The sequence below is a fragment of the Diadema antillarum genome, unplaced genomic scaffold (genome assembly GCF_040938485.1).
Source record: "Diadema antillarum isolate AM-2024a unplaced genomic scaffold, OU_Dant_1.0 seq00001388_RagTag, whole genome shotgun sequence".
Lineage (NCBI taxonomy): Eukaryota > Metazoa > Echinodermata > Echinoidea > Diadematoida > Diadematidae > Diadema > Diadema antillarum.
This window is the reverse complement of record NW_027272143.1, coordinates 217-144,395: the sequence shown is the minus strand read 5'-3', so window position 1 is coordinate 144,395 and position 144,179 is coordinate 217. Positions and strand designations below refer to the sequence as shown.

Sequence of the window (144,179 nt, the reverse complement as noted above, 5' to 3'; positions counted from 1 at the left end):
GCCCGGGCCCCGGTCACAGTAACTCAAAAATAGGGCACAGTTATTTTCATGACTCCCCATTTAACCAATCAGATGAGAGGATTCTAGAAATGAGGTATATAATGGTCTTTGCACACCAAAGAATTTCTTGTGGGACTATGCCTGTTTTCTCAAGATATAAAACAGAGATTTGAATGAGGTAGGGAATTTTGGGATAGGTTTAAAGAGTCATCCAAATCCCTATCCATTGGTGGAAGTTAAAATCATATTCAATTATATTAAAAAAAAAAACGCCTTGAGAGTTGTGACCTTGTAAGCCACGTTTGGATTTAACCCACACTTTTGCAATTCCGATAATTCCCTGCTTGTGAATATTGAAACGTAGGATAAGGAACAACCACTTTAGTAAGTTTTGTAATTCTAATGAACATGACTGCTACATAATCATAGCTACGTGCATTTGATATTTGTCATGTTTGTGTAGTATTTAATGATTCCCATGAAGACTTCGAGATTTTAACTTTTATCTTTCTGTGTTCAAAATATTATGTGCAAATGATAGCCTCGTATAGACCTTGAAGCCAAAAGGCACTCATTATTAGTGAAGATATAATTTGCTTAAAAAACCCCAAACAAAACTGTTATGGGACAGAACACTACAATGCGGGGCTCAGTTGCCAAAAATGATTGTATATATTGAATTTTCTGTGCCAGGGACTTTGGACAGTATGTATAAAGGCAAGCTATAGGTTTTTTTTTCTTTTTCAGTGTCAATAGGCACTCATTGCATTCAAAGGGTTAATAGATTTTAGTGCTAAGACTTAGAAACTACCGCTTCTTAGTCCCTTCAGAGTAATAGGAAAGTATTCAGTACTCTTTTTATCGCCGTCTTCCGATCTTTGTAAGTGTTTGAAGACTCAAGGGTTTGACAGTACCTCATCATTGAAACACTGATTATATATTAATAACATATTTATGTATAGTTTTCATGTCTGTCAGTATATTGTGAGTTGATCAGTACTATGCAGATTTGAATAAATATTTAATTTGAGATAGTATATCAGGTGAATGTGTCAATTACACACCTTTTTCTTATGAATGTGAAAAAAGCAGAACTCTGCAAAGAAGAGTGTGAAAGTGTTAAGAAAAATGAATTCCCCCTAATTGCATACACACTTTGTATTTCCCTTCCTACGTATATGAAAATATGCACATACATATGTGTATATATATATATATATATATATATATATATATATATATATGCACATACATACATACACAGGGGCGGATCCAGGAATTCCGTAAAGAGGGGTGCCCTTACAAAATTAAGGGGGGGGGGGTGCACGCACCCTCCCCCATTATTTTGATTTCTTTTGTTTCAACAAAAAAATAAAGGTGGGGGGGGGGGGCACGACTGGTGCGCTCCCCCCTGGATCTGCCACTGCATACATACATATAGCTGCAATAGGCACCTAGTAAAGTGATAAGTGAGGAAACAGCTACACCAAACACACACTTTTTTTTTGTTTTCAGTGATCTTTTTATTAATTCCATTTCCTTTGAGAATATAACAATTCAAAAAAAAATTACACACATTCTACATAACATCTGTCATAAATCATGTAGATATTCCTACAGTTATGAGACATAATCCATAATCCATAAAACAAGAATAATCATTCAATTCATTTTAAGGCAGATATCAAACAGAAGAGAGGAAATAGAATGAATTATCCGATCATTCCTTTTTAACTACAAAACAAGCAGAATTCATATATGCATTTGTGAGCAATTTAGCCAACACTAAAACAAACAGGAAATGAAATTTCTATTATATCAAAAGAACGATGACAACAACAACATGAACCACCCTCATTCCCACCTTTCCACCATACCCAACCCTCAACTACTCATAACTTTAAACTTTAAACCCCCCCCCAAAAAAAAATGTCCTTCTCATCTCTAAACCACCTCCCCACCCTCTACACTACATCCACCTCCTTACCCGAGACAGACACACTCCCTCTCATCCACCTCTCATCTCATCCACCTTTCATCCACCCACCCATTTACACACCCACCCTGCACACACATCCGCTTAACACACACACACACACACATCCACTTAAACACACTTCCACACCCCCTGCACACACATTCACTCACCACAACACACAGTTATTTCTGCTCGCATTCAGAACATAATAATTATGCTAATTATGCTTAGGATATATGCTGCATACACACAATACATGCATGCACATACACACATCATACACACAATATACATATCCACATACCTGCATATATATTTTATATACACAATACTTTTCTCTGAACTCAAAAATATCTAAAGAAAAGAAGTCAGTAATCAAACACACACAAAAGGGGAGAAATACGGGTGCATAAATAAACTAATCCTTTAAAAATTTTTTAAACATTCCCATTTCAGCAAATGCAAACCCGGTTTATTTCTTCTTATGGCAATATCATTCTCTTCCTTTCGACATGTCATTAATGCCTTTTTTAATTCTACCAATGTCGGTGTTATTAACTGTGACCTCACTTTATATAACATATGTTTAACTATAAGAATGAGAGTGTTGTACAGTTTGATTCTGTGAGAAGTTCCTTCTAAACCAATATGTATATCCCGCCAAGCTAAATTACGTAACTCTTCTAACTGAAAGTACTCAATGAAATCATGCCATAAAGATTTAACTTTGGATTCCTCTTAAAATTACATGCTCTTTCATCTTTCATAAGAGGTTTATCATTATCTCAAAATGATAATCTAAAAAAAAAACAAAAACAAAAACAAAAAACGTTCGAAACCTGAAACCCATCTCAACCGAAACTGTACCATCACTTTAGCACTGAGCACAGACAAGCATGTCAGAAGTTTCAATTCTCTCGAAGATGATGTATGGAACATTTTGGTACTCCACATGGGATTGCTGCAAAAGAGACCAGTGGTACAGTATTTCTGCCTAAATTCAACTAAAAGCGTCACTCTGTTGGAAAGTTTGACAGCAAGACTATATCGCTATTTTTTGTGCTTGAATGCAAGCTCAACTTTTCCGTCGATGTAGGGCAATTAGTCAATCAGTTGCAAGCTCAACTTTCTCGTGCATCTAATTGATTGAACTTGCAATCAATTGCACATCTGCAATTAATCGCAGTACTAATCTGGGGATTTGTAATTGATTGTACCTTTCTTGCAACACCCCCTTATAAAATTTTGACAAGACCTCTTGAACTGGTGCTATCGTTTCCACCCACAGTACGGATATTAGATGACATTATGGTGGCATCTCCTAATAACATTCCACAATCGTTTGTTTAATAGAAGAATACAGTGTGTACAGGAATCATGTTTTTACTTAAGAGTATTTTCATCACCTCTACTGATAAAAGAGAAATCACTACACTGTATAATCATTCATTGCTGAGGATATAGGCCTTATTTGCTCCTTCAGAGTGGGGGGGGGGAGTTTATGTCACCTTTAAACTCTACCACCATGCAGTCTACACAGCCAATGCTCATACAAATCATTACCTCCGTCAAGGAGGTAATGATTTCATTGGCATCTGTTTGTTTGCTTGTTTGTCTTTGCAAAATAACTCAAAAAAGTTGGAAACAGATTTGAATGAAACTTGCAGGAGAAGCTGATAATGACACAAGGAACAGATGATTACAATTTGGTTGCGATCCAGGAATTTTCATGGATCTTAGGATTTTTTATCTTTTGGCATATATGGTCAGTGAACTTGGTAGTTCAAACTTCACTTCACGTACTAAAGGTTTGCATGTGTGCGCTTAAGCGCATGCTCTGCTCGGGCGAGCGGGGCGCCGCGCAGCTGGAAGCTGATGACATAAACAAAAGGCTTCTATATTGGGAAATTAGGCAATTTTTGAGCATGCGTGTATGGGTGGAAAATCAGTGAGCTGTTTGGCGGAGGTCTGCGCTTTCCGAGTATTTTTCTAGCAACTGTATGTCACTAAATATTCTACTCAAGAAACAAGAATAAGGTCTTCTTTCACCATACAACACTCCCTCCAAAGAATCTATACACACGATGGTACCGCAAACCACTTTTCCTCGTTAACATCACCATGCAAACTTTCAAACAACACATAATAAGAAACAAGTGGACAAATTATTGTGGACGAATAATGTATACTTTTATTCTCTGTCTCTCTCTTCCAATGCAAAGTGATATACAAGTACTATTCTATATTGCCATATTTGTTTGTTTTTGATTTTTTTTTCACAGCACTTTTTTGACTATGTATACATAATATGATATGAATGAAAAGATCAATCCACACATACAAAAATACAATACATTGTATGGATCCAAACACAGAATGAGATCAAGTTGACATCTTTAGAGTCAGTACATCTTCGCCAGCCATGCGTAAATTTTTTATTTTTATTACTATTTTTTTTTAACGCACTGACACCTCTCCAATACTGTTCATCTTTTAAAACTTCTATGTAAAGCCCCCGTTCCACTATGCCGTTCTCGCTACGATTTGACAATTTTCTCAGGTCGGGAAGGATCGGGTAAAACCTGAGCCGATCTGGACACAGTACGATGTTAGAACGCTCTAAGTACGCTGCAGTTACGACTACCAAGTGCTTGCTACGCTCTTACTACGATGATCGGGAATTAGACATTGCGATCTCTGCCGCTGCCGGTACGCTTTAGAACGATGTAGCTACGCTGTTAGTGCGATGTTGCCGATGTTATCCGATCAATGCACGCTGTATCTACGCTCTGAACGATCTATACGATCTTATCACGCTGTTACCCCGTTCAGAGAGCTGAAAAGTGCCCGATGTGCCCCGATGTACCCCGATTCGACTGTGGGTCAGCAGTCAGTCAACTTATTAGCATGCAGAACCGAAGAAATATACTGTGGACCTCGAAGATTCATTCTTCTTTTTTTACTTTTGATTTTCAAAGTTGTTGTTGCTTCGTTATTCTCACTACTTTCTTCATCAGCGAGCCCGTGCTTCTTTGCCTCCAGTGCCCTGGTTATGACCCACCATTTCCCTCTCCTCTCCCCTCCTCCCCCCCCCCCCCCCTTGTCCACCTCGGACTTACTACCTTCTTCACTACTATATCTTTCTATCCTCTCATCAATTTTTTCCTTACAAGAGAGCCGCCATGTGTTTGTTAATGTGCGTCCGTATGTGTGGATGTATGTGTGTATTACTCTGTCTGTCTTTTTTTTTTGCTACCACTTAGGGAAATTTGTTGTTGTTGTTTTTTGCAATTATATATTTTTCTCTATGAGGGGACTGCATTCTAATACTACAAGCTCTGCTTTTTAGCAGTCCCCTCCATTTCCAGCAATATTTTGTATGCATTTACCACAGTGACGTAACTGTTATTTGTATCTCTGTTGATAATTTGCCTGTATCTCTTTTACAATGTTATTCTGTTCATCGCATTGTGGTACTGATTTCATGACGTCTGTGTATATGAGCGTTTCTTTGTATTTTTTTATTATTTCTTTGTTGGAAGTGAAATAAATCAACTTGAACTTTAAGAGCCTCCTCAACTCACGGTTCTTTTGCAGCAATGCATTGTATAAACAAAGACGTGCTGATTTTTCAAAGGATTTTTCTTGATGTCCTTGCTTTTATAGTCCGTCTTCCTCCAGTTGTAGATGATTTCATATTCTTCAAAATTCTGCTATGTCCTCTTCCTCCTCTTTCAGCATCACGTGCAGTCTCTCTTTCTTCGCCTTTTGGGTCGCTGCTTCGCTGCTTTCTTTTCTTCTTTTTCTTCATCTCTTCTTCTTCTTCGAAAATTACAGCTAACATTACTTCCCGTTCTTGTGCCGATGTTACTACGCTCAGAAAGACCTTGTTACGCTCATCCCGCTGCGTTTACGCCGTCATTACGCTCTCCCCGCTGCGTTTACGCTGTCACTACGCTCTCCCCGCTCGCCGTACGATTAAAAATATGTCAATTTTGATCGGGGAGATCGGGAAGAAATTTTGAACCGGTTCAAAATTTCTTCCCGATCTGAAAAACTGCCCGCTCCAACCCCGACCTCCACACGCTGCTGCTACGATGCTTCCGATCCCCGTACGCTTGTGCCGCTCTCTCCCGATCTGCTAGATCGGGACAGATCGGGGTCCAAATCGTGATAGTGGAACGGGGGCTTTAGGCAGCCTTGGAATTGATCTGCCTAGTCTTGTCTCCAGACTCTTACCTTATTCTTTCTACTCCTGCCAATGCATTGCACTGGCTTTGAAACAAATGGGTACGGCACAGAAAGTCACTCAAGACATTTAGCACGAGATTTTGGGGGGAGAATAATGAGTTGTTCAAAAGAAAGGCTCGAAAATGATTAGAGATCAGAGATGATCAGAGTTGAACCAATGATGAGAGTGGCAGGACTGTGCAAATATTTGGACATTGGCTTATAATTTCGGCATTTTTACTGTAAGGCAACCAAATGTGGTCATCATGGTTTTTAGACATTGCTTCCACTGCCTCACTTCATTCTTGTGAAGCTGTGGACACAAAAGAACCTAAAGGTGATGTTAGCATCCATTTTAAAAAGGACTAGAAATGTCGCTATGGCGACTGGTATGCCTCCGCCATAATGCATGATTCTCCTAATAGGTCTATAGTACATGTGGACAATGTGTGATTACATTTTCACAAAATTGGCAAAATGTTAAAATGACATGTATTGAATGTTTACCTTCCTTGACCTATGTTTAATTGGATGAATAGGAGAGCATGTATTTGGGGATTTAAGAACTTTAACTTGACTTTGACCATTTCATAAGTTTATGCACTGAGTAATTTTCAAGGTATGGAGAAAAAGCGCAATTTCTGTATTGAACAGTAAATTGTTATCATTTTCATCTGGCCTTTGATCTATAAGAGAATCACTGTCAGGCAGAACATACATAAATTCAACATTTACTAAGTTTCAAGATAACTTGAGCCACTTCCAAGATATGGAGAAAGAAGTAAGTTCAGCACTTTCACTTGATCTTTGACCTTTTGACCTTTGACCTTCTTGGCAAAAAAAAATCCAAGAGAATCTCTATTGGGTTATACATGCATACATCAAGTTTTAAAAAAAATATCCTGCTGGCATTGCATAAATATAAAGAAAATAGTAAAATTTTGAAGTATTGCCCTTGACCTTTGACCCCTGACCTTTGACCCCATGAACCATAAATTCCCTAGATAACCACTGCCAGTCAGTAGATGCATATATACTATGTTCCATGAAGATACCTTGAACAATTTCCAAGATACAGAGAAAAAAGTGAAATTATAACAATTTACTTGACCTTTTGACCTTTGACCTTTTGACCTCATGACCCCAAACTTTCATCAGAGAATCTGAATTGAGTAGTACATGTATACACTAAGTTTCAAGAAAATATCTTCAGGCATTGCATAGATATGGGGGAAATAGTAAAATTTTAAGCATTTGACCTTGACCTTTTGACCTTTGACCTTGAGCATGTGCACCCAAAAGTTGATAGGCACAACTTCACCCCCTAATACACATACATGCCAAGTTTCATTAGGATACCTCAAAAGGTTTTGGTAGTTACCCTGTCCACAAAATTCATTACGGACGGACGGAAGGACGGACGGACGGACGGACGGACGGACGGACGGACAACCCGAAAACATAATGCCTCCAGCACCACTTCGTGGCGGAGGCATAAAAAACGGGGAAAAAATAAAACAAAAAATTATGTGAAACGCTTTAAACTATTGAAATCTTGGATGACGTATAAGAAAGCCAATACCATTGGGGTGAGTTGAGCACAAACTGTGAAAAATGCTTCCTTATGGGAAATCTGACACTAGTGACAGCCAATACATTATTAACATATAAAAAAATTTGTGCAGATGACGTCATAGCCAAATGTTCATTATGCATTTCAGTAATACCACAGCATTCACTGGCATTTTTGTATGACATTCTTCACATCAGTTGGATTTTTCATACAATTCGTCTGACTTTTTGCCTTGTTTCAGGACCATTTTTAGCTCTACCAATCTTTGAGGTACACCCTACTCAGCAGAAAAGACCATAATACACGTATACAAAATCATGCACGGGTATATGACAGGCAATAAAAAGTGCAAACATCTGGAAGCAAGACTAATGCTCCGTTTACCTGAAAACAGGATCTAACTAATGTCATTATACTTCCAGTCTCAACTCATAAACTATTTCACACTAAACAAGATATAGTGTGTGAACTTCATGTACCAAATCTTGCCACCTAATCCAACAGAATTGCAGCAGTTTCCTAGAGAACTCCTTCATTTTTTCAAAGTGGATATTCATGTGTTTTTGTGCTTGTGCATGAGTTTCCAGCACAACCTTATGGATATGTTAAAGGGATAGTACAGTATTGGTGGAGATGAGAATTGGGCTTTTAAATTTTTGCGAGATACCAAGAAAACACTTATGATATAGCACAGAGCATACCATTTTAAAAGGAATTCAAAGTTTATTTGATGAAAATCGGGTTTGGAATAACTGAAACATCCAAAAACAAAGTAAAACAAAGCGATCGTTACAAAGTGTGGGTCCCACACTTTATTAAAATCACTCTTTTTTGGATATCTCAGCCATTTCAAAACCAATTTTTATCATATACACGTTGAATTCCTCATAGAATTACATGCTCTTTCATATTTCATGAGATTTTTCATTATCTCATCTAAAAATGTAAGAAACCTGAAATAAGGTCTCAACCAGAACTGTACGATCCCTTTAAACTAAGACTAAAACTGCCTCCCTACAAGATTTACTTGTACAAAAAAACACAGAGTGGAAGTTACAAATAACTGTTTTTTCTTTCTTTCTTTTTTCAAGGATGTGCATTCATTGAATTTAAGCAGCATGTCACTACTGAACAACACATTCCAATGTCTGTGCACTCATTGGAATGCAGTGCCATTGTAATCTTTTTGTGCTGTTTGGTTGTGAGATGTCCGACTGCATTAAGAAAAAAAAATGCTTACAGTTCATTATTTCAAGGTGCATCATTCTGAAAATGAAATAAGCTTGTTACACCAAAAATGAAATAAGGTTCATAATTCTGCGGGTTTGTCTATACACATTTCCTTTTCATTTTTGGATTAAAGAAGCTTCGGAAAAACAAACCCTATTTCATTTTCGGAATCATGAACCTTCGAAGCAACAAACTGTTGGAATACCACCATCGATATTTGGATTAACAAACCCTTTTTCTTTCCCAGATTGGTGAACATCTAGGTATTGGGAATGTGTGTGTTCCAGAATAATGGACTTCTGGAATAATGAACCTTATTTCATTTTCAAATTAGCAACCTTGTTTCATTTTCGAATTAGGGAACCTTTGGAATACTGAACATCATCCAAATGAATAATGATACAGTGAGTGTATATTCAGAAGTTGATAGAGATGGAAGTTTGTTATCAATGTTGCTGCTTGATATTCAGTCCAGTTCTTGACAGGCATTACAGTTTAAATACTGGCACTGGTACATGTATTTGTGTTCTAAAATGATACGTGTGATCAAAAAATGTAAACAATTCAAAGTATAGTCATGTATTAAGCGGAATCTATATGAAGGAAGATTATGGATATACACTGTATCCACAAAACAAGATGAACTTTAGAAATCTCATTCTGTATGAGGGCATGCATTCCTTATCCATGTCTTTCTTCTGTGCAGCATTTACTTCTCTTCAACATATTCGTGTACAGTTAACTCAGCTAGGAAACAAATTCACATTCTGGGTACAGAGTGTGTCAAATTTGGCCTGATTTGAAATGAATTCTACATGCATGATATGAGAATGATAAAACCTGCATTGATAATTGCATTGTGTGAATTGAATATTGCCAGAGTAAAAAAAAAATATTTCATCCCTACAGGCTGAACTTGTTCACTCTGTATTTCTGGAAAGAAAAAAAAGATATGATGAAATGATAAAATACCCCAAAGCATATGGTCAAAGCCTTTACAAACAACAATGAGTATACAGCATCAAAGTTTAGCCATGCACAAACAATGATACAAACTAACAAGTACGATCAGATTATTACGGTCATCTGTAAAGAAATTTGTGCTACAAATGTGAAGAGACAGTACAAGCACCAGTCTCTCCAACCTGCTCGGGCAAAGTTCATGAAATCAAACATTCTTTCTTTAAACCTTGAAAGTTAGACATAAAATATCTCAAATGCTAATCCTCCTGGACAAGTTGGCAATACTACAGTTCTGGGACTATATCGAAGGCAACATGACGAAGGGTTACAAGTAGCCTTAACAATCTGCTACATACAGTACAATTACAACAATGTAAAGACAGCCTGCCTGCTGAGGCTGTACATTTAATGTTTGGCCACATCAGGTGGACATCATATAACTAAAAACATTTTTTTTTTTAAATTTCTGCCGTGAACATCCTCATTGCATATCCAGCGAGCAAACTTCATGTTTGATAGGAAACTATCGCCCTCTATTGTGCAATTTTTCTGGCAATGGTTCGGCTGGCTTTGGGTACAAGCTGCCAATTAACTCTCATCAAAGTGCCGTGATTTTCCCCACTATCAGCACCAGATATCCAAGTATGAGAGATTTCCACTTCTCCCATTTAACCCTTTGCGTGCCGTTGAGTGCCAACTGACACAGATAAACCCATGGCATTATACAAACTGTCCAAAGTCCCTGGCACAGAAATGATTAAAGGAGACGTTTTTGAGGGAAGGAAAGGAGTACAAACAATAAACTACCCAATGCACTTCTTTGTCACACATCAACACAAACATAGACACAGGTTTATATAATAGAAATATCTTGTTCTCCAGCAATTGTTGTAGAACTTATACATGTCCAGTTAATCAACCAAAGATAGCTACTAAGACTACAAATGCACGAGTTACTGTGCACCAAATCAGCTGTTTGCAAAGGAGAGAGCGCAAAAGATGTATATATCAGAGTTACGTCAATTCATAGAGCGTTATTTGATGGGCTCTCTCACTTTAAATAAGTAAAAAAATGCTAGTTGGCAAAACCGCATTGATTCTCATACATTGCAATCATCCCGTATTAGTAACAATATTCTAAAAAGTTCGAATATTCTGTATGTTAGAAATTAGAGCTCTATAAAAATTCAATGCAGTACATATTAATCTTTATCAATGTAAAAAAGTACTATTACATATTTCACAGAAACTGAGGTAAGCCACGACTTCCATAAAAGGTTGACACATTCTCTCTATATCTAATTCAAATTAGCAGTCCAACATAAGTACTTTGAGAAGGGGCTCTTCATGGACAAGCTATGGCGAACTGCTGAAGAAGTATCATGTCATATAATGTGTCTGGCTAAACGCATTTGTATGTGTATTTCCCTTGAATTTTATCTGTGGCAAACACATAAAAAGAGTGAATGCTTTGCAATGATATGGCATTCGAGTGCATTCTGGGAACACACAACTACTATGCATATTGCAACATGTGTCATTAAACTCTGCCTCACACTGGCATTACTGGGAAATATTCATACATGAGAAAATCTACACTTAGCTCAATAAAGGGTTGTACATATATTTAAATAATCTTATCATAAGATTGTCTAGCCTTTGTCCCAGACCTTTGTATTTTTAGCCACTCCGGGTGGAAGAATTAGATACTCTAACTTGTCATAAGTTTGTCTAGCCTGTGTGTTAGCCTGTGTCCCAGACCTTTTATATTATCAGCCACACTGGGTGGAAGAATTAGATACTCTTGTCATAATTTTGTCTAGCCTGTGTCCCAGACCATTGCATTTTTAGCCATATCAGGTGGAAGAATGTGACATGCATAGTGGGCATAACTCCCTCTGTATAGAATCCCCAAGCCTTGATCTGCATATATCACATCCCAATTGTACTGATAATTTGATAATTTCAGTTTCATCACAAAAATTAACGGTTTGCCTTTTATGGTTGTGATGAATAGAATAGAATAGAAATTTTTGGAAGATAAACCTCAATTTGCTAATACTATTAATTCCACAACAGGAAAACATTTGTGAAGCACTTTAGACATTCTCTCCCTCCATCTTTTTCAAACTCTTTTCTTTCTTTCTCTCACAAATGATATATGATGGAATATATCAGCAGTATGAAGACGAGTGCGCCTTTTCACATCTGCGTGTTTTAGGTTATCTCACCCTTTTAGGTCTCATTTCATAAAAGATGTGATCATGGAATTCTTGCACTGTGTGTAATGACTCTGGCGTATAAGGTAAAAACATGAAATGATAAAGCACTGGTGTAGGCCCTACTGGGTACTGGCTGTAAGGTGCAACATACAAAGTGCAGCACTCAATGGACTGAGAATCAGCAATTGGCCGAACCCTGCATATACAGGATTCTGTCATTGACACTGGGCTTGCCTTTACACTCAGGACAAAACAGACTTATCCTTGGAGCATACACGAATCTCTCTCGTAAACAATTTCTCTCTCGTAAACAATTTCAGTGTTCAATTTCTGACTTGTGACCGCTCTGAAAGAATTCACAAGGAAACACAGCACGGCACGCCACAAGCTGATACATGGAGAGAAAAAATAAAACCAGACAAACAAACAAACCAACTGCAAGACCGATTATTTACACTTAGCTGTACACAACAGGTCTAGTTCGACGACGTTACACCCTTGACAGAAAGATTTACACAAAACAACACAAACAAGCTGTGGAAATGACACACGATACTCTCTATAAAGAGCACTTTGCCATATGGAAGGGACGGCTGGAAATCTGACACCAACACATCCATCAAGTCTATGAGCCAGTCAAAAGTCATCTGCTATGTAGAGCAGTCAAGCGCATAACAAGAGAGTGCAGTGTGCACTGTCATATAGCCCCATTATGTATCTTGATGCTGCCATTGTGACTTTGAAACCCCACTACAAGGGACATTTTCTTCGCACTTTCTCATCAAGAACATAATTTTGACTCATGTTCATTTAGACTATTCTCTTTCTGCCATGATTAGCAATTCTTAAAGATAAAAGTTACAACAGTACTCCCACTCAAACTTTCACACCAAGAGCTTGATTTTTTATTCGTGTTCATTTTGATTTTTCCTCTTTGCGATGATTTGCAAATCCTAAGGTAAAAATTGCAGCTCTCACTCACTTTCATGCTAAAGGCCTGATTTTGTCTCGTTTTCATTGTGAATTTTCCTCTCTGCCATGAATTGCCTTTCCCCAAGATAAAAGTTTGGAACACCCACTTCACAACGCCTCCAATCTGTGAATAAAAAAATCATCTGCAAATATCATTGGATAGCAGCATGTCATTTGAACAAATACAAACAATAGTTCACTGCCCTTAACTTTGCACATAAGTTATAAAGCATGCCCTGGTCTCATATTTCGTTCACTTGCAGCCGTGAAAAATATATTTTCAAGATGTTTAAAAAAAAAAAAAAATCACCTAAGACAAAACAAGAATACATCCATTGTAATAGCGATACAATCTTATTTATCAAGGGTAGCATCTTTCATGCATGCACCATTCTCAATAATGGTCCTACTGGTATTATTCCCCCAGCAGTACTGCCTGGCACCCCAGTTTTATAGCTGGACGACAAGGAAAACCAAGTGTGTAAAACAAGTGTATCACAAGATGCACGCACCCAGCAAGATTTGATCCCATGATCTTTTTATTTATGAGTCTATAGCCCTGACCACTAAACCAATACACTCTTATTATGTTTCAAATGAATTTCGGACAGCAAGTCATAAATAAAACAAAAAAGGAAAAATTAAATCTCACTTGCTATCAAGCGACGGGTGATAAGATCATACATTGGTTCAGTCAAATAGTTTGCACCAGCCCAACCATTCATAAAGGCTTCTGATTCCCATGAGTGGCTCTTATACATAGATTTGATAAAAGTTTAGTATCTTGCCACTACATCACAGGTACAATTGAAGCCTGCCCTTGATGCCCATATTTCACAGGTGTTCTGCAAGCCCACCCAAAAATGGCATAATTCCATGCAGCATTCAACTTGTATGGCACCAGGAAAGCAAATACTGTATATAGAAATCGCCAGCACAAACCAATCTTCCAAATTTGGCACTCAAAATAATCGCAGCTGTCCATCAACTCAGCTGTTATCATTTACAAAGTGTTGAAGGTATTAGCATGTTACACTGCAGTGAAATAGTTGATATTCTTTTTTTGTTAATTTGTTAATATATGATTTGGCAAAATGACCATGACTTTGTGAAATGTGTTCCATCTGCTCTACGGATTTGTGCATTAAAGGAACTATGTAATGCAAATGAATGTTGACTCATGTTGATTCATAATATCCTCAACATAGCTTTTATAGCCAAATGAATACTATCTAAATATGTGTCATAAAATGTATGTTAATTTGTCTACTAATTTTCTCCAGATTACTTGGATATGCCAACCAAAAAATGTCCAAACCAAGATTCTGTTTGTGATCTCATCAGTCAATCATTGCTAAAGTACTGATATGTTTGAATAAACAAAAGACACTGGAATGCACCTTCTCCTCGATTGAGCTTAATTGGCTTGTTTCTATGTGACTAATACATGATTGTATGACTAACAGAAGACACTGTGGGCAAATACGCGTCTAGATTTCCAAACACATTTGCGAGTGGTTACATTAGAGTGATGAACAGAGAAATGTACGCCTGCACGTCACGTTCATGATGGGATCAGAATTAATATTTTTCTGCGTTGTTAAATTTGCAAATAGCACCTGGCTCGTGAAATTTGTAAATATAAAAACCTTGCAAAGTATATGCATATACAGCAGACATAAATCAGTGGTCAATTCTAGGCTTTGGACCAAAGCTTGAAGTCACAGATTGATTTCCAGGTTATATGCTGTAAGTGTTTTGCAAAGACCCCCGAGATGGTAGAACCCAAAGATTAACATTGTACATAAAGTATTGTATCCTTTCGGTTGGAAATTGACTTGGGGTACCCCATCCCCCCCCCCCCCCCCTTACAAAAAATGAATCAATAAATAAAGAAGCAAAATGAAATGAATGAATAGAAATAAATGAAATGTACATCCATTGAAATACAAATACATACTGTGCGACATCCATACAATTTACACCCCACAGTTCAGGGTAGATGGAAATGCAGTTCTACTGTTCATGTCTGAAGAGCCCTAATCCTGTTCCGAAGTCCACTCAATGGCTGACCCAATGTGCTTGCTTCCAGAAAGTTGCCAGAGATTATTTGGAGTAGACAAATGACTGTCTAATGAAACTACCTTGGAAAGGATAAAAACTTACACAGCTAAAAAAGTGAACCTTTTTTGCACTAAACACGGGTAAAGGTGGGAATGGGATATCTGAGAATTCATGAATTATCCACCAGAATTTCACAGGAGACAGATAATGACATAAATGGAATATAACAAAACAATATTCCCATATTCTGTGCACGAGTGTTCAACACTTCTTCAAAGTCAGTGGTGTACACACAATAAATTTTACACGCAATTACACATGCTCTGAATAATTTAGAAGGTGAAAAGTACACATGTAAAAATTTGTGCAAAACCACGATCGGACTTAATTGTACTAAGTTACTAAAGTCTAATTCTGGGCACAAGTTCAATATACATTGAGGACAAATATTTACAGGGATGTCACAAAAAGAGTGAGGATCAATCCAATAACATTGAATAAATAAATTAAAAGACTCTCAAAATACTTCTCACAATCTCCACTTAAATATCTCTTTCACAAATCCAAATATCAAAATGTTCATAGAAAAACAAAAATCTTGTTAGAGATGAACCTCTGATGAAACACTGAAGCATACTCAACATAAATGTTTCCATCTAATATTCCAACGAATAATTTCAACCTTCACAAATAACAAAGACATGTCTAAACATTACCACACTTTTTAGAGCCACCATCTGGCTAAAAATGCAGCCTATTAAAAATCTACAAGCAAATAGTCAAATCACACATTCTCCTTTCACTCATGAAAAGATACAACACACTTCAAACAAACAACAAGACTCTAGGAAAGTTGAGTCCATTAATATGGCTTCCCTCACCATAAACCTTAGAAAATGAATGCCTTATTAGTCTTTCAAACGTACACGACACACTCCCTGGTTAGTTTTCTTTCTCGTAGCATTTCTTTTTGACTCAGCATTACCCCCATACACAAATTAGCACTTTTACAAGAAATAACATTATATGCAAGAGAGTCAATAGTGTAATCTTTCTTGAGATGTAGATTGGACCAAGCTAGAATGTTTGTGCACATAATCTCAAATGAAACTCAACTCTCACTGGACTTCAGAATACCAAAGTGAGTTGCTGTTGTTTCATGATCAAATCATAACTGAATAAAGCATCTGTATATAAACTCTCATTCAACAAAGACAAAACACAAAACCAGGGGAGCATTTCATGAAGCGTTTTGTCATATATTTTGTCAGACAAACTGTTACAAGCTACTGAAATCCTTGCATCTGATTGGCTGAGAGCAAATTTGTCCGACAAAGTTGTCAGACAAATGCTTCATGAAATGCTCCCCAGACAGGCAAATTCAGGGATATTCCCTGCTGAGTTTAATGGGCTGTCCTTTGGACAGTTCAGTTGACTTACCAAAAAAGAAACTTAAGAGGAAACCAAGAATGACACATGCATTCTGGTGCAGCTGCAGAATGTACGCGCAAACAATGAGCACAAACAATTCCAATGATTGTCAATAGATTTTACATGTGCATGTCTTTTCAGACAGAATTCTACCACATTTGCCACTGAGCAGCATCGGGACAACCTGCACGAGAGTGCTCTCACTTGTCTTTCCCCAAATTTCCAGCAAAGTCTGCGTCGCCAAGATGGTTTCTTCCCCTAAAAAATGCAGCATTAGTTGCAGTCAAGTGACAACATTGTTCGTGCGGGGATCACAAAATGTCCCTAGCAGAATCTCGCAACGCGAGAATGCACGCTGTCAATATCGAACATCAGCACTGTCCAAAGTCCGGCGAGAGAAATCTGCAGCATTTCTTGGAGGTTCTTTTAACATCCTCCTTTCTTGCCAATGGCTGGAAGTAGAATGTAATATCTTTTCAGAACAACACAAGATACGACATCTGCTCGGCACTTTGCTCCCGAAGATCAAGGGTTGAGTTTGGGAAAACATGCACCTCACCATTCTCCTTTTTAATTATGTTCCCCTACATTCATCACCTCCTCTTGTCTCTCTGCTCCCCCCCCCCCCCTCCCCCACTCTCCCCTTTCCACATTCCAGTGGGTAACATTATGGTGTTTTTTATTTTTGTGTTTTCCAACCACCAGTGATTTGAAATCAAAACCAGCACTGCAAAAGAGATTTTGCGGCACATAGTTGGCTATCATTTCCCTGAGATTCATGTCAAATTTGTGTGGTAAAGAGAGTGCTGGAAAACCTCCCACGACACTTCATTTGTTGCTGTTTATACTTTTCCGGCGCTTCCGAAGCAAAAACAATAAAAACAACAAAAAGCAAAGAAAGATATATATGGGTCCATAGTCTTGATTTCTGCCCCCTGTCAATATTATCTTGACAATGCCATTAAAACCTCCCTATAAATGGCAGTATTGCATGCCTGCAAAAAACCTACAAACCATCTTCACTATCTGCTATCAAAATTCCTCGCCTTCTAACCAGGCTAGCAAGTCGTAATTATTTTCCTGTGAATTGCATGCAACATCCACATGTACAACGCCATCCAAGGCACCAATAATTTGTGCATGCACCACTGAACAAAGACGGAACTGTCGATCTGAACGTACAACATGGCAGGGGTCACACATAGAATGAGACTGCACTTGTATTCTTTCTCTTTCAATCTCAGGCCACACGCATTCTAGTAACTGCCAAACAAAGTGAACCAGACAGGTCATATGCATTCTGGTATTAAACTGCCTAAACAAAGTGAACCAGAAGCGCCACTCATGCTCCTGAAAAGATCAATTTAACCAAGTATTCTTATATTCCTTTGTTTTCCAGGAATATCAACATGTGCATATGTCCATCTCCTTGCATGAAAGTTGTAGTAAATTGAATTTTTACAATGCCAATATCCTCTGATGCCCCTTAAGTACTCTTTCATAAAATTACCTGCCCCATTTTATTGGCTCAATACTGCATAATATTGCCTTCTTCTAAACACGTCTTCAGTACAAAACCCAACAATCTACATTTCACAAGTGGCATGATACCTACATAGTGTTATGTAAGATTCATGCTAAAAATCAAAAGATTAACAACTTAGATGCACAGTGTCTTCTTATCGGTGTAATGGCTGAAAATAAGCACACGCGATGAAATGATTCTTTACATGATTATATGGAAATGATCAATATTATGAGATATTCAACAGGAAAAATAGCAAGAGTTCATGTAAAAATAACCCACACAAACAAGAAACTGAGAAACAATAAGTATCAGTAATAAGAAATGGCTCTCTCCATAAATTGATTTCATACAAATAAAGTGAGACCTACCAGCAGTCTACTGTGTTTCTTGTTAAAAGACTTATTCGTTTTGCAGTGAATGTTACAAAACCTAAACAAACAAACAAACAAACAAAGGGATCTCATCACCATGGCAACAAAGTGGTGATGACCCCCTGACCTCATGAGATGTGTAAGATAGGCAAGCTGAGAGGTTACTGGTTGTCATTTCTGTTGACAGATAAGCACCTGGGTCACACACTAACTTTCAGTCTCCTATCATTTCAGTGAAACCTCTACATACACCATGCCTGTGTGTGTGTGTCATCCACTTCAGATACCACTGTAGCTGTAAACTTATTACGCCCCTGACCTTTCACCCTTTGACCCAATCTCCATGTCAACGTGTCACTGACCTGCAGATACTCTTCAGAACATTCAGTCGGCACTCATTTCAGTGAAACCTCTACATAAACCATGTATGAGTGTGTGCGAGTGTTGTCCATTTCAGATGGCTGTAAACACAAGCCCCTGACCTTTCACCCTTTGACCCAATCTCCATGTCAATGTGTCACTGACCTGTAGATTCTTTTTTGAACATTCAGTCGCCACTCATTTCAGTGAATTCTCTACATAAACCATGTGTGAGTGTGTCATCCATTTCAGATGGCTGTAAACACAAGCCACCGACCTTTCACCCTTTGACCCAATCTCCATGTCAACGAGTCACTGACCTGTAGATTCTCTTTTTAAACATTTATGTCTTGGAAAACACTTAAGAGACACCTGCTAACGGTCCTCTATGCAAAGTACATGACCTTCAGTGTGTCGTCGTGAACTTTGACCGCCCGAATCATGTCCTCGAAGCTTCGACTGTAGCTGGATGAGCCGTGGTGACTGCTTCCGTCCCCACCACTGTGAGAAAGACAGACAGACAGACAGACAGATAGAGATGACTGAGTGACTTCTCATGAAAGATTATGCAGACACAGAAAGGATGACATGCCTAGACATAATTATATAGAAAGAAATAATTTTACAAAATATATATATATTGAAGACATATAATTATACAGAGAGTAATGTTATATCACAAAAGATTACTAACGCCTGAAGGACCGACATAGACAATTTTCCTCCGATGGTTCATCTGTAACTATTGGCAGAAAGACAGGAAATATCCCATCAAATCTTGGATACTTTGTTGTTATCTGGTCATGAGTCAAAGTTCAATGACATATGACCTTTGACCCCGGGGGACTTCTCCAAATACAGTGTATCTAAGGAATGGATGTGGGGTGTGTGGACAGACAGACAGACAGACAGAGAGACAGCTCAAAAGTATCATGCCCCCGAGGCTCTTTAAGGTAAAACACAGCTACGGATGACCACTCAAAGACTGACAATACTATGACTGAAAGAGTAGGATGTTCTGTTAAACTTATCCAACCTCCAGTACGAGATTGCATTTTCAACCTCCCGCTTTCACACTGTGACTGGTGACTACGTAAACTGAGTTGGCTTTAAGTGCAGAGTACTGTAAAGTGGAAATTTTCGTGCATTTCGCGCAACCAGAAGATAGCGTGAAAATAAAAGCACGCAAATATTTTTGCATGCCATACGTTCCAGTGGTGGATGTCTTGATTCTGCGGAATTAAAAACACGCGAAACTCTTCTTACCTGCACAAGCGCGAAAAATTAGTCGCGCGAAAAAATATCCACTTTTACAGTATGTGCGGTACAGCATGGGGGGATGGGGAGGAGGGAAAGGACAGATAATAGAATCTGTCATTCTGTGCATGTAATTCGGCCGAATATTTTCCTCTCTGTAAAGCAGAATGGAAGGCTGTATGATGGCTTGAATTTTTATAATTCCATTTTGATTGGGTTGCAGCTTTGACGGAGCAGCAAGAAGATTGAGGCCAGCAGTGAAAATGTTCAGTTTGCATGCTTTCATGGCTAAGTTCTGGAATGTAAAATTGATGTGCACTAGTACAGCACGGTCAACCACACAACTACTAATATGAACAAGTGAATGAACAAACAAGCAAACAGAAAGACACCAGAAGAGAGAGAAGACATTAGGGTACTGACGTACAGAGACAACACTCAATATGAGAACAAACTAGGATGAAACAATCAACTGTAGAAAATAATGGCCTTCATCTTCAAAAGTGGACTAATAGATAAGCTGCTTCAAGTTGGTCTAGTCAGTTATGGACTGCAAAATACCAATCCTTTCATCCTATCAAAGAGTGAATATCATGCTTAGATATGACCTCCGAAAAATCATCTCAGTACAGCATATGCTTCATTTGGTTTTCTGTTAGACAGAAAGGAATTTGTACAGAATGTAACAGAAATTAGCAGTGACTTGAAACATTTCGCAAAGCAGTAGACTACATCAACATCTGGATCTGGGTCTTACAGCTATGTTACACTTGGTCCTCTTTCTAGAATACAGCCATCATTATCACTATCATTATCATTCATTTCACTCACTTGCTGTTAGTACCGGACTGATGGCTGAAAAATAAAATAAAATCATAAAAAAGAAACATAAATGATAAAACATGGTTATGCAGCAAAATTTGCCCTTTTTCTTTAAGAGATGGGGTGCACAGTTTTTGTACATAACAAATCTGATGCATAGTTTGAGATAAGCATGCTTATTCCATGGTTGCTATGCATAAAAACAAAAACGAAAAAATATCCACAATAAAACTGGATATGCATGTCTTGTTATATATCCCTACACCAATATTATGATGGGTACAAAGTTCAATGATCAAAAGTAAATACTTATGTAGTGAAAACAGGACCCCTAACCTACAAGGAAAAATAAAACAAACCCCAAAACAAATACAATTAGGGAAAAAAAGATATGTGAGTTTCTTTGCAATACTCTTTTTTTGCGTATGAAACTTAGTAAAGTGCTAATGGACTTTGTTCAGGTTTTTTGTGTTTTTTTCCAGCTCAAGCAAAACAAGCAATAACAAGTCCAGACAAGTTCTTCCTAGAAACCAACTGTTGTATCTCTTCAGAATACTGTTGTAAGTCATACAGCTGATGGTTAAATGCTAAGACAGCAAAAGGCAATCCATGGGAGAATGAAAGATGAAATCTCCATCTAACTAATGGTATATGTTGAAAGCTTGGCTCTGGGGTGAAAAAAGGATCTGGCAAATGCCAAACTTATATCAAAAAGGCAATTTATACACCGCAGATGTCTGGGTTAGAGTAGAGCAGAGATCGTGAAATATCACACAATCTGAGCAAGCTACTGATATTCCATTATTGGGATTGTATGATCAAAACTGTACCCACTGTACCCATGAGTATATGGCGGCACTCTTTACAGACAGCGGAACTTGTTAGGAGATGTCGAGGAACTCTGACACACTACTACAAAGCTATTAAACCATAGTTAACTGATATTCAATTTTAATCGAATTTTCATTATTGTGCTGGTAAAATTTTACTCTTTCTTTTCAAACAAAACTTTTTGACTGATCTGGAATTTCCCTTTAAAACGAAAAATGTTAACAAAATCTGCTTAGCAAGAAGCACACAATGTTTAAAGTCAGTTCTGCATGAAAAGCAAATAATCTTGTGCCAACAACTTAGAAGCAAAAGATGTGCTTGTTTGCAGAAAATGACAGTGAGTTCTTGTGGTTATGCATGACAACGTTGCAAGCACAATGTATATTTTCTCTTTAACAGGGGAAATCTTATGCACCTTGCCCATGAAAGAGAATGAACACATCAAGCTTTCATCACAGTCTGTTGTACAGAATGCAGTAGTTTTTGGTGTAGCTATCATGGTGTGGCTTATGGCCATAAAAAGAGTTTTAAAAAAGAAATAAGAACCATCAGCAGTGCATTTTAATAGTGAGTGGCAGCTGCTAGCCTGTATGCTTTACGATAGGCACGGAGGATTAAAAGTGAGGAGTAGATGAACAATGTGCCTAAGCTTTGGTGGAGAGTAAATCAGATATGTTAAGGCCGTGTCACACCAGCCTTGCGTGCGACTTGCAAAGAACAATTTTGACTACCCGGAGGTCCCCGTAGATATCCGCACATGACAGTACCTAGCATGTATCTCGAAAGCAGTCGCCCGGAGGTGCGCACGCATATTTTTTTACCCGCAACCGTGTTTAGGCCCTGTCACACCTTTCCGGGCAAGCTACTCGGGCTTGTTACGTGTAGGGATTTTCTGGCATACCGGACATTCCTGAGGGCGGAAAAGGATTTGTGCGAGTCAGCGCATGTGTCTTACTTGCCGGACGTGTTATACTTGCGAGTATATTGTGTGACCTTTGTACCAGTCGTGTGGGGGCTGACAACTTAGTGAAGGAATTCCTCTAATGGAATGGCTGAAATCTCACAGAATTTCATTATCTTGGCTGCATACAGGACTGCGAAGTACCTGCGTGGGAATTGCCTGGGAAGTACTGCCGCTAAGGGTCTCCTACTGGCGTTCTGCGTGGACCTCTACGGGCATTCCCGCGACTCACCCGGAAAAAGTTTTGGTCATGCTCAAAACTTGGCTGCGGTTAAATCGGACTTGCGTGAGCACCTCTGGGCAACTACGCGCTAGATACTGTCAGGTGCGGACCAACTGCAGAGAGCTACTTGGAGTAAATTTGTTTCCCCGCAAGTCAAGCCGCAGAAGTTCCCCTGTACGGTATGACAAGGCATGAATAAAAATTGCAAACATTCTTGTTCGCCCGCTGAAAATCTTCTACGTGCTGGAAACTACCTCCTCGCCACAAGCCCGCGTTATGGTGTGACACGGCCTTTACAGGCAGTACAAATCTATGCTTAGTCTTGTAGAGTGGTAGTGTGAAAATGACTCGAGTAGATGTTGAGGTAACGGAAGTCTCAGAGGATTCTAGGACAGAATTAGGGCAGGACAAGTCTTTTTTTTTTATTGGGGGGGGGGGGGGGGGAGGAGTCTAGTCACCTGTCGTGGTCGTAGCGGTCGTGTTCCTTCTCCACGAGGTGGTAGCGGGCACGGAAGGCCACGAGGTGGGCGTAGTAGGCAGGGGCGGGGATGGAGACGCTTCGGGTGCAGCGGACATAGGTGTGGCACAGCTGGTAGGTGAGACACTGGAGCTCGTCCGCCTTGAAGCGGTTGTCGTCCCACAGGACATGGTAGTGGGATGGACGACTCGTGCCCTGCGATAGAACAACAAAATTTTGCATATTGTGGGACTGGGCACAGCATCAAATATGGGTACTCCACAGATTTCTAATAGACACATCTGTTTGTAACTAAGGAGGAAGTATTGAAGTAAATGTAATTTACTTAGAAACTGGAGTGACCCTAGACAGAGAGAATCAATGTAACACATATAATAAGATATGCACACATCTTGTAGGTAGAATGAGCGCTTTATAAGAGTCTCTCTATTACTATTATTTTACATTATTTACCATCCAGGCACATCATTCACCACTGGAGTATGTATGCCCATGATTTCTATCACGGCTATTACCCTAAACACAGAATGATTGGCACTTATTTACTTCAATGAAGGGCAATTTGTCAATGAGACGCAGCATCAGTCGACAAAAGAATCATTAATTCAAATCATTTATCCATTCTGACAACTAACACAGGTAAACGTATACCATACAGGCCATATACACATTTATATCTCAACATCATATTTAACAAGCCCCGCTTTCTGTATGTCTCTGTGATATTTTACTCATTACCTGTCCATACTTTATTACCTGAATGCCAGCATGACTGCAAAGGAAAAAATCAAACTCTAGGGGGTGTGTGATGCCGCTGTCCACCGTCGTACCAGCAGGGATGTTACCGCTTCTCCCGATCTAATGGACATCAACAGGAACAGGAACATGGAAGACAAATTAATCTTGGAATAAAGACTCTTAAGAGGACTGATAGGTAAATACTATTTTATATCAATTCATGTGCATTTCTGATATGATCATGAACTCGCTGGCTAGTTGTGCTCTATGAATAAATTGATATGTGTACATGCATAATCATTATCATCTCAGATGCACGCATATTCATCTGACAACCTTTTTTCTCTCTATGTGCATGCTGTTAATGCATATTCACATCAACCAAGGTTTGCATATTCATGAAACCTGCATGTTCTCTCTATACATGTATTCATGTATTTATGAAAACATGCACATTGTGTATGCATATTCATTATCATCAGTTACTAGTACATGATTATTCATGAGACCAACTTGCTTTCTCTTGTAATCACATACAAATGGAAACATGCATGTACTACGTAATTGCATATTATTATCATCTTCAGTCATGCATATTCATGAACCCACCTGTTCCCTCCTCTCTGCACAGAAGAGTCTGGTGTGATGTCTCTTCTGCACCACGATGAAGGTGATGCCCGGCTCATAGAAGTCTTCCAGGGACCGGCAGGCATTGCGGATTGCTGTCATCTCCTGGGCTAGCACCTGATACACACACAATGCGAAACCAAATCCTGAGACGATTGATTATGGCATAGAGGCACCAAAAAGTTTATATGAGAATTTGGTCTTTCAATGTCTACAATTCAACAAACTATTAATCATTTCATGAATACATTATGGTCAATGTTTCGAGTTTTAGCAGAAATGGATTAATCCAGATGAGGAAAGTATATTTGATTGTTGATACAACTTAAGTAGGTGAAAAGTGTCTCCAAAGCATGGTACTGCTCTTTAACGACAGCTTTATCTAACTTCAGCTAATCTTGGCACAAAGTTCTCAAGCATTCAGTTTCTTTGATAATGACCAAGCCCAAGAATTAAACTCAACACTACCTAACTATTAGATGTTTAAAATATAGAGAGGTTATAGTGCATCAGTTAAGGTTCTGGTCTACTCTTTAAAAATGAACTTGTTGTTGTTGGGGGGGGGGGGGGGCACTGTGGAATAGTGGATAAGACTGTTGACTTTGAATCGGTAGCCCAAGTTTGCATCTAGTCATATGCCTACGCCATTGGACAAGTCGTTTCTACCCAACATGTCCCTCTCAACTCAGGTGTATAGATGGGTACCTCGTAACACCCGGTAATATGATAATGGCAGGGCTCTCTGGTAGAGTAGTGGGAACACTGAAGGGGCTACCCTGGATAAAGAAGACCTTATCATCATCATCATCATCATAAATGTTGTTGTTGTTAATCTACACAGTCAAATAAAGTTAGGGGTCAAGGGTCGAGTGAATATTTCCACAAGCTTGGCATTAATGGAAACAGGAATTAGTATACAAATAGTGAACGGTCACGAGTGCGATGGTACAAGATTTTGCACGAGGTGAAAGATAGAGGCGCTCTATTCAACGAGGCGAAGCCGAGTTGAATAGTGCACCTCATCTTTCACCGAGTGCAAAATCTGGTTCCATTGCACGAGTAAAGACCATACACTATTTGTTTTAGACAACACCTCGAACATCAACAGATTTGGTACTCACAGATTCTTGAATTTAGCACAGAAATGGCAACCATTTTCCGTGAAAGACGAAAGAGTAGCCTCACAGTCGCAGTCACCGTGTACGTACGTATGCGAAACGAAGTTGTTTACAAAAATGAGTGACAAAAGTATGCGCTTGTAAGCGTGCTTGTAAGCATGCTTGTAAGCGCGCTTGTAATTGTTGAGTGCGCGCGGCACATGTTTGTTTATTGTGACATCAGAGCCATGCAATGGAACATTTTGCTCAAACAAAATTGCACGGCTGACAGCCAGAGCGTGCGATGGAACTTTTCACTAAATGTCACTTGATGGGCAGTCGACCATTCGGATAGCTATACACATTCTAAATAGGTGTTGTATAATAACGAATATTCCACATTTTTTTTCTGGCCAAGCCCACTTTCAAGTGGCTTTCAAGGGGGTCCCCATTCCAAGGGTCTACACACAGACCTGAAGGAACTGTCCCTCGCTGACACCATCCCGGTACATGATGATCCTGGCTGGCTTGAAGTGGGTGGAGCGGTAGAATTCCATCAGCAGCTCCCTCACCATTCCCATCAGGTCTTGGATGATCTCCACCCGGTGGTTCTGGACCCGCACGCTGGCGCAGTACCGGCTGGGGTGGCCGTCCATGCTCCCTACCACCTATTGAGAGGGAACACGGGAGTTCTGGTCACCTTCAGGTATTCATGTGTGACAATCTCTATTAACTGCTTGTTCTTACTTTTTCTTCATACAAGGTATGTAGATTCCTGTCGGGGAAAAAAAATCGTCACCAAAATAAAATCCTTTACAGAGATTTGTATCCTCAAAACGCAAAGTACTGTAAGTTCAATTGGAATTTGAACCAAAGATTTCTGGATCGAAAGTTAGTGCCTTGTCTCCTGAACCACTGACCCCCTGTGGGTTAAAAGTCTGGAACACAGCATAGTGGTGATTTCCCATGATATCCACCATCTTGTACACTGCACACCAACACCAACTCCAGTCAAAGGAGGGAGGAGGGTAGTCTTGCCTACTCTCATGTCAAAGGTCGAGATCAATTTTGCTGAGACTTTCCCAATTCTCTCACATAACCCTCTCTACACCTGATGAAGAAGAGTGGTAACCAAGGAACCGTATCAGGGCAAGGTAAATTGGCAAGGTAAATTGCCCAGGGGGATTACCCCTGGACAATTTACCCGGACCCCCTAAAAAAGAAATGTATCTAAAATTTCTGTCCCTTATTGTCACACTCCTAATCCACATTCAACCAACCCGACCATCGAGACAAACACCTTTCCTCTCTTCCCACTCCTCCTCATGAAAATGAAAAACAGGGCATGGGGTGGAGGGGAACGTATGACTGAATACATGTACCAAGGCATCATCTATTCTTGAAATGCTTTTCATTCACACACAATTCTCCTTATCATTAAGAGCAAACTCTTCCTTCTTCTTCACCTCCTCACCATTCTTCTCCTTCGCCTCCAACTCCTCCTCCCCTCCTCCTTCATCTCCTCCTCTTCCTCCACTTGCTGCTGTTGCTACTCCCCCTCCTCCTCCTCAACCCTCCACCTTCACCTCCTCCTTCCCCTCCTCCTGCACCGCCTCCTCTTTCTCCACCTGCTAATGTTGCTACTCTTTCTCCTTCTACTTCTCCTCCTCCTCCTCATCCTTCATCTCATCTGTTTCTTCCTCCTCTTCTGCCTCCACTTCCATCTTCTCCTCCTCCTCCTTCTGCTACTACTTCTTCTTCTTGTTCCTCCTCCTCCTCCTCCTCCATCATCATCATCATCATCATCATCATCATCATCATCATCATCATCATCATCATCATCATCATCATCATCATTATCACCACCATCACCATCATCATCATCTATCATCACCACCATCATCATCATCATCATCATCATCATCACCATCATCATCATCATCTATCATCATCATCATCATCATCATCATCATCATCATCATATCATCATCATCATCATCACCACCATCACCACCATCACCATCATCAACAAATCATCATCGTCATCATCGTCATCATCATCATCATCATCATCATCTATCATCACCACCACCACCACCACCACCACCACCACCATAGTATACTTACTGCAGCAATGGAAGGCTTCTTGTCATCCCCTGCCGGTGGGTGGGTGACGTCAGCACCAAGGAAGATGACTGGCTCAGCAAAGACCCTTGGCCTGATGGCATGAAGGGGAAATCATTATTAGACAGAACTTATGCCAATGTAGACTTTGATTTCACCAGGTGGTAATAACTTGAGGAAACTTGTTACATCTGCTCTACTGGGTTTGACAGAAGAGGCATTAAGATGTGCCCCTTCCTTCAATTATCAAGATTGCCAGCCTGTCAATCAGAGCTGCAAATGTGACTTGAATGAGATGTGAAGCCACTATCTTTGTGGTTTCTATTTGGAGTCCAGTTGGTCAAATTTGATATCTATTGGGATATACCCGCAGTAGTGTGCATTTGAGTGTTGATATAAACCATCATCATCTTTTAAATTGCTTGCTTGCTTTAAAAGTACTGCTTACCACTGGGAGCAGTGATTTAAAAATGTTAAAGATATCACATTTCATGCATACGTGTAGGTCAGTTGTATCACAAAACATTCTACCAGGTAAAAAAGCCTACAATATAAAAAGATATCACTATTTTTCTCACTAAACCATATCTGTAGACGGTTTAGTCTAGAAACATTTTTATTATAACTATTGTTCACATTTTGTATATTTAACAATACTTAACATTAATTATACTGATTCAAATTTTTACACTGATTGTTTCTATTATCCAACTAACGTTTTAGAACTGTTTTGAAGCACTAAAGCTGGGTTTTTGTTTCATCTGCAAATGGTAAAAGCCTTCAAGCATTCATCACTTCAATCCTAGCCACATAAACAACATGATACTTGTGCATTCTTTCTGTGCAGTGGACAAGGTGAAAGTTGATTGAGAATGATGACAGATGAAGACAGATGCACATTACCTGATGTTAGGCACCAGGATGTTGTTGATGCCCCCAAGCTTGACGTTGATCTTCAGGCAGAGGTTGGAGAGGGTCTGCGCCGTCGTCTTGTTGACATTCTTGACTTGGACGCACTGAGTGGCAATTCCCAGCAGTGTGTCGCCAACCCGCTTCACCTCGGCTGTGGGCAAGGACGGATGCATTACATTTTAGTCCAGAAACTCTTGTGAATTCTGTGAATTTTTCCTCCCTCCCGTCCTCGCTCTCTCAGCAGCCTCACAATGAATATTTTCTTCTCGGGGATTGTAATTCTCCCCGACACATCAGAGGAGTTAACTCTTTAAGTGCCACGTTCATACGCCCCACTAAGTCGACGACGTGCCAAGTTCGCATATTCTGCTCAAACGCACAAAGCCAGCCCGAACTGATTGATAAATCACCAAATGCCACAGCACCTTGAAAGTGTTTTTTCCGATTCCAATCCTGTCATATGTAGCTTGCATTTTATGTGGTGACTGACTATAAAGCGGTATTCTCTCATAGATTTTCTTGTAAATTCTAAGTTTCTGTCACTGTTTTGTGTGCAGAAGTCATGGCTCTAAAATAATGTAGCTACTGGTCATTTGAAAGAAAAATAATCATAGATTTGTCATACAATTTACATCAAAGCAAAGCTTGGCATTTTCTCGACAACTTTGCTCATTACATGACAAGGGTAACAAAAATATATGAAAGTTACACAGATTTGAAAAGAAAGAACGTTTCCCAAAGCATGACTATATGTTGCTGTCTCAGAATAATGTGGTACACCGGGGTTTACACCACAGCACATAAAGAGTTAAACAATCAGAGTAAGCATATATACCAGTCAGTGATAGGATAAACCTGGTCACACGACAGAGGATCATTTGTAATGTTTTTTCCCATGGGTATATCATTTTTGGAGATTTTCTCTTATGGGAGAACATTTTCACGAATACAAAGGGCAAGCAAGTGTGAATGGGAAGTGCACACTAGGGTGCAAGGACACAGCTGCTGCCTAATATACTGTAAACCAGAAATGTTTGCATCGTGAAAAATTTTTGCAAATTGGAGCAAACGGCCCTTTTTGTGGCACAAAAATTCTGTGAACTGCTACTGGCATTCAATGCATATAGTGTAGACAAGAATTTTCAGGTGTATTTTAATTTCCTGAATCTTGGCTCTCGCAAAATTAAAATGCACACAAACATTTCTGGTTTTAAAGTAGTTATGCATTGCTGGCTAGTAGCTGCAGGCTTGTTCGCGACGCTCCTAGGAGGGCTCCCTTGTAAAATTCAACACGAAAGTATTGTGTAATTCTAACTAACTCCTATCATGAAACTGTCTCGTCTTTTGCTGTCGAGAACATACAGAATGATCTTACTTCAGGGGGGCATTTCATGAAGCATTTTTGTCCGACAACTTGTCGGACAAATTTGCTCTCAGCCAATCAGATGCAAGGATTTCAGTAGCTTTTAACATTTTGTCAGACGAAATATCTGACAAAACGCTTCATGAAATGCCCCCCAGGGCTTAGAAGAGGTTTTAGGTCCCTCAACCCACGCAGTATTTTATCTTCTGCACTAGTAATTATCGGTATTAAGGCACTTCTAACTGTCCAGCAACTTAGAAGGATCAAAATGTTGATTATAAAGGCCTACATGGTTAATTTATTTATTTATTTTTCTTTTGGTGGGGAGGGGGGGGGGTGTATTTTTCCTTGTTTACAGTACATATCACTTACCATACACAGGTGTCTTGCCCGGCAGTACCACTACGATGAGCTGCAATCCCTTGTAGGTGGATTTGAGGTGTCTGAACATCGGCTCCACCTGGTCAGCGCCCACGGCATACTTGCAGAAGCATGGCTGGCCCATGATCGGCATCCCTGCATCGTTGGAGATCTTCTGGAGCTGGGCTGTGAATGTCCTGCAATGCATTGTGGGAGCAGCGGGTGAGCATTATGTGCATGTTCACCCCGTGAAAGTAAAAAGCAAAACAATTTTCCCTGATTTCCCTGATTGGCTGGGAACCCTGATCATCATCACCACTATCATCATCACCGCCACCGTTATCACCATCAACATCACCATCAACATCACCATCATTACCACCATCGTCATCACCACCACCACCACTACCATCATCACCACCATCATCACCATCATCACCATCAACATCCCCAACATCATCACTGTCACAACCATCATCATTATCATCATTATCCTCACCATCATCATCATCATCACCATCATTACCACCATCACCATCTTTATCATAATTATCTTATCATCACCTCCATATATCCTACCACAGGTCACAATCACACACTGAGGATTTCTACCAAACGCTGATGCTGTACAAGCAATCATAATCATCATCCTTTGTCATTATTAATCGCATTTCCGATTACTCTTGTACACCATCCATGCTGATTTCTTCCATCTATGCAGCGTTAAGTACAGTTTCATTGTCTCTATCTTGACAATCTTGTCCTCTCACACCATTCCACAAATTTCTTCCTAACTCTTGAATGAATCAATCTGTCAGCATCACCAGTACTTTCATCCACCACCTTTAATTATCATTAAAAGTCTGAGTCTGGCGTTCGAACCTGAGGGCTTCTTCCCGGCACTGGTGCTGTGGTGCGAAGCAGGCGATGGCCCAGACTCGGATCTCGACACCAGTGTGGAACTGCTTGCCCCTCATGTCCCACACGCCCTGGGCGGGGATGGCCTGAGTCTTGTTTTGCTGTGACATCAGTTGGAGGAAAGAACAACTGAGACGATGATTATGACTGCTGGCAACTATATATAGGACTCAAAGAGACCATCACTTGAGTTTTGTACATATTTTTTGACAATCATGACATGTACAACAACTCTACATTTCCTTTAATACAAAATCGATAGATGAGTTAAAATAGGTGATTAATTATGACCTCTTCAGCTCTTCACTATTAAGTATCATTACAGAATCATTTACCTTCAAATGCAATAGAATGCCTTTCAAAAGGCCATGTGATATTGGTGTAGAATGAAAACACAACCGTTCCTAAAATTCACAAAGGCAAAACATTCTGCACCAAAGAGAAAACAACTATAACTTACACCCAGCATGTTGAAAACAACTGAATTGCATCAACAGAGTTTTATGAATGCCTGGCACAGAGATACAGTACAATTACAAACAGCAAAAACAAACAAACAAACAAAACCAAAACCAAAAACATACATACAAACAACAACAGCAACACAACCCAAGGAACAAGTGGTAGAAGAGTGTCTATTGAGTCTTTAATAATCAACCTTCCAAATCTGTAAATGAATGAACTCAAGACAGAAGGCTGAATTCAAAAGTTACACAACTACAAGTACATGTATGTGTCAGGGAGAAATGTTTCTATAAAGTCAAGCATCTTTGCATGACATAAAGTTGGTGTTTGCATAAACAGCAACACTAGTTTACAAGGGTGGGACTATGTAGAAACGAGAAACCAAATTACCTTTCCCCCATACTGGATCTTGGGAGCGGGCAGCACTCTTCCCTCAATAGTGACCATGTCGTTGCTGATGCTGAGGCCAAACTGTCTGACGTAGCGGTCATTATTGAAGTTTGCTTTGTGCACCTAGCAGCAGAAGAAGAAGAAAACACAAACAAAACAACAAAAACAAAAGGCAGATGAAGTGACCATGAAAAAAACCCAGCATGAACAAACTTGACACTAACAAGAAAACAGTAGGCCTATGTCCACTACTGCTGTTGAACACGGATGCAAACATAATGTAAAATTACATTCACAATTACGAGACAATACAACCCTTTTCAAAAAGCGAAATACCAAAGTGACAATTCTAGAACAAAATGCTTCAACTCCCTCGTTAATGTAACTACTGACCTTTATTTTTTTTTCTAAAACAAAACACCTGACAATATTTCCAACACACATTCACTTACAAATTGTTCCATTGTGATCTACTCACAAAGAAGATGTGTCATACACTAAATCTTTGACATATAATCTGCATAGCAATTAGTATGCTAATTACCACATATACTCACCAAGTTTTTTATTTCCTTTTCCCTATCTGGGGCCGATCTTGCAGTTGCCTATAAAGCATGAACAGAGAGTTTAATATTACTATAAAATGCAAACAAAAAAGAAGAGTATGTTCTCAGGCAAATTCAACTTTGAGCAAGAAAAGAAAAAGCAACAACAATATAATAATGTCTTCTTTATCCAGGGTAGCCTCTTCAGTGTTGCCACTGCTCTATTAGAGGACCCTGCCATTATCATTTCTCTAGCACTGTCAAGAATCCATTAAAAAACCTGGGTCGAGAGGGACATGGTGGGTGAAAACATCTTGTCCAGGACGTATAAGCACTGAGTGGGAATCAAACTTGGGTCCTCCGATCTAGAGTTGGAGTTTTATCCACTGTGCCACTGTGCCCCCACACATCAATTTAAAAACTATATCATTTGAAATTTATTATTAGTGGCATCATTTAACAAACACTACTTACCTGACATCCTAAGTGTTTTACATGTTTTAATCAATACAATTACTTTATTTGATATTACAATGTATGTCAATTATAATACAGTTTTTGTAATGATTTCGTTTTTTTAACAGAAAGAATGTGGAGACACGTATTGAATATTACACTACACTCACTGAAATCACAAATTAGCATGCCACAACATGTAGATTGAGAATTCGTAGGTCTTTGAAATTCTTACATGCAGGAAGGCAGGTTAATATCAATTCTAGGACAAATTCTTTCGCCTAGAAAATTAATGTACAAAATGGAACTTTGTGGAACAGGGGAACCATGACAAAAGGGTGCTGCGACATTCAGGAATGAACTGAGAATGTAACAGTTACATTACACAAATATATATGGCATAGAATAATCTCCAATTATCAAACTACACACAATTGTGGCTTCATGGGAGCTCCACTACAAAGTAAATGCCTTGTAAGCCCTCCAGAAAAGGTAAACAGGGGAACCATGACAAAAGGGTGCTGCGACATTCAGGAATGAACTGAGAATGTAACAGTTACATTACACAAATATATATGGCATAGAATAATCTCCAATTATCAAACTACACACAATTGTGGCTTCATGGGAGCTCCACTACAAAGTAAATGCCTTGTAAGCCCTCCAGAAAATGTAAAATTCTGCTCTACATCCAGCACACAACACACAAATATGGATGTTCTACAAAGTGTTTTGTGGTGCAAGAATGGTATAAAACACTACAGATGAACAGCAAAGCATGAAAGAAGAGAAGCATACAAAGTCAAAATACCACACTTTGTCACAGTTAACTCTGCTGATGTACATAATTAATACATGCAAATAAACAGAAAGCTACAAAGTTCATCAATCTGGCCTTACATTAACAAGTTACAATAAACAAGTCATGAAATTGTACACTTTCCCAGGTTAGCACAATTCAGAGATATTGCTCATATGTGCTATTCCACAGGTTGGTGGACATGAGCTTAAAAATTCAAATTCAATATTTTTCTGTGTTATTTTCATTTTTAGTCCTTCATACATGATATTTTCAGGAACCAAAAATAAAAAGTTAATTTTCATACGTTTACTTTGGGGGAAAATGGTTGAAAGTTGTGACTTCTATTCCGTACCAAAATACAAGAAAAATAGAGAAAAATGGAATATGGCATATTACCATTTCATTATTGCAACATCATACCAGTTTATTCATTTCTGAATTTTAGAAGACTCAAATTACCTAAAATACACAACAGCTTTTCAAGTAATTTTGTAGAACTCGTTCAAAAATAAATATTGTAACCCACTTAGGCGATGTAACGTGAGTAACCCAAAAAACTGACTTTGTTTTCTGAGAGAAAAATTCGTCACATTAAATTGGTGGTATTTGAAATTCTCTTCCTTCAAACAAACTCTGACAAGGTGATGACTATCAAAATCACAACAAAGTACTAATCTTTATAAAAATGATGAAGAAAAACTGTAACGTGAGTAACCTTGTAACGTGAGTAACCATTTTGTAACGTGAGTAACCAGCAAAAATTATGAATTTAGGTAACATTTACTGTGGGATGGCAAATTTTAAGTCTCATGGTAAGCTCTGAAGTTATTTTTGGTTAATTAAAAGTGAAATGAGAGTACCCCTCTCTGATGTGACTCTTTCCTCATAAAAAATAAACAAATAGATAAATAAATATGAGCTTGGTACATGACATTGTCAATTTTGGAAACGCATGCTCTTTTCTACAAGATGTTCCCAGATGTCAAAGTGGGAAAGTATTTAGTAAAATTTACTGAACTTTGTCTCGATCATGTCCAACTTTCAAACAAGCTTCCCCACAATGTTTGTTTTTAAGATACGTACAGTAAATATCACAAGAACTTCATCATGGAAATTAGTGCTCTTCACAAAGTATCATCACCATGTCCCATTCTGCATGAGCTCCCAGAGATCTAGAGATTCTTGTGTACATAGTGAACCTACACGTAAGTGAGCACGCTGGATGAATGAGGGCAATTTGTGCAAGGATGGTGGAGATTCATAAGAATCATGAACTCTGACAGTGCTGGTACCCAGTGTATCACCCCTAAATGTAATATCAACGCTAAATGTAATATCGACCCTAAATGTAATACACCTTAACCCTAAATGTGATAACAACCCTAAATGTAATACATTTTAACGAGATCTCAAAATGCAGCAAGTCAAGTTTAACCAGAGTCAGAGGAGGCACAAGAGAACCCATCTATCTATTAGAGACTGGTATACAGTGGAGTAAGACAGAAAAATGTATCCTGGAGAAGTAATTTCAAAGTTCTACATATATCAAGTATATTTTACACTGTATCTGTAATGGAGCAAGTTGGGATGTATTGGAAATGGCCCAACCCTTGTAATCTTTTACATGAAATAGAAGATGTTTAAAGAAAAAAACTACCGTAGATGCACCAGCTATCAATATTGACAATAACTGTGGACACTTTAACTTTCAATACAAACACATATCAGCTGGATAGTCAAAATGCAGGTTAAATGACATGGACAGTATCAAGAAAGGAGAGCTCAATGTGAACATTTGATTTGGATTTTGAGTCTATGTCTAGGTTCTATTGTATAGCCAATCTGAAGAGTATTTAATTATGTTTGTCTATTTTTTTATACTTACTGCTGTTCTTTTTTACACTTTGTAATTGATGCTGAGGCGAGAAATTAAATTGAATGCATTTGTTTTCGAGTTTTTTCATTTGCAAAGCCCATGCCAGATCTCATACAGTATAGTAAATACATAAATAGCATATATACTGTCCAATTTTAAAGTAAAAGAGAAAAGGAAACCTACTCAGAATGTTATCTTTAAACATAAACTGGTCTCTGATATCCTACACACATTATTTCAGAAAAAGAAACTTGAATGCTACACACATTATTAATTTTTTTGTGACATTTATATTGAGGACCATACATGGACAAAATGTAACGTGAGTAACCGTAACGTGAGTAACCACCTTATCTGCACCCCAAGAAAAAACCAAGCGTTTGTTATTTTTCATACTATAAACAAAGTTTGTCTCCCTACTGTACTTCTTTGAAATGGATATAATTAACTTTCATAAAGGCTTGGTATGAGGACACTTTTCACTTTTGTCGACTTTTCATTTTATGCATGTCCAAATCGTGTAACGTGAGTAACCGACACATTTTAAAGATTTGCCAGGAGCATATCAAAATTTCTCAAGTTTTGTTTTTATACAAAGGATAGTCAGACTGTATACTTTGTTGTGATAAAAAGTTGTTTGGTTCATATCTATAATAAGGGAGTTACAGCTCCAGGAATGAGTGAAGGTTTCTCCAAGTGTAACGTGAGTAACCGTGGAATAGCCCTGATCCACATAGGGAAACAAGAAGAGTGATGATGTCATCCCCTCACACCTCTTCCACTGGTTTGTGCAGAAAGTTTTTCTGGCCGATAATTTTTCCAACAACCAACCTTTTCCCCATACAAATCATCATTGCTACATTTTGCACTACTGTAATTTGATTAGATACAGTTTGTTCTCCTATATCGAATTTTACAAAAATTTCTTTAAAAAACCCAATGGGAGATTTCTCAGGCAATGACATTGACATGCCTTCTAACTTTCAAAAGTGGTTGCGATCGACATCAATGTTTCATGACAACATGCGAAACTTTAATGTGATTTTGCAATTTTTGTATTTTGCGTCTAGTTCCAAGGAACCTCCAATCTATTTTACTTTATTTGTCAGTTTTGCTGAATTCATTACAAGTTACCAGAATATGCAGTGGTATTACACTCCAAGGGCAAAGGATATCAGAGTTAAGATGCTGTATCCAGCAATGTTTACGGATCACTAGTCTACTTTTGGTAGTCCTGTCCAAGCAATCTCAAACACAGACAAACAAAGAATCTTGGTCACGATTTACTGTATACACCACATATTTAGCGAGTCTCATTTTTTGCGAATTGGGACTTCCCGACAATTTTGCGAGTGGTTAAATTCGCAATCTTGGAGTATAGTACTGAATGGAGAAATATATGCGTGCATGTTGGGATCAGAGTCAATATTTTCCTGCGTCTTTAAATTCGCAAATAGCACACGACTCGCGAAATTCATGAAAATAAAAACCTCGCGAAATATTTGGCGTGTCCAGTACATAGAAAGCTAGAGGCAGCAGAAGGAAGCTATTCTAAGGGAACTTACGCTTCTCAGCACTAATCTATCATGCTTTAAGTTCACCTTCATATACATCAGGATTGAAAGAATGCAGCAATATTAGTAGAACACATCAGCAAAAGTTTGAGGAAAATCAGACAATGAGTTCAGAAGTTATGAATTTTTGAAATTTCAGTGCCACCATCGCTGGATGAGAAGACTACTACAGCTTGTGATGTCACATGTGTAGAATGATATATGGAAAATATAAAGGAAATTCAACATATTTTCACTTTTGACGCATAATAAAAGAGCACTTGACTTGCCTTGTTCAGAAGGCTGGGGGAATAATATTACTCTTAACATACGTCAGTAACAAGTCATAGGAATGTGATTCTTTTTTTTTATTTAAATGAAATTTTGCAGAATTTTCTTTATGTTTTCCTTACATCGGTCTATACATGTGATATCATACACTGTAGTAGTCTCCTCATCCAGCAGTGACTATCCAGAAAAATCCATAACTTTTTAATGGATTGTCTGATTTTCCTCAAACTTTTACTGATGTGTTCTACTAATATTGCTGCATTCACTAAATCCACATGTATATGAAGGTGAACTTGTCCTTTTTAAAAAATAATGCATACACTCTGTGACTCGATGGACATTAACTTGTTCATTTGTTTGTTTGTTTGTTTGTTTGTTTGTTTTTTCTTCCTATGAGATATACCTCATGAGGAGCTAAAGACTCTAGCTGGCATAACTACATGTACAAGTAGAAACTTGGGAGAATGTTCAACAGATTTTGCACAGTTGCTTTGTTGCTGCAAACTTATCTTGTTGGAAAAAACGAATCCAAAGATTTTTCAACAATGAGAATGCGATACATTGGAAACTTCTCAAGAACAGAGGGTTAGTTTCAATGGAGTTTGCCAATTTCAATACAAAAAAAAGGAGTTAAGCTACACTCTACAGATAGCAAATCACAGCAAATTGTTTTTGAGGAACAAATTAAAGGATATCAAAAAGAATTTTTGATACTTATTGCCTGTATGCAAAGGACTGTCTCAAGTAAGTTAGGTCTACCAACAGCGTGCCAGAGGGGTCTCCGCTCATCCCTTTAATATTTAATCAAACATCTAAGGCATTATGTTACTTTCAAGAGTTCAAGTGATGTTATCTGGCAGTATTGCCCCGGTGACAGTTTGTGTGTGTGTCTTTAATATTCAAGGACCTACACACCAGCTATTCTTCGTGGGAAAAAAAAAAACAACAACAACAAAATGTCGCTCATTTTTAACTCAAAGTTTTAGTAACTTCTAAAGCAAGGCTACAACAAATAATCCTACATCCCTCAATTACAAATGATATATCTTAACATCTCAAAGTATAGACTATGTTCATTAGCTATGTCAGGGACATTCTTTGATTGATATGCATACTGAAATAGTAAGGTAACATACAGCTGTAATTCTGAACAAAGCTGTTAGTATATCACATGCAGTGTTTGCCTCTCACCAGTGGCACTCCCAACAACTGTGCAACTTCGACATTACATCCATAATCCATGAATTCACACACACATAGGGCCCATAAAAAATTGTGCAGCATAATATGCATCGGTGTGAGCATACGTCAAACGGTGCTCAAAGAGCTTGATTATTCATCATGTCAGAAAAAAAAAGTTAGGTCAACGCATTTAATTATCCACTGAATCATACATTCAGACGATGAAATCTTCAACAGTACAACGCTGAGATAAAAGGGACAGATATGCCATAAATCTTGAGAAGTTTCCTGATAATGATTTACACAATAATGAAATAGAAAATTGCCATAAATTTGGGGGTTATTTCCTGATTGACATGCCTCTAATGAACATCATCCTACCACCAGCAACACAAACACTAACACAGAAGTGCATGCAAACACTTGATGGTGAGGTGTAGACAGTGGGGTTTATGGTGTTAGGTGTACCACAAGGAGTGTATACAGCGGAATGTACAGGGAGGTATCTATAGTCATAGTGAGATACTTTCTGTGAGATGTGTATAGTTAGGTGTATGAAGTGTGTTGCTTACAGTGTGGTGTATAAAGTGAGTTGCACACAATGATGTCTGTGGAATTATGTGTTTCCATTTAGGTGTCTATGGTTAAGTGTAGCCACTGCAGTGTATGCAGTGCGTGTTTAAGTGTACAAAGTAGGCTGCATATAGTGACATGAACACAGTGAGATGCAGGTGTGTAGTGTGAGGTGTTTGCAGTTATGTGTACATAAAGAGGTATACAGAGCATGATGCATGCAGTAAGGTGACTGTAGAGAATGCAGTGTTAAAGATTACACCACAGTGGCTCACAGACAGTGCACTCATGCCCTATGAAACCCAGCCACCCGCAGCTCACATGCTGACATAAACCACATGCAAACACTCGGGTGTAGTGTAAGGTGTATGTGGGGAGGGGGCAGAGGGGACACTGGTGTTAGTAGACAATAACTTATTTGAGCAACCTTGATCATTGTGGAGGTTTGCATGTCAGTCAGCTTCTTGATACAGCGCTGCCCGGCTACAATGTTGCAAACCTGTAAGACATAAAAAGGAAAACATAGTGTTAAAAGTGTGAAGATATTTCATGGTGATCAACTTGTGTTTGTTTTTTTTTCTTTTTAAAGTAAATATTTTAGTCATCAATCATCTTTGCATTGCAGGATGTCACTCCGTTAGACAATTGCTCATTAATTGAAGATTTCAGTTTCAACACCAAGTACTTTCCTCCACAGGGGCATATGCACACAAGGACACACACACACACACACACACACACACACACAAACACACACACACACACACAAACATAAACAGACATACACACTCAGAAAGTTTGGAAGCTAAAAAAATATCTCCTACAGTGATACATTAAACCATACTAAGCTTAATACTCGGTTAATTCACAGCTCTGTAGACTGCATTCTGAATTCAAATTCATCATACCTTCTATTTTTGTCAAAATGAATTGTCATTTGCTTTTGACAAATATTATTCAATGAAGGTTGACTCACTCCTCAAATCCTGGTAATTACACAGATATCATCATATCTCCATGTAAACTTTACTTGTTATTCCAAATAGTTGATTTTTGCTGATATTTGATGTTGATGCACTCAGTGACGGAGATCAAATTCAACATAACAACAATGTGCTTCCAAGTGGACCATGTTTAGCAAAATCAAAAATACATGATGTGACTTAAAACAATGTTGGTCAGGCAGCTAACTTTGGGTACTCTCATTTTTTCTACTTCTGTCCATATCTCAGGCAGCACATTCAACTCTGTGAAATCATCCCTATTTCAGCAATAATGGAACAGTCCATCTACATGCAAGACTGTGGAATGAATGGGAGAATCATTCTAATCTGAGGGGTGCATAGAGTTCAGAGGGGCTTACCTCCAGAGGTAGGTATGTGTGGCGCTGCTCCTGTCCAACCTGCAGACAGGGAAGGTGAGGGTATCTGCAAAGGGCAAACAAACAACAACAAAAAATATAATAATTGGTGCACAAGTCTGAAAGGAATCTTAAAAAACAAAACCAAACAAACAAACAAACAAACAAACAAACATATATACATACATACAAACAAACAATCAAATTCACTCTAAAACACCATTATCTCCCCCCCCCCCCTTCCCAAAAGATCAACAAATGATGTGAGAATAAAGTGAAAAAAATGGCAGCACTACGGCACAGCGGATAAAGATATGGGATCTTTATCACACCATTCAAAGTTCAAATCCTGCCCAGTCATGCATTCCTCAAAATGTAGTCATTACACTCAACACATTACATGTGTATGTTCTTTACCAAGTTATACAGAGATGGGTACCTGGTGGGGTATGATAACTGCAGGGGCCTATGGGAGAGCAGTGCCAACACTGAAGTGGCTACCATGGACAAATACAAATGAGAATGTGAATGCAACTGTATACAGACAGAGACTAGTACAAGTACAACTGTAACTTCTGAACACAGCAACTTACACCAACCTAAAAGATGGTTATGACCCACCACATTCGTTTTCTGCATCTTTCACATATTTTCTGAATGCAAGAAAAGAATACACTTGAATAACAAGGCAAGTGCCAAATTGTGTCTCACCCATTCGCGTACAAGAAATTAATATTTTTCTAACTCCCAGAAGTTCATTGACCCGCCTATGACCTTTGACCTTGTGGTGACCTTCAACTCCCCAAGGGACATTTACCATCCAAGTTTGGTCACAAACAGACAAAGGGATCAAAAGTTATGAGTCATAATCAAAACGCACAAGAAAAACTTAATGGGCCCTAAAAATTTGTTGACCCCTGTCTGTGACCTTTGACCTTGTAATGACCTTCCACTCCCCAAGGGACATCTACCATCCAAGTTTGGTCACAAAGGGACAAAGGGATCAAAAGTTATAAGCCATAATCAAAACGCGCCATAAAAACTTAACATTGGGCCCTAAAAGTTCGTTGACCCCTGTATGTGACTTTTGACCTTGTGATGACCTTCACCTCCCCAAGGGACATCTACCATCCAAGTTTGGTCACAAACAGACAAAGGGATCAAAAGTTATGAGCCGTAATCAAAACGCGCCATAAAAACTTAACATTGGGCCCTAAAAGTTCGTTGACCCGTCTGTGACAGTCTTGCAAGTAAACTTTAACGTATGACCTCAAATGACCTTTGACCTTATCATGTGACCTCTTACGGCACCATAACATGAAGGCACCCCCAGTGCATCCATCACCCAAGTTTGATTGCCATTGTAGCAACATGTGTCGAGTTACGTGTGATAAGAGAGTCTTGCAAGTAAACTTTAACGTATGGCCTCAAATGACCTTTGACCTTATCATGTGACCTCCAACGGCACTATAACATGAAGGTACCCCCAGTGCATCTATGACCCAAGTTAGGTTGTAATCCAAGCAACTTATGTGAAGTTATTTGTCAAAAGAGAGTCTTGCAGGTAAACTTTAACATAGAAAAGAGAGTCTTGCACATACTCTACAATATATGACCTCAAATGACCTTTGACATCATCACATGACCTCCGACAACACCATAACATGAAGATACCCCTAGTGCTTCTATCACCCAAGTGTGGCTGCCATTGCTGTAACAGTTGCCAAGTTATGGATAAGAGAGTCTTGCAGGAAAACTTTAACATTTGTGACGGACGATGGACGGACGCCATTTGGATCCCTTAGTCTCGCCTTCACCTCCGGTGGGCGAGACAAAAATAGTCATGATACCCTACTACTTTTAATTGCCAAAACTCTCGGGCTTACAGCTACTATCTTGGCCAAGCCTTGACCACATGAATATCACATGGTGTTTGATTTCATCACAACGGCGTGCAAATAGTGAAGCCTTGCAACTTCCATTCATCAAGAACTTGCAGGAGACAAACTTACTGCAAAATTCGGTTATGCCTCTCCTTGAAGTACTTGGCAACGGTGCACTCCACAGTCTGACCATTCTCCAGTTGCCATGGGAATCTGACAAAAACAGAATTCAAAGAAACATCACAGAAACTGCACAGCACTTTCACTTCCATGTGCAGTATATGCTGGGATGCCTAGCTACCTTCCCAACAGATCACTATTGTTGGTAAACAATATTACACTACTGCTGGTAAACAGTATTAAAAGTAATACACCAAAATTAAAGTTTCAACGAACTTTGATATTTGACTGGCTAGCTTCTAAACACGAAAGTGGACTTTCTCAAGCCAAATGATTCTTTTTACACCTTCACTCCCTGTCTGGTATTGCTTGTAATCGTCTATCTATGCTCCAGTGATCCAAAGTAACACCAGACAGGTGGCAAAAAGGTGTGAAAGAATCATTCAGATGAAAAGTCCAAAGAAGTAGACAAAAGGTAGCCGGCAAAATATAAAGGCTGGTGGAAGCTTGAATTGTTTGATGTGTTATATCTGTTTTCTGTACCAACAAAAGTTTAACCCTACATTCCATGTGTAGGATATTCATTGATTCTGACCTTTGACCTTAAGGACAGACCTTTAGGTCTCTTGTCAAATATAAAATATCTCCTCATTTCTTTTTCTATCTGTCTTCACATTGACATTCCCAGTGGATTTTGCTAGCTAATGTTACAGCTGGAGCATCTCAAACTTCAGCCATAAAAACGGAAGAAGTTGTACACTCTGCAATGCATGATAAGGTTGCATAAGGGTCTACTCCAGGGCAAAAAGGCCATCATAATTGTACAGACGGGTAATCTCCAAATAAAGGTTACTTATTATGTTTTTTCTTGCGGCCTTTTTCCTAAGATATATCATTGTGTTTGATGCAGGTCACACTGATGACAATACAGCTTTTTATCTGTTTTAGATATTCCAATAAAAAAGCATTCCACTCTTCTCCCCCCCCCCCAAAAAAAACAACAAAAACACAAACAAACAAACAAACAAACAATGCGGGGCTTACGTTTGTGATTGAGCCGGTCGCTTTGTCACATTGCACACCCGATATTTCCTCCTCATATTACCGCAGTGAGTTATTTCAATCTTCAAGCCTGAAAACAGTCACAAGTCATATAAACATAATAAATAATAAAATTATAATGACCAAAGATTACACACACAACAAAACAACACACACAACAAAACAACAAATCACTAGAGGAATCAGGTATGTGGAACCATACAGTTTTGGACAGAAAGAACTTGAATGTCATGTACATAAACATACTGTCAATGTAATGACCAAAATAGCTCTAAACAAAGCAAAGTACAAAGATAACTTTTGAAGAATGTCAATTGCAAATTTCCTTGTGAAAGATGTAAAGAAGTTGAACAATGCCGAGAGAGAAAAAATCCAGGGAAAATATTTACAGATGGAGGTCATAGCTGTTTAATAGCAAATCGTGCAAGCACTACCGGGACTCACAGACAAGAAGTTGTTTCTGCAAATTAAGCCGGAAGTCGCCACTTCATCATACAATACATGCATAGCAGGCGGGGATTCACTAACCTTTGATTTCTTTGGTGAATTTGACCCTCTGCGAGTCGGACAGGGCGCGCCGATGCTCTGATATGTTCTGGATGTCTAGGACCTCGCACAGAAAATCGATCACAGACTGGGCATTGTAGAAGGCTGTGGCTGAGACTGTTTGCATGGACAAAAACCACAAAATCAATTGAGGTGTAAAAAAGGACAGAATATGGTATATATACTGTATAAATATCATAAACATTGGATGGCTTATTCGGTTGGCCTTATAGCAGCAAAGTACATAATTATGGATTCTGCTGGCACATAGGCACCAAATGACATAAAGACCCAACTCATCATTTTATGACAAGTAAAACATCTCAAAGCTCATGGTGATGAACAGTAAAATGATGTCAGGTTCAACACCCCCCTTCCACTCCCCCTCAACACACATACGCACACACACATACAGTGTACATGTTTGTTTAAAACATGGGACAAAATTGAAATGTCACGCTTGATGTACCGGTACCACGCAGGATATTTCATACTTTCTTCTTTATTTTTTTTCAATGACAGAATTGAACTAAATTATCATGAAAATGGGCTAGTTGCGGTGCCGTATAAACACATGACATTTGATCCTCACCCCAAGTCTGAAACTGAAAGCAATTCACATCTGCAAATCTATTCTCTTGTTGTACCCTGATACTGTACACACCTGCTACAATCTACTGCCACAGACCGCAGAGAGAAGTAGGTCATGGGGCTGGTGAAAGATAGCACAACTTAACATTATCAGTGGTCATATCACACTCATGTTTTGTATGTTTGTACGCTGGTTTGTTTGTTTTTATTTCCAACGGACAAGATGGCTAGATAGCTCATATCAAGCTGCATTAGCTGGTCTCCTGTGGGGTCCATTTGTATGTACCACTTGTGGCGGACCAGTTCCATCAGGTTATGCACCCTGCTCTTTGCAATGAATGAATGAAGCAGAATCTTTTACACGTATGAGGAGTGACTCTCTCACACACTGGACCTTCATTGTATGTGTTATCCAAGGGACAGCGTGTTTTGCCTCTGCTAGAGAGGGACATCATGATAAAACTCAACATTGCTCAGTTTAAGACTCGGTTGGATAGGAACCCGTATCTACAGAAAACTATCTACCACAATCATGTTCACACCTACACTTTAATCACCATTCTCCTCCAGCTTTTGCTGAGGATCATGGTAAAAACCTGGAGTTAATTTCTACTCACCATCAATGTTGAGCATCATCTTCCACATGGAGGGGCGGATGCTCTGGTGGAACCCAAACCACACCTCCCTGCCCCCTCCCAGGGGGTGGAAATACTCGTCCGGCGGGGAGAAGAAGGAACGACCCACTGGGGTGTACCTGAAATTATGATACAGCAGAAACAACACTTGCACAACTGACCTTACGGAGGTTTTCAGTGCCAATGGGCACAGTACTCTAGAGCAATGTAGACACAAGACTGTAATAAATCTCTAATGCAGAAAGGATTAAGATGAGCAATCTGGAATTCTCCACGATATTCTCTGACAAAATCAACTCTAATTCTGATTCTGCACCTCCCCATTCTCTTTAAAGCTCCCATCCACCACCTAATCTTTAAAGAAACATGACGCATTTTTTATACTGATACATTGTACTACTGTTAGAAGTGTTGATGTGTCTTTTTATTTTTCATCCAGTCTTAACGTACATAATCCTCCTAAAATATTATTTTGTTTATCAATTTTCCCACTTACTATTTTTTTTTCATACTTTTTGGGCATTTTCCTCTTTATTCTTATTGCTAATGTGAATCTATTTACAACATCATAAGGAATTTCTCAAGGATCATTCATGACATAAATGTATGACAACACACACACCCATACAAATAACACACACACACAATACTAGTACCTAACTGATATAAATGACCTATGGTGTTTTCGTATCTTCAGGTTGTGAACGCTCTGTGAACGCTCTGTGAACACAGTGTCACATGATCTAGACACAGCTGTGTGTGCCCGATAGAGAGGTCATAGGTCACAACATTCTGAAAGTAGGACAGTGTGAAACAATGTAAGGATTGAGCAGCATGGCTCTACTTTGGTGTGAAGGTTTCAGAAATAACTGACACACTTTCCAGTATCATCCAGACAAGACGGCGCATACTATGTACAAATTTGTAAGTAATGATAGTCACAACTTCAGGCAGATTGGTGCTGAAAGGTCACAATTTCCATGCACACAATCTCACTTTTCTGGATAGAAATCAACAAATTTTAACCTTCCATGACATCTCATATCACAATGTTCAACATAATGTCACAAAGCGCTGAGCACAAAAGGTTTATACTTTGTTTTGTTCTTTTTTTTATCTTGCAGTAACTTGAAAAGGTTTGGGTCCAACGAAGGCAATGGTAAAAAAATTCAAAGAATGTGTTTTTTTTTCTTCTCTCATTCTATATCTCTATATCTGCTTTAACAGCTAACCAGCTCAAATTTGGCTTTATGCCACGAGAATACCACAAAACGAAATTAGATGAAATTTGAGGAAATCTCAGACAGAAAAATTGGCACTCAAACGAGTGCTTGGTATCACATTACCAACATAAATAAATCATGGATTAGAATATTCCTTGAGAAGGCTTTTGAACTATCTTTGACTGTCGGCTCATATTCTAATTTCTTACATGACCAGACTGATTCTAGCAATTATCAAATTCTCTTGTGTTCACCACAAGATTTGTCTATTCTTCATCAAGATCACATCGAGGCCTACTTCCTATGGAGTACAATAAGTTGCCAGCAAGGACCAAAACCTTCTAGCTATTCAGAGAATGATAAGTCCTTTTGGTTGCAACATTTACTGTGACATTTTCAAATGGACTGTTTATCAAACTGTCTAATGTGCCATTAAATGCATTTATTGATAGGCTTGTTAAAATCTTTGCTAATAACAAAAAAGTGGTCTTCATCAGTTTCATAACTTACTCTCTAGTTCTCATTGTTGGTAATGCAATAATCCATTATTCCAATCTCATTTTTCCACATGGGAAGTGGTCTAGCCTTGATACTGTATACACATTATATCTAACGAGTCTAAGTTTTTGACAATCAGTACTTTCCAGTAATTTTGCGAGTGGTTACATTTGCAATCGCGGAGTACAGTAATGAAGAAAAAATGTATGATTCCACATTGCATTCATGTTGGGATCAGGGTTAACATTTTCCGCATGTTGTTAGATTTGCAAATACATTGTAGCACCCGACTCATGAAATTTGCAACAATAAAAAACTTCGCGAAATATATGGCATACGCAGTACCAAGTAGGAGGTGAGGCAAATGACACAAAATCATAGATGAAATATCTACCTCATTGACGGTAAATGCCTCATGATGACATCAAGGGCCTGAATGGCGTCGTACGGCATGTGCTCTATCTCTCCCTTCAGGGCGGACTCCAGTAGGGCCAGGCTGACCTTCCCCACGTAGCGGATCTGGGTCTTGAACACCCGGTCCTTGCCTTCTCCCGGCAGGGTCGCTTCGAGCTCCACCTGCCCAGATCAAACACAGAAACCAAAGTTCAAGAGTTTAACGCTTCATATCACATACTGGCCTTATGATCTGGGCCTTGTGAGCCAAAGCAGACATTGACATAAATGCATTTGGAACAATTCTTTTTTTCTTTTCTTTTTTTGCGATAACACCTGTCAAGCCTGTACAAAATTTGACCATGCATATTCAAAAAGAAGATCAAAATGTGAAAACTAGCCTCAAATTGGATTGAGGTCGAGTTTGCATAGCAAAAACTAGCTGTAGGCAGTGCTTGTGATAAGCGAAAGCAAACAAAGAAAGAGTGAGTGATGTGTAGAATTATTTTCAGAAAGTTAATGTTTGCACATCAAAAAATTTGCCATACTCAGAGCTTGTGAAAGAAAAATCATATGAATGCAAAACTGAAGGCATATCTCCAATTAACATACATGTGTAACTGCTTGAGAGCGATTTGATTTGATTTGATTTGATTGGCTTAATAAGGACAAGCTGCTAGTCTTTGCAAGATCAAGCAGGGACATGTGCACTGAGTGACAATTCAGACCCCCTGAAATTTAATGCCCCCTAGACCATTATTGCACAAAGGCAGTAAAAACAATCCATTACTGAATGAAAACACTTAGTGGATATCAAAATTGTGCCGAATTGTGCGCCTCTGTATCCTTCTGCATGAACATGGAAATACATGGACTGAATCCTGTACCCTTTCGTGCTCAAGAGGGAGCTGTTCCTTGCAGTACATGTTTCTCCGCCCATCAAAGACCGGTAGGTTGTGCTGGAAGTAGCGAGCCTTGTAGGCATTAACCAGAGTGTCAATCACGTCCCTGTTGGCAAGGCATGACAAAGAAGGTCAGAGAGCTTTGTGAATGCTTGGACAATATCAAGACGTTATTTGGTTCTCCCATTCAAACTACATAATAAAATATGTACAAAACACAATCACACATTGTACTTGAAAACAATGTATGACAGTACATGTAACTACACATCCTTCTACTTAATTTATCAGATGAAGTGAATGAAAACAAACAAATATATGATCATGAATTAAAATTGTGATGATCTTCCATTGTCATAAACAAGGATGTTCTAATATCCCACCCGAGATACAAAAAATAGAAGAAAGAGAAAGTTGGGTATTCTATATCCTGTTGAGACCTTCTCCTTACTGTCGGCATACGAAATGATTCTCCTTACAGTATCTTGTAATAATGTATATAATTAACATGAAGACATGAGTAAACATTTGGGACTTCCTTTGGTTGTTTATGCACCTCTGGAAAAGTACAAGTTGTTTAATTCAACATTAGTTTAGACATCCAGGGAATAATTTTCCTGGTATCGCATCGCAATTTGCTATGCATTTTTGCACCACTGCTACACAAACTAACTTTTGTGTAGCAGTTTTCTTCCATAGAAGTGTACAGGATACCACTTGAAATATTGTTCATCAGCTGAAATTGCTAATCAAATATGAGTTGGAAAATTATTCCCTGCACATCTCTGTGACAATTCAGCCTTGAATATCATGTAACAAAATGTTGACTTTGCTTGTATTCAATATCCTGTGCCATTAACATTATAACACTGATAGTCACCAGAATGTAAGAATTGTATCAACTACTAGTACCATTCCAGTGAGTTGCAGACATGTAAGACACACAAACTCACCTGTTGACTCTGCGAGGACATTTGTCAGGAGTGATGGTCACATCATAGTGAAAGATCTCGATCCCCGGAATCTTGACCTGGAAGTGATTGGCCCTCAGGACGATGGGGCGGCCGTCCTCTCCAAAGCCCGGCCGCGTCGGCAGGGCAACGAGTTCCGACTTTGGGGGAGCGCCCGCGGTGGGAGCGGGAGGAACCCCCTGGGGCACCGCGGGTACCCCTGGAACCGGTGGCATCGGTGGAAGGGTGGTCTGCTGGGGCTGGATGGGGGGCGGCAAGACTTGCTGGCGAGGGGGCTGGCCGGACTGGGGCCGCTGGATGGGGGCCTGGGGAAACTGGGCCACCCCTGGATCAGGTCACAAAAGAGAGACAAAACTTTAAAAACATACACCACCTCATATTATTGAATTCCAATGATTTAATACCAAGACCATACCGAGTACTGTAAGAAAGTTTACTAATATTACTCTGCCCTTCACTTGAGGTCAAAGGAGTAAGTTAAATAATTTTCTCCCATCACATCTATCCCTCCACTCTGACACAAATAACACATGTACTATGTACACTGTACATGTACATAAAGTCTATACTGATATTGATACTTTATGTAGATAACAGAGTGATGCATGTATTGGAACTATATCATCAAGACTAACAAAATAATATTTTCTATGAGATAACATTGACAAGAAAAAAAATGGAAATTACTCCCAATCTCGCACAAATTTAAAATTATCATTCATATCAAAGATAACTTAAGTGACCACACGTTCAAAACAACATTTTGCAATTACATTTTTGAACGATACAGTTCTTAACTTGCAAAAAAACAAACAAACAAACAAACAAACATACATATATATATATATTGTATATATAGACACACACACACACACACAAACAAACAAAATGTCATAACCTTTCAGGGTCCTTCTAATCCTTCATTACTTTTACCCATGAAAGCCACATTTTCATTGATTATCCAGCCACAAACATTTACCCTTAGGACATGATTCATCGACTATAAACAACACAATTGAGAACGAATGAAATCAAAATACCAAATTGCACTGCAAGATCTTTACCTGCCAAGTATCTGACATCCGAAGCAAACGCCATCTTCAGTTAATATTCTGATAAATATCTTCACTGATCACAAATATCATAGGTGATTAAACAGCGATTTCTTTTCACACCTTGCTGCGTTTCTCAAATATCTTCCATGTCAAGACTATTTTACCGTTTTGGAATAGATCAATTACTATCAAAACTATACTCAAAGTCACCAGCTGCTAACAAAGAAACATAGCACGAGGAAATTCCCACTTTACTGGGGAAAACCCACAGTACAATGTACGTAGTAAAGTCATTACAACACTTCATTTGGAGCAGTTCCAAAGTGTACTTCATTACCAAAACAGCAGTATGGTCATGTGGTCTCTCTCTACAAGAATGACATTTACTCAACAAACACACAGCACATATTATGTCAATACCAAAAGATGAGCATGGATATTGTTTAATATATTATTTTGACTGACTTTGAGCTCATACCATACAAAGTACAATACAGTGGTATTTGCATCCTGTTTGCACAAGGCTACACCTGTACATCCCTATCGACAGCCACTCAGGATCATGGCTGCAATTAGAGGACGTAATTCTTTGAGCAATAATTTGTTGAGCGTGTACATGTACAGTTGTACAAGTGTATAGGAGGGTGGGTTTGGCAATGCAATTGAAATCCGATGCTTTTACAAATGGAGGTCTTGGGCCTGTTTCACTGTAGTCTCAATCTTGCATGTGTGTTGGCTACTTGCAAAAGGCACTGGATATTAGAATAATAATATCAAGAATAATTAACTCCACTTTTGCAGTGTGACCACAAAATTCATATACCCCTGTGCACTCAAGAAAAGGAAAGATTATAATTCAATAAATAGAAGTCCCCTTCCCACACGATCCATGGCTGACTCTTCATTAGTGTAATTCTACATATATGTTCAACTTGACTTTGATTATATCTAGTAATATCAGTCAAAAAGAATGATTTAAAGTTCACTAAAAAATCAGATATTTATACGAAAGTTATGGAAATTTCAAGTTTCATATGTTGTCACCAAATACATTTGACAAACTGGAAGAGCCAGCGATGGCATCACCCAATAACTCTCCCATTGGTTTGTACACAAAAATATAATTCAAATAATGTCTTTCGTTAAAAATTTAGCACTTATGACCCCTTTCTTGATAAATGGGTGCGTCCATGACTACAATCGTTTGATGGGTTGGCTACAGCTTCTTCTCTTTAATTTGATGTCCAAAAAGGGAATACTGTAAAACAAGGAATGTTCGCGTGCATTTTAATTTCGCGAATTTCGCGAGCGGCAAAATTCGCGAAATTAAAATGCACGCGAAAGTTCTTGCCTACACAATATGCGTTGGATGCCAGTGACAATTCGCAAAAACTTCATGCTGCAAGAAAGGCCGTCGGCTCCAATTCGCAAAATTTTCGTGCCGCGAATATATCGTGTTTTACAGTATAATGAAGACATGCTCTTGACATGAAGTTACGCAGGATACTTGTAGATAACCACCACCTCTGCCAACATGAGTACATATGGTAGCAAACTTCAATACTTGTAATATTGCTGATTATGTAAAAAAACATTGCAAACTTTGAAATTCCTGTGTGCACGCTTTTGAATGATGAGGGCACCTTCAATTTTTTATTTTTCATTCCGAATAGAAAATAAAGATTAGTGTGTCAATTTTCTATTTTGCTTTCAGCATGCCAAATAGAAAAGAGAAAATTGGTTTCACTTCTGTATTTTGCTTTAATGCTTACTGAGACACAAAGATGGAAAATTGCCTTTGAGACGTGTTCTACTACCAATTAAAGAAGAAATCCACCCAAAAAAATAACTTCAAAAGAAAGAGAAAAATATTCCCTAGGTACAGAATGATACAAAAATGACAAAAGTCAAATATGAAATGAGGAAGATATGACATTTTGAAATTTCAAATTTATTAAAGAAAACATTTCTTGACCAGTCCTTACACTGTACGTATAATTCAGATGATTGAGCTGACAATGTCATACCCTCACAATTTTTCATGTATGTTACATGTATAAAAAAAATTCAGAAAAACTGTTTGTTTGTACTTTTTAGCTGATACAAGTAAAAGCATGTTTCCATACCAAGATATCAGAAATAACATTTGTTCTTTTTTTATTTTGGGTGGTTTTAAGACAAGTTTTATACTCATACAGCTAAAATATGAGATTTTTGTCATTTCTGTACATGAAATGAATAAGGAATTTGTGAGAGCATGACATCGTCAACTTTCAGATTTAGATACTTTATTTATAAGGACTGGTCACGAAATATTTTCTGAAAAAATGTGAAAATTTCACAATTATTTCTCATCCAATTTTTGTCATTTTCGTATCATTCTGCAGAGAACATTTTTCTCTTTCTTTCGAAGTTCATTTCTTTTATTTCCTCTTTAAGGGTAGAAAACAAAATATAAAATTGTCGGAGGGTTCAATTTTGTTATACTTTCTATTAAGAATAGAAGAAAGAGTCATTTTGGACAATTTTCTCTTTACTTTTTGAGTAAAAAGTTGAAATATCCAAAAAATAATATGATTTGCTATGAGTGCATAATGTTAGAGAGTGAAATTGAGTTCAGATATACTCAATTGAACCTCAGCTATAGTGATCACGATTTTTTTTTCCCCTGAGGAGAAAAAAGGGGGAAGGGGGGAGACAATGCAAGCTTGGTAACTTTATTGACACTTTTAATATCCATTGTGTCACTACTGTCTTAAGGCATTTTACTGAAGTGCACTCCCGTTATAACGAACACGGTTACAACATACAGTGATCTTGTTACAACAAAGTAAAAATTAATGCCCCCAAATTATCATCTTGATATGGTTATCTTTTCTAATGTACAGTTTGGATATGAAATTTTGACATAACGAAAGAAAACTGTGTCCCGAGGACTTCGTTACAACAGGAGTCGCCTATACATCTATTTCCTTTTTATGTCTCCAAGTCAGAGACAACAATCTTGGACTGAAATTCCTTTTAAAATCAAGAAAACAAAGATCGAATTCATTCTATAATTTAGATAGAGTGCTTTGAGGAAGAACAAAATACATTCCCATTACTGCACTCAGTGGAGGGGAATGCAAAGGTACAACTAACTACATTTGTATGTATTAGGCAGGTTTGCACACTGAAACTAAAAGTGTGGATTCATCCAATGCTTGCAAGCATTCAAAGGTCTTTATCATCTTGGCTTGAATTGATATCTGCCATTCTCTGAACAAGCCAGGAAGTAATTTATAACTCACGATATAAACAGTATTTTGCATTGTGCTTTTATTTTTGTGCATTAGGAAAGTCGACTGATATCACAGGAAACTTTATACGACTTACAACAATATTGCCTCTCATAACACTAATGTGCTGTACAATGTCCCCATTGTTAGAAGTCCCTGACTTTTTTCTAAAAAGGATACTGTAAAAGTGGTTATTTTCGCGGGAGTAATTTTTCACGCTCGGTTGGGTGAGATGAATTTCGCTTGTTTTTAATTCCGCGGAATCAAGACATTTATTAGTGGAAACTGCGGCGTGCAAAAATATCCATGTTTTTTTATTTTCGCGCTGGTTTCTGGTCGTGCGAAATGTGCGAAAATTTCCACACCACGAAAATTTCAACTTTTACAGTAAGTCTTACTTCTCATTCCTTGACTGTGTTTCTTAAAGACCCTTTATAGCATGGGCATACCATGGAATGGGAAGGCTGACCCTGCACAGGATATTTAGGAATCCCCATAATGAACTGTGTACAGCTTTATCACAGATGGTTACACATACAGCCGAAAAATCTCAAGTGTTAGCGATGAGCATACCGTTCAATGCACATATTCGCTGACCAACACTATTCTTGGTTTTCAAATGTACCCCAGTGGGCAGCGAATGAATCCAGCCATGCTACTGGGTCTTCAAATGCAAATTCAGTCACTCACAAAACTGCTTCACATATCCAAATTCACAAAATAGATGGTGTACGCAGTACTACACTCAGCAAAAAAAAAGAAAGTAAACACTTTTTCAAGTTTATATTTCTCATATAATGTTTGGTTAAAAGTTAATGTGTTGTATACCATATTGAAGGTAATTCAATTGGCTATCAGCCTGGTAGGTCAATAAAAAGGGAAATTTTACGCATGAGTGAACACCTTTGTTTTTCTCTTCCAAGGCACAAAAGTAAAAATTGCAAAAAAGAACAAGTTGTCATTCATGCGTAAGTGCTATTCCATATAACAGTAAGAACAAAAGACAAATATAACACAATTAGATACATACATTGTATGAATTCAATGCAAAAATTAATCTTTGATCTAGAGCTATAATATCTTTGAAGCCCAAAATATCAATAAAGCCCTAAAAATAAGGGAGGAAAAATGAAGAATCTTGGGTCGATCCCAAATTCAAATGAAATAAGAGAAGGAGCAATATTAAGAAAAATGATAGAAATTTCACTTTGTTTTCAGATTAGGAAAATTGTAAATAATATTTGGTTCTTAAATTTATCTCATGACTCCTAAATTACTAAATAAAAAGAGTGAAATAAAGAAATTCTGTTTATTTAATCATCTTTATGTCATTATTCCCTACATGTACAGTGTATGTCGTTTGAAGTTTAAGCTGACAGAAATTTCTTATTTTCCCCCTTTACTTTCCCACTTTGTTTTTGCTTGCAGTTATAAAGAGATAAAGAGAACAAAAGCTTGTATTTTGCAATTTCATTCATGTCTCTAATTGTGTTAAACTGACTTTTTTTGTCAATTATCTTGAAGGGCATTGCCAAATGAAAGACAACTTAAATTTTGCAATTTTTGCTTTTGTGCCTTGGAGGGCAAAAATGAATGTGTTCACTCATGCGTAAAGTTTCCCTTTGTATCAAAGGATGTGTACAGTTCTGGTTGAGGTGAGGATTTAGAGCTTTTAATGTGTTGCGAGATATTCAGAAACCACTCTATGAAATGTCAAAGAGCATGCAATTCTAAGAGGTACCAAAAGTTTATTTGATGAAATTCAGTTTTGAAATGGCTGAGATATCCAAAAACAAGGTGAAAAAAAGAGATCCTAAAACTTAAATAAAAGGCATGGCCTGTCGCCTTTTATTATTATCACTTTTTTGAGTATCTCAGCCATTTGAAAACCAATTTTCATCAAATAAACGTTGAATCCTTCTTAAAATTACATGCTCTTCATATTTCATAAGAGGTTTCTCATTACCTCACTTAGGAATGTTCAAAACATGAATCCCCACCTCAACCAGTACTGTACAGTCCCTTTAATCTACTAGCTTGATAGCCTATTAAATAATCTTTAATATGGTGTATAACACATTGATTTTCATCACGATCTTCTATGAAAAATATGAACTTGAAAAAGTGTTTGCTTTCTTTTTTCGCTGAGTGTATAAAATCTGCCATTTTTGGGAGGGTTTGATATTTGCTATATTTCACGAATCACTGTTGGGCTGCAAATTGAACGACACACAAAAATATCGCTATGTACATTAACATGGCGGAATGAACAAAAGCATCAGTGTCAAATCACAAAAACATCTTGCAAAAATGTCTGTGACCTCAAATTTGGTGGCCCAATGAAATTAAGAAAAACATGAAAATAAAATCATTTACTAAAACAGTCTTATGAAAACATAAATCATGATACGACAAGTTGTGTAAAAATTGGCAGGTATGATAAAGTGCTTCAAATACCACATACTGTGACTAAGAAGTAAGGAAGAAAAACAATAAAAATTAAATAATTACAAAGAATGTTAAATAAGGATTGAATTTACGATTTTATAAGCCATAATGATCATTAGAAAATTGAGAGGTAAGATGAAGAGAGTTCAAGTACCACATACATTGTACAGTTATGACTAGGTTCACTAAAGTCCAAATTCAGTATTGAATTGAGGCATAAATGAATTTCCATGACACTACACTCATGAAAAGATATTTCACATCTAGGGGTATACACCAAGTTTTATTATTGGATCTATAGATAAAATTTGGCTGTCAGATAATCACATAGCATGGTTGAATTTGGCAATGACAGAGTTTGGCCATAAGGACTAGTGGCGAATCTGGCAACTCTGGTCGCAGCAACTACATGTGCATGTAGCTGAAGTGTGTGCACTTACATTTACAGTTATCTAGCACTGAGCTGCAAGTTATTCTTCTCTGTTTTTGAATGAGAATCACAAGAAGATCACAAGTTTTTGGTGGTCCAATCAGGCCACCAAAATGTATCGTTTCTTAAAAGAGCTGGTATCCCTGGGCTACAGCTACAATGTCAAGCCTTGCAATAGGTAACACTAACAGGTATTACATTGTATGTCAGCTGACTTTACTGTTGATGGCATCACAAAAAGCAGGAAAGATTTTTAACAAGTGGAACTTACGGTGTGCAGGAAACTGTAAATTGAAATTGTACAAAATAAATTGTTTCAAATTCAACTTTGACATAAGACTTCATTCTAGTTGCCACATCTTTTGGAGGAGCCTTGAAGTTATAAGTTCCATGTGTAGCTGTAGGACAGCAATCCCCTGTATGCATAAAAGAACCCACTTTACTTCTCTCGTAAAGATAGAGCAGGGTGAAATCCCGTAAAAGTGGTTAAACACTGAAAAAAAAAGCTGACATCCGCAATAATCTTCAGAATTAAAGAAGGTAGATTACCCTCAGAAAAGAAGAAGAAGAAGAAGAAAGATTACTATCATACTGTTTCATGATAAAAGATAATGTGTAAAACAAGATACAACTAACACATTACATTTTGTACAATGTAGTTCAAATATTGTATCAAAAAAATGGCTCAGTTGTGCATTGATTGAGTAATCAAATCTTCCAAGGAACATTCAACATTCCAAGGAACAAAATGCATTTAATACCTTCACCTGTCTGACAGGTAGGTACTACAAATATTCATTCTTTTAAGTGTATGGCTCGGTGTGCCAGGCTGACACCGTTTGCTGACTATTACTAGTCACCTGGGGCGAACCAAGAGGGGTCGGCATCATTCGCGCATTTTCTTGTGTGGATGAGTAGGGGGACATGAGAATATGCTATGCTGTATAACAAATGTACATCATAAACTGTTATAAATCTTACAGTAACTTTTTTTGTGTGTGTGTGAGATAATGAAAACCCTCACAAGAAATACGAGACCATAAAATTCTAAAAGAGGAATTAAAAGTTTGTGTGATGAAAATTGGTTTTGAAATGGCTGAGATATCAAACTAGAAATGTCACTATGGCGACTCGTACGCCTCCGTCATATCGCATGATTCTCCCAATATGTCTAGAGTACATCCTAACAATGTGAGACAACAGTTTCACAAACATGTGTAATTAGCACCAAAAAAAAAAAAATGAAATGACATGTTTATTACAAATCATGTGTTGTTTACTTTCCTTGACTTTGGTTTCATGTGGATTGATGGCTATTTGTTTTATAGAGAACAAGTATTGTACTTGAATCTTGAAGTTATCAGCTTCCAAACATGCACCCAAAAACATTAACTTTGATGCTTACCACCATTTTCGGTGACCTCATGTGCAATAACAGATCCGTGCCATAATATATTGTCCTTGTTACGATGATAAAGTACTTCCAATTTACAGAAAATGAGGAATGTAACTCCGAAACTTGGCTGCAGCAGTCAATCAAAAAAAGCAAATTTTAATCAATATCAGCTATTTAACCATGCATTGGTTGCTAAGGGAGGCCGTATCTTAGCAACCATTTGACCTTGGGGCAAAATGTTTCAGAATTTCTGGTCAGATACTTGGGGGAACATTTGGTGTGAGTTTACAGAAAATTGAAGGGGGTCGGGTTACAAATTGTCTGAAAATTGGTTGATTTGATGTGGATTGACACATTTTCATGACAATCACTTTGAGCTTTTTTTCAAAATACATTGCAGGTAGGGGAAAAAATATATTTTTAAACATTTTTACTTGACCTTTGACCTCAGTCAAAAAAATTTTCCCTATAAAATCTTTGTGCAGTATTGCATTTTCAAAAGTATCTCTGATACAAAGTTTGATTAAGTTTATGCACTGAGTAATCTCCAAGGTGCAATTTCAGTAATCCTAACTAGTACAATTTCAGCCCGACTTTTCAACCCGACTTTTGACCCTTGACCCAATGACCCCAAAATTCCTACAAGAATCATCATCAGGCAGCATATGCATTAAGTTTCATGAAGATACCCTGAGCCATTTCTGAGATATAGAAAAAAAAAGAAGAAATTTCAGCATTTTTACTTGACCTTTGACATTTAAAGTGACATTAAAGTGATGAGCTTGCACTGGTTTCAGCAAAAAATGTTACTGCTGTTTTGTCGCCAAGAATTCCACGCGTACAGTATGAGTTAATAATCTAAGCCTGTGATACGAGTCTGCCGTATTTTCTGCCTCGAGTGGAATGCAATTAAGGTGAAACTGAGGGATATTTTCTAAGATGTGATACAAGATATTTAATCAAAAAGTGGTTGATGAGTAGTAGGTCCAACTATATAGGATACATTTATGGGCCAGTCACAGCACACAGTACCTAGGTACTATCATACTATCATCAGTGTCACCGCATTTACTACAGTATGTCGTACTCTATAAAATATGTTTTCATCCTATTTTCTACATTTCTATACTAATATCCAGTACCGGTATCTAATATTACTTCAGAGACTACGATACATCCATGTTGTTGATGTCAGTGACAGTGTGTAAAAAAACTGAGTAGGCCCTACTAGTACTAATGTACTCTCATGTAGTCTAGTTGTACACTGTATTATCTCAAATTCCACTGAATCAAAATCATAGAATATACAACATTGTATAACATTAATACTAGTTAATTAGTATTTGGAACACTCATTCTAGTATCAAAAAGCCAGTCACTTGGCACTCCACAAGCTGGGCAGCATTTAGTCAACCTCCAAACAAACATTCAGGACAAAAAGGGAGCCCTAGGCAGAAGAAGGAGGTCCTCTCTCAGTGAGTTCCAGTGGTAGACTGATTCTCTATTATGAACCCACAGGATTCTTTCTATTTGCATACAAATCATAGACTATTAACAAACCAATCAAAATGCTATAAGGAAAAGAGTGTGACCTGAGGTCAAAGTTCTAAAAAACAAATGGAAAGTAAAGATGGGGTGATCATGAGCTGAACTTGAACATGAAATAAATGGGAATAGAACAAAAAAGTCATGAGGTGTGGAGATGGTTGAGAAGTAAGAAGGTACTGGAAAGTGTGTAATAGGCACAAGGAGGGGGGAAGGAATTGGGATGTATGGGAGGCCAAGTGTGAGAAGAAATGATAGGGATATATCATTTCTTGAATGATATATGATATATAATGAGTATATATCTTTGGATCAGTTTCACGCTCTTTAATACATTAGGTTATTTCCATCACTCACATAAATGTGAACCAAATCAGTCATCAGAAAGCATAGATATCGACACTAACATTAGACATTGTAATTTGTATAGTGAGGTACCCTGTGGTATACAAAATGTTGCACTTCTAGAAGTTCTACATTTGTACATCAGCAATGGTGGTGGGACTGATAAAGTCGCCTATCACCCCCCCCCCACCCCCCACCTCCTCCGGCTGCGGAGTCCTGAATATAAAAATGCATAGGGTCTACTACCCCTATAGAACTCTAACAACAGGGGGGACCCCAGTGATTCACAATCAGAATATTGATCAATTAATGGCCATGGGACCGTCCTAGTCTTCTACTGCATACAGCATGGCACGATATCACTACAATATTCCATCAAAATGTGATGACTGTTGTAAATCATTTTGTGAGAATGGACACTGGTATTTTAGTGGTAGAATCTACATTGTTGTAGTGCTGTACTGCACTACTGGCTGTAAGTGTAGTGTCTAGTGCCAGTGGCAGTGGTAGATATTTTGACGTAGATTTAGCAAATAACATAAAATCATCTAACGTTTTGTTTTGGTCTTGTCTTATACTAAATACATCACAACAACATTATGACAAGTCTTCAGGTCTTGAAGTACGGTACTCTGAATCTTGTTGTTGCTTCTCGAATTGTAGTATTCTAGACGACGTGCAGAAGTGAGGAGACAGCACAGGCATACACGTCTGATTCATCCCCGCATCATCACATACACAACAGTGCATCACTGACAAGTACACGAGCATTCATACAAGCCGCCACACACATCATATCAACATTGCACTGCATTACTATCTGTCCCGCTTCCAATGGCTGTCCCATTGAGTGAGTCACTGACACTGTGCTTTGCTTTGCGCATCAGCTGCGAACACACAGGCAGCCTAATCATTCCTGCATACAAAATACGGCCTTGTATCGCGGCATTTAACTCACCATACGGCAAATTCGGATGGGGCGGAGGTTGATACATCTTAAGATTTCAGTTCCTCATCTATCTAAGGCCCATATTTTTGACAAACACCGCGGTACGTGTCCCGAATCGTAGAATCTTTCACATCACGACCCGTATATTTCCCGACTACTACCGTTCACATCTCGATTTTGTTTGTGTTTTCTTCATCTTGGTCAGGCGGAAGTGATACTGTAGTCCCTTCCTGCATTGCAGTGTGTAGTAGAGTTCAGTGGTACGTAAGGTACGTACATGTACGTTTAGTAGGCAGGGGGGGGGGGGGGGGGGGAGCTAATAATGGAGAGAGGTCACGGTGTACGCATGCGCAGTATTATTCATCGAGGTTTCTTCTCGCTTGAAGATTACGCACTACCCGGTACCAGTATTTTGGTGTGGGTTGGTTAAATAGGTTTAGCAAACAACGAAAGAAAGCATTGAAGGTCACACAAAACATAACAAAACTGAGAACATTTTCTTCAGGAATATATTGTCCATTAAAAGACGTATATGAACATGCAGGCCAAATGAGGAGTAGACATAAATATAATATATATGACAGATATATATCAGGAAGTCTAACGTTAAATAAAAGAACCACATATCAAATATAAAGTCCTATTCAAATTCACCTTAGACTAGCAAACAAACAAACAAACAAACAAACAAACAAACAAACAAACAAACAACCAGCCAACCAACCGACCAAACAAACAAAAACATACGAACATGTGAAAAGACAGTCTCGAGATCATGACAAATAGAGGTGCCTACTAAACCAAAGATATGTCATTTCACAGTGGGCGTTTATTTATCATGATGCAAACACTGTAAGCATTGTTCTAATGCATTATTCTTTTGATACAAAATCACAAATCTAAAGAACGTAGACCTAATAAATTTTGTTTTTCATCAGAAGATCTAAAGAAGAGGGTTCGATGAATACTCTTTGAACATCTCAGTTGATAATGTCAGAAGTGGTCCTCGAAGAAAGTGTATTTATCTACAGCTGTCCTTATTATTGCATCACATCATTGTTTCTCATGAAATGTCAAATCGCGTACCCATGGGGGTAATTATTAATTCAGAGTCCTTAATACCGTTCCCACAGATGCAAAGCAGTGGACGTGTCAAGATCTTGAAAGTCAATATCTTCTTCAGATCAAGAAGGACACACTAGGCTCTGGCTCTGCACATTCTGCACCATGCGCACCTAGTGGCGGATCTACGGGGTGGGGGGTGGGGGAGGGGGTTAAAGGGTTTAAAGCCTCCCCTTGGGCTCCTTTTTTTTTTTTTTTCCTAGTCTTCGTTTTGTTTGGGATTTAGGGATTTAAACCTCCCGGAAATACTTTTTGTTTCTTTGTTTGAGTGTCATCTGATTTGGGGAGAGAAGTAGCACCAAGAATATGAAGACCACCTCCTCTTCCTTTTTTGTTTGTTTGCTGTTGTTGTGTTTTTGTTTGCTTTGTTTGTTTGTTTGTTTTTGTTTATGTTTTTATGTTGTTGTTTTTTCTTTTTTTCTTTTTTTTTTGACCAATCGGCAAAAAGCTAAATCTGCCCCTGGCATCGAGCAGGCCGTGCTTGACGGTGCATACATATACAAAAACACACACACAAACACACACTTAAAAAAAATGATATGCTTTATTGGAATTTCGTTCGATGTCATCATCGTAATATCAACAATGGAATGAATACAAACATTTATTTTGCAGATTCATATAAAAAAGACTTGCAAAAAAAAAAAACACATCAACAACACATACACACGCACACGAAAACAAACACACTCATGTATACACACTATGTAATTCTATTTTTAATGAGGTGTGCTTTCGAAATCTGAATTGGGGAGACGAAGACACACTAAATTTCTATAACATTTCGACTTTGAGCAGTCTGCCTCCAGATCCAAGGACCCGGGTTCAATTCTTGAGCATATATAGTTGTGTATTGAATCATACCGTCCCCTCTACGGTCCCGCCTCACACCCAACTGGACCCGTATGGAAGACCGGCTATTAAACTTGCAGCTGAATTTGGGCTCTCCAGCCATCTTCTCATATGAAAAATGAAACAAAGAAATTTATTTAATCATTCATTATGCACATTGTCTTCTTTTTTTAATTGATTAGTGGAGATTTTTATACAGGCGAACATGAAGACTTGTAAAACCGTGACGTCATACCTAATCTATTGCCTCTTTGACTATGATGTCACTGACATAAAAATAAGAGAAGATTTCAATTGCAATAATTTTCCTATACACTCTCATTGTTTCGGTGATTATTTCACGTCATGTTTAATTTCATACAAGGTGAACTTATGAGTTGATTTCATCATTAATTTCTTCAAAAGTATGCAAGAGAGGAATAAAGACTGAATAAGACTAGAATTTTCCTAATCTATTCACCCCTTCCTCGATTTTGATTTGTTTGTTTTGTTGTCGACTTGAGGGTGTATTTAAAGGGATGGCCGATAGTCTTGGTTGGGGTGGGGATTTAGATTTTTTTTTGCGAGATAATGACAAACTTCTTAGGAAATATGAAATAGCATAGAATTCTAGGAGGAATCGGTTTTGAAAGGCTGATATATCATTTCTGATCACTTCCCGATTTATACCCTTGTACCTCAGTTTACAGCAAGAAAAACTCCAACATCTAACCATGGTATTCGTGACATGTCTGAACGCAATCTAAATAGGCTCAGGGAGGGATTTGGGTCCGTTGACTGGTCTCCTGTCTACAACGCAGGAAATGTAAACTCATCCTTTGAGGTTTTTATGAAAATTTTGATAGAAACTTGTTAAAACGATCTAAATCTAATTATAAAAGAATACCAAGACAGCCTTGGATCACGAAATCTCTTCTTAGGTCTATTAATAAGAAAAACAGATTATTTTGTAGATACCGTAAATTCCCAAATGTTTCAACTAAATCTCGTTATGTTTGTTATCGAAATACCCTGACCTCTACTTTACGCTTAGCTAAGCAACAGTATTTTTACCGACAGTTCGATGGATGCAAATCTGATATACAGAGTACGTGGAAGGTGATTAACACAGCTTTAAAATCCAGCACTAAGGCGAATTCTCCAAATCGTATTCTGAAAGAGGGTCGCCTGATAGACAATCCAGAGGAGATGGCAGATGCATTCAATGACTTCTTCGTTAACCTTGGGCCAGATCTTGCCAAGAAAATACCTCGCTCCGGGACACCTTTTCATTCGTTTCTAAGGGATAGGAATGCACACACTTTGTTTTTTGTTCCCATTGTTGAGGAAGAAATTAAAGAAATTGTTCGCAAACTAAATAACAAGAAAAGTACAGGTGATGACGGAATTTCAGTTTTTCTGTTAAAAAACATAATAACTAAAATAATTACTCCCCTTACTTATATTTTTAATCAATCTTTGTCGACTGGAAAGGTCCCTGAAAAGATGAAAATTGCTAGAGTCGTTCCCATATTCAAAAAGGGTGCTGAAGAATCGGTTAGCAATTATCGTCCAATATCTCTTTTAACTTCAATTTAAAAAATCTTAGAAAAGCTTGTTCACAAACGAACTCTTAGATTCCTTATCAACTGCAATATTCTTTCGAATTTTCAGTTTGGTTTCAGAAAACAGCATAGCACAACCCACGCTTTGTTAGCTTTCATTGATAAAGTAGCACATGCTTTAGACGACGCTTCCCATACTATAGGTGTTTTTCTCGACTTCTCGAAAGCGTTTGATACGATAGACCATGATATTTTGCTTTATAAGTTAAGCCATTACGGCATTCGTGGGACAGCTCAAGATTGGTTTAAAGACTACCTTACTAATAGAAAGCAATATGTTTATGTAAATGGATATGAGTCTCTTTTGAAAACAACTTCTTGTGGTGTCCCTCAGGGTTCCCTACTTGGCCCGTTATTATTTATCCTGTACATAAACGACCTCCAAAATTCGTCCCAGATTCTTTCTTTCATATGCTTTGCTGACGACACAAATTTATTTCTTTCACATCGTAACTCAAACACGCTTATACATATGTTAAACAATGAACTGAAACTTGTTCAGTCCTGGATCCACGCAAATAAGTTGTCACTAAATATTGATAAGACGCATTATATGCTTTTCAGCAATTCTCTGAACTCTGTTTCTGATTATGTTAAGATCAATGGTATCAATTTAAACCAGGTAGATAGTATCAAGTTTCTGGGACTTTACATTGATAGTGATCTATCCTGGAAAACCCATATTAACTATTTAAGTAAAATTTTGTCCAGAAACATTGGAATTTTAAACAAGCTGAAATATAATTTCCCCATACATATATTACAAATTATATATTCAACAATGATTTCCCCTTACCTCAACTATGGAATTCTAGCATGGGGTAATTCGTCCAAATTTTTACTTGATTCGCTATTCCTTCTTCAAAAACGCGCCATCAGAATTATCAATAGCGCCGGATATTTATCTCATACAAATGAATTTTTTCACAAGAATAAAATTCTGAAATTGATTGATTTGTTTGATTACAATCTAGGTATTTTCATGTATAAGTACTCAACGAATGATCTTCCTGATGTTTTTCTTCACATGTTCAAAAGAAACTACTCAGTTCACAATTATCCCACCCGCCAACGGGACGCTTATCACCTTCCACGTACTCGCACAATTTTCGCGATGAAAACAATTATGTATGCGGGACCAAAATACTGGAATGACCTCCCCCCTGAACTCAAAGGTTGTTTATCACTATCATCCTTCAAATGCAAATTAAGACAGTATTTATTGAATAATTACGCTACATCAGCTCATTGAAATTCTGTTTTGTGCTGTCCAGGACTATCCCGTTATACTGTACTCCAGGGTTGTTGTCATGTAAAACCAGACTTTAAGAGCCCAGCTGTTTGCGCCCTTAAATTCTATCACTGTGTTTATGTATATTTTTCCTTCTTTAAAGATAGCTGGGACGAGGAAACAGCTGGTATTTCACATTCTCACTGCACTGCAACTGGTTGTTCGATGTCTTTTTTAATGGATTTGCAGGTGCATGTGTTCCCTTCTTAATACACGCAATGTACACATTTCTAATACTGTCTGAACGGTATCATTGTTATTGTAACTATATTAAGTCATATTGTACTGCCAGAACGACAATGGTTCATCCGCCTATATACAGCATGTGGCTTTTCCGATCCCTAACCTGCACTAGAGAGGAATTTGCTATATAACTGTATATTTGTACTTTTTTATTTTTTTTTTGTTTTTCTCTTATGTTCCGGTCATTGTTGTACCCGTGCTCCCCTTCTCAATCTTAAACTCGTTTTAAACCGGGACCTACGCTCAACAAGCTCGCTTTTTAAGTAGGTTCCTTCATATTTCTTTAGCATTCATTCACAGATTCCAAACTGAACAGATCGACTACTATTATGTTTTACATATTTGCAATATTTTATGTATGTCATGTATTTCATTTAATTTTGTTATATTTGATGTAATTTTTCATCGAGAAATATGAAAATAAATTGAAATTGAAATTGAAATTGAAAAGAAAGCAAAGTGGTCCTAATAAAAGATGGATCCCATTAAGACCTCTTTGTCCTTTGATATCTCAGCCATTTCAAAACCAAATTTCATCAAATAAACTTTGATTTCTTCTTAGAGTTGAATGCTTTATATTTCCTAAGAAGTTTCTCATCATCTCACAAAAATGTCGAAGACCTTAAGCCCCACCTCAAACAAAATTATTATACCATCCCTTCAACCTACAGCCTGTAGTGGCGGGTTGTTCTCAATATTGGGTCTTGAGCTGCAAATCTGCGCTTCTCAGGTATATCACTGCATAAGCAATAATCAATTCAACTCAGTTCAATTCAATTTTTATTTAATTTTTTCGACAAAAACAGATAGACATCACTTTTCTTTTTTTGGTAAAAGAAAATTTGACGCCTAAAACTATACGAAAAGAATGTACAATGATTGTATGCACCTCACGATAATTATACATAGTCATACAACTCAAGTATAATTAGAAGACTTGGTATACACACTATGCAAAATTCGACAAATGGAGGGACTCCCTAAAAAGACAATCAAATCAGAGCTAGACAGCATTTACAGACTATACACAATATATCCTCAGTGGCACATTTTATATGGTTCTCAGTACATATATTATTGTTGTACGTTGCACTAAATCCTGTTACCATGGTAACAATGTACATGCTCACAGCTGATTGGTTGTTTCCCATCTGCTGCTGTCATAGTGTATGCAAGCTACACCAGTTTACTATTAAGACCAGACCTTTCAGCCACAAGGGTGGAAGGGGGGGGGGGGGGCTTCATAATACCAATATTGGTTTATGCACTGACATTATATCAATGCACCTGACTCATAACCAATTGAATCAACTTTTCTTCTGATTCTAGAACCACTCCTCCCCTCCCCCTCCCCCTCCCCCTCCCCCCCCCCAATTATGGCCGACGAAAGCTAAAGGTTATAAACCGAATATGTCTATATCCGAGGCTTGACTGAAGGTTACCCGACAGAGCATCGACATTACATAAAAAGTTCATTCACTACACTATATTGAAACGCCTTTTGGATATTATGTAAGCATAAAGGGAATATCTTGTCCTCAAAGACAAAATACCGATACATTTAAAAATATTTTGTATACTGGCCTGTTGTGGTAACAATAATCATTGCCATCATTGTGAATCACAGATGTATAAAGTGCCTTATCAAATACCACTCATCGACTGGTCGAACAGGTTAAAACGCCTGATTCTTTTTTGATTTTTTCCCCTCAATTCTAAAAAGTAATCGTGATGATCTAGATGTTGTGGACCTGCTGCGCCGTAGTCTTCATGAGATTGACGTTGACTTCAGAGTCCGCCATCTGTAGCCGAGCACTGATACCGGAGAAGACCAGCGACATCGAGCGGTAGATCGGATCGCAGATGAGACGGACGACGGCATTCATCATCATGCTGGAGATGCGGAATAGGACGAAGGCGGCTTTCGTGCTCGGCTGGGCGAACCAGATGATGAAGAAGTTTAAGAAGGCGAAAGTGATGCCCCACACAAACGACATGATTGGCGAGATGATCAGCGAGATCGAGGCGTAGATGGCAAACTGTTCAGAAAAAAAAAACCAACAACCCCGAAAGAGATTCCGTGTCGGTTTACTCCAAATATTTGCTTATGACTATAATGTTATTTTCTCCTGAAGACTTACTAATGAGTTTGTGTGTGTGTGTGTGTGTGTGTGTGTGTGTGTGTGTGTGTGTGTGTTTTATTCAAGCTTATGGATATGTATTTTACTTAAACCGGGTAATATAACAAACCATTCGGATCACCTCTCCCTTTTTAAGTCATGTCACTTGGACTCAAGTTGAACCCCAGGCGTTGCTGGTATTGCTTTATCGCGCGAGACTCGGGCAAGATTCTGGTTGTCAGGGCAACCATTGCTTTTAATCTTAATAGAATGAAGCATCATTCTTAAAAACGGTTTATATCTGCTCTGACTGGTATAAGCATTTCAATACGTGCAATCAAGTTGGGCAATCCTGGGGCACGCAAGGTTTAGTTTGAGGAACGACAGGATTCTGAAAGCATTTATACACTCCAAAAAAAATCCGGGTCAGAACTGACCCGGAACCGGGTCCGTTGGGGTCACACACCGTTCCGGTGACCCGGAATGGGGTCACCCTGACTCAATTCATGACTCTGAATGGGGTCATATCTGACCCCATTCCTTGTCATTTCTGACCCGGAACGGGGTGTGACCCAAACGGACCCTTTCCAGGTCAGTTCTGATCCGGATGTTTTAAGATTGTACACACGTGAATTATGGTCTCTTAAATAATAATTATGTAAAGATGTTAGAGACTATCGCAATGCATGTTATAAGCAAAAGTTAGTGTTTGAAGATTATTTGGTGCACCTTCATCCATGTGATAGGATTTTTTTTTTAGATTTCGATGTTTGAATAATAAGCTCCCTATAGTGACTGGAAGGTATGCAAATATTCCTCGAGAGAATCGAATATGTGAATGTTGCTCCCTGAATCAGATCGGGGATGAATTTCATTATTTGTTTCAGTGTCCAATATTTGAAAATGATCGTATAAACAAGCCATGAAGAAATTTCTTTGGAAACGACGTAATGTATATAAAATGGATCTTTCATTTAACCACTCTACGCAAACAGTGACATTGGAATTAGTAAAGTTTTGTAAGGTAATTGTAGTTTATTTTGATAAACCTTGAAAAGATTTCCTTGTGTGTGATTATGAGCACTTATACATTAACCCTGTTAGAGGGTGATGATTATTTAGCTTACATGTATTGCAGGCACAGCGCCTGTTATAGAAAGTAGATAGTCTCATGTATTCGTATATTCATCTCTATTCCATGTACATGTATATATCTTCATTGCACGTTTTAGTATGTCATGTAGATTGTTATTCTTGCCAGTTTGTATCTTACATGTATTTATTTTTACTCACATACCCCAGGAGGGTGATTGAGTTAATAAACTAAACTAAAACTACGATATCCTGCATGAATAATGGGTGCTGCAGTTGGATGATGCTGGTTATTCCATAAGGTTTGTTAATCCGAAAGTGAAATAAATGAAACAAATTCCCTGTAGATGTTCGATAATTTGAAAATGAAACAGAATTTGTTAAGTCGAATATTATGTGGCGTTATTCCGAAAGTTATTCCGAAGGTTTGTTAATCCAAAAACGAATTAAGATTCGTTATTCCGAGTGTTCGTTAATCCGCAAATGAAAAGAAAGAGCGTACAAATCGAAAGTCGAAGCTATAATATGAACCTTTTTTTTATTCGTATTCGGATGAAAGGAATGCAATATTGTTTTGGTTGAGATGGGGATTCACGTTTTAACTTTTTGCTAGATAATGGAGAAGCCAATTATATGAAATATCAAAGTTTACATTTTGATGAAAATCGGTTTTGGAATGGCTGAGATATCCAGAAACAAAGAGATCTTGAAAGGTGGGACCCACCTTTTATAAAGACCATTTTGTTTTACTTGTTTTTGGATATCTCGGGCATTTCAAAACCCATTTTCATCAGAAACATTTAATTCCTCTTAGAATCGTATGCTCTTTAATATTCTATATAAGTTGCTTCTAATTATCTGGCAAAAAGTGTTGAAACCTGAATCCCCATCTCAACTAAAACTATACCATCCCTTTGGAAAGATTTCCAATTATGTTGCCTATACTCTGTTGGAATTGCTGGAGATTACAGTAATAATAACGATAACTGCTATATTGTTTCCAAAAAGCGGTTTGCGATAAGAGGAGTATGTATATATACATATATATATATATTTGATTATATAGCTGGATAGATAACATCGGAAAACAATAGTCATGTTCTGATATCATCAGACTATAGCAATATTCAAGAGCACGTGGTGAAATCACCTGGAGTGAGATACTCATTGCAGGAAAGAAATTAAAGGCAAGACAAAAGTTATAATGTGTTAAATATCATTTTCATGATGCGATTGCATAAGGTATGCATATCAGAGAGTATTTAACATAAAAAAATAATAACGGTCCCCGTGTCACATCAGATTGCCTGAGTGACAAATATTATTATATATATATATATATATATATATATATATATATACATATATATATATATATATATATATATGTATATATATATACATATGTCTTAAAAACAAACTGGTAATTACTTTGTGGTACCAATACGTGCAATCTCAACATGTTTATATATATATACTATGTATTTTAAATTGTGTCATCATAGCTATACAAAATTATACTTACATGGGTCCACTTATAGATGTTCTCGTTGACAGATTTCATAAAAGGGAAACCTTTGGTCGTGACAGAACTCTTGAATGTGTCATCGAATGTCACCTGTGTGTGCAATTAATTCAATATATTTTAATGTCCAAATAAATCACTGTTTTGATAGAGGGTAATATACCGTATGTCCCCCCCCCCCTACAAAAAAAAAATACAACGGGACCCTCCACAATGATAACTTTAAAGATAGTGAATCAATCCAAATACAATTTCAAGGTACGAAACTATTAATTGCCCACATCTTCCAGAAAACCCCATTCGATTTGTTTCAGTGGTCAAAGAAAAATAAGGAATGTTGTAGAGCATGTCAGGAATCTCTTCCCGCCAAGTTCTGTCTACTAAATAAATGTGTTCACACACAAGAGCATCCAAGCGCTAAACTTGGAAGAATCAGACTCAGGACATGCTTTACAACAATCCACATTTCTCTGTGACTGCTTAACCAAATTGAATGGGGTTTTCTGCAAAATAGAGCTAAGATATTATATTTTAAGATCCTGAAGTAGCATTCAGAAAATTTAACCACATTGGGTGTTATCAATGCAAAAAATCTGATTGTAATTTTTTGGGGACATACTGTAAATACTAGATCTACCCCCCCCCCCCCCCCCCGACTATAAGCTAACAAACAAACAAAAAGACATCAAGAAAACAACATTTGTATATGTGACTGAAACTCACGCATTTTCAATTAATAGAGTATCGGTTTTTCTTTTTTCTTTTTTTTTTTTTTTTAGTTTGGTCTGTATATACCCGTGCTCCTCATCTTGTTCTTCACACTAGGCTATTGAATGGCCGAAGTCGCTCATTAGCTCTAGGAAAGACTTTCAAACAAAACTAGAATCCATCTCATTAAGTCTATCATAAGTGTTGTTGTTGTTATGTTTAAGAACAGCAGCAGCAACAACAACAACACTATCAACAACAACAACAATTAGGCCTATCAATGTGTGTTTTATTAGCGAAGATTCTTTCATAAGACTTTCATGAAACAGACCCCTTGTCCGTTTCACCTCGTGTATGTATACCGTCTATACCTTCACGTGCGGGGTAAGTTCGTAGATGTCTTCGCTCGAGTCCGAGAGCACGCCCTCAGTGTTGTCGACAGGGATATTTGCCTGTGGCACTGGCTGGCCATTGGGGACGAGATAAACCGTTGTTAAAGGTGTCTCCGTTGGTTGGCTGGGTGTAGCTGCTGGTGTAGGGTTAGGTTTATCATCAGGGTAGGTGCTCCCAGGAGTTGCCATTCTGCTTGAAAATATCGTGAATTGATAGTTACTTACCTTACGAGTGATAATCCGATAGTGCGAGGAACTCGTATTCAATCAGTTTAAGAAAACAAAAAACAAACTACAGTAAATGTCAGTGAAGTTTGAGGAAAACCGGACTATCCGTTAAAGTTATCTTAAGTTGTGTTTAATCCACGGGCCGTCAATCGCCGAATAAGAAGCCTAAAATTTTGTGATGCCCCAATATGAGAAACAATGTAAAGAAAATATTTAAAGAACATTAAACATAATAAATGAATAGTTTAAATGCAAATACTGATATAGGTGTCCTATCCATTTTTAACAAATTCAGATATTGGAGAGTGAAGCTGCTAAATCACACACACACACACATACACACACACACACACACACACACAAACAGAGTCATGCCATAATAATCAATGCCTTTGAAAATATTTCTTGTTATGAAACGAGTACATTATTATTGAAAAAAATGTCTTCTTGATGATGACCCCTCTTTAAAAAATTTGAGAATGGCGTTTATCTGTTTTTGCATTGTAACTCTTCATAATATTACCATCATTATCATTTTTTAGTACAAAGGTAATGCTAACCTTTTAGCATGAAGACACCATGAATAATGACAGAGAATTAGACTTACATGTACCTCATGTAGAAGACAGAGGGAATAAAGTTGTGTCAGAAACATGAAGAAGGACGGTGCATTCTTCATAAGAATAAAAATGTGCATGGACATCTATGCTATATAGACCCTACTATATATAATAGTCGATTTTAATAATACTATAGTTGCCCTGTATAACTGCAAGAATTGTTGCAATCGTCTTGTTAAAAAGATGTCGGCACGACGGTGTCGCGGATTTTACCCGAACTATAAAAATGCATAACTTTGAATGGATAGTCCGATTTTGCTCAAACTTCAGCAAGGTCTAATATTAATATTTTGTAATTTACTGAATCCACATACGTATTTGAGGTAAATTCCCATTTGAATGTTACAGTTTCAATACCACAGAGAGATTTTGGATCACTTCGCCCCTGCATAGTGATGGTGCTTCGAGAGAGTGAACGTTTTTAAGTCAATAACACAATAAAGATTAATTTTGTACTAATCATATCAGGCTATATGCATTGAAATTAATCTGTATGAGCATAAAATATCGTATGATTTGTCAAAAGCAAATAATCAAAATAACGCACACGCACACACACACACATATATATGTATATATATATATATAACAATTTTGATGATAACTGCATGGTCAATATCGAAAATTTACGTTTCGGGTTGTACAATTAATGTTAGAGAAGTAGACGTCACTGTCGTTACGAGAGCAAACAGTTTTCTTTTTGCATGACTGTGAATAATATCATTTGCCACTGCTCGCTCGCATAATTCAATTATAGACTGGTGCGAGGCCTATATTGAATAAATTTTATTCAATATGGTAGGCCTTGCCCCAGTCTACACTTTACTGTTTATGATGCTACATACGTGTTTCACTAAACACTTGAAGGAAAGCATCAGAAGATATCAATCTCTGTCTGTTTATGTAATTAGTTATAACAGTTACCTATTAGCGTCATGATGTTATTGCAATATATTCTGTGTGAGGAAATATCAAACCTCTAAAACGGTAGACGGAAGTAAACATACATAAATTAGAATTAAAGGGATGGTATAGTATTGGTTGAGGTGAGAATTCAGCTTTTAACTTTTTGGGAGATATGACAAGTTTTATTGCCAAATGAGCTAAGCGCCATATTTAAACATTTCAATGTAAGTCCATCATTAGATGGATCAAAATGAAATCTTTCCAGTCATACCTCATTTGTAACATGTAACAGGGAATATTCTATAGAAGTTATGAATAAGAAATATCCTGTATTTTCTCATTATTTCTTTGTTTTTATCAGCTCTAATCAGAAAAATCTCAACTGAAGAAGAAAGATGTATATCGTTTTGTGATAAAACTCTTTATATCTAGAAGCAACTTTACAAAATGTTAAGAAATCTCAAATTTTAAGAATTCAAAGTTTCTTTGATGATAATCGGTTTTGAAATGGCTGAGATATCCAAACACAAAGTAAAACAAAGTGATCCTAATAAAAGGTGAGTCCCACCTAAAGGATTGCTTTGTTTTGGATATCTCAGCCATTTCAAAACAAATTTTAATAAGATAAAACTTGCATTCGTCTTAGAATTATATGCTCTTTCATATTTCATGAGAGGTTTCTCATTATCTGAAAAAAAAATCATTATCAAAAAACATTGGAAACCTCAAATCCAATCTCAACCAAAACTGTACCAATTCTTTAAGATTTGTAATTCAACGAATTCGATAAATTTTCATAATTATCCTTCCTTGCATTTTTCTAGAGGCCCTGTGTCAAACACCAATGCATCATTTATCTATTTTTTTTTCAGTCTTCTTCTCAAAGCAGAGATAGTTCCATTCAGAGCCACAAAAAAAGCCTGCGTTACAAGGGAGCCCTGCGTACTATACATTACAAAGTGTGCAAAATAAAAAGATAACAGAACGAACGTAAATATGATACAGTTAATATAAACAATCAACTTGTAAAATCATTGAGAGATAATACACAAACAAGCAAACAAACATAAAAATAAGTGATGGGATGCGTGGTGTCTAACTACACAGCTAGTGCAATGGGCATCAAAATAGAGATTGGCGTTGTCGCATACGTTTCTTAATTGCTCTCAGCATGCTCAGGACACTTTGAACTTCAAGACTATATATCTAACACAAACTTTCACGAATTCAAACTACGCAAATGAAAGAATTCTATACCGAGAAGCCACCGTGGTCATAGCGAAAGGTTTTGACAAATATACCTTTCGATATTGTTATAATCGCTGATAATTAAAATGGCGGAATCGATTTCAACTTACTTTCCAAGCTGTCGAAGAAATGCTACAAATTGTGCCGAAGTATATAAAATGGTTATACCTGCGTTTAAATCACTGAACGTTAGTTATTGATGTGTTCTAGCCTGTGGCAGCGGATTGATTTGATGTAAAATATCATCCTCATATCTCTATCAAATAATTATGAACTCAGAACTAAATTAGTATATGCAGGCCTGGAAAGATTTATGCTGATAAGACTATAATGGATGATTCGTGAAAACAAAAAAGATAATTACAGGTGGAATTTGCCCTCGTCCCAAAGTTCACCTAATATCTAATCGAGTAATAGGTTGAATTCAAAATACCTATCAACGGAATTTATTCAAGCGATGAAAGATGGCGTTTGCTAATAACGACCTCGAGAAATATGCAAAGTACAACTGCGGTGATAATGATAGGTGTTGTAGCAGCATTATCGTTGTTTTTTAAGCATTAAACGATATAAAAAAGCCAGTCCCTCCGTTCATTTTTGTTCCGTGTGTTCTTAATGTATAATGTGTTTACATAACGGTATAAGTGTGTTTATTATGACCGTGTGTCGCGCTCGCACACATTATAATCTATTTATTTGTTTGTTCAATTACACATTATGTGTAATCATCTATGTATATTCTATATCTATCTACCTATCTGTCTGTCTTTCTGTCTATCTATCTATCTATCTATCTACCTACCTATCTAACTATCTATCTATTATGTACGTATTATGCATACTGGTATATAGGACTAGTCCTGATGGATAAAGAGACAGGACCTTTTTCAATAGTAAGAAAACGAATGACATGCATTCTTTGAATTAGATATTAGTATGTCGTCATATTACTACATTTATAGATCCATTATTGTTTTCTCTATACCATTCAGACGTACTCAAAAGAGTTACTCTAAGAGATGTATCTCTCTCACTTTTTACTAAAAACTGAGTCAATGTGTATGAACTGTATTTTTTTTTCCCACGGAACTGTCATCTTAAGATGCGGCAAATCTATACCCTTCCCATCCCCCATCTAAAATGAAAGTAACAATGAGATGAAACAAACACTTCTTCGTATATTCCGCGATTATATTATAATGAAATAATTATATCATCTTAATAACAAAAACGGTGAGGGACTGACCGTTAAATGAAGGCCGTGATATAACATCTAAAACACATCATCCTATATCCCGATCTAAAAGATAAAGAGAGAGAGAGAGAGAGAGAGAGAGAGAGAGAGAGAGAGGGAAAGGGGGAGGAGACAGAGAGAAAGCCAAAATAACTTTGACTCCGATTTATAGTTTAGCGTCAAGTCATTGTTGTAGCACACACATACACACATAAAAATATCTACCCCCCAAAAAAGGTATACAGCGTGTATATAGAATGAGAAAAAAAATTGTCGTCACAAATATTAATGCATCTCCAAATAAAATAAATGATGAAAAAGACGTGGGGTGATTTTTCAACACGACCTGTCTTAGTTAGCGACCATGCATCAAATGCTACTAGAGAGAGCCAACATCAAAATTTATAGGAATAATCAAACGACTATCCACAACGTTGCAGAAGAAGGGTTTTCAAGATTCTAGATTCAAATTCATTTTCACTTCCATCAAATAAACAAAGAAATTATATACATTGCATAATATGTACAGGATATTTGTAATATGAAAGAATGTGATTTGACAAAGTACATATGAAAATGAGAAGCAGATGAAAAAAAACCCCGCAATTATGTCTTTGTTAATATATACATAAAGCGTGTAATACATGTCAACTAATGATGAGGATGGAAGTTTGGTTTTCTCAGTCTCTACAAAACAATCAATCTTACGACTAACATTTGAATAAAAATATAGGCCTAATCGTCTGATCTATGCATGGGCTTTGAACATTGATATATTATTTTGAATTGAATTGAATTGAATTGAATTACTGAAACTGCACTGTGGTCTTACACTCGAGACACAGTGAACAGTTCAAGCTGTTTGTTTTCATATTTCACTCCCATCTGTACATGTACTTCAAAAAAAAAAAGAAACAAAAATGCAAACAAGCAATCAGCAAAATACAAAATATGATATAAAGTTGGTCACGACAATAAAGTGTGTCAGCTTATATATGTAGGCCCTACACCAAAAGACAATTCTCTGTAACATAATAAAATCACGAAGGAACCGCAAAAGCAAAGCTTGTGACCGCGTGTTCCAGGAAAAAAGTATCAATGTAAATTCGTTTTGCAATGGGGATAGGACACAAAGTGCTAAACTATTATGAAAGCTAAATAGCAAGGTACAAAGAGCAGAAGAAGTAAAAGAAAAGAGAAAGAAAAGGAAAAAAAAAAAAGAGAGAAAAGAAAGAGAAAAATTATGCATTGATCCAGGCTTTTTTTTTCGACGTGAACCGTAACTTTATCATTTCTTTCCTCCCTATACTTTCTGTTTCCTCTTTTTTATTTTAACTTCCTTTTTCTTTCGGTTTCCTCTTTCCCTATTTCCCTTTTACTCCAATGAGAAAAATAAATCAATTATTATATTTACACGACTCGTAACCCAAATAATTAAATTCTTAAAATATTGAGTTGTTTCTGAAAAAAAAAGACAGTGTCTTAAAATGTTTCAAAAATAACTGTACTCCATCAACGTTGTAGCCCAAATTTCTTTTTTTTTTTCCATCGACCAAAACGAGAGAGGGTCTTTAAATTAGGATCATAATGTTCCAAAAACGCTATACCCAGTAGGCCCTACACTTGTATGCCTCCACGGCCGTGATAAGGCAAAGGAACGTAACTCAAAATTTGGGCATTTTGAGTTATGAGCATATGGCTCCTAAATAAAATGTGCTCTTTTTAATGGTGAATGTCTCAATTCCCAAATGTTTACCATTTCAGAGATAAAAAGCGTATCTCACACACCTTTTTCACAACGTTGCCGTTTCCAGCTAGGCAAAACAACGTAAGCTGAGATACGTATAGAAATGACAAAGAAAGCATTTTCGCTGTTACGGCAAATGAACGTATCTTTACATACACTGTTTTTTCATGGTGGTTTCTCAAGAAAAAAGAAGGAAATTGCGACGCCAAAAGAACGTATGTCATCATACAGCGCTTTGCTGTATAAAATCAGGGCCATGCGCGCTACAGTCAGCACGGCAAAAGAACGTATGTCATCATACTGCGCTTTGCTGTATAAAATCAGGGCCATGCGCGCTACAGTCAGCACGGCAAAACAACGTATCAACATCGTGGCCATCACAACACACGCTACACTGCATATTAACTCTATGTGCAAGACATACGGCTACGTGCTGCAGATCCATTTCAGCCGCGGCAGTGAGTGTAGTGCCGCCGCTGACGCCGGGCCGCTTGCGACAACAGCCTGCAGCAGTGCTGTAGCAGAGTACTGGTTGACTGGCAGGCAAGCTTTGCTGCAGTGTGAACTATGAAGTCATGCCAGTTGTTCTGTTTTGCAGTCATGGAATGGATATTCTCCTGACCAGTTAATGCTACCACAAAGAGAAAATCAGCGGTAACACCGGTAAGTTTTATTTTGTTTTTGTCAGGTCTAAGTTTGATCCAGCCCGACCAGACGCCGTGCGAAGTACGGCGATTGGGCTGTACATAGTGGACGACAGTACGCTATGCTAGTAGTAGGGTCCAGTACTTTCAATTATAGTTTTCACTAAGATTTAAGAAAACAATGAGTAAAAAACAAATAAACAAAAAACACAGCAAGCTACGAAAATAAAGAGCAAACATAGATCTATGAGTATGACAGCCTTTCCTGTCGGTGGGCTTGGCAAAACGTGGCTCATTGGTGTGGTTGTGGTTCTACTATTAAAGGACTATGTAAATGTAGGATACTTGTACTACTACTAGTGGTCTAGTAGATCAAGTAGTGACTGTCAAAAGAAATTTACCTATGCGCAAAGGAAGTGGACCCCAATATACTGTTATGATCATCGACATTCGACTTGAGGTCTTCTACCTCAAATTCAGTTTTGTAAAGTAACAGCTTTATAGTAAACAGTAGACTCGACTTCAAGCAAATGACAATAAAGCTTGATACTGATGAATTCCATTTAGTCTTTAGTGGCTACATGAACTGATGGCACACAATATGTTCTAATAATGACATTAACAGCATTACTTTGGCAAGAAAAGTAGGGATAAAATGGAATGTTTGGTCTACATCTTTGGCTAAACATAAGTAGTCTTAGATCTTGTTTGTTATTTCTTGAAAGGATGAAGAATGTGATTGTGGTGTTTTCATACATACAGGAATTTACTCACTTAAAATTAACCTAAAAAATAAGGTAATATTTAATGGTACTCTTTACCTGCTATAACTATGGAGGCCTGATTTATTTTCTTTTTAATTCTTTGTGCAATTTTAGTCAGCTGTACATATTCTTTAAAACATTTTTTTTTCATTTCGATACGATATAATGCATTGTTGCCATGGTAGATCCTATACATGCTAATACGTTCCACCCCTCCCCATAAAAATGTTGAGGGCAAAAGCTTATGGAATTCAAATATTTATCATCAAGTTAGATGGTTTTAAATACTATGTAAAGTTCAAATATTCAGACCCAATCGTCTACTTTAGGTGATATTAACATTCGTGTTGAACTTTTTGCTTGTCTCTCTTTTCAGTGTCCACACCAACCGCCAGCCTAGACCAGCACAGAAAAGGAATGCAGTGTATCAAGTACAATGAAAGGTACACGTTGAATAATCACCTATTAGTTCATACAAAAAAGTATTAGGAGAAGGGGGCAGAAATTAATCCCACCTTTGTCATTATCACTAGCGACACAAGCCGGCATTTGGAAAAAAATATTAAAAAAAAGGAAAAGAAGGCAGAATCCATGATGATGACTTTCTGATAATTTGAGAATACCACATTTCACAGTTCATTCCTTAGCGATAAAAAATTATAATATTAAATGAAAACTGATGAAATGGTAACCATATTCTGTCTCAAAACAAACACACAGCCGTGTGCATCCTCAAGGGGTATTTGTATGATGTTGAATAATAGATACTGTGAGTGTATTTCATTATTTGAAGAGTTTGTTTGCAAAATACGATAAGTCCATATTTGCTAAATGGAGATATTTGCGATTAAGGGTCAAGAAAAATAAAGAGAATAATACGAAATTGTTTGCTTCTTTTGACCACAACTTCAAAAATGTTCGATTTTATGGACTGACCAGTATATAATTTAAAAGATATCATATTGTACTTTATGAGAGAGACTGTACTTCAAAATCTTCAAAAACGGACTTATCGGTTTTGCGAACAAACTCTTCATAAATACTCATTCTCATATTCTTTGCTTTTTTTAGGAGGGGGGGGGGTCTGTGAGAGAGGATTTGTTACAAACAACCATGTCTAATGAAGAATCTAATCACATAACTAAAGCAGAATTGAAATTCACTAGCTTTCTTTTATGGAAAATACAGAGTGCCTCATTTTATTTTGTGTTAATTATTCTCTTGCGTTTTTTTTTTAATTTTCCTGCAGTGGTCTACCGAGCAGTTCGAAAGCAGAGAAAGGAGCAACTATACAAATTTCAGAACAGCTCTGCACGCCCGTCAGAATCTCATGAAAGATGGAGTGGATTGTGCACTAGATCAGTCAACTTTAAAAGAAAAATAATAACACTCGGATTGTTTATATAGGATCAAGTAAATCTTTCACAGTTAAATTAAGAACTCGCAAAACTCAACTGTGAAATGTTAATGACTATTCTTACGTTATTAAGGCACAAGAAAGATTTCTTTTTTTATATTGATATGAAACTAAAGATTCTATTTCAAAAAAAATATGATGAGGGCTTATTGCCCTTTGAAATGATGATTATCAACTTTAGGTAAAATTATCACTTGTTCATAGTAAATATTGTTGTAAATGCTTGCCCGCAAAATCAATATCATGTTGATTGAAACTTGTCAACATATTTCAGAAAACCAGGGAAATAGTAACCTTTATTTCCTGCATAATTTTGATTTATTTTGAGCCTAATCTCTCCGGGAGCTCTCAGACAACGCAGATGTATTGCAGCACAGCAAATCGCTGTTGTGATAAGACGTTTATTGAAATGTGTTTAAAGTGAATACTGTTGCAAATTCTCCCTTCGTTTCAGCTGCCTGATAATTGTTCTTTACCCAAGTATTTACTTCTTACTACACTTGATCTTCAACAACAGTAAGGATTAAAAATACATTGTGTGCTATTCATAATTTGTAATTTGTAGATGTTCTGATCTTCCAAGGTAAAAATTGATGCAAAGGTCTGATATGGTAATATATAACTAAGTATAACTAATCTCCAGAAAAAAAAATGTTCTGTTCTATTGAAATTGAAAATTTTGCTCCCATGGTTCTGTTCAACTGTGGTACGTAATAATAAAGGCTACTTTACTCGGGAAGTAAATTACTTTTTTTTTCTATTTCTGTTACCATCATGATAATGTTTATAGTTGCTGCTGATTTGCTTTCAATGTGATAAAAGCATAATGGCATATTAAACTCTATCTTAGATTGTAAGAAGAAAGCGTAGATACCTATTTCATATTTTTAAGACTTGCAAATAATCGAATGATTTCTGTAATGCTGTTGTCTTTGAGAAACAGATGTACACACATGTTTTCCCCTATAAACCTTTAAGAAAATGTAAATCAGTCTCTGCATCTACGTTTGTCATGTCTATCTCAAAGTTATTCAACTGAGAGAATGTTTGCACCTCTGACAAGTCTGAGATGTGTGTGTGTGTGTGTGTGTGTGTGTGTGTTGTACTTGCTTGGTTGTGTGTGTGCGTGTGTGTGTGTGTGTGTGTGTGTGTGTGGTCAAGTTACACCTAAAAACATTAAAACCTGGATTCATACTTACCTGATAAATCATTGTTATTATTGTTGTTGTTCAAAGAATTGAGGCATTTTAACCTTCCGGATACAATTCATGCAATCAACCAAACATCAACAACTTATAACGATAAACAAAGTACTTAATATTATTCTGTCTGTTCAAATCCTTTCATCTCAATGGAAATCGTTAAATAAATCAAAGAAAAGGTAGAAATTAAAACAGGAGTCTCAATATTAACACATGCGTGTATGTGTCTTTGAAACGAAGTGTATGTGCAGATGTCTATACAGTTCTTTTTTATACCCATTTTATTTTAGTTTTTTTTTGCCAGTTCCCATACAGTCATAATAGTTACCACTCATGCATTTTCATACTAAAAAATATACATATTTCAAGTTCATCTTAATTGTAGCACATGGCATAAGAAGTGTAATGAAATCCATTTTCAGACTTTACCCAAACTCGTACTTTAGTTGTCAATATTAATCCAAATCCATGCTTTTGTTAAAACAACATGAATGATAAACCACATATAATTATGCTCCCAATGAAAAAAATCTTACATCAAGAGATAAAAAACATACACTTAAAGATAATGAAAAAGAATGGACATCTCAAACTATAAACTGTGTATGCAAATGAAGTAAAACAAAAATATACGGTAATTGGTAGATAACAACTAATTACATTTTAGTACATACTCGGTAAGTTTTCAGAAAAAAAACCCGAAAATGTTCAATTGCATCGATCATTTTGCAAGCTAACGTGTTTTACTATTCCTTATGTATATCTAAAAACACATAACGGGACTTTTATCATCCAGTTAACAAAATTGTCAAAGTAAATAAATCATAGAGATTGTTGCCATAGAGTTGGGATACGTCATTCTGCCTAATTACATTGATGAAAGGGTTGAGGCGCAGATATTTGTAAGTCAAGATACGTTGTTTTGGCATACTGAAGTAGCTTCGCGGGAGAATGCTTACGCGCCGTAAGTCAGGATACGTTCTTTTGCCTAATTGATATGTTGCCGCGTGAGGATTCTCGCACAACGTAACTAAGGATACGCTCTTTTGGCAAACTAGAATTACTCATCAGCACAGTGCTGTGATTCGGTAAAATGCTGTATCTATTCTAAACATGGCAATTACTCTAAAACGGGAAGTCCTATTTTACTGAAATTTTCCCGAGATATTCTTTATTAATGCCTAAGAAACTTCGCTGCTTCAAAAGTGTTTTGCTCCTATGACGGAAAAATGGGAACCAATTGAATTTTCAAAGTCGTTTTTCTCAGAACATGATATTCTGAGTTACGTTGTTTTGCCTTATTACGGCCGTCCATCTACCAACACTATTATCCTTTCAGAGCATTGCAAATCACTTCTTTGTTCTCTGCCAGCAGCTGCCATGCATTTAGATTACGTGAGGAGATCAATATAATTTATTTTCTGGCCCCCTCTTTCCTGGTTGTCGAACCAGTAAAACATATTCCTCACTCCAGAATCCATGCACACAAGAGCGAAGGACAGACACAAACAAAGAACGCGGTTGGATGTGAACACGAAAGTAGGGCTGCTCGCGACCTCTGTGACCCCCGTGATGTATGCGAGTGTGTTCTTCCGGGTCGAGTCACAGTCGGGACGTGCAAGAAGCAACGATTAAAGTAATGATGAAGTAAACGACGGATTTTGGCTTCTTTTGCCTCTGTAGTGAATCAGCTTACACAGGAAATTTACACAAGGGACATGTATCAACCACCAGTTCCACCAAATTTCCCGTATTATGGTAAGCTATAGCGAAATTTGACCCTGTATGTCGTGTTGATACCAAGGTTGCTGTAGCCGAACGAAAGCGTTCTGTTTGCCGGCGCGGTCGGCATGTACAATTACATAGGCCTACATGTAGGAGGTCTACATGGCATGGCCTGGTTCCTCTACATACTATTGCGTAGCGCATTGGCCATTGCATTGCAACAACACTCCTAACACAACAGTATGAAACACAGGTAGTGATACACTTACTGTAGGGCCTACTGTCTGATTGTGATATAATATGTTGAAGGTATAAAAATCAGGAGAAAAGTGTGTATGTAGGTCTACATTAGGGGGGCCAGGCCAGGGCCGGGCTCACTCGGTCACTGTTCAAACTGCATGAATAAAATTCATGTGAATGTGCGTAAATTTTTTGTCTAGGGCCTACAGCATTTTGTTGGCTGTTTCACTTCGGGCGGGAAAACCCACTCATCACATGCATGAGGGTGATGAGGGGGCTCCTGCTTAGAAGGATCCTTCCTCATCAGCATCCCGGTCATGCCCATGACAGAGCTACCAAGTCTCACACATTCTGCGTGAGACACAAGCATTCAGGGGCCATCTCACGATCTCACGCTTGACACCCATTTTTCTCACGCATCGGGCGAAGTTTGCAACTAGGGCCTATGATAATAAGCATAGCTCAAAAGATTAAAGTAATAGTTGCAATTGAAGGTATATTCCCCTTTTGTCTTTCAAAATAAGTAAAAAGTAGTCACTTAAGTATGCACCTGATCGCACCATTAAGAGCTAAAAATTGAAAAAGCTCCCTACCGTGGGAGGCCAAAGGGGGGAAAAACCCCTCCCACACCCTCGCTCGCAGGCACATTCGCATGCCGAGATGCCGAGTTATGAAAATCTCACTCACTAGTCAGATCAGGCAGCTAGGTGCGGCAGTCTTGCATTGTGCGAACACGCTGGCGCCCGTGTTTTGATGGGCGCTCTTCATCGATTGATTAAAACTCGATTTTTGAAAAAAAAAAACAGATAGGATTTTTTCTTCTTTTCATCATGGATAGTGGACATGTGTGTGTAACAAAAAATCACTGTGCAAAGTTGCGACACTTTATATGTCAGATGTGAGATGAATAGAAGTGAATAGGGGGCCTCATGAGGCGTTCCCCCCCCGGGCCTCATGAGGCGTGGGGGCGGTCCTCATGAGCGGGTTTCCCGGACTGAGATGCCCATGAAGCTGAAGCCCCAGCCCTGTTCACTTTTCATCCATCTCGCATCTGACATTCAAATTGTTGCAAGTTTGCACAGTGATTTTTTGTTACACACACATGTCATGTTCAATCTCCATGATGGAAAGAAGAAAAAATGCACAAATTCTGTCTGCGCTTTTTGACAAATATTGAGGTTTTTTTTAAAACATTTTTTTTTAAAGGACAAGCGTAGACACTGGTAAGCTGTCCGAAATCTGGCTGTGTAAGCTTTTCTGCAATATTTATTCTACTAAAATACAATGTAGGTTACACTAGGTAGTGCTAGACCCTATTCTATATATGCATTCAATGTCAATGGCAATGCGTACGACAATCATGAGGGTTGCTGAAGTGTGGCACAGCATACCTTGTTGGCACAAGGTTGTTCATATTGCTTACTACACATGTATACTACATTGCGACGCCTGGTGGTGAAGTTGAATTATAGCAAGTCTGCTCCTGCATTTATCCCATGCCATAGTCATTGCATCGGCACTTATGGAGCTTTTGTTTTTCCTATAATTGCATTTTTTGCAGATACGATCACACTTCACTTGGAGCTTGTGATAAGCGAAAAAAAAAATCACCACAAAATTGCATCCTTCTTGATTTTTAGTGCCTTTACGATGACACTTTCTCATGCATGGCCCTGCGCGCTTTGGAACCATGGCACTGATTTTGCATAATTTTGATGGTGAAATTTGTAATTTTTGACGGATTTTTGGAGGTGACTAGGGAACTTCCCTGTGGTTAATGACAATTGCCAGTTTGTGAAATGATGTGATTTGTGTGTTTTGTGACAATAGAATTTGTTGTTTTTTGTAAGGTACAAAAAGTTGTAGACCACTGTTGTAAGACTGTACTTGATCAGATTCTGGCACCTGTACCTGGTTAGATTTTGGGCACTCTTCTCTAAATTTAAACAGATGAATATGCAAAGCCAGTACAATGTACACTGTAGGTGTACATACAACTGTAGGTAAACTTTGTAAATATCTGTGCATTCGAAATGTCCAATTCATTTATTTGTTTATTTGTTTATTCATTTTTTTTTTAAAGGATACATGCTTATACTAACAGGAACATGAAAAGTAATGTAGATCTAATAACAGCAGTACAAATGTACAAGGGTGCATGCACTGTATTGGATCATGCCCTACCTACCTGCTGGCAAATGTACGAGTTGTACAGTAGAAACGTGCTCAATGGTAGTGCAGTCTGGTGTATTATGCAGTTGGGACCCTGCAGTCTAATAATCAATCGTACCCATGTACATGTACATGAGCATGTACACTGTATGTCCCCCATCAATTATAACTTTGCAGTTGTTTTCCAATCCATCTTATACAAATCCTGATGAGAGTGAAATGAAAACTGTTATGGATACATGTGCATTGTACTATCATTTCTGGGCACTTGATTGTTCCGCGGAGGAATATGTAAATAAAGGAGTTCGACAAGATGACCGAGATCGACCAAACACCTTGTTTGAGAGTCTGGGTATTTTGGTGGTTATGATGGTTCGTTAGGCCAAGTTAACCTCCCGTAACAAATTGGGGGCACGTCACGAGAGTTCGGCAGGGTTTCTGCGGACTTAGGTGATTTGGTCGGGTTTGATATTATCCCAGGCATGCCAGGAGTGTTTTTTTCGTTCTCGCTTGGCCGATGAATTTCGGTGAGTAGCGTGTGTAGCACTCTATGCTATGTCGTGGACATGGGCGATCGCGATACAGTTTACGTCGCGCAACTACGTATGTCGTTTGCATCGTGATTGTTACAGTGTACTGTATGTGAAGGTGTTACGATTTGAGAAAGCATGGTGCGTTTACGGCGTAGTGTGTGTACGTGTGTGTATGCACGGAGATGGACGCGGAGTGATATGGTATACATTTTGATGTAAATCGGTCGTCTTTCTGTGTCTGCGTGAGGGAAACTCACGTTCGTATTTCTTTCGGGATCGAAAGGGTTAATTTGGCACTGTGCGTAGTGTTGAGGATGGTTTAATCTGGGTATACGCTGCTGTAGTGTCTGCGTGGAAACGTTGGTCAAACGTTGGTCGTTGGTCCCGTACGTGGTGGTTCGTGTGTGGTTCTGCATACGGGTTATTCTACGGCGGTTCGTATGTGGTTAAGCATACGGGTTATTCCACGACGGTTTGTACAGCTGTATGTGATTAGCATACAGGTGATTTCACGGTGGTTCGTGTGTGGTTTAGCACACGGGTTATTCCACGGTGGTTTGTATGTGGTTTAGCATACAGGTATTTCACGGTGGTTCGTGTGTGGTATAGCACACGGGTTATTCCACGGTGGTTTGTGTGTGGTTTAGCACACGGGTTATGCCATTGTTGTTCGTGTGTGGTTTAGCACACGGGTTATTCCAAGTCGGTTCGTATGTGGTGTAGCATACGGGTTATTCCCAGTCGGGTCTTGTGTGGTATAGCATACGGGTTATTGTTTATAGTGCGACTGGTTTTTTTTCAATTGAAAAGGGTTTTTTTCAGCTGGCTGGCTGGTGAGAAGTCAGGTTTTCTTGTTGCACTATTAACTGTACATTATTAGTGCAGAATGGAGAAAGATCAAGATTTTTCCATTGAGAAGTTTGTGGATTCACCCACAGTTGAGGAGTTGCTAACCTTGAAAAAGGTTGATCTGTTGCGTGTTGCAGAAAACTACAAGGTTCCTGCTGTGAAGAGCACAATGAAAAAGTCAGAGATTACACAGCAGACAATTAAATTTCTTGTAGATGAAGAAGTATTTCCCCTCCAGGCATTGCATAGCATATCAGGTAGTCCCCCTGGTGATGTGCAAGGGAGTGTAGAAGTACGTCTGAAAGAGCTTGAACTTGAGAAAGCGAGAATTGAGTTAGAGAGAGAGAGGGTTTCTCTTGAAAGGGCTCGTCAAGTCGGTGAGAGAGAGTATGGTGTAAGCGTCAGTGGTGGGCATTTTGATATCGCCAAAAATGTCAGAATAGTCCCTGAGTTCGATGAAGGAGATGTGGATAGGTATTTCCTGCATTTCGAACAGGTGGCGGATAGCATGGAGTGGCCGAAAGAAAAATGGCCTCATCTTTTGCAGACTAAGTTAAAGGGAAAGGCATGTGACGCTTATGCTTCACTGTCGCGCGAAGAAGCTCAGGATTATGCAACAGTAAAAAAGGCAATTCTGAACGCGTACGCCTTGGTTCCTGAAGCGTACAGACAAAAATTCAGGAATAGTAGAAAACTGGAGTCACAGTCATTCAGAGAATTTGCAAAAGTGAAGGAAATTGCCTTCACTCGTTGGCTGCAATCAGTAGGCGTGGATACTGTTGATGATTTGCGGGAACTTGTGCTACTAGAGGAGTTTAAGAGTTCGCTACCTCAAGAGGTGCGTTCGCATATTGAGGAACGGAAAGTGAAAACTTTGTTGGTAGCTAGTACAGTGGCTGATGAGTATACTTTGTCCCGTAGTCATGGAAACAGGTATGTAGGAAGCAAATATGCAGCTCCTAATCGTCTAAGTGTTGGCAAGACAAATTCTAGCAGTAAGACAGAGGTGAAAGCTGGTCTAGTGGTGGGAAATGAGACTGACAAGAAAGGTAGGAACACTGAGAAGCCTATTGTGTGTTTCCATTGTAGGCAACCAGGGCATGTGAAGTCTAATTGTCCCATTCTGAACAAGAAAAAACAGGAAAAAGACAAAGAAAAGAAGTCTCATCCCAATGGATTGGTGAGTCGTTCAGTGGAATCGGCAGGTGATTGGTGTGAACAAGTTCAGAGTGTGATTAAGTCAGCTGATCAAGACAAGATTAAGTCTCAGTATGAACCATTCACTTCTGTAGGCTATGTGTCATTGGTAGGGTGTGATGAAGCCAGAAAGGTTACCATCCTGCGAGATACTGGTGCATCCCAGTCATTGATTCTCGACAGTGTCCTTCCTTTTGGGCAAACGTCGTCCACAGGCACAAGTGTACTGTTACAAGGAGTAGAAGGAGGTTACGTTGAAGCCCCTCTTCACACAGTCGATTTGCAGTCAGGCCTAGTTTCAGGAAGGGTGAGCCTTGGTGTTAGGAAGTCACTTCCTATGGATGGTGTAGCATTGATATTAGGCAATGATCTTGCAGGAGACAAAGTGACTATTCCAGTGGTCAGTGCAGTCCCTTTGGATAAAGAAGGAAATGAGACAGCTGCATTGGTTCAGGAATTCCCTGAAGTTTTCCCAGCTTGTGTAGTCACACGTTCCATGTCTAGAAAATCAGAGGAGTCTGAATTGAAGGCTAGTCCAGAGGATATGAGTCTAGAAGGGAGTTTCTTCTGTCGGTTAGATGATGTAGAAGCAAGTAGAACCGCAGCATCAAAATCACATCAGATAGTGGATGAGTCTCGGCCTGTAGATGAAACTGAGATTGGGTTGAACAAGAGCTCTTTGATTGATGCACAGAAGAATAATCCACAGTATGTATCGAGTAATGTAGGTACCGTTCAGGTATTTGAAGTTTTATACTTGTACATGTACAGGTATTGGTTAAATTTGTTGTGGCATACACCCTAAGTTTATTGGATGTTGCCTTTTGGATTTAATTAGCATGTATACTGTATTAGGTACAGAAATTATATAGTTATACATGTACATAGCTTTTGCTCATTGTTATAGTTCAATCATTGCCTTGGCGAAGGTGTCCAGTATTTCACAGTTGATCCAATATACCAACAGGCATGTACAATTGTATTTAAGCGAACTGTGTTATACAGGGATGTATACAGGTATACACACAGGTTATCATCGGGGATATCTCATTCAGGTTCATTTGATGCTTTGTTAGGTAGGTCATACTCTTGGTGTTTTGTATGTTGACAGGCAAGTTTTTAGAAACATAATTCGGGTATATGACATTTGTTGATATCTTGACATTTCAATAGATGCTGACACCACGTCTACAGGTATATGCAAGTCACATATCATGGAATATGATGTTTTGGTTTTAGGTTGTAATATGATTACAACAGTTGGATTATATGCAGTTGCTTGTGGAAGAGATGACGTGTTTTATAATCGTTGTACACAGGTTAATCATTTGATAATGACAGTGTAAAAAATTGATTTATGTTGCATGTGTGTTCTAACGAGGAAACCACATGATTTTGGTACAAATGTATTGTTTGTGCTGTATGCATAACATGATTGCATAAAGGTTAAGGTGTTGAGAAAAGTTAACATTGCAGTATTCAGTGTTGCACAACTACATGCAATTCCAGTATGCTGTAATTCACAAGCAGCAGTAACTCACGAGAGTGTAAGATTGGAACATGTTGAATGGTACTAAAGTCGTACATGTTTTATCACAGGTTGTGATGATGATATAGCCATAGCATACTTTGTTTATGTGTTCTTATAATGATGTAACCATGGTAAACTCATGGAGTTATAAGAGTGAATTGGAAGAGGAATGTACAATGCTGTTCCAAAATATTGTGCCAACGTACATAGAGTCCATTTGTGTTAAAACGTTAAATGCACTCTTTTAGGGGGGAAGTGTTATGGATACATGTGCATTGTACTATCATTTCTGGGCACTTGATTGTTCCGCGGAGGAATATGTAAATAAAGGAGTTCGACAAGATGACCGAGATCGACCAAACACCTTGTTTGAGAGTCTGGGTATTTTGGTGGTTATGATGGTTCGTTAGGCCAAGTTAACCTCCCGTAACAAAACCACTAGAAGATATTGATGTCTAGAATTTGAGAAAAATGAGGTTACTTTCTTCATGATAGCGGTGTGTGATGCACAGTACACTGTACATTGCGTGTTAATGTGGTTGTAACCAGCTTTTGTACTGGCACACTTGTGTGATTGTATACAGCCACTAAGACCATACAATGTAGATGCAACCACACTTGTTTGCCTGTACTGTGGAACCAGATCACATTCAAGAATTGGAGCCATTGACCTTTTCCACGGTATGAAACTAGTGCGAGTTTGCGACTACACGTAGCATTCAATCCACTGTGTCTCGACAAAAACTTTTGTGTGCATTTCATTTTCGTGAATCTTGGCTCCTTGCAAAATTCATGAAAATTTCATGCTTTCAAAAATTTCTGCTTTTACAGTATCAATATGCTGCGAAAAAGAAACTTGCAGACTTGATGTTCTTTGACATCTAGTCATGCTTGACTTTATTCCAAAACACAAGAAAAATAAAAATTCTCAGAGATGAAAACAGTGATCAAAACTGAAGGATTTTCAAAGAATGACCAATTATGGATCTGTAGTGAGCAAACCTACAAACTGTAGAGTATTATGGGGGTAAAATAGAGTTGTGTACAAAATGTAGCATTACTTTTCAAGTGAACATCGGTGCTCATAACTTGACCTTTAATAATGTAACTCTACAGACAGTTCAGGCAAAAATATTGGAAGACATATGAATTGTATTATGAAATGGATATTTGACTGTGGACAATGGTCGTATTAAAATGAAAATCCTGCGCTATTGTTGTGCCATAATATTCACAAATTGGCTTGAAAATCTGTAATTTTGTGAGTATTGTGAGATGGCAGTCATGGCTAAAGTTCAGCTATCTCATGTGCACAACATGATTGGAAAGTTTCTGCAAACATGTACAGTACAATGTGGATTGAGTGAATGCAGCAATATTAATTCAGCAGAATGCAGCAGTGAAGTTTTAGCAAAATAAGACAATCCTTTATGAGTTAGGAATTTTTAAAGTCTTTATGCCTGCATCATTGGGTGAGAAGACTACTTTTTTGTACGTATTATGTACAGATGATGTACATTTGGGGTGCACAACAGTGTAATGTCACAGCAGAACAAGGGTATAAAAACAATATGCATACATGTACGTAGAGAATTTTGCAAAATTGTTGTATTCTTGTAGCGTAATGAAAGAGCACTTTACTTGCCTCTTTCAGAAGTCAGAGGGAATAATACTGCTTTTGGCATATGTATGTCAGTAGTAATAGAGTGAATGGAATTTGCACTTTAAAAAAAAAAATGAAATTCAGAGTACACTTGTAGTAGTTGTACATTGTGCAATGTTGATAACAGGGATGACAGTAATTAGGCAAAGGAACATACATAATGTAGTACATTACATCCCACAAATGCACACAAACAATTATGATGGTGGCTATAAATTGTATGGGTGGTACAGTGGATTTGAGGTTGGGAAATGGTGTCTGGTTCAGTTGTTATAGGGTTAAAGGTCCTGTTTACCTTTGGGAGCAGTGCTTTAACAAAATTTCAAGATATTACATTTGATGCACCTGTGTAGGTCTTTTGTATCACAAAACTTCATACCATATAAAATTTTTGCAATAAAGGCTAAAATATAAGGAGATATCAGTACCGGTATTTTTTTCTCAGTAAACCATAACTGTAGACGGTTTAGTCTGGAAACATTTTTAGTAACTATTGTTCACATTTTATGTATTTAACAATACTCAACATCGATTATTCGGATTCAAATTAAAAAAAAAAAAAAAGAATAAACTTTACTCTTGCAAGCATAACAAAGTTTTTATCAAAACTCAAGTTATGATATTGTAATATTTCACTAATTGTAGTGAAACAGTTCGTGAACAATCAATATGATCATATACAACGTATGTGCAAATAGTGAATTGATGTCATCCCCTCACAATTTGCCATACATTGTACAGTATACATTGTATATAAAATTATGAAATAAACTCCAATTTTTTTTTTTAAATCAAACACAATTTTGCTCTAGTCTCAAATCCTGATATATCTGACTGAGCATTGTCTTTCAGATATTCAGCATGGAATAACATTGTTTTCCACTTTAATACAAGAACAAATGAATTTTAGTTTTTTTTTTTTACATAGCGAATGGAAAATTATGAGGTCATGACATCAGCAGCTCACTCATTTAGAATATCAACTGTAGAAAATAGATTTTTTTTTTTTTTTTACTTGATCAATGGAAAATTGTGAGGTGATGACACCGTCAGCTCACTGATTTTACATACAAGTCATGGATATCAACTGTCAACCTATGGAAAGGTACAAAAAGGAGCAAATCGTTAAAATTTCATAACTTCCTTACTTTTGATCTGATTTTGATAAAATTTTCACTGTTATGATTGTAAGATTTTACTCTTTCTTATCAGATTGACTTAAAACTGACCTGGAATTCCCCTTTAAGGTAACCCCAAGGCTAGCTTCATGACGGACTCGGGGCCTCTTTCCAAGCTGTATGTCCTGGCTTTGAGTCAACTTGAGCAGTGACATGCAGTCTGTACAGAAACAAGTAATACAGATTGCAAAATAAATGAAAGAGTATATAGGTATGATGCAATGATAAACATTTCAGCTACAAAAGCTGGGAATGACATGATCAGTGGCTTTCTTTGCTATTTGTGCATACAACTTGCCTCAGTCTGGATCAGTGTGTTGTAGAATACCTTTAGCTATGGTCATTTTACATCCTGTCTCACACAACCTCCTGGGGGTCACTTCATTAAAAAAAAAAAAAATGCATGGTAGATTTCTGTAAATCCGAGGCATTTTTTTTTTTAAGGTTGTTACATTTTTTGAAATATTGTCATCTGCTGTAAGTTGCAAACATAAAAACACCAAAACATATGGTATGTATACAATTGTGCCTTACAAATGTAGAGAATAAGTGACATTACAAGTCATGTTTTATGCAGCAAGATGATGTCTAGTCAGCTAGTATTACATTTTGCATTGTCTTCATTTCCAGACTAAACAAATTAACAATTTACAGTAGTGTATTTTGTGATTAATTGACTTAAAGTTTGGAATTTCTTGGCCCAAATTCATGAAGGTGGTTGAAATACAAATTGTATAGACCATGGTTTCTGCAAATTTCTTGTGCCTATAAATAGGCATGACAGATTGCGTGACAATTGTTCCCATGAAATATCTGCTCGCTACTAAAGCCAAACATAAATTCTACCCACAAATATAACCCTAAGTCCTTGGAGAAAATAGGACTGGAGCAGTTGCTGCAGGAGCTAATGCTGTGTCACCATTGTAACAAAAACATTTTAATATATGCACATGTCAAAGGTAAGTGTATTTCATGCTTATTTTAGTCCATGAACTGAATTTAAACCATGGTCTAAAATTCAAACCACCTTTGTGATTTTTTGTTTTGCAATATGAGTAAAGAGGCAAAAGCTGCAACATTTCCAGGGCTATGTTGCAGTGTGAGGTTCCATAAAGAAATGACCTCATGTTCTCATAATACTAAATCTACAAACACTATAATCAGAGGGCTGTAAAATTTGATGGCATAATGTTTTTGAAGTGTTTTGTCTGATGGAATGTCAACAGAATTCCCATGGAGCTTTTTGCTTACATTGTATGTTTCACTGTTATCAGTCAAAACAACTTTGTGAATGGGAGAAACTTCCTGTCTCATACAGTGAACATGTACATACTGTACATGCAACATGATTTTATCTGTGTGCCTTCTAGGGAATTATGATCTATACTTGATAATGTTTGGTGGTATACCAGAAGTGCTACACCTCAGAATTCAAACATTGTGATTGATTGGATGCATTGACCATAAGACAAAGAAGGAGAGAATATTCAGTAGGTAATGCTACTTATATGGATTTTCAGATGAAAGAGATCTGTTATACTTTTCTTTTTCTTCTCCCTCTCGTTTCTTGTGTCCAGGGGTGCCCCAGTTTCCTCCGGGCCAGGGCCAAAACCCAGGCCAGCCCCCTTTCCCGCCCCCTTTCACCCCTCCCCAGCCCCCTCAGCCCCCGCCGGGGCCGAATCCGCAGCCCACCTCGACCGAACTCGTTGCCATGCCGAGGAGACCGGGCTTCGGCCAGGACGGGCGGCCCATCGCACTGCGCGCCAATCACTTCCAGGTGAAGATCCCGCCCCTCGACCTCTACCACTATGATGTCACAATCACGCCAGAGAAATGTCCCAGGAGAATCAACAGGTAAAAGGAAGTGAGACATGTGAAGATTGAGTAGGAGAGAAAGTAGGAGACTGAAAGAGGGAGAGAATGGAATACAGCTCACTATGCTCTTATCATATCTTTGTACACGTACAAATTTGTACGTGTGTGGCCATGATTTTGTTTCGCTGATAGTAACCCTTCTTCGTATACATGTGGACAGACGACAGATGTTCTGTAAAATAAAGTAGAAACTGAAACAAGCGGCATTCCTGAAATGTACACCGTGGTATCTGTTGAAGAAATTCATGATACTTTGGTCATGATATCTCAAGAGCACAAGATTTTGGGAGATAAAGCGGATGGATGCCATTCAAAATGCAGGCTGAGCATCATTGTGTAGGACATTATAAAGATGTTAACCCTATGATGCATGTTCGACACGTGTACAAAAGGTTCACAAGAGACAGGGTGCTATGGAAGAAATCAGTCAGCAATGCTCTTGCGGAGTACTGTATGGCTTTTGATGATGGTGCAAACACTTTTATAGTCTAACTCTTGCAAAATCTGTTTCATGTGGGGACTTTAGCAGCCTTAGTGCAGATATCAATAAGGAATAGTGATATTGAAGTAATCCTTGTAATTTACATGATGTACATATACACCCCCAAAACAGAGCAAAACCAAAACCAATTTTGTTTTTTCTTGTGTTATACTTTTCTGTTAGCCCCACTGTGACACAGCACAAATCTATCATATTCAGTTTTTCATCTGAGAAGCTAGGAATTAATTAGATGAGTTTATAAATGTAACTTTGAAAGAAGAGTCTAGCCCACATTTTGCATCCTAATATTTGCTTTTACAATAATACCAGATTTTTGTCTCATCAGTGGCATATTTTATAATAAGATGATGGAGACATTAGATCAAATAGATAAAATGAGGTTTGATTTTCAAAAATGTTTAGTCGCGAATGCAAGTATTTGAATGCACAAGATTCCATATCCTTGTCTCTTGCATGGGGTATTCAGTGGTGTTATCTTTCATGTGGTACAATAGCTTGTCCTCATCAATGACATGGAAGTGCCTACGTGTATGTCCAAATACTGTTAGAAAGTGAGCAACATCTTTCATGCTGAAAGGCTAATTCTCGTCAGCCCATTACGTACGGAAGTTTGAAACCATTCTGCTCTCGAGCAATTGAGTGCTCCATATTTGAATTGTCACATGTAATGAATTCTCCCTTCCAGGGACGTGATCGACACACTGGTCAATGCCTACAAGGGGCGGTACTTCCAGAACAACCTGCCAGTCTTCGATGGGAGGAAAAACATGTATTGCAAGGAGCAGATTCCTATTGAAAGGGAGAAGGTGAGATTAGAATGATCATGTGAAGTGGGTTTTATACAATTGTGATGTGAAGTGCTCACCCTGCTGAGAGCTGAACCCCGTGGAAATCTTTTGAGAGCACTCTCTTCAGTTCTAGGTGTATTCACATTTGAATATTGTGGTATAAAGTTCCATGTTGATTTGTTGATGTCTTCCTCTTTGGTAAAAATATGATAACAGATATTGAGGTAATTCACTCGGTACTGTTCTCATTAGCAAAGTATCATGGCATTTTCGGTAAGCACTATGCATGCACATATTCTGCAACAGGAAAAAGACAGGAAGTGTGTTAGGTCACATGAGAAATATATTACTGTGTATGACCAGTGCGTATTTATTTTAAAGCCGCATTTCCATGGGTTAAACATTGCGATGCAAATAAGGTGTTAAATCATCAGCCTGATGTTTAGAAAAAGCCATTATTTTCAGGATCTCGAGCTTGGATATTCATAACCCAATGGCGAAATAGCACGCTTTGTGATAATGTGAATTCAAATTAGCGCACTAATTTGAAAGCTAGGCTCGAGAAAATGTGTGAACCACCGCGCTAGTTGATAATGTGAATTCGCCTCAAGAATTTAGTGTGATGCATCCCATTGTGCCTAGTGTTTGTGAACCGATCGATTGAGGCAAGCTGCATACAAGATGGCTATCGCGCAGGTAATTTTTCGAAAGCACGCGCTCTACCGATGCTGTTTGCGCATGCTCAGCTATCAAATTAACTCGAAAAAATTTCAGGCTAACTCTCTTCGGGCTGCTGTGAATAGAAAATTAAATAGTGCGCTAATTTACAATCGCAGAAAAACCTTGAGCTTGGATTTTCATTGGGCTGATGTGAAAATACTGATTGACAACTGGCAGTGTAAAACTGTTTCCTGATGCAAGTAGGTGAAGATGTCAAGCCTAGCTTTTTACAGTAGAAAGAAGACAGTAGCATGCTGAGAGATAAAGACAAGAACAAGTAAAGGAGATACAGTGAGTCAATGTGAGATAGAGTGTTAATCCGATAGTCGTAAACATACCATTATGCCATAAAAAAACGAGAGAGCATCACAGATATGTCAGTATGGTGATATTGTGGTTTCAGGAAGAAAAGACATGCTTTACCTCCCACCCCCTTTTATCTGTCCCCCCCCCCCCCTCCCCTTCTACCTCACTCTTCCCTCTCCTCTTCCCCTCCCCCTCCTTTCCCCTCCCCCTCCTTTCCCCTCCCCCTCCTTTCCCTGTTCCCAGTGTTGTATGTCAGTGCTTGGTTTCGCATACTTGAGAGCCATTCAGTGCATGATTCTGAGAAGTGTATGTTGCAGGGACGTGCAGTTTCCCCATACCTGGGCAATCATCCAATTGCCTGATGTGCCATCATCAACATTACTTGCCAGTTTTGCTTTTAACACGGCACCTCATCATAATAGCCTACTTGACTGCAAAGGCTTGTATAATGCTGACATTCACATGTGCTCCTTTTATGCTGACAGTAGCAATTGTAAAACTTTTCTCGAGATTGATATTTCTTCTTTGTTGATGCTTTCTGGACTCTTTTCATTTCATTGCATCCATATCATTTTTCATACTCTTTTCTTTTGACAAACAATGGCATGTTTCTATTTCCTGTCTGTGTTGGTCTCGCTCAAACTGATGCAGTTGGATCACTTTTTTTTTTTAATGCCTGCATTCCTGTGAACTAGAGCGCAACCCCCCCCCCCCACAAAAAAAAAACCACTAAAAAACAAATAAACCACAATTTGAATTGTGCTTTTTCAATGTATAATGTAAATGGGCCTCAAGTTACTAGCGTTATTTGAATTTGGATTTGGTATCTCTGGAGCATTCCACTAAGGAATTTAACTTGAGTTGGCGTTTTTTTTTTCTTCAAATTTTTCAAGGTTTGAAATCTCTACTTTGAATGCAGGCAGAGGTAGTCGTTGTGCAGAAATTTCTGAAGAAGGAAGGTCGTTCCACCCTTTCTGGGTTGTAGGAGAGAATGACTTTGTATAGATATTTATTCTCCTGTGATTAAAGGAGACTCCCCAGATGACTTTTAGACTTTTGCATTCAAACATCTATAAATTGGCTGTACTTGGTATAGAGTTTTGGAATTTATAGTGATCGGGATGAGGAATAAGAATGTTTTCAAAATTTATACCAAAACACAATGAACAAGGATGATGACGTACATGTACATTTGTAGCAGTGTCACATAAGAATGCATGATTGGATGCTCAAGGAAGCAGAACAAAAGAAGAAAGTAGGCATAAATTCTACACAGGTGGCCTTGTTAAAGCAAGTGTTATTGTATGGAATTACATGGCTCCATTACTGGAATATGTCAGCCTCCTATGTCATCATCCTTGTTCAGTTTATTACTTTTGGGGTTTTTCAGAGTATTGGTTTATCTACTCATGGACAACAATACATTCCACAAATCTGTACATGACACTATCGACTTATGCACTACATCATGTGAAATAATATGAATAGTCTGGAATGCCCCTTTAAGCTGGAATTACCGTTTAAGCTAGACTTGGTTGTTATGCCCTTTTGAATCTGTGGAGTGATGTATTTCCAATGGTCAATATTCAGAGTCTCATTTAGTGTTTTTAGAGGCAGGTTGATCTGCCTATGCGTCATCTCTCTTGCAGTGGCAACCATCCAAGGGATTCTTTGGGTGAGGCAATACTTTTGTCCCATCCACAGGTTGATGTACACTAAATGTAATGAACCTGGCTGCAGGGTTTTGAGCATGTTTAAAGATCTTTGATGTTTTTAGAAGTGAAGGGTTCCGGGCTGACGTCGACCATATTGATGCATTGCAGATATTTATGATGGCGCAAGTGGAAAAAATATCCCCATAACTCATCCTCATGAGCCATTGTTCCTAAGCTTGTGTTACCATGGCATGAAATCAGTTCTCGTCACAAAATCATGCAAGGGAACATAATGTATACCAGCAGAAATTATAGCTGAGGTTTTACATCCCATAAAACTAAGTTTCCTGTGACTTAGAGTTTGTCCATTCATTGTTTTTTGGGACCCTAGCTAAAGCCATTTTTATTGGCAAATTTCATCTCCCACACATATCATTCACTTTTGCTTCTGTCTTGCCTACATTGCAGCAAAGAAAGAAAGAAAAAAAAAAGATTAACAGTGTTGTGAGTTCAGTTGCTGGCAGTTTGCTTTGTAGCTCAAGAGCTCTTTATAACACATGTATTGTAGCTCCTTTGGTGTGAGTAAGCTTTATGATGAAATACATGTAATGGACATCAGGGGCAGTATGGTACTGTATACGCCGAATTTTTTGCGAGTCAGGTGCTATACGCGAAATTAAAGACACACGAGAATATTGACTCTGATCACGCTATAAATGTGACACATGCGATACGTTTCTCCATTCGGTACAGGATTCCACGATTGCGAATTTAACCACTCGCGAAATCGTTGGGAAGTTCTGATTCGTGAAAATTTAGACTCGCTAGATATATGGCGTATACAGTAAATGTTTATTTTGATAATGCCAGTTGCATAAAACACATGAAAACTTGTATGTTTATTGTTTGTGCGTATATCATACACGTGAGCATTGCGTTTATGATAAGTGGATATTTTCCTTAATGCAAGTTTATTTACTTGCCACAGAAACACAACTAGTAGCCACTAGTAGTGTATTAAAAAAACAAGAATGAATATTCAAGTAAGATGGGCTGTGAAAATTAAGTTTGGATTCATTAATACTTTACCTAATAATGGTTACAATACAATTTTATCACTTACCTCTTACCTGGTACAATGTTAGCGTTGAAACAGCAGATGATTATACCCCCGCCAAACGAAGTTTGAAGGGGGTATATAGGAATCAGCGGACGGTCGGGCGGGCGGTCGGGCGGTCGGGCGGGCGGTCGGGCGGTCGGTCCGTTGCAAATCTTGCGTCGCGAACTACTTCCTCAGTTTTCAACCGATTCCCATAAAACTTGGCACAGATGTGTGCCTTGGGTTGTAGATGTGCAAGACGTATTTTTTGACAGTACCCAAAAGTACGTTGCCATGGTAACGGCATATTATGGGCAAAAATGGGTACAAATCTTGCGTCGCGAACTCCTCCCACAGTTTTTGATCAATTTTTATGAAATTAGGTACAGATGTTCATCTGAATATGTTAATGTGCAAGACACATATTTCCGTAGTGGCAAAAAGTGCGTTGCCATGGTAACGGCATGTTATTGGTAAAATATAGGGCAAAATGCTTCATGGCAAAACTGCTTCATCAGTGTTCTTCCAATTCTCATGGAATTCATATTGAATGTTTGTCTTAGGATATAGGTCAGCATGACACATTTCTTGACAGTGACAAAAAGTATGTTGACATGGTAACAGCTCACATATTATGAGCCAAAATGATGGAAAATTTTGTGTTGCAAACTACTTCCTCAGTTTTTGCCCAATTTCCATGAAACTTGGTACAGATGTGTGCCTTTGGTTGTAGATGTGCAAGACGCATTTTTTGACAGTACCCAAAAGTACGTTGCCATGGTAACGGCATATTAATGGCAGAAGATCAAGGAAAGATCTTGCGGATTTAACTACTTCCTCAGTTTTTTGACCAAAGCTTATGAAATGTGGCACACACCTTGATCTTGGTGGGAAGATGTGGAAGACATATTTTTCGGATGTGTCGGAAGCTGCGTTGCCATGGTAACGGCATATAAATGGCAGAAGATCAAGGAAAGATCTTGCGGATTGAACTACTTTCTCTGTATTCGACTGAAGCTCATGAAATGTGGCACACACATTGGTCTTGGTGGGAAGATGTGCAAGACATATTATTTGGACGTGTCGGAAGCTGCGTTGCCATGGTAATGGCATATTAATGGCGGAAGATCAAGGAAAGATCTTGTGGATTGAACTACTTCCTCAGTTTTTGACAAAAGCTTATGAAATGTGGCACACACAATAGTCTTGGTGGGAAGATGTGCAAGACATATTTTTCGGACGTGTCGGAAGCTGCGTTGCCATGGTAACGGCATTTAAATGGCAGAAGATCAAGGAAAGATCATTCCTTGGGTAAGACTGTCGTCACAGGGCGGGGGTATTAATCACCTTAAGTGATATTTCTAGTTACATTTTGTTCCTTTTTTTTTAAGGTTTTGGTCAAAATGACATGAGGGATAATCAAGTTCATCAACAGTCACGTGATGCATTCTTACTTTCTTTCTGTATGCTCAGGTGTATGGCTCTTTCTGTTTTGTATAATGTATCTGTCATATTCATAAGAGTATAAGACAATTCTGTATTGCCACTTCAATGACCTATAGAATCACTGCAAAGAAAATAATTTATTTGTTCATGGAGATTTTGATTGCAAAATGAATTAATTCCATTCTAGTTTGAGATATTTGTGATTTAAGCTGCCAAAAAAGAGAAAACATGGGATATTTTTTATCATAACTTCAATTATATTTTTTAATATGTAACAAGTGAGGTATTACTGAAAAGGTCATATTTTGCTCTATCTGATGATGAACTTTAAAAAGTTTAAAAATGGTGCTTAACTTGTTTTGCAACCAAACTCTTCATTGTACATGTACATTGTAGGTTATGTGCATGTATGTTTCATGATGTATGTCTTTTCCTTCATAGGTGGAGCTTGAGGTGACCCTCCCAGGTGAGGGCAAGGACAGGATATTCAAGGCCGCCATCAAGTATGAAGGCAAGGTCAGCCTCTCCCTGCTGGAGTCCGCCCTCAAGGGAGAGGTGGTCCAGATCCCCTACGACGCTGTCCAGGCCCTGGACGTCATTATGAGACACCTGCCATCCCTCAGGTATGGTACTGTTTGCACACCCCCGTTGATGTTAGTGGACCATTCTAACCTCCGCATCATAAGCCATAAGCCATAATAAGCCGACATGATGCATAGGCTTGCCTGATATAACAATTTATTGAATTCATCGATCATATTCAACCAAAGATGTACTTGTGTAGACAAGGTAACCAGAATGGACTGTCAATTACCACTTTGGAAAGCATCCATTTCATTATTTTGCATTGAATGTTTTAACAATCCTTTCTATTGATGTTGCCAAATACCACTTTCACTGTCATGTGGAAGTGCTGGCAAGCATCTTTTACTAATACGGATTACTCAATCATTTCATCACAGATATTTATCTCAGTGAATTTAAAAACCAACATGCCCCGTTGGTAAAAACTACCTTTTTCTGCTCATGTGCAAATTGGAGCCCCGAACTGGCTTATTGGAACTACACTGCTTGGGTCTATATTCTTGATGGGATGGACTTAACTATGATTGATAATGAGCTAAACTGCCAAGTTGGCACAAACACCCAGTGTGCTGCCGTCTCTAATTCGTCCTTCTTTTCGTATGAATCATTCGTTAATCTTCAGGAAGGCATACTACATTATTAAAGATTATTGTGAAAATTACAACATGATGTAAAAAGTACCTAACTGCAACTGCTTCCAATGCTCTACCCCTTTCCCCCCTTACAGGTATACCCCGGTGGGTCGTTCCTTCTTCTCCCCACCGGAGGAATACTCACATCCCCTGGGAGGGGGCAGAGAGGTGTGGTTTGGGTTCCACCAGAGCATTCGCCCCTCCATGTGGAAGATGATGCTCAACATTGACGGTGAGTCTTCAAGAGTGGACAGTGGTGGCTGGGGGTGTCCTCCAGTGTGATTCCGTAAAACTCTTCCTGTGTTTTGTAAAAGTACTGTTTTGATTTTGTGATTTACAGATTGTTCTATCTACTGTAAAACGAGGAATGTTCACGTGCATTTTAATTTCGCAAATTTCGCGAGAGCCAAGATCCGCGAAATTAAAATGCATGTGAAAGTTCTTGTCTGCACTATACGCATTGAATGTTAGAGGCAACTCGCGAAAATTTCATGCCGCGAAAAAGGCCGCCGGCTCCGATTTGCGAAAATTTCATGCCGTGAAAATATCTTGTTTTACAGTATTCCCTGAAATGTGTCTGTGGTAGACTATGGATCTATTGATGTCTGACAGTAGCATTTAGATGTTTACTGCAAGTGATCAGGTTTCTTTTGTCTTTCAGTGCTGAAAATAAGTGAATACATAATAGTAATGATGATATTTGTCTTGTACATAGTTCCTCTCCGGTATGTAGTGATGCTCAAAGTGCTTGTGAGCAGCCCTGTCTACATCCATTTAATCATGACACCTCCACATGAAAAACAGCAAAAGAAGAAAAAATGGAAAAGGATTGTTAGAGTACTTATCTCTTTCTATGATTGGAATTTTTAGGGTTTTGTGCATTTGCGCTACTGCTTGGAGAACAAGTTTCAAGCAAGAGTATGAAATACATGCCATTGATTGTATTATAATGCTCTTCGAACTGAGGAGCATGAAACTTATTTTCAATGTTATGCATGACTATTCAATGTTTTTATGCCTCCGCCAACGAAGTGGCTGGAGGCATTATGTTTTCGGGTCGTCCGTCCGTCCGTCCGTACGTCCGTCCCGTTTTGTTTTTGTCGATATCTCAAGAACCGTGAGGTGGTTTTGCATCAAACTTGGTATGAGGGTATATCCTGGGGGGATGATACTTTGTTTGGATTTTAGGGTCATGGGGTCAAAGGTCAAAGGTCACAGGTTATTTTGTGAAAAAAAAAGGTTGAAATTTCATGTTTTTCTCCATATCTCGCAAATGGTTCAAGGTATCTTCATGGAACTTAGTATATATGCATGTACCGATGGGCAGTGATTATCTAGGGAAGTTGGGGGTCATGGGTCAAAGGTCATGGGTCAAAGGTCAAGGTCAACTCCTCAAAATATCACTACTTTCCGTATATTTATGCAATGCCTGAAGTTTTTTTTTTAAAACTTGATGTATGCATGTATAACCCAATATGTATTCTGTGGGAAGTTTCTTGCCAAAAGGTCGAAGGTCAAAAGGTCAAAGGTCAAGTGAAAGTGCTAAATTGCACTTCTTCCTCCATATCTCAAAAGTAACTCAAGGTATTATCATGAAACTTACATATTTATGCATGTTCTACCTAACAGTGATTCTCTTTGGAACTGTGAGGTCAAAGGTCAAAGGCCAGGTTTAGATAATACTATTTTAGCATTTGATACTGAAATTATACTTTTTCTCAATACCTTGAAAATTACTCAATACATAAACTTATAAAAGGGTCAAAAGTCAAGTAAAAATCATCAGTTCCCCCAAATACCTGCACTCTGACGTTTTAATCATTCATCCAATTGAACCTAGTTCTACGAAAGTGAACATTCAGCACATTTGTGGCAAACCTGTCATTTTAATATTTTGCCAATTGTGTGAAACTGTCATCACACATTGTCAAGACATTGTACTATAGACCTATTAGGAGAACCATGCATTATGGCGGAGGCATACACCAGTCGCCGTAGCGACATTTCTAGTTAATTCAATGTTTTTGTTTGTTGCCCACAGTCTCTGCCACTGCATTCTACAGCTGCCAGTCTGTGATTGACTTCCTCTGTGAAGTTCTCGACATCCAGGACATCTCAGATCAGCGGCGCCCTCTCTCGGACTCCCACAGGGTCAAGTTCACCAAGGAGATCAAAGGTCAGAGGTTACGCCGTCAGAATACCGAGCAATGGCAGCAGATTTAATCACATACAGTCAACCTTGCTCAAGTTGACCTTGCATAAGTTGAATAATTGTCTAAGTCTAAAGGTCTCGTGGTGTCTTCTTGTCTTTATATTTTGTAATTTTAATCTCTCATAAGTCAAATTTTCTCTCCCTAGTTGAAGTTATATCTTCAGTCCAAATAGATTCAACGTAGGCAAGGTCAACTGCATACCATATGATAATATTTATGCACCTTGAGCACTCTACAGAGTGGATTTGGCGTAATATAAATAATGTATATTATCATTATTATTATTATTACTACTATTATTATTATCATTATTATTATTATTATTGTTATTATTATTATTATTATCATTATTATTATTATCTTTATTATTATTGTTGTTGTTATTATTATTATTATTATTATTATTATTATTATTATTACTATTATTATACCCCCACCCACACATAGTGTGTAGGGGGGGTATATAGGAATCATCCTGAGGTCGGGTGGCCGGTCGGTCGGTCGGTCGGTCGGTCGGTCGGTCGGTCGGGCGGGCGGTCGGGCGGTCGGGCGGTCGGTCCGTTGCAAAATCTTGTGGGTCGAACTCCTCTCTCATTTTTTGAGCAATTGACCCCAAATTTGGCATGTGTGATCGCTATCAAAGGTAGATGTGCAAGACACCTTTTTCGTTAGTATCGCCTAATGCGTTGCCATGGAAACGACATATTTTCATAAAAACTTGTGGATCGAACTACTCTCTCCTTTTTTGAGCAATTATCTCCAAATTTAGCATGTGTGACTGCTATCAAAGGGAGATGTGCAAGACACCTTTTTTGTTAGTATTGCATAATGAGTTGCCATGGCAACGGCAAATTTTTAAAAAAAATCTAGCAAAATGTTGTGGATCGAACTCCTCTCTCATTTTTTGAGCAATTGACCCCAAATTTGGCATGTGTGACTGCTATCAGAGGTAGATGTGCAAGACACCTTTTTCGTTAGTATCGCATAATGCGTTGCCATGGAAACGGCATATTTTCATAAAAACTTGTGGATCGAACTACTCTCTCATTTTTTGAGCAATTATCTCCAAATTTAGCATGTGTGACTGCTATCAAAGGGAGATGTGCAAGACACCTTTTTCGTTAGTATTGCATAATGAGTTGCCATGGCAACGGCAAATTTTTAAAAAATCTAGCAAAATGTTGTGGATCGAACTCCTCTCTCAATTTTTGAGCAATTGACCCCAAATTTGGCATGTGTGACTGCTATCAGAGGTAGATGTGCAAGACACCTTTTTTATTAGTATCGCATAATGCGTTGCCATGGCAACGGCATATTTTCATAAAAACTTGAGGATCGAATAACTGTCTCATTTTTTGAGCAATCAACTTCAAATTTGACATGTGTGACCGCTATCACAGGCAGATGTGCAAGAGACCTTTTTCGTGATTAATTCATAATGCGTTGCCATGGCAACGGAAGATTTTCTTATAAATCTTACAAAATGTTGTGGATTGCTCTAATCTTTTAGTTTTGTAGCAATTCAATTTGAATTTGGGATATGCGATCAATGTGTGCAAAACACATTTGATGTGTGTGGTGATGAATCTGTTGCCATGGCAACAGAGTTTTTTTTTACCAATCATACAAAAATGTGTGGATTAGCCTAACTCCTTCAGTTTTCAAGCATTTGGCTTAAAAATTGGCACATGTGACCACTATTGTATGAAGATGTGCATACTTACTACTTCGTCATTTTTTATCAATGTGTTGCCATGGTAACAGCATAGTTTGAATGAAAGTCATACGAAAATATTGTGGATGAAGTTAACTCCCTCAGTCTTAGAGCATTTGACTGGAAATTTGGCACACATGACCACTATAGTATATAGATGTGCAAACTTCATCTTTCGTCAATGATGAACAATGCGTTGCCATGGTAACAGCTTTTTTGAACCAAAAAACATACAAAAATATTGTGGATTCAGCTAACTTTCTTTAGTCTTGAAGCGTTTAGCTAGAAATTTGGCACACATTACCACTGTGGTACATAGATGTGCAAAGGTAATCTTTCGTCAGTGGTGATCAATGCGTTGCCATGGTAACGGCATATTTTGAATGAAAATCATACAAAAATATCGTGGATTCAGTTAAATCCCTCACTCTTTGAGCATTTGGCTTGAAATTTGGCACATGCAACCACTATAGCATATAGATGTGCAAACTTAATCTTTCGTCAGTGGTGAAAAAGTGGTTGCCATGGTAACAGCAGCTTTTCACTAAAATGCATACAAAAATATTGAGAATTCAGGTAAATACCTCAATCTTGGAGCATTAAGCTTGAAATTTGGCACATGTGACCACTATAGTACGTAGATGAGCATACATAGTCTTTGGTCATTGTTGATCAATGTGTTGCCATGGTAACAGTATATTTTGAATGAAAATCATGCAAAAATATTTTGGATTCAGTAAACTCCCTCAGTCTTTGAGCATTTGGCTTGAAATTTGGCACAGGTGACCACTATAGCATATAGATGTTCAAACTTAATCTGTCATTATTGTTGAACAATGTGTTGCCATGGTAACAACATTTTTTCACCAAAAAGCATGTGGATTCCGCCAACTCCCTCAGTCTTTGAGCATTTAGCTTGAAATTTGGCATACCTGACCACTATGGTATGTAGATGTGCAAACTTAACCTTTCGTCATTGTTGATCATTGTGTTGCCATGGTAACAGCATAGTTTGAATGAAAATCAATATAAAAATATTGTGAATTCAGGTAACTCCCTCAGACTTTGAGCATTTGGCTTGAAATTTGGCACATGCAACCATTGTAGTACAGAGATGTGCAGACTTTGTATTTCATCATTTTCGAACAATGTGTTGCCATGGTAACAGTGCATTTTGAATGAAAATCATACAAATATTTCGATTAGATCGTAACTCTCTATGTTTAGAGCGTTTTGGCTTCATATTTGGCACATGTTACCTCTACATTACCTAGATGTGCAAAAACTCTTTTGTCAGTGTTGAAAATGTGTTGTCATGGTATAACGGTAACAGTATATTTTGAATGAAAATAATACACTAATATTGTGAATTCAACTAAGCCCCTCATCCTGGCTTGAAATTTTGCACATGTGATGGCTATGATATATAGAACTTTGTGCAAAACTTCATTTTTTTCTTAATATCCAACATTGTGTTGCGCCATGGTTATACAATTTTTAATAAAAACCGTAGAAATCGTCAGTTTATTTATCTTGCTCACTCAGTTTTTGAGCACTTGACTTGAGATGTGGGACATTTGACTAACAGTGAGCAATACATTTATTTACTGTTGGACAGTGCATTGCCTTGGTAATTTTTTTTTCATTAAAAAGTTAAAAAAATCCTGGTTCAGCTAATTTCCTCAGTTGTGGGTGGGGGTATATTAATCACAATGAGTGATAGTTCTAGTTGTTGTTGTTATTACTGTTATCATTATCATTCATCTTCATAATCATCATCATCATCATCATCATCATCATCATCATCATCATCATCATCATCATCATCTAGCTTAGTTAGTTACCAGACAGTGATGGGATAAATAGGATGACTTGATAGTGGACCTGTTGAAATATTTTATCATGGGCAGAGTATTCTTGGGGAAATTTTCCATGACAAAATATTTGTTGTGTTCAAAGAAATGGCAAATGAGGGAAGCAGCCTGTCATAAGATTTGGTTACACACTGTGTGCATGAGACACAAAGACACCAAAGGTCTGTAAGGATTTTGCAGAGCTATTAAGCTGCAGACTGAGTGGTGATACTGTGAAAATGGGTACCACGGAATATCCAAGTTGATGATACGTATTTCTTTCAAAGTAGCCTGACCCACCAATATAGTATAAAAGATTATGGTTTTTGTTGTTTTCTTGGGAATTTGCAGAATGTTCTAACCGCAGGGATTTGTGTGTGTGTGTGTGTGTGTTTTGAGGTCATGATCCCCTTGACTTCTTTATCTTGGGATCTAAGACCTCCCTGAGTAGCATGTCAAGCCCTTGGGATGGGATCACTCTCTGTTCCTTTCAACACCAGCTGTCATACATTTATTTGCATGGGGAAACCCTTCCATGTGGTAGTTCAATTTGAATTTGAAATGTTGCTGGATAGCAATAAAGGATTTCCTGTATTGCTGTAGCTGGCATTGTTCCAACATTCCTGAATGTATGACCAGAACAATGTGCATTGATTTTTAGTGAGCTAATGTTCATGTAATGTCACCATGTACTGCTGATTTCTCAAACTGTGACATGCCCACAATTATATCTTGCATTCTCGACTTAAGTGAAACTGATAGTCTTCCATGTGCAATTACTTGCAAAGTTTGTCGGTATTGCTCCTGGTCATAATGATCATTATATACCTCATATATAGATTCCTCTCATATGATTGGTTAAAAGTGGAGTCATGAAAATAGCTGTGCCCCATTTTTGATCAAAATGACGTCATGATTTACTGTGCCCGGGGCATAGAATCAACTTTGCCTTGTAGATAGGTTTGGAGACAGTCGCAACCCCGTACACATAGATCGCTCATATGTACGCACCAATGATACGACCGGCGCGCTGTCGATCAGCGTTGATTACGAGTGCTGCTTTTAGTCCTTGTTTGATTCAGGTAACCTTTTAACCAATCAGATAAGAAGAATCTATATTTTCGGTATATAAAACAAATAATGACAGCTTCATATTCGGGGCACAGTTAAAATTATGTAGGCCCTTGGTGATGTGAAAACCATAACTATGCCTTCAGCTTCGCTTCGGGCATAGTTATGGTTTTGACATCACCTTGGGCCCATAATTTCAACTGTGCCCCTCATAGCAGTCATTATTTGTATACTAACTAACCATGACTTGTATTTATAACAACTACAAATGGATATATGGTTCTCTCTGTGAATATCATGTAAGTTTTTTTTTTAGGAAACTGGAGCATTTTTTCGTTTTTGTGTGTCAGGTCTGAAGATTGAGATCACTCACTGCGGAAACATGAAGCGCAAATACAGAGTGTGTAATGTCACCAAGAGATCGGCTCAGACTCAGACGTGAGTATTGCCCCATCTCCACTTCCCTCTCCAGAACCTAACTTGCCTTGCTAAGGTAGCTCTCAGCTTTAATAAAGGCTGCATTTGAAGTCATGCAGAGAAATAGACCAATCATAAGCTTTGTATTATGACTAAAATACCATCACAGCCGTAGAATGTGAACAGCCTCATTAGCTTGAATATCGTTTCTATCCAGGAGGCAGGTAATTGATGTTATAAGCACTTGATGGAAAAGGATGGAATGCGAGGATCATTTGAATTTCCCTCTGAAAACTTGGGAGACAGTATTTTTTTTTATGCCTCCGCCACGAAGTGGTGCCGGAGGCATTATTTCATTCTAGATTCTATAAGCATGTGACAAATGTGCAACTTTGAACGTGCTTACAATACGGACTGTTGTGTTGAGCAGTGTTTAAGAGACCAACCACAGGGGTAGGTAAAGAATTTGTAGTTGAAGCATGATAAAATGCCCCCCAGGTGACCTCATGGCAGCTTCAGTATACATAAGGTATCTCTTTGAGAAAAAAAAAGACAGGTTCATAAGTAAATGAAACACTAATGATATCAGTCCATATCTCCCAATGATGAAAAAGATTATGGAGTTAGCTGAAGGATGCTACACCTCGTAAGAGGTTGCAGTGTTCTGAACTACTTGGATTTTAACCTCAAACTTCTATTGCTTTTTTCTATGCTCTAGTACTCAGTTTTCTTTGCCCTTGTCTCAGACAATGGACATTGAAGTTTTTGACAAATGATATTCAGATATACACAACTTTATATTCACATTGATGTCTTTGTCATTTTGATTCCTTTTCGTTATAGGTTTCCCTGGCAACTTGAAAATGGGCAAACTGTGGAATGCACGGTGGCCAAGTACTTCCGAGACAGACACAATCTCATTTTGCAGTAAGTCAGCTGTCGGTACTCGTCAGAATACTAGTGGTGTCGGTGGCCACAAAATATTCATTTGCTAGACACAAGCAATACAAGTTGTATTTAGCTTAGTCCATATTACTGTTGGCTATGCCACAAATTTTACGCAGTGAGAAGACAAGTGCATGGATACATCCAGTAGACTTAATGATGACACGCAGTAAAACTTTTCTCTCTTGTTATGCACATAGAAAGTGATGAATCTTTTAGTGCTTGGAAATTTGAAAGAATGAAAACACCAAAGTAGCTGGGAAATTAATGTGGACGATAGAATATGATATGATTTTCAGCTTTTTTAGGCAGTTGAACACATTCTCTGTTTGCCTTATCCCCATTGTTGTGTGCCATATGTTGGATTGCCTGAACATGGCACTTTAGAAGAAGCGTAAGTTGCATATTATACAAATGATGCACAGGATAGAGTGCGTTAATACCCGAGAGTGAGCTGCATCTCCACTAACGCCACGAAATAATCCTGTGCATCATTTGTTTTATAAAATGGGTCGAAAACTAACAGCATTTTTCACGTACCTTTGTGGGTCAAGATGTCCGAAGATGTTCGTCCCAAACATATTTACGCACGTCGCACTCGGACATCGCGCACATATAAGTACTGTACGTACAAGAGTACTAGTATACGTGCGCCACATGTTATGCACAAGGCCGGCCGGCCGGCAGCCCGAACTAGAAGTTGTTTCCAGGATTGACAGCGCGTATAGTAGCGCGCAACGCACTTGTAACAACGGATTGAGTGCGCACTGCCTAGTGTAAACATTTAGACGTCGGGCCGTACATGTGTTAGTGAGAAATTAATACAGGCACACGTGACTCATTTCAGCGCTTCCAATTGGCTACATTCTTGAACCCATTTTATAACAATTGTTAATTGCCATTGTCGGACATTGATGGTAAGGATAGTATAGTGATGTGAAAAATCATTGCACAGTGCTCTTTCCTGTAGGTGTTCAAAGAATTTCCTTTTCTTTTTGTCTATTTGCAGATACCCTCACCTTCCCTGTCTGCAGGTTGGACAGGAGCAGCGCCACACATACCTACCTCTAGAGGTAAGCGCCTTTAGAATTGCATTTATCCCCGAGATTAGAATGAATCTTCCCTTCAGTCCATAGTTACGTATGACCGTGGACTGTACCATCATGAAGAAATGGGGATGATCCTGTTTGCCATCTTGAATGCCTAGTTGTAAGAAGGAGTACTGAGATATATGTAGGTTGTAGTTTATCCTTCCATTCTCCTCTTAAACTTTTTTTTAACCCTTTCAGGACCATTATTACCATGCTGCATTTACAACCCATGAACAGTAGTTGGCCGATGGAAGTGAGAGATTTAAACTTGAGCTCTCTTCCACATATACCTACTTTATGAGACTGCTCATTTATTTCTTCAATAACCCAAAGTTTTGCACTTTGTATTTCATTTTTCACTCTAAGTGTATATAGCAGATTAGTAATCTGTAGTAATTGTGACAACCTGCTAAAGTCTTTAGATGACTGTGCCACGCTACTTCATTAGTGTTTCATGAAGATTGTTCTCAATGTACAAATTTGTAGAAGGGTCTTCAAAGTGTACATGTGCCCAATGCTGCACACTGGCACTGATCCGACGGTCCTGGACCAGTAAAAATCACTGTTGGACCAGTAACTTTTACAGGAATGGACCAGTTAAAAATGGAAGAACTGGGCACCTACTGGTCTGACAGACAGGTCGGACCAGTAGAAAAAATGGGTTAGTGTGCAGCCCTGATGTACCGATTTGTAATATTCTAACAGGAAATGCAGCATTTCTCATTTCATTGCCTATGGATTAGGCACCAGTTATGGAGTTTCATCCTTGCAGAGCAGTGCCTAAGCACATGGGTTTCTTTGGTATACCTTTTATTGCTATATATGATGCACAAAGGAACTCATGTTGTATGTGATACCTATGTTATAATACCTACTTTCAGGTTTGCAATATAGTTGCCGGACAGCGCTGTATCAAGAAGCTGACAGACCTGCAGACATCCACCATGATCAAGGTCAGTGACCCTTTGTCATAATCTATTGGTTCTTATTCAGTGTTGTAATTTTTGCACAGCATGCTTGACAGATTACCAGTATTAAAACTTGTAACATTGATTTCTTGTTCATATTAGATTGATTTGTTTTTCTTTCTGCACAAGAAAGTGGTGTCTGCAAACTCTGAATGCATGTTTGACTTACATTGCACTGTACTGGTAAGCACATATGATTTTGTTGTTGTTGTTGTTGTTGTGCAGGGCAATATCTGGCCCAGACATGTGTGTACATTGTAGTTTACTCTGTATTTTGATGTCTCTGCCCCAAAGGATGTAGGAGGTGTTATGTTTCCGGATTGTCTGTCCCATGTCTCGTTCTTTTTGTCGGATATTTTTTGGGTTGCATGTTTCTTGCTACAATATTGCCTTGATCGTCATGGAATATTTGATATTTCCAGTACTCTATCAAACCTTTTTCGGTTATCATTTACTCAGGAGCACTGTTGTCACTAGTTCTTATGCTCAAGTATTGCAAGAACCTTTGTGTATGACATTTTGACTTATGTAACAGAAATGGCAGTCAAGATATGTAGCTATGAAATTATTAAACCTTTTGACACCTCATTCATTCTGGTTTCAACCTGTTTCCCCCATGACACCATACAGGCTACTGCGCGGTCAGCACCCGACAGGGAAAAGGAAATCAAGAACCTGGTAAGTAACGGAATCCTTGTGATATTAGTATTATCTCCATTATGATCCATGAGGGGCTTATCTCGAGTCAGGACAATTTAGTTGATTCCTCCTGCCAAGGGAAGATCAGTCCAACTAATACAGTATGTCCCCCCAAAAATCACAACTGGATTTCCGCATTGATAAATTTCAATATGATTAAACTGTCTGAATGCTATTTCAGGGTCTAAAAGTATGAAATCTTACCTATATTTTGCAGAAAACCCTGTGCAATTTGGTTAAGTTTTCACAAAGAAATGTGGATCATTGTAAATCATGATCATGGGGCTGTTTCTTCAAAGTTTAGCACTTTGATGCTCTTGGAACTGCATATTAATGTGTGAACACAATGGACAGAACTTTGAGGAAAGGGATTCCTGGCATGCTCTGCAATGATCCTCATTTCTCTTTGACCACTGAAGCAAATCAGATGGGGTTTTCTGTAAGATGTGGGTAATAAGTTATAGTTTCATACTCTGAAATTGTATTTGGATTGATTCACTATTTTTAAAGTTATCATTGTGGAGAGTCCCTTTTTTTTGGGGGGGGGGGGACATACGTTACATCGTCATGGAGTTATTTTCTCAGGAAGAATAGTCAATAGATGATTGACATGATGCATTCCTAAAAGATGGAAGTGATATAAACTTACTGATGAATATGCAGGAAAAGAATGTATGTATACTCTGCCCCGCCTTTGGTGGGTGGTATAATGCTCCGACGAGTCATTAATGACATTTTTTTCTCTCATTTGTTAATTGAGGCACCACGCACAGTCACAAAGAGCCTGTGTGTTTCCATGCATCTGTCATGACTGAAAAACCCTTTTTCCATCACTCTAACCATTAGGTACAAAAGGCCAACTTCAATAACGACCAGTACGTCCGGCAGTTTGGCCTCAGCATCAGCAATGAGATGGTGACCATCGAGGGAAGAGTGCTCCCCGCCCCCAAGATCCAGTACGGAGGAAAGGTAAATGGCCCATGAAAATAACTGCCAGGGATCTGTCCCATTAGCTTATGTAAATCCTTGTTTTCCGTAATTGTAGTCACAAGGCAGCTGCTACTAGCTCTTAGTATATCAACCACTTGGTTAGAGAATGTCAGCACTTCAGTCCTGTGGATATGGTTCTGAAGTCTTAGAAAAAGATAGCATCCTTTGGCAAGATCTTTTTACCCTTTTGACCCATATGTGTGAATGAGGACCTGGCAATGCTAGGGGAAATAAACATGGAGGGGATCCTCTTGAAGAACAGTGCCAACACTGAAGAGGCCACTCTGGATAGATCAGACCGCGACCCCAAGAGTATGGCAGTTTATGATATTCTAGCCACTGCTGATATATGACATGGTAGGCCAGGACACTTTCTTATGCCTCCGCCACGAAGTGTCGTCGGAGGCATTATTGTATCATGAAATTTGTGGTCAGGACATGGTAACTTCAAACTTTTGGATGAAATAAGTAATCTTGGCCCTATTTAATGCAATAATTAAGTAGTATGTGGGTATCTCAAAATGGCAGATAACCCTTCATTTTGGCACTTCTACAGAACACCCGATTTCATGATGATTAGAGAGAATGTGTATAAAAGAAATGAGTAAGAGTAAGAAATGTACAGAATGAGTGGAAAAGAATAAATCATGGCTTGTGAGTGCAGGTGGCAACTATTCTCGTTTTCTGTGAATTTTGGTTTTATGACTAAACTTAGTTATAGTTTTGACTTGCTTTACATATCCAAAATTGTGGAAAGTACATGAAAGCTTATCACTTTTGATGTCCAAAAACGGTGAATTGGTAAAAGTATGCTGTTGATTTGTGTAAGCCATTTTTATGAATGCTCTTTTTTTTTTTCTTAACTATCTGCAGCTGAACAAGCCTCAGCAGGCCATTCCCAACCAAGGGGTGTGGGACATGAGGGGCAAGCAGTTCCACTTTGGGGTGGAGATTGAAGTCTGGGCCATCGCCTGCTTTGCACCACAGCACCAGTGCCGAGAAGAAGCCCTCAGGTGAGTGTGTTTTAAGCCGTTGAGGACGAGCTGATTCATTTGGAAAATGTTTTTCTTACAGACTGCTCCGATTACTCAGGACTGGTCTTCATTGGTTTAAGAGTCTGTTGTGTTAGGTAGTGGTGGAAAAGCAGAGTGCATGTATGCTGGCCTGTGACCATACAGAGAATGTGGTGGTGATGTTGAGTTGAGTAAACGTTTTCATCTTCTTAAAGCAAATGGACATAAAACAGTAGGAACAAGTGGCAGAGTGGATGAGGCATTTGGCTCCTTTTTACACACAGATCTTGAGTTCAAATTCTCTCTTGTGTGATCCCCTGTGTACAAGATGTTTGATCCACAATGTCCCTTTCTACTCAAGTGTAGGTATAGATACCTTGAAATGTTAGGTTAATGGTTATGATCGGGCCTTCTGGCAGGACTTTGTTATTTCTGGAGGGTTTACTTTTCATAAATGGCTGATATTATTATATCAGTACCATTACAACATGGTCCATTTGGATCTTATCTATTTTGTAGCAAGCTTGATCTCAATTGATATCGTTTAGACTGCATCACCTTGTGTAGTAGATGTAGTCGACAGCATTACAGAGACCATTGGTTCATCTAGAATCTTCATTGCTGCGGGCATGTCATGAGTTGTGAATCTGCCAAGTCCTTAGCTTGACACTCTGTGTCCACTTCTCTCTGTGCAGGAATTTCACCCTCCAGCTCCAGAAGATTTCCAACGATGCCGGGATGCCGATCAAGTGGCAGCCGTGCTTTTGCAAGTACGCCGTGGGCGCCGACCAGGTGGAGCCGATGTTCAGACACCTCAAGAAGAACTTCCCCAAGCTGCAGCTCATCATCGTGGTCCTGCCCGGAAAGACGCCTGTATACGGTGAGATTGAAGTCTTTTCTTGTCAGTGGAGATGGTGGTTTTTCTTTAACCCTGTCATACTCAAAGACAAAACTTCCATTGTCTGAACAGTTATTGAACTTCATGACAGTCTGCTTGAGGGGGCTTAACCATTTCTGTGCCAGGGATGTTGGACAGTTTATGCAAAGCTACAGGATTATCTACATATGTAAGCCAGTTGGCTCTCAAAGCACACAGAGGGTTAACCAAAGTCAGTAGTGCTTCAGATAGAAGACAGGAAAGTTACCGATGTGCAGAGTAATGGAGGAGAGCTAGGTTGAGCCATTGCTTTGCCTTGAGGACAATTGTCACTTGGAGTGTGCCAGAGCTGCCAAGTCTCCCTGATTCTGCAGGAGTCTCCCTGAAAATGTCGAAATCTGTTCATGTCTGAATAAGAGAATATTAAAATCTCCCTGATTTGGGAATTATTTTCACCCATTGAAATGCATGTAGCACACAGATATCTCCGTGATTATTGTGTGGAATCTCCCTGATTTGGATGTGGGAATGTCGGCAGACCTGCTTACACAGCCTCTAGGGGTGGGGTGGGGGGTGATGGGGGGAGGGGGGATATGATTATTTTAGCAGGTGATATGTGTTCACTGGCTGTGATGTTGAGAGATCAAAGTTTGCTAATTTTACTTGAGTTCATTGAGGTAGTAGGCCAGTCCTTTGGGCAGCCAATAGAAAAAAAAGGCTAATGCTGTTGTAGATTCGGTGAATACCCGTATTCATCTTGAAACGCTCTCCCATCTCATCTTGCAGCCGAAGTGAAGCGGGTCGGCGACACGCTGCTGGGAATTGCCACCCAGTGCGTCCAAGTCAAGAACGTGAACCGGACAACGGCGCAGACCCTCTCCAACCTCTGCCTCAAGATCAACGTCAAACTCGGAGGAGTCAACAATATCTTGGCGCCAAACATCAGGTAGGAAAAAAAAAACCCACATGTCTTCCTCGTTGCTTTTTCTTGAGTGAATACATTCATGTGTTTGTAGACCTCAATACACTTCTTGTTTGGTCATTTTCGAATGAGATGTACAATTACCAGCCAGTCCAACCACCCTGTATACCTAATTGACTGTCCTAGCATGCAATGAGTATCAGTTGAATATTTCAGACTTTTAACTTTTGTTGACTTTATCAATAGCCTATGAACAGGTCAATAGCTTAATTGAGAATGTATACTTCAAATATAATCAAATTGCAACACAAGTTGATGTGTATGGATTCACCTTCTAAACATACTTTCATATTGTGTGTGTTCAGTTACATGTATGTATCCTCACCAAACACTCTCCCCTCTCCATTGCTGTTGTGATCTAATAAAAAATTTAGAATATCATATTTTCTTTAGGTGACTTGATTTAAAGACAATGAAAGGATTGTTTCAATTACTTGATGATGAGAAAGACAGCTAAATGTCCAGATTGTCATTTTGTGTTTAAATTTTGAAGTAGGTGTACATATAAGTTTATAAATTGACATGTATGTTGTTGCCATTTTAAAGAAAACATTTGATTATCACATGATCACTAATATCATTTTCCCATTTAATTTGTTCCCCACAAGAACCAGGAGCCTCCAGTACATGCCCCCTGTGCCCCACGTAGTAGAAGTCTTGTCCCCTGAACCCTGTCTGGACTACAGAGATCTCTCACCCCCTTGCCCCACCCCCACTCTCTTGCAGACTTTCCACCATGCCTGTTTCAAAACCAGGTGGGAAGTCAAATACATTTGCCTGGAGACACTTGCTTCTAAAACCCGGCTCGTTCCCGTCCGTGTGGACGATCCGTTTCAAATCCTCTCGTATCTTTTCTGAAAACCTTCCAGGCCTCGCGTCTTCTTAGAGCCCGTGATCTTTATGGGAGCCGACGTTACACATCCACCTGCGGGCGACAATACAAAACCGTCCATTGCTGCTGTAAGTCCGTGTATGATGTAACCCTTCCCCCCCAGTCATACCATCCATGTATGCATAAAACATTTCTCCACCGTCCCTTCCCCCCTTTTATCTCAACCTCAGACCGCGTATTTTTAACGAGCCGGTCATCTTTTGCGGAGCAGATGTAACTCACCCCCCCGCTGGTGACGATAAGAAACCCTCCATTGCCGCCGTAAGTTTTGTGTGTGTCGGCGTGTGGGAGTGGATGTTGGCGGTATCGGCCATTCTAACAATTCACCCATCGTGTCTGTTTTAAAAGTGATTTCTTTGTTTTTTTGCTACTGCACCAATTTTCAAAGATACATTGATACTGCCCTACTGATGATTTTCTTTCCCGTCTCCGCTCCAAATGGATGACAGAAGCACTTTATGTTTTACGAGCCTCCCATTTGTATTGCCCAGGTCTCATTATTACAAAGTGAAAGGCTGATTTCACGGAGCACACAAACGATTTGCGAAGGACGTGAATTTTGAAAAAATTGCAAGGTCCAACATTCGGAAAGGTTTTTCTCCAAATGTGTTCTGACAATGGAGCTGAAAACCATTCTTGCGCAGTTTGTGCGACCCAGTGTGCGGAAAAGGTTCGCAAAAAGTTTTACAATTTTTTGAAACTCTCGCCGAAGTAGAAATGACATCCACGAACAGTTGTTTGTTAGGCGATTGTTCGTTAGGTGATATTTTGCAGACTAAAATATGAATGTTGGATTTTGCCATATGCGTCCTTTGCAAATCGTTCATGTGCTGCCTGAAATCAGCCCTTAAGGAAAACTGTTCTGCAGATGCAGGTGATACTTTGGCCACATGTATCATACTTACAACATAAATATGCGAATGAATTCTTAGCAAAATTCCATAACTTCATAGCTGGAAGTTTTCCGAACTGCGGGTAAAAATGTGGTCTCGCCCTAATATCAGTTTGGAATGTCCAGTGGTGATGTAATAAGGTAGGAAGAGGTAAAAAAAAAGAAGATTAACCAAAGCACAAGTAACTTTTCTTTAACATTTGATTCTTCAATTTCTTTCCTGCCAAAACTTTGAAAGTGTTGGGTTTTAGTTAATTGACTAATTCTCAAATTAACCCCCCCTTTTTTTTTCTTGTCGCAGTAAATTAGATTTCTGAATTCTGCTTTAGGGTATGCACTCACTTTGCAAATCTAGATTAGTCCCAAAGTAATCATTAGTCGCGTGTCTGTTTGTCTGTGTCTGTGTGTGTGTATGTGTGTGTGTATGTGTGTGTGTGTGTGTGTGCGCACATGTGTTCCTGCAAAGTGCGTTTTCAGTTGTAATGATAAGATGCACAGTCTTGAGTGAGGCTAAACATTCAAGCTGTAGTCAAGGGGCTGTGAGTTCAAGCTTCAGGTGACCATGTGACAAAAGTTATCTTGCACAACATTTAATTAAAATGCTGCATTGGCCAAAATTGCACACACTCACACAGGAAAAAAAACAAGAATAGGTAAATACTACGATTACTCAAATGGTTTCCAAAACCATGATGTATTGCCAAACATTTTATTACAGTGCTCCCCTTGTTATTGGGGGGTGGGGGGGGGGGGTGGTGCATATATGAAGTTGCAACTGTGACATCAATCTACAACATTCCTTCTAACTTCAAGATTTTTTCTTTTTTTGCTGGGTAGTAGTGTAAATGTTTTTTGGGGACCAAGGCATTTTGTAACACTCATGAAATAGGGCCTGCGCTTTCGATCCTAGCAGAATCTTCGTCAGAGGCAAAATTATGATATGTTTTATGTTTGTCAGTTTGCCTCTGACAAAGATGCTACACATAAAATTGAAAACAATGCTACATTCCCTCTTTGTTTTTGATTGGGGGCGGTAATAAGAAGTCATTCCAAGGGGTTTGCAGTTTTATACCCTTTTTGAGCTTGGAGAAAAACCTCCCTAAACATGGACACTATGAAATAAACATTTGTAGTATGATGGGTAGAGTTTGAAATACAAAATATGTGAAGACTTTTGTTTTCAGATGTATTTTGCATACAATTTGAAGAAATTGGGATTATAGGTAAAAATCATTCTAGGGTTTTATCATCAGTGCTAAGGATCTTATGTTCTCTTTGAGTTGCAATTTATGATTGACTTGATTTTTGAGCACCACAGAATTTATGTAGTTTCTAACCCAATTCACTCACTGATTAACCAGTTGTATACATTCAAGTTTTGACACAGTATGCTTCATGTGCTTTACAAAGATAACTTCAAGGTATCTTTGTATCTCACTTTGAGCTATAGTTCCTGGGGTGACAAGATCTCCTATCTCAGTTGGCATATATAAAAAAACATCCTACCCCAATTTTGAATATCAAAAATGCTGATTTGTGTTTTACAACAATTTACCAATATAAATGTTATCCAGATTAATGTTTGTACATCATTTGACATCCAACATTGATGTTATTTTTCAAAAATGTTGCAAAAAATATTGTATTTCAGTTGGCATATATCAAAAAACCTCCTACCCCAGTTTTGAATATGAAAAAATGCTGATTTGTGTTTTACAACCATTTACCATTATAAATGTTATCCAGAATAATGTTTGGACATTGTTTGACATCCAACATTGATGTTATTTTTCAAAATTGTTGCAAAAAAGAAGACATTTTTTCACTCTCTTGAAAATTTTTGATTTTGAGATATGAGATCTTGTCACCCTGTGGATGCAATAATATTGGAAGTGAAGGAAATGAGAAAGTTTGTAAGGCGAAGACGTTTGTTTCCACAAAAAAAAAAGAAATTAATGCTTGTTGCCTCAGCTCATGCAGAGATACCAACCCTTACCTTTTTTTTTTTTTTGCAGTATTTTGTTCTGTTTGGCAAAAATGCTGTAGGTTTCGTAGAAAATACTGCTATTCCAAATTTCTTTTTCGGGGAAGTCTTTGGCAGTTCCCAAACTGAGGAGATACTGCATTCAAAGCTAATGCTGGAGTAAACTTCAATGGCAGACATATGTGGAAGAAAGAATGTTGACATTAAAATTCGTGATGTTGTGTTTTTCTGGAGAGTTAACCATTCAGCCACATAATGCATTTGGACCAGTTAGCATTAGTGAAGTGAGGTTTGAGGTTTGTATCAGGAGTGTTCAGAAGATGTTTATCAGCTGGTGTGGGTTGAGTGGAATTGTATCTGTGTAGAGGCCTCCTCTGTTGGCATACATATATCTGTACATTGAGTTCTTGAGTTCAGTCGAAAACTAGGGGGGTTTCAAATTGGTAGGTGATAGTGATGTTTGATAACCTATTCCAGGCAAGTGATGAACCATTAGTTGGGTAGAATGCAGAGCTGGGCTGAAGAGCAGATGCCCTAGCTTGTCTCGTCTTGGTAGAAGGTAGGTAACAAATGACCTGCAAAGGGTTAGGTGTGGTCATCTCTCTCTGTACATGCACACCAATGCACATTCCTGCTCTCTTGGTGGCAACACACAGGTGGTAGGCAGCATGGATGGTCACCCCAGCCGGTACTGCGCCAGCGTGCGGATCCAGACCCACCGGGTGGAGATCATCCAGGACCTGATGCTGATGGTAAAGGAGCTCCTCATCCAGTTCTACCGCTCCACCGGCTACAAGCCGGCCCGGATCATCATGTACCGGGACGGCGTCAGCGAGGGACAGTTCCTTCAGGTACACATCCACTGTAGAAATGGAAAATATTTGTGGCTTGGAAATCCGCCTTAGCTGTTTGAATGAGTATTCATGTAATTGTTGTGACCATCAGCAAAAGTAAAAGCATGTGAAATTAATTTTATCTTGCTTAGCATGAGAAATTGCTGTATATGTCACATATACAACTAGACTAATTTTTTTGCAAATTGGGACTTCCAGACAATTTTGCAAGTAATTGAATTCATGATTGTTGAGTACAGTATTGCCATACACCTTGTTCATGTACACCTGTATTGTGTACTGTGTACCAGTGTACGTATTCATGTGTGTAGCAGTCTTCCCAGGATCAGGGTTGATATTTTTGTGTGTTGTAAAAGTCTCAGATAGGACTTGACTAAGTAGAAATTCACAAAAAATTAAAACCCTGTGAAATATATAGCATATGCAGTAATTGTGCAAAAATTTTAGCTTTTACATATCACCACGAAACTCTCCTTTTTAAATTTTTTTTTCTGCTTTGTAGGTAGTAAAACTCTTTATCCACCAGTATAACTGTGGATTAATCCTTGTTAATGTGTCTGAGACCCGAGCTACATGATTATCCATTGAGCAATATTGAGTGCTGTCTGGCCATCCAACTGTTGCATCTGTAGATCGGTCGCAGGAGTGAATTGATCACAATAATGAATATATCTCTGGATCGGGCCTTGCCTGGCGATATTTGACTTGATCAGACTGTTCCATCAGAATCCATTGCTGATATCAACCGATGTAATGCAAGTTTTACCAGGGCAATATACACTCCCTAAAGGCCAGTCAATATAACATCCTATCATTCCTTGGTTCATCTGTCTTCAAGGTGCTGGCCAATGAGATGAATGCCATTCGGGATGCCTGCCGTTCACTGGAGGAGGGCTACGAGCCAGGCATCACCTTCATTGTGGTGCAGAAGAGACATCACACCAGACTCTTCTGTGCAGAGAGGAGGGAACAGGTGGGTTCATGAATATGCATGGAGCTAGGATAATGAATATGCATTCACAAACTTAAACATTTTCATGTATGCATGAATGTAGGAGAAAACGGGTGTACATGAGTTTGCAATATGATTCATATTAACCCTAACCAGGCCGGGCTTTTTTGGGTGTTCTGTGGCCGGGGAGGGGTTGATTCAAACCCCCCGAGATCTCGGCCGTCGATCGTGCAATCGCCATGAAATTTGGCACGTGCATTACCTGTGGCGTAATCTACCAAGCTATACAAAAAGAAATGGAAATATTTGTCATAATATTTAATTATGCTAATATATGCATAAAATCATACATTTTGCTATAAATCAGAAATTAAAGCTCCTAGAATCCTAATTTTTGGTGAAAACATTCTTTGTAGCATTCCAAACAATGTAGCTGAAAAAAAATTTGGTATCAAAATCAATTTCTTATGTATTTTATTGTTTTATGAATTTCTTATTTATTTCCTTGTTTTTTCAACCTTTTGTTTTATCATTTTTTTCCACAAAATGTATGACAGAACCTATTTCAAGCATATTTATGCTAAAATTAATTAGTTTCAGCCTATGAAAGTGAAAATAATCATATCTTTATGAATAAGAGGAGAAAACTCCATTTGCATAGATTTTATACACAAAATCACGTTTTTGAGCCATTTTCGGTCTGACAGGCATGTATGAAACGTTATGCAGCGTTGTAACGGTATACGCGATTTTCGCGAAAATAGTGTCAAAAGTTGCGCGAGACTTGAAGTAAAAGGTCAGCGAACGGTGCGGTCAAAAAATTTCGCGCGGCGGAGTAGTCGCGAAAAATGTCGAGGGGGGTTGATTCAACCCCCCCCCGGCCTTTTTAGGGTTAATGATAACGTAAAGATAAATGTGTGTATGCATGTTTTTAAATGTAGAGGAGATATCTCGTGCTTCGTATGAATATGCCTCTATTTTTATTGGCACTGAGTATCCATCAGTGTATGCTTGTATCCATAAAGTCCTTGAAGAGGAGATATTGTATGAATATGCATGCTCTTCAGTGGTAATGAATATGCACAACTGTTTATGCGTGTACACGTGTAGAAAGTGAAGAGGTGGTTCTAATGTGTATGTAAGCACTTGAATGGTAATTAAATGCTTTTGCCATGCAAAAACTAAGCAACAAAATGACCCATAGCATGTTCATGACTTATTAGCAATATCATGTCAGTCTGATGATATACACTAATATAAAGGCTAAATTATGGTGACACGATATGAATTATGCTATTCAAATGATGTCATTAGGGATGCAAGGATAAAAAAAAGATATGGTAGATTTGTTTTATGCGGAACTCTCTCTCTGCCATTCATTTACTCGTGGCAGATCGGGAGGAGCGGTAACATCCCGGCCGGGACGACGGTAGACAGCGGCATCACACACCCACTGGAGTACGACTTCTATCTGTGCAGCCACGCTGGTATCCAGGTTAGTGACGTGACTCAATGGAGATGGGGACAAACCATCTCCAAAATGAGGATGTGGTAGGCAAGTACGCACAGAGAGTTTTTGCTGAGGGAAAGATGGCTCAGCTTGAAGGGACTGAAATACAGTTGGAAGTTTGTGTTGACAAGTGTCTTGTATACAGGGCTTGACATTGGAGGTGGTCCAGGGCCACTAAAAATTGATGTCAGGCCACCAAATTTTTAAAAAGCATATATTTTGGTGGCTTGGTTTTGGGCAACCTAAGATTCGAAATAGATTGATATGTGTCCTTTAATTTTTCGCCACTACACTTCGTTTACAGGGCACCAACGTTTCAGATTTAATTACATCTTAGGGGCCTATGTAATTGGCTACTTAATGTGATGAACAAAGTGATAATAGTTATGAAGAAACACTAGGATGATTGTGGTTCTTGTAGCGGCCATTCATGATGTGTAGATGCTTTGCTCAGTCCCACATTGTTGCCAACTTGATCACCAAACTGGCCACAGGGCACAAGTCGTCCCTCCCACTACCACGTCTTGTGGGACGACAACGGCTTCAGGGCGGACGAGCTCCAGTGTCTCACCTACCAGCTGTGCCACACCTACGTCCGCTGCACCCGAAGCGTCTCCATCCCCGCCCCTGCCTACTACGCCCACCTCGTGGCCTTCCGTGCCCGCTACCACCTCGTTGAGAAGGAACATGACCGCTATGACCACGACAGGTACAGCATGAAAATTATTGTCAGATTTCCTCTTCCTCTCCTATGTTCATACATTTTCTTGCCTGCCCCATTATGACCTTTAACCTCAAGAGCCAAATCAGCCAAATATTTTGTTTTTATCTGTTGAGCAACAAACAACTCAGTGATGTTCAGTTTCATTGCCATTTTCGCTGTGATTTCAAAGTGCAGCCGTGATCATGTGTTGATGGTGCTGACGTACACCATTAAAATTACACAGCAGTGCGCATGCTCGGAAGAATGTACGTCCTATTGAAAGCAAGAAAGAAAGGATTAGTTGTGGAAGGCTGCACGATACATCCACTTTTAAATCGATGAGAAACCTTCCTCTCATTCAGCCGCCCAATGTTTAGCCCTACAGAATGACCAAGATTCACACCATAAGCTATGCATGTATGGTTAAATACTTTGAGACCTCGCGAGACACATTGTATCATGGGCCGCAACGATTTGGGCTTGGATGCACAGACTAAATGGTGGGTATGTTTCGTGAAAGCCACAGCTAAGGTGCCCAAGCCTTCAGTGTCACAATTTTAGGGCATGCAATATGTTTGAGCGCATGTGCGTACACATCAAAGCATCAAAGAAAAGAAAACAACCAAACAAACAAAATGGATAAAATGCAGGCAAATGAAAATGTATTTGATGGACATGCAATGTAAAGTGAATGGTTCTGCAGTTTTATATTTGTGCTCTTTACGTTCTTTTATGTGATGATTTAAATACCAAAAGGCATGATGGCGTGTCTGCAAAAGATTACAGGGTTATGTTTGTGTCAACCGTCAAATGATATGCCAAGCTGCAATCAGGCAAAATTTGTACCATTTTTTGTGGCATGCTTGTTTGTGTCTTATTCAACTCACAACTGAGAGTTATGTGCAAACACATTCAAGGCGAAGAATATTGACAAAGAGCATCACCTCAGCATTTTGTTTGCCCAAGTGGCATGAAATTGCCTGTAGATATTTTCGCTAGTCACTTGGATTCCATGTCCAGTGCCATGAATAATTCTGTAAATGTTGCAACACCATTTTATGCACAATATTTTCATGATTCTTAGCGATGGAAGTGCACATTTAGCATTTAGAATTGTATGCAGAAAACTTTTCATAGTGTAAAAAAAAAAAACAAAACCCACCACAAATCAAACTTGAATTTGCATCCTAGCCAGCTAGACATGTGCACAAGCTCAGTCAGATTCATTTAAATCTTTGTGATGAGCATGATAGGAGCATGAAGTCCAAGTAGAGTTTTTCAGAGATTTTCAGAGATAGAATTTCATGTTCATCCTTGAGAATTTGCACCGATGCCTAAACAAGCAGTGAGCTCTATATATTTTTGGAGTTTTTCACGTTGTCTGTTCAGAAATCAACCAAACAAAATAAGAGATACACCCCAAAAATGTTGTACCTTATTCTGCAGTGTGTTTACCAACGAGCATGGTATGTGCTACTCTGTCATACACACCTGCACAGTGTAGCATGGAAGAAAAAGTTTTCTCATTGTTTATGATGACATTTCTGCTGATAGTGTGGTTCACACCAGATATAGAGCAGAGTGCCTCACGCCCCCCAAAATCACTTTACACATGTTGAAAATATGTTTGTTCCACAATGGTAATTTCTCAGGTCACTATCATATAAGATTTATATGTTATTCCTATCTGTTCATTTTTTTTATGCCTTGGCCCAAAGGGTGCCGGAGGCATTATGTTTTCGTTTTTTTAGTGTGTTGTATTTACGGGCAGTGAGAATAGATTTAATGTTGTGGCGGAAGAAACAAGTTCTTCACAGCCGTGAGACCATTACAAAAGGCTCCATGATTTTTTTTTAGTTTTTTTTTTTTTTTTTGGCTAAATGAATGACACATGCATGTGCGTTACTATCGCCAGCGTGTATCCGTATCAACTAACTCCCAAGAACACACATCTCCCACTAAAGCCCCTGAGATGGTGTGCAAGCCAGGCCTAACTCTCCCGCACCTCCTCCTTTTATTTTCATCCACAGTGTTCAGTCCAGCGCTAATAGCAAGTGAGTGTCTGAAAAAATGCTTGTCAATATTTTGGTTTTCGTGTTCCTCGTTTTCTTAACTGCATTCTGTGGTCTTTTTTTTTTTTTTTCCTTTTTCCTTTTTTTTTTTTTGTGCAGTGCTGTTAGCTGCTGTTTTTTTTTTTTCACTGTAGAAAAAGAAATAGAATGAATGAGGTACAACATAGTGCTTAGCTGTGGCCTCATAACTGTTTCTGTTAATACTGACCTTCACTTGTGTTCATTCTCTCTGTAGCTGCGGTATACTTGATAGAAAAAACAACAACAACAAATGCTTTGTTCGTGTACAAAAGGGAAACTGGTGAAATTTTAAGTTTGAAATTAAGTGCGTGTTATTCAAGGTTGAGTTACATTGGTCATCATGTTGAAAACTAACTCCAGTGATGTGATGTTGAAATTTGCCAAATATTCGTCCATTTTTTTGGTTGTTGTTCATAACAAGCAGTGGTGTGTTTATGAAATATCTTTCCATGAATTATATGCCACTGCTATTCTAGTGTCTATGGCTCTATATTTTGGATAAGATGTAGTAGACTGTGCAATATGCAGATATTCATATGTGGGACAAGTGGTATTTTTTCTTCCTGCTTACGAACATCTTGAGAATGATTCGACTGTCTAAAATGAAACTGAAAAGAGTTTGTTCTTGGCACTTACACATTTTTATTTTTTTATTTTTTTAAACATTATCCTGCAAGAAACACATTTTGCAAAAAAAAAAGTTTTTCTTGTAATTTCAATACTTTCATTCTCTGCAATATGACAGTATCACCGCAGGGACTTTAAATCTACATGTACATGATGCTTCATCTACACATTTGTCCACCATTCAGGTTTGCCGCTTGAGCAATTGAGAAAGCCCATAAACTGTTAGCCTTGTTTCAAGACCATTTTCAAGATGAATTTGTTTGTTGACCAACAAAGGCAGATGTTGGTATACATTCTCTGTTACCACATTCCTGTTTTTATGATTATCATCATGCAGTTTTCAGTCATGCCATAAAAAGTTTACATACAGAGTATATATATATATATTTTTAAAAAAAATTTATTTATTTATTTTTGTATAGGTCAAAACAATTTTGTAAGAGCCACTCTTTGTAAATGTCTGTTTTAATAGTTACTGTATATGCATATAATGAAATATAAAATTTGCACTCTTACAAAGACTCCTTACAGAGAGAGAAAGAAAGGGGAAAACATGTCTTTGCAGCAAATTTGGGTGTATATTATCTGGCGTTCCTTCTGTAAAAGTCATGCCATTCATAACGATGAGGAATCATTCAGAATCAAGTAGCAGCTAGACCAGAGCTTTCCTTGTAATGGTTCTTTTTTTGTTTGGACTTGGCTAACACATCTTAACCACCTGTGTTTTCTCGTACACACTCCTCTTGTTTAACATTTGTTATCACATTTCATAAACACTTTGCTGACTTGTTTCAATATTTCACTCTCCCGACTACTGGAGTGGTCTTTCTGTTTTGTTTCTTCTTGTTCATGTTTACACCACTGTTGTAAACAGTTTGGTATTCATCATCTGTTCTACACATTAACCTAAACACCTCTGTGTAGTGGGGACAGTGAGATTTGGTGTAGAATCAATGCTTCATGGCTCTGTGGTAACACATCATATTTTTATAATAATTTTCTTTGAATGGAGATCAGCCCAGTGATGAGTTTTCTTCCTCTCAAATGTGCAGTTTTCATGCATTTATCTCCTTCTTGAATTGAGGTTGTGCAACCATTTGAGATCCCTGCCAATATTGGCAATATATATCCTAATCAATCATTGTCAAGGCAGCTCCGGGGTATATTACCTTATGGATCCACATCTTTCCATATCTCAAATCACTGGTTGTATATAAAGAAATTTCCTCAGCAATGAATAAGAGACGAATGAACCTCTCCTAGTAGGAGGGAGGAGTTTCCATGACAACGATTGCTCCCATCAGTGTCCACACTGGAAGATAGGGTGTGGTCGATAATAACCACTGCTTCATAGATACCGGCAACTCCCGTTATAACGAAGTCCTCAGGACAGGCAGTTTTCTTTCATTATATCAAAATTTCATTGTAGCAGAACAATGAAGTATGCAAAGATACGTACATAGACAATGATTTTGGGACCAGAATTTGTATTTCGTTATAGCAGAACAATAAAGTATGCAAAGATATTTATATAGACAATAATTTTGGGAACAGAATTTGTATTTCGTTGTAGCAGGAGTTTTGTTATAATCATGTTTGTTTTGGGAGTGTTTATCGCGGAGGGTTTAAAATGGGAGTGCACTGTACTTAGAGATTATATGTCGAGACCTAAAATCCCCCAGTAGTGTCTTTAAATTGATCACAAATTAGTCACATGTCTGCTAAATGATAGTTCTTAGAATTACAGGTCTTGCCACTCAACCGTTAGGCAACTACACTTGTATCTTTAGCAAACTGAAGACACATTAGAAAATTATATATGAAGTTCAAAAGATCAGCTATTATGAAGGGCTGCTAGTATTTATATCGCTGCCTGCTCCCAGCCAATTCACAAAAGAACAAGATGCCCATTTAAATCCATCTGCTGCTACCACTGTATCAAAGTGATGTTACCATTGTCTGAGCACTGCCATGAAGGAACACCATTAGCAGTCAAATCACAATTCATATAGCCAAGCAACACTTCAACATAGTGTCTGTGTAGTTGTAGTTGTTGTTTCTTTGTTTTTTCTAACAGATGTCATTTAATTGTTCATTAACACTTTGTGTTGAAGTCTCAATGTATCATAGCTAGGCTAATATTGATGTGTTGTCGTTGTGTAAGGTGTTGTGATAGAGTGTAGTCATTCAAGTAGTAGTCCAGCCAGGGTGTGCTTTTATAATTAAATGGTGTTAGTTTGCCTGACTAGACACGGCATATATCTGCATTTTAGTGACAAGACCTTGTACATCATGTATCTCAAATTTGGAGGAAATCACTTTTTGGGACTAATTGTCAGATAATCAGTGAAGTGATATCCTGTCTAATTCCTAGCTTTCTTAGCCAAAAAAAAAAAAAAAAAAAAAAAAAATGAATCCACCACGACATGTTGACGTATAGGTGATCTCATTTGTTACAGTGCTTTGGCTGCCATGTTTTTTCGCTCTCCTAAACTTGTGACATCTTTAAGATAGCGAGGTTCTGTCGCCCTAAAAGCGATATTTCTTCCCAATTCTATGGGCTGTGCAAAGACCAATATCATAGACTACCTTAGCATAGTTAGATTTTGAATATGGAGACTATCCATAGACCAGTCTGATCACTTACAAAGAAAGTTCAGCACTATCAACCCACCATAGCATTTTCCCCCAGAAATTGTTGTCTTGTCAGTAAATTGGCACCTTTGAATTTCTCTTGTTTATTTTATGATGGAGAAAGATTATGTGGAACTGGTTAGTTTCATTAAAGTTGCTCAAAAAAAAAAAAGATCACAATATTTTTTTTTTTTAAAATTTAGAGAGAGAGGGCTTTCACTCTTGAAGAAGCAGTGATATATCCAGCAATCAAGAGGCATTTGAAAATTCTACAACTAACCAACATCACTTCATGAACAACAAAGGGTTCAAATGATAAATGATTTCTCTATAGTACCTTACGAAACACAAAAAGTGATAGTAAAAATTAACTCAAGAAGACATAGTACAGAACCACAGAAGTATGGATTCTGGGAGTTGAAATCAAGTGAAAAGGGGACATATTGCTACCATATCAACAAGCTGTGTGGTTATTTTTCATTCATTTAGATTTGCCTGTGAGGTAAAATGGATGCATTATGCATATGGATGCATTATGCTTTTTGAGCTCTTTTCTAGTGACTTGGTTTGTCTGTTTAGTTTCTTCAACATTCCACTATACATTCATGCTTTTTCAGTGCATATTGTACATGATTGTTACTATATGTAATTGCACAACTTTTATGCGTAGATTTTTTTTTTGGAATGAAAATTAAAAGCTCTAGGTAGATAGATGTTCTTGTAGTTGTAGCTGTTTGAAGTACTACTAGTCTTGTGTTTTCTGTACTAATACAACCAATTTACTTTTGCTTTCGTGTAAACATAGCCTAGACACATTCACACTCGGGTTGTCTTTTTGTCTGTGCCACCATTTGAAAGGCACTGTAGTTGTGAAATAACAGATGTTGTCAATCTTCTCCTTCTTCCAAGATTGGTATTCATTTCTGTGTCGAGTGCTTTTGAAAGTATCAATGAGATTCACAAAACAGCACCATTCCACTATCACCTGACCATGTTTTGTTAACTATGAATTTACTCAATTGTCAGTTATGTTGTGATGCCATGGAAGTCGAGAGCAGGCACCCATGTCTAAGCCCTGGCTCGGTTTTCCCAGAGCACGAAATTAATTTTCCTCTTGGGCTGCAATGTTAGATCACTCCCTTGCATCAAAAAGCATTGGCGTGCTGAGCTGCTCATGACATTGACTTTTTTTACTGGGAGTCGATGAGTTTACCTTGTGCATGTTTTTGGTTCAAAGTCCAATACATCAGTGCGAATGAGTCGCATGGTAATATGTTTAATTATGTGATCAGTTGGACATAGTTGATAGGAGAGCGCTGGACACTGCTGATGTATGGTCAAGATTGAATAACTTGAAAATGTATGCTGTTGATTTGCAATTAAGATCTTTTATGCAGCCAAAATTTGGCATCAACCCTTTCAACACTAGTGTCATCAGGGATTAGACTTCCCTGCTGCATACAGTGGCTGTTTTACTCAAATACTCATTTCGGTGAAAAGTATTTGGTTGAGGCTAGCATCCTTTTGCATCAATTTTGTGAATGGAATTGACCATGTTCTAGATGGATTAATGATGCACAAGATTCTTTTGAAAAGAAATGAGATGTTATATTTGATTTTAGTACTCTTAAATAGAATGGATTCAAATTTTCTATATTGAAGAGATATGATGTGTGATGTGCTTCATTTTGTGATAGATCTTTAGTGATCATTTCTTGCTGTAGCATTCCCACATTATGCATAGATACCAGTAGCTTTTAGAGAGTGATGTCGCATACGTTCATCCATGTGTTTGTAGATAGAGCTGTATTTTGCGCATGATTCACACGCTGCTCTCCATTGCAACTCATTCAAATCATTGCATCCTAGATGGCACCCTTCATGTGCCGTCAGTTGTGAGTACTAGTAGGCAGTGGCATTTACTCCTTGTCTGCTTTGGGTGCCGATTGGAACAGAAAACCTCATAATGATGTACACAATGTCCAAAGTTACTGGCATGGAAAGGGTTAAGCTTCTGCAATGCTGTGTGAGGGGTACAAGGAAACCAGACTCCTCATGACAAATTACATTTGACTCTTAACCTCATTATGCTCCCAGGCGCTAAGCTTATAAGATGGTACAGTTTTGGTTTAGATAAGGCTGCAGGTTTCCAACTTTGTGTGTCTGTGTGTTTGTGAGATAATGAGAAACCTCTTATGAAAAATGAAAGAACATGTAATTTTTAGAGGAATTCATAGTTTATTTGATGAAAATTGGTCTCGCAATGGCTGAGATATCCAAAAATGCGATCCTAATAAAATGTGATAGGCCACAACTTTTATGAGGATCTCTTTGTTGTACCTTTTTTTTTTGTGGATATCACAGTCATTTCAAAACTGACTTTCATCAAATAAACTTTCAATTCCCCTTAGAATTGTATGCTATTTAATAAATATTTCATGAAGTGGTTTCTGAATATCTCGCAAAATGTTAGAAGCTGAATCCACACTTCATCCAATACTATACCATCCCTTTAACATGCCAAGCTTTCTTCATCAGTCTGCAGTAACCAGTTCAAAGCTTGATCTTGTTGTATAAAGTTAGCAAGCCCACTTGGGTGTAACAAGGGATTTGAGATGAGAAAGAAAATTCATTCTACTTCACCTCATGAAGCACCGTACTTGAATGATTTAAACTTTATCAAAAAGATACCACACCAAATCACAAAATGCAGTTGTTTGGACTCAATGTTTATTATAAATCTCTAGCTGAGGGCAACTACAGTTAAGTAGAAATTCACCTCATTATGAATAAGGCTCCGACAGAAAACTCACTACGCACACCAAGAGTCAATATAAAGTGAACAAAGTGTGAATTATTCTTACAAACTGTGAAGAAATGCAGGCAGCCAACAGGGAAAATTCTGAGCAAGTTTTTGGAAGTGTGGCCATCACTAGAGGGCAAGTGTGGCCATCACTAGAGGGCATCGGTCAACTTGATGACAATGTGTGACATGAAATATGTCATATTTTTACTCTTCTTGTGATTTCCAATGATGTCATCTTGAATCAAAGTAGAGCATGCAGAAATGTATTCACCTTGACATGCCCTGAAATTAGACCATGAAAATAAGGAAACATAAGAAAATCAAAGTCTTATTTATGTTTGTATAAAATTTGACCAGAGAATTGTGTTCAAGGTGATCAAATTTTGATTTCCACCCTTGTACAAACTTCCTTGTTTGTTGGCCTGATTTTGTTCGAATTGGCACTAACTCCTAATTCATGAAAGATTCTTCCAGCCTTTGCCACAGAAATGATTAAAAATGAGTTTGGTTTCTTCTAATGCCCCTCCTAGTTCTCTGCTGATGGTGAATGATTTAATTTTGATATGTTTCCTTCTCTTTCTCTCTCCCTACCTCCCCCCCCCCCCTCCATTCAGTAATTTTTCTATGATGTTGAGTTACCTAATCTGTTGGTTGAATGCTAATTCGTTGCTCTCGGTTCCTCTTTCTTCTTTCCCCTCCCAGCGGCGGCGACGGCAGCCACCATGGCAGGGACGGCTTCGGCAGGACTCAGAAGGAGATGGCCATGGCAATCAAGGTCCACGACGACACGCTCAAGGTCATGTACTTTGCCTGAGCTTGTCGGAGGTTGGAGGTCGTAGGTTGCAGAGGGCGATGTGTAGGCACATTGCAGCCTAGCAGGGGGCATCTCGGCAAGAGAAAATATCATGGCAAGCATCTAAACAGAATTTTTGAAAAAACAAAACAGAAGATGGGCCACAGTAATTGTTGACGAGATGAAGTCGAGCCCGGGATATCATATTATTGCCAGATTTGGTCAAAGATGACACCACGTTCACGTCGCACAACACGAAATAAATGGTGGCATGAATGTGCACTCTTTCTCTTCTTCTTCTTCCCATTTCATATCTCACCTAGTAAATGTACCAAGCACACATAATATGCATTCTGTAGCGTTTTTCTTGTTGTTTTTGTCGACATTGTTGTGTTTCTTGTTGTCGCGGAAGGGTAGTATTCACTATAAAGTTGAGTCATCACAAAAATAATACATCTGCCAGCTCTGTACTAGGGCGTAATCTCACCATCCCATTAATCTTGCTTTTCTCTTAAGTCTGTCTATAGTTACAGAAGAGTGGTATTGTTATATTACTTCCATACTGGAAAGCTATGGCGTACGTTGGCCTGTGTAGGTTTGTGTTTCGATCTACGTTACTTGCTCTTATGAAGAATTGGTGTTCCCGGAGATGTAGATGCTTATGAAGATTTCTTAACACAGGAAAGAGACAATGTCACGAATAAATTATGAATCAGAGCTAGGCAAGTCAACACTGCTATTAAGACAGATCTCAAGTAGTGTTGACAAGACGGCTAATATTACTCATGAGAGCAAAGATTTGTGTGTTTCTTTGGGTGTGTCAAATCCACACGGAGTATCGATGTGAAGAACTCGGAAAGTATTGCCAATGACACTGTCAAGTACGTCTATTTGTAGTGTATCACATCTTGTTTCCAATGTGAAAGGATATACATATAGATTTAGAAAATGTGATAAAAGTGAGTCTATTTTTCATATGTCATTGAGATGAAAGTCAATTTTACAGTTGTAGCCTTTACATCATTGAGCACCCTGGTGTATGGGACTGTGCTCAGCGTACCGTATATTTGCAGTGTGGGAGAAGCATATTCGTCTCTCAATTTGTTTATCTCATCTAGGCTGTCATATTACTCACTACGTGGCAAACCAGCAGGTAATTCATCATAATCGTGTCAAATATGGCAATTTTCAGGTGACGTTAGCAGCTGACTGGTAAATTATAGAAGGGTAGATCATTACAAATTCATTAGAAAACAGACACCAAAATGAACCTGGCTACTGCATGTTTTGTATGAGTGTTCCACATTAATTTCAAATATGTTTCGCCTAGCTGTATGTAACAACATTCAGTGATAATGAATCAATCTACCGGTAGTCCCTTTTTGTCAAAGTGAATTTCAGATAAAATCAGAAATTACTTCCAACATTGGGATACTTTTTACATGCATTGTAAAGTCTAGGTGCATTTTTTCCCCTTCTTTCAATAGTATTTGCTTGTTTATTTATAGCAAGATATGTTTCAAATTGAAATAGCCAGCCCTGTATGTGTTTTAAATTGTTTTTTTAATGGCTTGTAGGATGCTGTTTCTGAGCATGCATATCACCGAATAGCAGGAATATTAATTTGGCTTTGATGTTCCAGGAAATATGGTTCCAAGGCTGTTTGACATAATGTTAAATGTGAGCAAAGCAATGTTTACCTAGTGTAGCTCCATTTCTCCCTTGTAACAGTGTTTGCCCGATATCTGTTTACCAGACACAGTGTGTGCTAGATACAGTGTTTACAACATGACAGTGTATACCGAGCAGTGTATGTGCCATACACTACACAGCGTTTGCTCTGCACAGTGTGTATGATAGTGTTTACCAGACACAGTGTGTGTGGCTGGCACATGGTTTCCTAGACCCAGTGTGTGAGTACTAGGCAGTGCTTGCAAGACACGGTGTGGGTGCCAGACAGTGTTTGCTAGATCTAAGATATAGTGTTTGCGCCAAATACGGTGTTATCTTCACACTGTGGTTGTCAGACACCGTGTGTGCGAGACACAGTGTTTATGCCCGATGAGGCGCATTTGAGACACAGTATGTGCATGTGAGACACAGTGTGTGCACCAGACACACAGGTGTATATGGTAAGCATTTGTGAATACTGGGACTATGAAGTGTGGCTCTTTCCATTATAGTGATTCGCACAAAATTGACTCGAACTAAAACCTTCTTGGCTTTTGATCTTCCACACATATTCCAGAGTGCTTTGAATTTTTCATCTTATATAATTTCTTGTCAAATATCTGTGTGTGTGTGTGTGGGTGTTTTTTGTTCTCCAGTGTTTCATACCAAAATTATTTTGAATCATGATTGACAATTTAACCACCCCTCTCTTTTGCAAGTTGTTTATTTTTGGACTGATTGTATGAAGAGCTGTTGGCACTAGAGAGAAATGGAGAATTGAACATCTTTTGATGAATTGCGTGATATAACTTGATTTCTTACACATTTGCAAGCCCTGACTCTCATATTATTACATTGTATCCTGATGCGTTTGTGAGCAATGCGTAGTCTCCACTCTTATGAATGGTATTTAACAACTATGTTGGAATATGCTGCAATTGCGCAAAATCTTGAAACCTGTTTAACTCCAGCATTTATCTGTAGGTGCGTATGTACAGTGCATGCTGCTGTCGGAATGGATTTGCTCAAAGAAGTACCATATCTACCATCTGCGAACTAGCTTGGGTTACTATTAGTTAAACGTGTAAAGTACCAAAGGGCTTGAATGTTAACAACACATATGGGACTTTCATATTGTCATCTTTTGGTCGTCATTCCATTATAACTTTTATCTGATTGAGGGTTTTTTTTCCCCCCATTGTAGATGCCATGATTATGCGCTTTTATGTGATTTGAAACGGAGCACAAACATTTATACATGTATGCTTGATGTACTATATATTTTTCATATTTTTCCCCCCTCAACTTCATGATGTATTTATATACTTTCTCCAGAAAGCAGTTCTGTGTATGGAACATGACTCATTAAAAGATTATTGGGTGTACTCTCTGAAATGTGTCACTTAGTTCAACGTGATATGCCGACCACAACAGAATCACCAGGCTTTCTTCTCACTGTAATGTGTCTACTTGCATTAGTTTCAATGAATTTGTTGCAAGAAGTAAGTTTGCTGGAAAATTTATTTCTGTCCTATTAGGCATTTTATCCCCACTCACAATAACGGCAACCTGGTATATGCAAAACACTCTGCGACTACTTCAGATCACCGTAAGTTTAAGAGTGCTAGACAAGTTTCTGTAATTTCAAAGAGCATTTTTCCCTCTTGCAATAATGAAAAGGCTTCATTGTGAACAATTTGTATGAAAATAGTGCAACCTCTGTCATTCATCTACATCAACTGCTGCAAATCTGTTAACGCGATGTGTTACAGTGATTTTTGTGTCAAATATTTGCTGGAAAAAATAATGGATAAGGACATTGGTTTCTGTTCATATCACACCTTGACTACCCGGAAGGAGTAAAAACAAAACAAGCAAAAGAAGAAGGGTGACTGAGCACTTGGGACTGTCCTGCAAAAAAAAAAAAAAAAAAAAAAAAAAAAAGATACTGGCTTGTCCTATTTGGGCTGATGTTCTTCAGTGGACTATACAAAATGATTAGTCTTATACCCAGGATACTACTGGCCAGAGGCATTGCGGGCAGCGTCACAGTCTGACAAACATATCTGTTGTGATTGAGATGTACTAGTAATTGCAACGACTGCAGCAATAACTGTTAAATTCTCAAGGATGATTGAACGTCATCCAGGTGCCTCTGGTGGTTACAACTACGGTAAATTGCATTTGTTTTTGACAAGTCTTTAGAAAGGGGGCACAAGTGGCACCCTCGTTTCTACTTAGACACATTTGAGTTATTCGTCTAATCTCCGTTGAAGATTTTCCACTTTGTCGGGTGAGGGCATGTGCAGTGAACGATGTTTTGCTTAGTGATTCTACGACACGAAATTTGTACGTTGTAGCAAAGTCGGAGACAAGCAGAATACGAGCACAAAAAGTAGAGAGCGTCCCCGTAGTCTGCACGTGAGTCATGATTAGTAGCTGGAGTTGAGTATTGTCGGCGAAAACGCTGTTAAGGGTATTTTCTTATTGTGCAAGTATTAAAGATAATGTGTGTGACATTTTGTGTATTTCCCTTGATTTCCATTGCTGTGAATGTTTAATTGTTTGCAGTGTGGTAGAGTCGACACTGCCGCTGGACAACTTTTTGGTAGCTGAACCAGATGTAAAGCCATGCTGTAATAAGGCGTCTTTTGTGTTTTTAGTGGAGGTGTGTACTGTTAAAAAGTCCAAAGAAAAGCCGTTTGAGTAGTCGTTACTTTGTCAGTATTTCATTGTAATTTTTGTAAAGAGCACTTCATGTGTGAAAAGTGTGGTGTGCATTGAGACCTCACTGTTATGTAGGAGTTACACGAATAGTAACTTATTTGGTATCCGTTACCATGGCAATGGATTGGATTGGTACAAGATGATTAGCCGTTGCTGTGGTCCCGTTCATGTGAGTAGCTTGAGAGGTCACGACATAATATATGCATTGTTATCCATCTTGTTTTTTGCTTCTTTCAGTGTTATTCAGACTGAAGTATCGGTCATGGCGCATGGCATGCAGAAAGTAGATTTGTGTATTATATCAAATTTGATCAGCCGACTTTCAGTAGCTAGCACAAACATGTTGCAGTATATATGCCAGACTCAGAATGCTGTCATGATGTGGTTTATGTAGATCATGGTTGTGATCTTTGTTGGAATCACCGGTTCAATAAGTATTTATATTTTAGCTTTGTTTTTTCTTTTTTTTTTTCTTTTTGGCTGCAATACCAAATCCGACAGAATTCTGAGTAGCGCCACCTTTGTCATAGAGTGGTTCCCTAGTCACCAAAGCTAGATCACAGAATTTCTAAACTGAAAATGCCACAGCTCACCTCAGAAAAAAACAAAAACTCACCAAAGTAGTGAAAAACTCTTGTAAATGTAGCTTGTGTGAATCGATAGATTATTTGTATTTCTTTTTTGATCACCTGTTAGCTGCTTTGAGTGTCTGAGTGAAAAGTTTGTAGGACAGAAACGGAGCACTCTTAACCTCAGTGGAGGGCGCTTTTCTTATTTGAGGAGGATGTCGTAACAATAAAGTGATGTGGCAAACTGAAATATTGTACATCCTAGACTGTAGGAAAGCTGCCTGGTGTGTGTGTTATACACAGTGACAATTAATACTGGTAGCCATTTCTAACTGCACAAATTGTACACATGTAATCTAACGTGTCTCTTCTTGGATGTATGTAATTCGTTTCCAGCTGCCTGGTTATGCTGTTGTATATAGTATCTTTTTTTTTCTAATGAAATAAAAACAATCAAGAGCTCTGGAATTTTTGTGAATACCATGATATGCCTACTTTTAGTCACGTGTGGCACATAAACAGAAAATGAAATCAGTGTATGAAAAAAATAAGATTAAATGTAGCAGTTCTGATTGTATATTTTGATTGGTGAGCAGGAGTATCTTTCAAACACAAACATCAAACAGCCAAAACATCTTTTACCTGTTTGTTCATTCTTACTACTCTTTTGCTAGAGAACCCCTGCTGAACACATGATGGCCTAGTGGCTGTTGAGCTTGCAAGGTGTAGTGAAGGAGCGAGGGTTCAATTCCTGTCTCGGTAGAGTCATGTTCAGTATGAGGAGAATGATGGTCAGTACGCTTATTGGTAAAATCTTCTCAGAAATTGTGATGCTATGACACGTGTGCTGTAGAAATGAAACTTTGGGTAGAGAGGCGTTCAATGTGTGCCGAACAAAGTGTGGAATTCACAGAGCAATCGAGACTTGCGATGGTTTCTTCTTTGTCCTTATAGAATTACAGTGAAGAAACACGTGAGCTCCTTCTTATGTCGCTGCTTACAAGAACTCGTAGCTAAGGACAGCTACGCCAAGCGCTGCCAAACCTCCCTCTGAGTTTTTTGTGTTCATCACAAAAAAAAAAGAAAAAAAAAGTAAGAACAATCTGTGAGAAATCCAGACAACATCTGAAAGAAAAAGCTGTCCTAGATCTTCCTGAATGAAAAGTATGATTCTGCCTCGGAATAAAAATACCTCATTTCAACATCAGATTGCCAACAAGTGCACTGATCGCAAGATTCGTTCCTTTTCTACAGCCAGTTTGTAGCTATTCACAGGCATTTGCATTTCAAAGTTGTATTTTACTTCATTTTGTTTCTCAGAGCTGCTCAACACATGGAACCAAATAATATATGTGAGGTAAAAGACAACCAATATGTTGGAGTAAGATATAGATTAAGAGAAAAGAAAGAAGAAATCTCAAAAATTTGATGAGAGCGGAATAAATGAAGAGCAACATGATCTTCCAAGGCAGGATAATGACGCTGAAGTCACAAATCCTCTTGTTACTGTTGGCAACTTCTTTGGTGTACAATGACCAGGGCATCTTGAGTTGGTGGTCACTGTATGGTATTAAGGAAGATATTCTGACTTTGTCACAAGTATTTGTATCCACCATGCAGAGTTGACTCAAAAGAACTTCATTTTCCCCCCCTCTCTCTCATCTCAAATCATGCCAAGATAGCGTCCTTCGTTTCACTTTGCCATCATTTATGATTAGAAGCGAGATGAAATGCGAGGTGGAATATTGAAAAGAACGAAGCTTATGAGGAGTGCTTGTAAAACATCGCTCATCTCCGTCTTGAGTTTCGGAGCCTTGAGTAGCTTAGCTTTTCTGCCTCCATTCGCCAGAGATGGGCATATCTGGAATATGAACCCAACTAAGGGAGGGACACTCGTGTACGTGCAACCATTACATAGTCCTGGTGTGTTGCATGTGCTGAAAAGTTTTGATGGGGCATTGGTCGTTGCAGTCAGAGGCCTCGGAACGACTCTGTGCGGTGCAGTATCTGTGGGCTGTGGGGGGCATGGTGCATTTGTACGCCCCTGTGCAGGAAATAAGGCTGCCATGGTGCTTGAACGTGAAATTACTGAAATGAAGCGACCGTTAATGGACGCCTGTAGCAAGTCGGCCAGACAGATGCTACGCTGCAGACCGCTGATGTATTTGTTCGTTTCCATAGGCACGAATGCTCTCCCAAAACTGCTGTTTAATCACGGTGCTCTTTCTCTTCTCTTTTGCCACTCCTGCTCACCAGGCTGTAGATAGAGGGGTAGGTACAAATTGTAGGAGGTGCAAAGTAGTGAATATTTTGATATGTACCAAAGAGTTATGTAATCAATCACACGGTCTTTCTCACGCATAACCTTTGACCTTTGGAGGCATTCCATGAAACAGTTGAAGAATAAAAAAACGGGATATGGCTGTTTGCTTTTCATGAACAATCAAAAATGATGCCAGTATTTAAAAGATTTGCCGAGCTGTGGGTACGCTGCATAATACTCATATTTACTGTGAAAGTGTGGTTGCCATGTTACGTAGTGCTAGGTTGTAGCAACCTGGAGATATGTTGTACTCAATGTTCGCACATTTGAAATAGGTCATATTGATTGCACACAAGCATAAGAATTTGTATTTATGGTCATGTGTGTGAGAGAAAAAAAAAGGAGAAACTAACACTAACGAAAAAAAAAAATCCCTCGCTTTGTCATGTGAATTAAAGAGAATTCCATCACAACTATGGCATTTCTATGACATTAACCTATATCAGCACAAGGTTCATGAATGACTAAATCAAAAGGTGCTAAACAAGGAGAAATGCAATAACTAAATTATTGTCAAAAAAAGAGAGAAATATGTTCTTTGTGGACACACATTCCTTTGACGAGACAAGAAAAAAAAAGTAGAGAGAGAAGAAATATGTTCTAGTGTGCCTACATTTAACTGTGATGAGCTGATAAGTCAGTCCATAGACCCTAGGAGTAGACATAGGGTAATTTGTTGATTGTTGATATTTTTCGTGTGATTACTTAAAGTTGTACATATTTTTATTTATCACTCATTTCCCTAACTCTTGACATTGTCTTGCTACACTATAATCTCATATATTGAAGGGAGAGGTAAAAAAAACCAAAAAAGAATGTGGAATACCAATGCTCGCTGGGGAAGCTGTATTCAAACTAGGCTGATTTGCGTTGCCAGAAAAAAAAAGTACCCCGTAACCATAGCAACTTAACTCAATTGTGCTTTAATGAACTACTGTAGATTGCGTAGTCGCTGCTTTGCTAATTCGTTGTGCGTGTTTTACTATGTAAGACATGCATCCCCACTGGTTCAGGAGGTATTTTAGTTGATACTGAGAACCCCCACAGAAAGATAACTCTAGGATATAGGATATGATTTAATCAAAGTCTTATTGAATGAGTACACGAAATAAAGCTGTGGAAATATAAACTTTCACAACAAACAAAAATATTGCTCACAATCACATGTGCCAAGGTCATACTACACAATAACTATGCATAATTCACTTTCCAATAATTTCCAGAAGTTTGAGCACGTGATCACACTACCGACAAAACTACACATGGTTTGAGTGATACAGTCTCCAGTGCGCATGCTCCACACAGGCAAATGCTATGTACTTTCCTTGAATATGGAAAATGCAAACAGGCAACAGCATTTGAAATAATGTGCACTGTGTGTTTAAAACAACATGAAGTGGATCTAATCACAGGTCAAACTTCTCAAATTAACTGTGCGTTGCCATGCTGCACATATCTGTGAATAGTATTGCGTAGCGTGACTGCGGCTAACCATGCATTGGGTTGAGTGATGATGCTCTGGCCCCTCGGCTCTAGTATAACCTGGAAGAACAGGTGTGCATTCAGTGCATGCACTTAAACCCTGTTCATATGATGAAGAGGGGACATGCATGCATTTTGAATGTTTGTCCTGACAACAACAAAAAAGCAAATGAGCAAACAAAACAACCCTATCCCCTCCCATGCACACACCGACACCCTTTTCTTCCAGTAATTACCGGTAACAAAGAGCGTATACACTGTGTAGTTTAGTAAGCTTTCTGACAGGGAGTGAATGAAATCCCTATATGAGCTGTATGGATGTAGCATAGCATAATAATGACCTCGGTATATATCAGTTTGTGGTAGAACTCTTGCTAATGCGGTGTGTATATAAGCCTACCTTGGGGCGTACGGATGCTATGTGTATACATGTGTACTCAGAAATCACGGAGCAGCTATCAGGACCGTGTGCGTCAATGACTGAAATGCTGTTTGCTTCTCGTGCATACGTTCACGAGGTAGACCGAACTTTCTTTGTGAGAGTCCGGTCCCCTTCGATCTTTCACGGGGTGATGCTTTTTTTCGCCACAGTAGCGGGAGCAAGTTTATTTCACTGCGTTGTGATTCTGTGCAGACTTCTCAGATTTCTTTTGCAAAGTCTAAATGTGTTGTGTTTTTTTTTTTCTCTTTCTTTCTTTTTTGAGCCATAGATGCAAAGGTACTGATTGTATGATAACAATGTAGCTTGCACCATTAATTTATAAGCTCACACCTGTATATATA

At 38.4% G+C, this 144,179-nt stretch overlaps 2 protein-coding genes across 2 annotated transcripts; one reads left to right on the top strand and one right to left on the bottom strand.

The window, feature by feature from the left end:
* Positions 1-19,308: 19,308 nt before the first annotated feature.
* On the bottom strand, positions 19,309-61,497 carry LOC139708916 (protein argonaute-2-like). Its single transcript, XM_071620881.1, has 21 exons — positions 61,406-61,497; positions 49,933-50,275; positions 48,965-49,085; positions 48,079-48,260; positions 45,946-46,082; positions 44,720-44,854; positions 44,174-44,261; positions 43,139-43,222; positions 41,130-41,193; positions 40,194-40,265; positions 33,046-33,093; positions 32,489-32,611; positions 31,598-31,734; positions 30,728-30,912; positions 28,984-29,143; positions 28,084-28,174; positions 26,430-26,624; positions 24,842-24,976; positions 24,251-24,352; positions 23,475-23,689; positions 19,309-19,423 (listed from the first exon to the last, which is right to left on the bottom strand). The coding sequence occupies exons 1-21, from the start codon at positions 61,440-61,442 to the stop codon at positions 19,309-19,311; spliced, it is 2,769 nt and encodes a 922-aa protein (XP_071476982.1). The 5' UTR covers positions 61,443-61,497.
* A 22,458-nt stretch (positions 61,498-83,955) lies between these two features.
* Positions 83,956-142,805, top strand: LOC139708915 (protein argonaute-2-like). The gene is made up of 23 exons (XM_071620880.1): positions 83,956-84,113; positions 95,021-95,297; positions 96,506-96,626; positions 99,246-99,251; positions 102,276-102,457; positions 103,147-103,283; positions 105,093-105,227; positions 110,253-110,340; positions 111,163-111,246; positions 112,274-112,337; positions 113,237-113,308; positions 113,954-114,001; positions 114,869-114,991; positions 115,886-116,025; positions 116,721-116,905; positions 117,689-117,848; positions 118,754-118,844; positions 122,309-122,503; positions 123,345-123,479; positions 124,852-124,953; positions 125,463-125,677; positions 127,702-127,725; positions 134,534-142,805. Exons 1-23 carry the CDS (start codon positions 84,074-84,076, stop codon positions 134,643-134,645), a joined length of 2,736 nt encoding a protein of 911 aa, XP_071476981.1. The 5' UTR covers positions 83,956-84,073; the 3' UTR covers positions 134,646-142,805.
* Positions 142,806-144,179: the final 1,374 nt, after the last annotated feature.

Coding starts and splice junctions, on each gene's coding strand:
- LOC139708915 (XM_071620880.1), top strand. CDS start 84,074: ATGTATCAACCACCAGTTCCACCAAATTTCCCGTATTATG. Junction 84,114..95,020: donor ACCAAATTTCCCGTATTATG/GTAAGCTATAGC, acceptor TCTTGTGTCCAG/GGGTGCCCCAGTTTCCTCCG. Junction 113,309..113,953: donor AGACATCCACCATGATCAAG/GTCAGTGACCCT, acceptor GACACCATACAG/GCTACTGCGCGGTCAGCACC.
- LOC139708916 (XM_071620881.1), bottom strand. CDS start 61,442: ATGTATCAACCTCCGCCCCATCCGAATTTGCCGTATG. Junction 30,913..31,597: donor TGCCGGGAAGAAGCCCTCAG/GTTCGAACGCCA, acceptor AATGCATTGCAG/GACATTCACAGCCCAGCTCC. Junction 24,353..24,841: donor GTGCAGAGAGGAGGGAACAG/GTGGGTTCATGA, acceptor GATGTCCATTAG/ATCGGGAGAAGCGGTAACAT.